We start from the raw sequence: 108,228 nt of genomic DNA, 5'->3' as shown, positions 1-108,228 counted from the left end.
CTGGGTTTTATAACATGGTGGTCTCATAATAGTTATATACCCTAATTAGTGGGCAGCAGTTTCCTACTGAGTCATTGTTAACCTTTTGGATGGAATAATTTATTTCGACAATAAAACTTATACCACAAGATGATCACAATAACATCAAATCAGTGATTTTGCTGCGATATATCCTTATAATCGAGAATGTATCGCGGCACCGCCTAGCTGCTCAAATTATGCATCTAAACCATTCCCGAATCCACATAGACATTTTGATCAAAATCTGTTCATCAACATGCTTCAGTAACATATAGACGAACAGAAAAATTATATACTGCACCTCCAATAAAACAGCCCATTAACGCCATCAAAATGTATGGCGTCAGCATATCACGGTGTTGTATTAATTTTGAATTTGGTTTACAATGTTTCTCTAATTATTGTCACTATTGTTTTGAAGAAGGCTGATTCGGTTACTTGTATATTTAACTAGTATAATGATATTTACATTTTTTATAAATTGCTGTTGGCAATATATTCGGCCTAATAGATGACGTAGGTTGGCCTTTTTATTAAACGGGCTATATATACTGATTATTGTTGTGCCTTGACCAACTGATCTCGCATGCTTTTCAATACAGGAGTCAATTTGAGTCAATTTATACGTTGAAAGATATTGAAGACAATCTGTTAAATGAAGATCAAATAACTGTTTTGAAATTTGAAGTCGAAGAACAACGTTTGCTATGGTTTAATATTTCTATCACGGAGCAGTGAGAAACAGATATGTTTTGTTTTAATATTTTAACTGTTTCTTACCTACTGGTATTAATGATTATATTATATTACAGTTCTGTAGCATGTTTTCCTTACAGAAACTTGATACTAATCAACAAAAACATTGTATCAACAAATATATACCTAAATAAATTATTCGTTTTGTTAGCTTCCAATTAATTAGGTGTCAGCTTCCAGGTTGGAGTCTGCAGGTACTGGTTACAGAATGTGTCTTCAAGATGGGCGCCTCGATACTAAGCCTTTATACAAGGGAAGGATTGTATGACAGATAATATTGATCTTACAGCATTTGTTCTTAGTGAGGTTATTTTGCTGTTTATATATCTCAAAATGCTACTAAAGTTTTCTCTCAAGATTGATTTATGTAGTAGCCAAAATCTTGGCTTTATTGAACTAAATCTTGTGGTCATTATCTCTTCAGAGTTTAGAGCTAACGCATCGATATTCTTATCATCCATATAACATATATGATATTCTCAGATGTTACACTTACAATACGATGATTTTGCAATTTTTATTTCTCTTTTAGCTTCCCTAGTCACGTAAAGTGTCTGAGGCATATTTCTGGGTAGTTTAAATATATCCTTGACGTTATTATATAATTGTTGACGTTGAATTATATAATGAAATTAAAATGGGGCTCCTTTTCATATTCCAGGGTTTATCCGGAGTGAATCATTGGATTATAACCAGATGGTTTATCCATTATTTAATATTGGAAATTAACAACGGTACTTGGCATTACAAACCATTCCAAAAGCTAGTCGATCATACCAGTCTGGTCATTATCATTATAAGAATGCTTGTTAATGAAGCGATATTCACTATAGGCAACATATAAGGAAGGCTATTATATAAACTGGTGTGTTATATTTGAACACAGAGGTATTCTGTGTTTAAATATTCTGTATTCATAATACTATAGTTAAAAAATATTTATTCTTCAGCGAGCCTATGTATTATCAATCCAAAATAGGAATGAGTGAATTAGAACAGGAGAGAAATTGCAAAACATTTATCGAAAAGTATTGTTTCCTATTAAATAAACTAATACTATCTATAATTTAATATTGGAACTTAACAACGGTACTTGGCATTACAAACCATTCCAAAGGATATTTGATCATACCAGTCTGGTCATTATCATTATAAGAATGCTCGTTACTGGAGCGATATTCACTACTGGCAACATGTAAAGAAGGCTATTATATAAACTGGTATGTTATATTTGAATACAGAGGTATTCTGTATTCAAATATTCTGTATTCATAATACTATGGTTAAAAAATAATTATTCTTCAGCGAGCCTATGTATTATCAATCCAAAATAGGAATGAGTGAATTAGAACATGAGAGAAATTTCAAAACATTTATCGAAAAATATTGTTTCCTATTAAATAAACTAATAGTACGAGATGATATGAGATATATGTTCTTTATTTTCTCTCGAAATAATCAATTTCTAAAAGTAAAATCTCATAATAGAGCTCTGGCGTCAATACTTTGTATATTACACGAATTAATATAAAGTAACCTCATTTATTGTGGTTCACAATGTTCACAATCGTATTATTAACATTATAGTACATCCAATAAATATTTACGTATAATATGTAATCCAGATAATGTTAAACCTATTTGGAAATTAATTCCAGTTCCTTAAGCTTCCGTTAAAGCTTCGCTCAATTAGTCCATAATCTTAGAAAATTAGAGGTTGTAATTATGTCAGATACAATACGTACTTGAAGACTTGCACGACTATATTCAGATTGAAAAATCCATCTTCCTATTGTCGTGACTAAAAACGATGAGATAAATTTGTTTACATGCTATATCTATCTTATGTGATATCAGTTGTGAAAATTATTATGACAAGTTAACTTCGAACACATTATTTCAACTTGAGTAAATAAACCACGTATAAATATATGTCTTCTGTCTTATATGTCACCTTCTTCTTGTGGTATTTGCAGATTTTTGTCTGGTGGATCCAATATGAAAATAATATTGTTAATACCTCAGGCATAACAACGAATTTTATTCTATTTCAACATTGCTCCATCCGTACATGTATATCTCTACACATAAATGAGCTGAAAGGTATAACTTTAATAAATATACGAAAGATTATAATTCCCAATGAACGATTTAATGTTTCTTCCAAGTTATATTGTAAATAACATTATTTTTGGTCAAAATATATTTAATACGTTTTATTTTTACATTACAAATAGTTAATTACTGAATTACGAAGCGCTTATTACAAGTTTACTTCTACTAACAGTAAAATGTAAAATACATAAAAAAAAATTAACATCATGTTTTATATTTGAAAAAAAAACCTATTGAAATACTAACGTAAAAACCATGTTCCCACGAAAAAAAAAACTTAATTATTCGGTTAATACTGTCCTGTAAACTTGTCCAGTTACGAACTGTGTTCACTATCAAAGCCATCGGCTGTACTCAGAGGCTCTACCAGCTAGTTAACTCATCTTTATCTCCAGTGATGCGCATAACACGTAATAATAAATTTCATACCGTTTATAAATAATTAATCGACCGTAGTTTGTTTATGTTTAAACAAGACGAGGACCTCGACCGACGTAGCGGGTATCTTCGGCGTTTTCGTGCGTGTATGTTTGTGAATGAATAATGTGTTCAAAAAAAATAATTTCATGTAAGTACAAATTTTACTTTAATATACATCTATATTTATATAACGCAACTTATCATATTATAACTTAATTGATTAAATTAAAATAGTTATATTTTATATATAAATATTTATATAATATTTTTATATATATATATATTATTATATATACATTCATTAAATCATATCTAATTTTTGGTAGTTTAGCTACAGCTATTATTTTATATGAATAGCATATTTTTTTTATAGGTGGTAATCTAGTATAAATTGATTTAACAATATACGTTTTTAATATAGTTGATAAAATTACATCCATACACATTATTTTTTATTATACAGTATATTTTCTAATTTAATATCTTATTAATGTTATCTCTAAGGACTTTTAACGAATAAAATAAAAATATTATAGTATTATTTGGCATTTGTAATGATTATGATACAGATATAATAAATAATAAATAATATTTACATATCATACATTAGATGTTATTACGAAAGAACAATTAATTTGTATAGATAATTATGCACGATTGTTAAGCTTATTAAGGAAGTGATGATTTTATAGGATAAATCTGGTATTTTTATGTTTAACATGTGAATTTTAAATTTATTAATTTAAGACATTTATTTTTAACATTATGTATTGTCTATTGAGGATTTAAACAAAAATGAAATATGAAAAGATAGATTTATATTTATAAAAATGTCCTTCAATAGTATACCTATTAACGAATTCTTGCATCTAATTACTTCAAGAAGTTACTAAGTCAGTATTTGGTGAAACTAAATAGAATTATTTGGAAATTTCATTAGAAAACCTTGTGAAATTATGCAGGAAAATCCATATAGTTTGATTCATACCTCAATTTTTTGTGTTACATTTTTCTACTTTTATTAGCTGCTATAATGTTGCCATATATCACATATTATCATAATTCTTAAATGTATTATATACAAGTTTAGTTGAGAAAAACATAAACATAATATTTCGTTTCTTCCGAGAACCAATTAAGGTCGTAAGATCATCAATTCGACTGCGCATAACGTGTACTTTCTCGTATATTTTTTATTTTATTTTTCGCTAGCAAATTAACAAATAAAAGTTATATGTAGCTGTCGTCGTTCAGACTAAGAAATTCCAATGAATTAAAATGTTAGAAACAGAATGCTGTTAATTAATTAACCGGAAACAAAAAAGAAGACAATTCGAAATGATAACGTCGTTTACAGAGTGTGCAATATAGGATAGATTCATATTTTATTTTTGCGTTTAAAGAATCCTAAAAGATGCAGTATTACAACCAAGGCATATTAATAATTATTTAAATATTTTACAGTCTCCTTTTTACCAACGTTGGTTTATCAACATAAAGTACTAATCAGAATGAGCAAGATCTAAAGAATAAAGAATAAGGCTGAGTAGCACTTACCATTTTAATGTTTTCAAGCATATTTTCATCAGTTTCGTGGTCGAGCGTTGACTTAAGGTTTTTTAAGCAGCATATCGCACAGGACCAAATGATTCCCAAGTTACTAAGCCAATTGGAGATGTTTTCTTGTGTTACTCCTCACAATTCTATATATTCTTCTTGAATTTCACTTAATGCCTTTAAATGCTCGTCTTCTATTTTTTGCCCGTCTAGAATTCTCTTTGTCTTTAATCTAAAAAAAACACTTTTAAAACATCAAAACCAGGACTCACATGTTAAAATAGATGGAGCATGGTTGCCATGAACTTCAATCAACATTACGTATTAACTATATTAAGTAAAACTTCCTGAAAATGCAATTTACTTGATACAACTTCAGATATTTTCAACTCATATAAAAGAAATTTTGGGTACACTTCGACCAAATTACAGTTACTGAAAAGTGAGACAGTTGTACGCAGAGTTTCAAGACTTATTTTTATTTTAAAGACTAATAAAATGTATTCATACAGATGTATTCAAAAAGGATACAAAATAAAAGTTATTCCAAAAGAGCCATCCACACGGATACTCAACCGGAATATTGATGACCATAAGGTTTTGCTCTTTATATGGTCGGATCAGGAAGGTGTCTTTACAACTGCTCAAATATGACTAAACACAAAATTTGAACATCTACTGTGAGCAACAAATACTATTGAATCAGTAAGAAAATATGTGAAATTCAGTAATATCTCAAAGGTCTAGGTATTGACTAAACTGCTATTTATCATTTCGAATAAGTTTCGGTTCAAGTGAACTTTGTATCCAAGCTTAAAAGTACAACTCTGTTTAATTAAGGTAAAAATGGATGAATCATGGTGAAATCGCGGTAATAGACTCATCAAAAGTGATTACAGAATAGATGTTACCTGGCAAAAAAATCCCAACATCTGAATTCGAAGAAGAACTGCATTCCAACCTTCCAAGAAAAGCAGCTTAGTAGTTCGTGACTTACCGCCAAGTTAATATTTTATCAATAAATATCGTCTCGGAAATTTTTTAAAAAAGAAAAACAGCCAACAACTTTCAACCACAATCTTGATATACAAATTCAATTAATTAATTATATAGATGTCCGTTTCACATGTTGGTTCTAAAATAAACCGTTTTTATCTTATAAACGCATTCATTTGTCATATAAAAGGTCAATTGAAAAGTCCTCAGCCTACCATAGTAAAACACATTTTTTTTGGCAACATTAGTTTTTTTTTATTCAATATAATTCCAACATAACAAGGCTGATACACTGATTATAGTGACCCTCCCACTTTTCGATACCATTTTTACAGTACCATTTGTCCTTCAAAATAGGCCTCAGTTTGGCCAATCGCCTCTCTATTCGACGAAAATTTCTTCCCAGCGAGTATTCTTTTGAGATGTGAGAATAGTAAATAGTCGCTGGGGGCCATATCTGAAGAATACAGCGGATGAGGAAGCAATTCGAAGCCCAATTCATGGATTTGGCTTAATGAAAATTATTCCATGCGCGTCCCAAAACACAGACGCCATAACCTTGCCAGCCGACTGTTGCGCTTTCCCACGCTTTGGAGCGGGTTCATCGTGTGTAGTTTACTCGAATGACTCTCGATTGGACTTCGGAATGAAATGATGGACCAATCTTTCATCCATTGTCACGTATCGATGCAAAAACTCGGGTTTATTACGCTTGATCATCTTCAAATATTGTTCAGTTGTTATCTTTAGAATATTTGCCATTTCATTCAATTTCAATTTTTGGTAATTCAAAATCATTTTCTAGTTTTTTAAATGTTTTCATCGATAACAACCTCTTTTGGGCGTCTTCGGTGTTCACTTCACCATGTCTAAACTTAGCATAATAATCCTTGATGGTTGATTTTCCGGAGGCAGTATTCGGAAAGTCGCCATTAAGCGAAGTTTTTGCTTCAACTGTATTTTTTCCTTCAAAAAGCAATATTTTATCAACACGCGAAATTCCTTTTTATCCAGTTTTTTTTCACAATAACACAAGTTGCTTCACTTAAAATGCTATAATTCACAAACTAATAATCCGACAGCTGTCAAATTTATACACGCATCTTTCGAGCGTTAGGGCTAACTAAAAACATATTATACAATTTTATTAGTCGTATTTAATTTATCATGGCCCAATGGGCACCACGTGGTAGTTCTTGGTTTTCTCCGATATCCCAAACCACGAAGAGAATACGGAATGCTCTAAATAAGGAAGGAAAGATGAGATTAAAAATCTATATAAATTTTAACTTCAGATATACAATAACCTAAATTAATATCTTATAATAATCAATTTAATGTCGAATATTATAGGATTTTTCTGCCCAGTATTTCTATCCCATACTGAAATACCATAACTTAAAATATCTTTGCTTAAAATATCATATCATGATTATGCCATACTGAGAATATTACTGAAGCCTTGTAGACAAATGGAATTATCAGCCCACTTAAAAGAAAAAACGGAAATAAAAGGCTTACCTCTATTCAGGATTTGATGATTACAAGGATCTTTCCTTCAATTGCACTAGTCTCTCATCTTAAATCTATTATATTTTCTGGCAACATAAATATGTTTCACCCCGGCTTGGTTTGCTCAGTGGTCTTCTTATTATTGCGATAGTCGCGGGTTTGAATCCTACTGGGGTATAGTCGTAAATGTATGTTTGTGGTAATTTAACTTTTGTGAATGCCCAAAAGGCAAGAGTGCAAATCCGACAAGAAATTTTATCCCAAGCATGCCTGTAACCAGGCTGTGAACGGAGCCCGCGTTAAACACTAGCTCCAGTCCCAGATAAACTCTAGTTGGTAAAAGGGCGACCCCAAAATATAACAAAGAATATATATTTCGAGTTTATATTTTAATTATCTAGGGAAATCTTTTTATGTTCATCAAATACTGACCTGTCTGAACTAGTTATTTTACTATAGGCAAAAATTACCGCTATACAAATAACTGAAAATTAACTGTTTATCTAAGGAAACCCCACAATTTCAATTATTATTAACAACTGTTGTAACATTGTAAATTGTAAACCGTGCGTCAAAATATATTTTATCTTTTTACAATACAGGTGTAATAATTTGACTTATTTAAAACTATTTAAACGTAGTTATATATAATCCATTTAGTACTTAAAATAAAAAAAAACGTACTTATCAAATTATATTATATTAATTTTAAGAATAGTCAATTTCAGTTAAAATTTTAATTTTGTTATTTTTTTATTTAAAATAACACAAACTTTTAATTCAATTTAAAGCTAGTTCGTTTTACGGAAAGAGGTGACGACTTATCATATCAAACGACAACTGTAACAAAAAAAATCGATTTTTTTGATGAGCGATATTTTTTAGAAAACATCGGTATAGACATCGATACCAGGCAAATCTAATGATGGTTTGTAAACGCTATTGTAAGTTAAGTCTGTGGCAATAACAAATAATTTTTGTTTGATTATTCTGAAAGAAAAAAAAAACAAAATATTTTTATTAAATCAAAGTAGCGTATGCTCTGTATAATATAGTTAACATTAGTGACGCGAATCAAATGATAATTACTAGAAGACTTATTGTGCCGACCATTCACGAATTATTATCTCCCAAATTTAACGATTAGAGAACAAATCTATATGATTGATCTTTGGAAATAGTAATTCCTAAAAAGGGCAATGTTCAAGGGCAAAATGTAAAAATTACCGTTATGGCCAGAGAGTCTTCCTCCCTATCACCGCATATTTAATCCACATGAGTTAATATGGTTGCAAAGAATTATTAGAATAGACAAGGATATTTAAACCAGAACTGTGTAAATTTATGGAAAGAAATTGTCGAAAATAACACCTTCGGCTTATGTGAGCTCGATCGAACACATTGAAGAAGAAATTGACAAATGGTAGAATCTTGAGCAAGTTTTTAATAGATTAGAAATAAACAGCTTAGCTATTAATTATTGATTAGTGTTTCTGAAAGTTACAGTGATTGGATAAAACTTAATTAATGTAACTGTAGGAAGTTGTGTTATAGAGTGCAAGCTTTATATGCGTGTGTGTTATTGTTCAGAATATACATGAACATTTGGTTAACATGTATGAGGAGAGAAATAATGTTTTGCAAATATGGTAAATGCATTAAGGAGAATGCTGTGATTAAATGTAGTTTTGTAGTTTTATCAAGGAAGATGTATACAGGTAGTAACAGGACAAATAAAAACTAATATAGTAATGACTTTACAAGAATACATTGCATCGAAAAAAACAAGCACTAAGCGTAAAACCTGAATATACTCTCTAATGAAAGTAAAATACATTACTCAGATATGCAATTGTTAATTAGGTGGATTAGGCCTTCGGGGGATACCTCTACATAAATAAAACGTGCCTAAAACCTTACCTATACTAGTGTGGAAAAAAGTTCAATCTATATATAGTAAAACAACTCTAACCTATAAATTATTGTGGCTGTATAATTAATTGTTGTTTTAAGATCTTCAATAGTATATGCATTTGATGTACTATAATGTTATAATAAATTATAATACATAACGTTTTTGTTTCATTATTTTATTTAGATCAGAATTTTATTACATGTCAGAGCCAAATGTACTAAAACTCAGAATTGTTGCGGCAACATTACGACGTTTTGACAGGTCTTCCCTGTCACTACTGTTTTGAATATACTATACATATTCTCTATAGCTTATGGTTATAATTTAAGACCGAATTTGAGAGCTTGTGAGAAAATAACAATGCCACACTTACACCAGTTAAACACACGACCAATTTCAATGTTCTCCACTCAATTTATCAATAAAATATTTTTTATTGTTAATTTGAATAACCGTTACCTTCTGCAAGCACCGTATTTTGTTTACCGAAATAGACTTAGAATTTTAAAATAAAGAAAAAAGTATTACTGTAAACTTATAATTAAAATATGTAAACGATACAGTAAAAACAATTCACCCTAAAAAATTGCAAGGCGAACAAAACCCATATTAACACCGACTTTCAATAGAACTCAAGACATTTCCAACATTCGGATATCGGATACGTTACCAGATCCTCATATATCATAGGATATCTTGCGAAAAACGGTACTGTACGACTGTATGTGACCCCTTCATAGGTGTGTTCGTTTATCCCAAATGAAATGTATCTGGGTATCTCTAATTTCATAGAAAAGAAACCTGTTCCGGTGTGAAGAAAAATTAAGTGGGGCATATATAATGATGGACGATGTGTTTTTGTTGAAGTTTTTGGCGATTAATCGTACGGTAGTGACCGTTATAATCGCGAGTATATCAACAGTTTCGGTTTAGATTGTGTTTGGACGAAGAGTATTTGGATGTGCGGCTGATCACTGAGGCGTTACTGGGTAAAACAATCGAAATTAACATGAGTTCAAAATAGTTCGATAATTATAAGTCTTTCTATTTTTTCAAAATTTATTTTAGTCGGATAAATTCATTCAAAAAAATTTGTTTTTAAAAATTTCTTACCTGTTGTTTTGGACATTTAACTACAAGTAAGGTAATTAAATAATAATCAAATTAAGAGACATATTTTCTTGTGAGCAAATACGATTAAATAATAATTCATGTAACCAAATTATGAGAGTTCAGCAGTAACATCATTGATAACATCTTTTTTAAATTCTAGCACCTACATCTAAAAACATCATATATACAAGTTTGGTTAAATTGTAAATAATTGTTTCCCTACTATTTTAATAGCTATATCTTAGAACAGATTTTTTCTATCTAGCCATTTCCAATATCAAAAATAATTAATAAATTAATAAATTTAATCATTAAGGACTCTTAAGGAGATAATCTGTCCAGAAAATGTGAAAACCTGATTTTTATAATCTGTATTCATAAATATAGGTGTGATTTAAAGTTGTCCTTATAGCATGGTAAATATTTCATATGTCCAGCTTTTATTTTTATTGTTAATTTATTCCAAAAATTTCAACACCTACTGGCTTAAAAGGCTACAAGGTTTCTAAATCATAATAATAAACGTATTTTTATGATTTGTGACACATGAAGGGCCTTGGGAAAATAAACTAAATGACAGTTGACTCAGAAAAAGGTTGCTAATACTTCAAATTTTTCCAAGAATGTGAAAATAAATAAACTGCGTCATTCGAAGTAATGATATTCAACAACTTAGGAGTTATCGCATTGTAAAAAAATAGTCTAGACCACATTTATATAGAATGCTTTTCTGATATTATGAAATTATGAAATTTTATTAAATAATTTTAAAATAATGCAATATTTATCCATAGTTCGCAGCCTTATTAAAGAACGCTTTCACGTAAATAAAAATATTATAATATATGCCAAGCCTGAATGGAAAAATCTATTTTAATCGGCAGTTAAACAAGTGAGGTGATTTATCCGTATGTATCTTTCGATATAGTTCCCCGAAATTTTCCGTCATATCAGCATTGTAACATTCCCGAAATATAAATATTTTTGTTTTTTCCAAGCTCTCCTTGCATATTAAATAATACAATTTTCTGATGTTAAAATTTCAGTCAACACTAAAACTTGAAATTAAATTGTTGAAATAATCTTTTTGTCGGAAAAAATATGGAATTTTTTAAAAGAAAAGCACTCATAACTGTATATTCAAATATGTCACTATCAAAAATTGAACAATTTAAAAACAATCACCGATAGCTTACATCCAATAATAATAGTATTCCATTTTGATACATATTTGTCATTTTGATGACACCAAGTAAAAATACAACACGCAATCCAATTATATTAGATTATTATTTTTACTAATAACTCATAAGTTAAGATTATTTCATTTACCAAAATTAAGGGAAAATGCTATAATTATTATTCCTTAATGCCGTTATTCCCAAAATAATTTGTCATAAAAAATAAAATAACATCCATGAAAACATCTTACCTACTTGACATCTCTTTGAAAATTTTAATTGATTAATTAATTGGTATGATCAACACTTGTCTATTTACTATACTATATAGTTTTTCGTCGACTATTTCAATAGATATACCGCAAGTCTCAAAAAAATTCTTAAAAACTAACTGTTATTTAACCCGACTAAAAATCACCTATCACAATATCGTACTATACAATCAAAATATATTTGTAACTGACTAAAATTCAAATTATATATTGTAAGTTATATATATTAAGTATATTTATATTAAGTTCAGCGGCACTGATCCGTGTTATATATTTAAAAGATCTGATTAATAAAAGGAAAATATTTTGTTCATAACGCGTGCACAAACTAGTATACTTGCCAATTTAATATTAAATACGTTGATGACTTACCTTTTTTTTTCTTTCCTTGGGTATTCCAAATATCAAAAACTAATAGAAAAACAAAAAAATATACTCTCAGACATAGGACACTTAGATGATAATTTGTCCAAAACTTTCTCTAATCTGTATTCAGAAATGTAGGCTTTAAGTAATACTTTAGTATTTATAATATCAAGAATAGCAGTGAAATAAAATAAAAGTCTCATATGTCCAGCATATATTTCTATTGATTACTTATTCAAGCTATATCAACACCTACTGACTTAAAAGGCAATAAGGTTGTTAAATTACAATAACACACGTTCATACGATTTTATGATTTGAATGGAATTTAGTACTGGAAAAATAGATTAAACCGAAAATGACTTAAAAAAATACCAATACTTTTCCAAGAATTTGTCAGTAAATAATGAATAAATACAGCGTCATTAGTACTACTAATTCTTTACCATCCTTCAGGCCAAAATTAGTATCTTTGACTGGCCGAAACTAATATCTCTAATTGATTTTAGAAAGTTATCACTGTGTAACATTAATGAAATAATAACGAAACAAATTAATAAATATTAATATTAATACATTTAATATAATAAATATTAAAATATGAACAGTTTCATCATAACAAACAGTGAGAGCTTACATCTAATAATAATAATATTTCAATTTGATATCACTTATTTCATGATATCAAGTCAAAATACAAGACGCTGTCCGAATATATAGTTTTAATTTAATTATTTTTAATAACAATGCATAATTCAATTAAAATTATTATATTTGCGAAAATTAAGAGGAATGTATTACCTTATAATGATTATTTCCTACTGCCGCTATTCTCCCAATAATTTTGCATGAAATATAAAGTAAACGCAATGTTAATATTATTTGCACTAATATCTATGACAACATCTTACATACTCGATAGCTCTTAGCGAGCTTTGTTAATTGGTATGATGAACACAACAGCTGTCGATTTACTATGCTTATCATTCTTTCTTCGACTATTTCATTAAATAAACCGCAAGTCCAAAAATAATTCTTAAAAAGTAGCGGTTATTTAACCTTATTAAAAACAACATCTTCGTAACTGACTAAAATTTAGATTATATATAAAATGAAATGTATGAAAAAATATGAAAATTCTCCATAATATATAAATTATTGTTACAGATGTTAATATTGTATTGTACACTAATATGTTACATTTGTGAATGTGATGCTAAATATGTTGATGTTTCATCTAAAAATAACAACCAATCAATCAGGGGAAAACTACATTAATAATCATGGTACTGACTTCTGACTGACTATATTCAGGTAAATATAGCGTATAAATAATTAAAATATATACAGAGCCTTTACTTATAAAATAAAAAGTAAAATACTATAAGATTTATTTATAAATATATAACAAATAAATTTGATTGATTTCACAAAAAACGCATAGAATGGTTTCATTGATAATTTTTAAATGAATGACGAGAATATGATGCAAACTACAAATACAAAACGTAAGATATCGTTCATTCACCATTACAACATACAACATAGAATAATACAACGTTTTTATCTATTCAGTAACTACACAATATATAATAAATAAAATAAAATTGGTAAGAATATAATATTGGGAAAAAGTTTATTCGAGAAAAAGCAAGTAAGAGGTTAATTGAAAATTCTCCGACCTACCATAGTTAAACTTTTTTTTTGGCTAAATTACTTTTTTTATTCAATATAACTCCCTTCAAGGATGATACAGTGATTATAGCGACCCTGCAACTTTTCGATACCATTTTTGTAGTACGATTTCTCCTTTGTTTCAAAATAGGCCTCAGTTTCGGCGATCACCTATTCATTCGACGAATATTTCTTCTAAGTGAGCAATCATTTGGAACTAAGAACAGGAAATAGTCGCTGGGGGTCAGATCTGGAGAACAGGTTGCATGAGCAAGCAATTCAAAGCCCAATTCAGAGATTTTTGAAATCGTTTTCACTGATTTGTGCAACGGTACATTGTTTTGGTGAAGTAATACTTTCTGTTTTTTCAAATGCGGCCGTTTTTTGGCGATTTCGTCCTTCAAACGGTCCATTAATGCTGCGTAATAGTCGCTTTTGATAGTCCTTCCTTTTTGAAGGTAATCAATGAAAATTATTCCATGCGCATCCCAAAATACAGACGCCATAACTTTGCCAGCCGACTGTTGCGCTTTCCCACGCTTTGGAGCGGGTTCATCGTGTTCAGTCCACTCGGACGACTGTCGGTTGGACTTCGGAGTGAAATGATGGAGCCATGTTTCATTCATTGTCGCATACCGCCGAAAAAACTTGGGTTTATTATGCTTGATCTTCTTCAAACACTACTCCAAATCATCAATTCGTCGTTGTTTTTGGACAAAAGTAATCTCGCGCAGCACCCACTTTGCACAGAGCTTTCTCATACTCAAATATTCGTGAATGATATAATGTACACGATCAGTTGATATCTTTAGAGTGTGTGTTATTTCATTCAATTTCAATTTACGGTTATTCAAAATCATTTTGTGAATTTTTTAAATATTCTCGTCGGTAACAACCTCTTTTGGGCGTCCACTGCGTTCACTGCCTTTGGTGCTCATTTCACCAGGTTTAAACTGAGCATACCAATCCTTGATGGTTGATTTTCCTGGGGCAGTGTCCGTAAACTCGACATCAAGCTAAGTTTTGCTTCAACTGTATTTTTTCCCTTCAAAAAGGAATATTTTATCAACACATTCCTTTTTATCCATTTTTTTCGCAATAACAAAAGTTGTTTCATTCAAAATGCTATAATTCACAAACTAAGGATCCAACAGCTATCAAATTTATACACGCATCTTTTGAGGATAAGGGCTAACTAAAAAACGTATGGATTTAATTAGAATTACTAGCGCTACTAGAGTAACGTCATATATTTGTCAGGCGGGGTATTTCTCAATTGATCTGTTAATCACACAGGACAGCAACTACATACGGCATTTTGCTCGAAATTTTTTTTTGATAAGGTAGATATTATATTGTGCGACTGACTTGTTCAGTGAAAAAAAAAACGGTGTGTTTATTTTAAAGTGGAAGGTAATGTTTAAAAACAGGGCTTTTGTTAATATTAGAATAGAACTGATTAGATATCCGTCCAATAATTAAGTGTAATTTAAGGAAAAATAAAATACTTATTGTTTTAAACAAATTATCATCCTCAGACTATAGTTATAGGACTACTTTCTAAATAATAAATGAACTGATAACTGAAGTAATTTTCACTATAATCAGGATTCATAATATACATTACCCAGTAGATCTAAATACAGATGTACTAGAAATCGGTCTATAAGCAGTTTTTTCTGGACCCATACATCTATTTTTAGATAGGTTTTTTTAATTATCTCCCAGACATCAGTATGATGTCGGTTATAAAAAATTGAATGAAAAACAAGAGCAATGAGTGAACTTGAACTTCGTCCAAGGTACTTTCATTTTGCCTTTACTTTACATATCCTTTTAAAATAAATAAAAAAAAAGATATATCGCTTTCACTCATTTTGTGTCCCAAGCAATTAATTAGAACGTACTCTCATGAACTGTCTACATAAAGTTGTTATGCCAGTGACTCTGCAATTAATATCCTTATTCTTTCAAACCACAGTTCTCTATATAGTTAGTGCTGTCTATGTATAAAAAAAAATGTATAGATAATTATTTCGGTAAAATATGCTATTTTAATTCTAGTGGAATTTTTTAATTAACTCTTACATTAGATATAGTTGGTAAAAAGATCAGTGCATCAGTATTTATTTCTCAAATTCGAATTAACTACTAATTAGAGTTTAAGCTAAAGTTAAGAGTAATATTTTGACATTATAGAAATTCATGTGCATTGGTCCGCTTCAATCTTCTGACTTCGCTGCGCGTTGTTCACTATCTCTATCACTACTACTTTGCTGTAACTTTGTAAACTTATTTCAGGTTTTAAAGCGAAATCTTGATTAATTTTTTAAAAATCCATTGGACATTGATTCAGACATACCAGTAGAGTTCTTTGATTATGAGTCTAATCTCCTCAAATTTTTGAGTAACCTAATATTAATACAAATGAAATAAGTCCATTATTTCCTATACACATTTTCAATAATTATCTAGTTGCACATGTATTAGCATTAGAGAACTATCGATATTTCATAAAATGTCGATTCTTATTTTACCAATATCGATATTTCTTCACTTCACTCACGCAACATTACTTTCCACTCAAAATTGATTTAATAGCCAGAGGAAGAAACCTCAAAACAAAAGTCCGATATCCACCTTCAAAAATTTTAGATTTTTAATATCGGTATTTGACTTGCAAGTCAAAAGTTCGATTCTCTCTCATAAATAATTTCTTGAAAACAGAAAAATATAGACGAAATATGGATTTTTTCGCACATATTATTTAATTTTTTCTTTAATGTATCATTTACAATTACATATTAATATAGTAAAATATAATACTGTCACTACCTTATAGTCTCCGCTATCGCATTACATAATTTTCAATAGTGAATCCGTTATTACTCTAGAAATTCTGAGTGTTCTCGACGATAAAGTATTTTTAAAAAAATCGACTTCAAAAAATTAATATGGTATTCACTAAAAAGTAAAAAATAATCTAATTCATAATTTTAACACAAAAAAAACGTTTTAAAATAAAATATGTATATAATAATCGTTGCAATAACTAAATACAAATAAACCAAAAACTTATTTAACCTATCTGCTATACGTATTTTATATTCTACTATACACACAATTTAGCTTAATATCCTCCTAAACCTATTTATCTTTGATGCCATAGCCCAAGTAAAAGTACAGCTCGTATGAGGAAAATAGAACTAAAGAAAAAATGTGTGAAAGTAAGGAACGGTTCAGGCCCACTACCTAGAGTGATTTAACAAATGTCCCAATCAAACAAGAACAAAACAGCTGCTCTTCTGTAGGGAATCGAATCTGCCACCTCCGCGGATGAGTGGAGTTATTAACTATTACACCATAGAAACAATTGCCTGCAACGTTTCTACGATGTTCTATATAATATGGTTAGTGCTTAAAAAGTAAACTCACTGACTTCTGCACTACTTCCGATTTTTCGTCACACGAGTTCAGCTATAACATCATACACCAATATCTGATTATTCTAGATAAAAAAATATATGAAAACATACTACTTTCCCCCCTGCCCGCCAACAGATCCTAACTTGGTTTCAATGGGATAACCTCGAAAGTGCATCATATCATTATTTAATATTAGGTTATATTATTATATTACAATCATTAAGTATAGCACAAAACAGTGGAATTATACTAAGAGTATGTGCATGTTTCTGCGAACTACGCTTATACATATTCAAATTTAATGCCAATAATTGCCTTTTCACGTCAAAAAATATGCTGCTATGATATTTTAATTAATCAGGTGCAGGAAGAAAAAATTGTAAAGTTGTTACCAACCGAAAACTTATAACAGTAAACATATATCACCGTCAATACAACGTTAATGAATAACTATAGACATAGCAACCACTTTACACTTATATTCAATATTTCTATTTTTATTTTCATTATTATATTTTGAATTATTTTTTTGTACCAACTATTTGCTTGAACATTTCAATCTAGAAATTTGAAATTGATGGTCTTCTTATTTTCACAGCTTGCAAGCCTTTAAGAATTTTTAATTTTTTTTTGGATATATATTATAGAAATGTCTCAGTTAAAAACGAAATTTTAAACGCGTTTATCTCCAAGCAATTTTTTCGATACAGTTAACATGATATCTCAAGTTCTATTGAACCGATTTACTTAATTACTTTACTTTCTGCGTCATTCTTAACTAACTATAACAAAATAACTATTTGCAAAAACCATTTCAATAATAATATTAATATTGAAGCGACACTGACGACGATGGCCGATGACACGATGGCAAAAATCCATGAATTGCTTCCTAATCCACCGTATTCTCCAGATCTGGCCCCCAGCGACTATTTCCTATTCTCAGATCTCAAAAGAATGCTCGCTGGAAAGAAACGTTCGTCGAATGAAGAGGCGATGGCCGAAACTGAGGCCTATTTTGAAGTAAAGGGCAAATAGCCAAAAAATGCAATTTTAAAACTCATTACCTTTATTGGTTGATTTGAATAAATGTACCGCTCTAACTTGTCAAACAGTTTCAAATAATTATGGTGATGCTGCTCCACCATATTTATCAATTGAAATAAAATTACAAGACATGTTGGACCAAAATACGCTCAAATTCTGCAGGGACTCTTCTCTCTTTTATTTTTCAGAGCTATTGATGAGTCAATGGTTTCCAAGTACTTACGAGACGATGTGAAAGATACGAAATGATCGAAAATACCCATCACTTCAAGCCATGTTAATAACGCGTTTATAGACCATCAATAAAAAAATCACAAACATAAATTCAACCGTGAATATTGAAAAATACATTAATATAATTCCAAATAAGGCAATATAGTTGTCAAACCAGTATTTAATTATTAATAGAGATTACCAAAATAAGAATATAAATAGAAAAAGAAAAATATTTTTCGGATATTTAAAATAATATGTTAATAGAAAAAATAATGATTATTGTTATTTTATTAATGTGTCAATATTATTCAGAATACTAAACATACAAGCGTCACCATTATGAAGCTGTTTTTTTTTATATTTCCTAACCAAGACAATACTATTGATATGAAAAAATTTTAGTAATTTCATTCAAAAATTTAAAAGAATGAAAAAAGTTTGGGTATCTGATGTAATACATAAACGAAAGACGTAAGGTTTAATTCATTCACAATAATATGATGTAACTGGCAAATAATGTTTAAATAACTAAACAAAATTAAAATACTTCTTAAGAACTGTTTTAAGAACTATAAAACAGTAACAAATCATTTACTTCCGATAAACAATTAACCGTGTTTTTAATACCTGTTAAACTATTCAGACAAGATGAGACGAAGTTTTAAAACAATAGTAAGAGGTAATTTGTTAATTGTAGATGGAAAAAACAACTGCAAAATATGCCTGTCAAGCAATTATTCTTAATTAAAATGAAACAAAAATAATGCATAATCACTAGACCGCGGAATCAAAAATAACGCATCAGAATGTTTTAAATGACACTAAAAAAATCCCGTAAAAATGTACGAATAACATAAGTATAAATTATGAATCATCAGGAAATAAAGCATTATTTAGAAAAGATAATTATAATTTCTTATTTTATTATACTAGGTGTTTTTTTGTATTTTGATCAGCGATACTCACTGTTGAAAATGCGAACTTACAATATAATAACTATTAAACAACCAAAACTTATTATTCAATGAGATGGATTTAATTTTTCTTTACATACATTAACAGTTTTTCAAGTATTATTATGTTTCGTTGAGTTATTCAGAGTATGCTATTAATGATTCTTAAATCTTCATTTTCGATAATTGTTACTTTGTTTATTAATATTGCAAAACTTATTGATCGAAAACCCAGACCAAACCCTTAAAGAACTTTCAGAGTGCTTAGTGGAAAACTGCCAACGCTAAGCTGAGAAAAACGTGGTACAATTATTATAAAACCTAGACAGTTGATGATTGGAAGAATGTAGTTTGGTTCGAAAAATCACCGTTTACATTATTTCCTACAAACGGTCGAGTTTATGTATGGATAACGGACGGCCTGTTTCTGTCACTTAAACAAGGAAGAAATTGCAGTTGCAGCAGCAGTTTTCAGCTGGGCCTCCAATTCACATCACTAGCTGAATTTTTGACAACTAGCATATTGCTGACAAACTCTTACTATATTTCTTGCTATATTTCAAGACGCAATTCATGATAATACCTTCAACACAGCCAAGTATTGGTATGAGGAGCATCAGTATAACATCATCTTCCATGGCAAGTACAATCACCAGACCTCAGTATAACTGAATTGTTGTGGGGGGGGGGTCTTAGAGCAGAAAGCGAGGAGTATATTTCCATTTCCAACATTACCGAAGCAATTGGCGGATGTTTTGGTACAAAAATGGAACAACATTCCGTCGAACACTATTCAGACATTTTATAAATTTATTCCGCGAATAACTCCAGCTGTTTTAAAATCAAATAGTGACCCAAAACCTTATTAAAATATAAATATATAATGTATAAGTCAGGTGTTTATATTAACTTGTCCTTCCCCTACATATTGTATCAATTTTTTCCAATAAATGTATTTTAATGATAAATGAACGAAATGAATTTTAAAAAAATCTGAATAGATGTAAATATGTAATATTTCAGGCATAATGTAGTATTGTTAATGTATAATTTATTTAGTAGTTTAGTGGACATTAATATAAGTTAATGTCAGGAAATTATTTAGATTTTTGGTTTGGTGTCGGTAGAACAGCAGATGATCATTTGATACATTCAAAATTAATCTCGGTTAATCCTGCAGAACTTTTTTATGTCTAGATATTGTATAAGTTTGAATTCGCTAGAAATGACGAGATTAATTCATTTTGACTTATTAACATACAAATTATTAATTAAGCAAATTATTGAAATTAAATAAAATAAATTAAATAAATGATTTCTTCTAAAAAAATAAGAACTGTTTGAAAATGCCGAAGAACAAGACATCTTATGTATAAATATTACATTTGCTAAAAGAACAGATAAAGACAGATCATTAAAAGCTTGTAATATTGTTGTTACTAAAGTAAACCTCTCATTTTATTTAAATATCGTGACTTTGCATGTTCTCATGTTTTAGTAATTTTCATTATCCGCCTTTATATCAATGAATCACAAATATATCATAAATAACATAAAATGTATTGCTTATTCTTGTTTTTTATATTATAAATATCGACATGTGACATTTGATTCAAAAGTTATATAAGTCATGGAAATGATATGACATGAAAAGTTTTAAAACCAACAATAAATACTTTTCTTTTGACCAAGCCCCCTTAATTTTCTCGCAGATACCTACGTTGTATAACAAGTTAAAAGAAAATATATAATATTTTCTCATAATGTTAATTATCATTGCTATTTATGGCATCTTGCCATTTTCTATGAAACCTAGAAATGTTTCAAAATATATTTTAAAGTCTCCTTTTTTACCAATGAGGGTTTATAGGGACTGATCTACTCTTTAGTGTGGGTTCTGAAAAACGTTCCTCGGCATTAAGCCTAACGACTAGCCAATGACCAACTTAGAGACCATCTCAGAAGAAATCCAGTCTTACCCAGCTGACGTGACTGGGAGGGTTATTCCCTCTCAGATCTACTGTTGTCTATAAAGACATTTATAATTACCATCATAAACATAAAGTATATCCATTCCCCATCAGGATTCGAACTTAATATATGGATATTTAATGATAAATTAATTTAAAGAGACCAAATAGAATATGCCATATAATCAAAGTGACTTACTTGACAAATGAATGTTAATTGAAATTGAAAACAATGGAAATAGATAGACAATATAAACTGAGGACCGTGATAGTTGATATAAACCAATTAAACATGTTTGTTTATGACCTCAGTTAAGTGATACATAAAGATATCAAATTAAAATCAAGATTTGAATTTGTATCGAATTCAATTATCCTATTAGAGGACGCTTGTTAAATTTTGTCTCTCTAAATTAGAGCAGTTTAAAAAACATCTAGTATCTATTACCATGGATACTTCTGGATCAGAATCTCACTATTTTGGTGACAAGGCCAATATTTACGATGGAAGATATCACCTTCAATCCTCAAAAAATATACATATGGACTAAAATGTTTCAATTTCTTGGCTAAGAAGCCGATGGTGATTATTTATATTAGCTGACAGATTGAGTTGTAAGAACATGCATACTGACAATCATGTTGGGCATCAAATACACTGACAACTTCAACAAATTAACTTTTGCCTTATAATTTGATGGAAAATATATTTCACTGTTACTGCCATAGATAATCATTGTTAACTAATATATGTTTAGAGTAAATCATATGGCTCGGTGAATGGAGGTAAAACGAAATGAAACAGTGGTATTTACATTATGTGACCGTTATTTATTGGCAATATAAAAAATGTAGAAAATACAAAATAGATAAAGCGGATGGCGGTGTTACCTGGAGACGAGGCTTGGGCAGTCGATGGTGGCACGTCTAAACCAAACGATGGTCGGTTACTGAATGATTGGAAATACCCTTCAATAACATCACAGATAAACGTCTCGGGGTTGCCAGCTATTCGTTATCGCGTTCTATCGCTGCTGGCACCCCGCCCGTGTTCAACATCTGGGATTATATTTTTGGGTATTTTGTAGACCGTTGCTCCACTATGTAAAATTTGACATTCCTCAAGGTCGCTATATATGTAACATATTAAACAATATAAACATTATTAGTTGTTATCCATTGTGAGATATGACATCACACACATTGTACATCACTCACTACATATACACGATTTGTCTATATAACAAATATAAAAAGATATTAATAACCACTATAACAGGTCTATTGAAAAGTCCCCGTCCTGACACATAGATGGTGCTACTAGAATTAAATCCATATTTTTTAGTTAGCACTAACCCTCAAAAGATGCGTGTATAAATTTGACAGCTGCCGGATTATTAGTTTGTGAATTATGGCATTTTCAGTGAAGCAACTTTTGTTGTGAAAAAAACTGATAAAAGGAATTTCGTGCGTTGATAAAATATTGCTTTTTGAAGGGAAAATATACAGTTGAAGCAAAAACTTGGTTTGATGCTGATTTTCTGAACACTACCCTATGAAAGTCAAGCATCAAGGATTGGTATGCTAAGTTTAGACGTGGTGAAAAAAGTGCGGAAGACGGTGAACGGAGTGGACGACCAAAAGAGGTTTTTACCGAGGAAAACATTAAAAAATCCACAAAATGATTTTGAATGACCGTAAATTGAAATTGAACGAAATAGCAGATACTTTAAAGATATTAAACTGAACATGTATATCATATCATTCACGAATATTTGGGTATGAGAAAGTTTTGTGCAAAGTAGGCGCCATGCAGGCTCACTTTTGCAGTGTTTGAAGATGATCAAGTGTAATAAACCCGAGTTTTCGCATCGCATATGTGACAATGGATAAAGCATGGCTCCATTATTTCACTCCCAAGACCAATCGACAGTCATCCGAGTAGTCTGCACAGAATGGACCTGCTCCAAAGCGTGGGAAGACGCAACAGTCAGCTGGCAAGGTTATGGCGTCTGTATTTTGGAATGCATATGGAATAATTTTCATTAACTACCTTGGAAAAGGAAATACCATCAACAGCGACTATTACATAGCGTTATTGCACGGCGGATTGGTTAAAAAACGGCTGCCTTTGAAGAAAAAGAAAGTGATGCTTCACCAAGACAATGCATCGTGTCCCAAGTCAGTGAAAACAATGGCAAAAATTGATGAATTGAGCTTCGAATTGCTTCCTCATCCACCTTATTCTCCAGATCTGACCTTTTCCTGTTCTCAGTTCTCAAAAAATGCTGGTATGGGAAGAGATGTTCGGCGAATGAAGAGGTGATCGCCGAAACTGAAGCCTATTTTGAAGCAAAGGAGAAATCGTACTATAAAAATGGTATCGAAGAGTTGGAGGGTCGCTATAGTCAGTGTATCACCCTTGAAGGGAATTATGTTGAATAAAAAAAAATATTTTGTAAAAAAAATGTGTTTTACTATGGCAGGCTAAGGACTTTTCAATTAACCTCAGTTGTCATTCTCGTTTATACTCCTGGATCCAGATACAATTTTTTTGCCTCCTATCACCCTATTCCAGGTTATCTTAGGGTAGATCTTTTTCCTCTCCATATTTGTGAAAAGGTTCTCTTTGCCTGTCTTTTGTCCTCTATACGCTATAAGAATCCCCATCAAGTGAGTATGTCCCCTTCCTATGTAATCTTACATTGAGTTTATATTGAAGTCTCTTCTTATATCTTCACTTCTCGTCCAGTCCATCTTCCTTACACCCCGAACAATGTCAACATTGGCATTTCCCATATATTTCTTGAATTATTATTACAATACAATATTACAATACTACTTCTATTTGTTCTAATATAACCCATACTAGTTCCGTTCTTGTTTTTTTAAGGTTGCACTTTTTTCACTATTTTTTTCATGTTAAATAAAATAGGTAATAAAATGTTTATTCTGTTAGCACCTTATCTTTTAACTTCTATTGTAAATTCCGACTAATAATTCAGTACTCAGTCTCTTCTGTGTGGTGATTCTGCGTTCTCCAGTTTCTCAGTACACTCTGTAATTCTTCAATATTTACTTCCTTTGTGCTTTTCCTTTTTCTGATTAATCGGCGTCCAATTGAATATACTTAAAACTGCTTAAACAATTTTACATTATTTTTTTTTTAATTCTAAAATTCTAATTATATAAGTATCGCTTAAAACGCCTTCTACGTATTCGCCTTAAATTAGCCTATATATGTAAGTACACATGCATGTTTCTATTATGGTCATCACCTTGAAAGATAAGCTGACATGCACAATTTAATTCATTAAACTAAGTCATGTAACATAATATTGTTATATAATAGGGGCCATGTTGAATTTTCTCGCACCGAGCCCCTTAACTCCACCTTCATCCCCCCACTTCGGAACGATAAATCCCTATCTGAATCTGGACTTTTAACTTATTTCACAGTAAAAAGAAAATTGGATTGTTAGTTGCAAACATAGATTACTGATATGAACATTAAATAATAATTAAAAATGGTATTATTTTATACGATACTATTTTGTGCTTGCATCAACGTGTGCTACGGTCAAGATGATGGGTATCAGTTTTTCCGACAAGAAATTACAATTGATCCAGCATCTGTAAACAACATAACTGATAATTCCTCAAGTAAGTTTAGTTGTAGTATTGGAATTTACATATATATTTTAAAAATGTGTTCATCATTATATATTTTGATTGTTTTTATCGACACCAATTGCACCTTATAAGCTTAACATAAATTATAGTAGTAAGAAGATGTATAATATACAGTAATAATAAATAATAATGTCCTAATTTCACAGTTATACATAGTATATAAATTAAGACCTAATGATTCTTGAGTAATTTCCAGAATATTCATAAATGCTATTTATATTTAAGAAATAATATTCAACTTTAATTTCATTTTCTTTAAAATGGGTATTTAAACTTACCCATAATTACTCATTAACCATTTTGTTTTAGTTGACTATAAAATTATTTTTGATACCATTAACAAATCACCATTTTTCTTTCTAAGGTAAATATTCTGAGCAACAGGTCAGTACCATTGATGATATGAGGGAGACTCCACAACTAAAATTAACTAAATATCAATTTTAATCAGCATACGTCTTGCAATTCAATGCTTAAAACTTATATATCAGTTTTAATAATGTCGTTTTTTTTCATGAAACATGGAAATATCTTGATATTTAGTATCTAATGGGTGCTTGTTATCAGTTAAAAAACCTAAACTAACTATTAGATTCAATGGCTTTAACATTTCTCTACATGACATAGCATTTTCCATTTGGCATTATTATTATGCTATATAGTGCTAACTACACCAATCATGGAACGCTCAAAATTATGAAGAGTAATCTTTTAGACAGATAAGGAGGTAATCAATTAACTATGTCAGTGAAGGGAGTAGATACGCCATGAAACCTACACCATTTCGAAAGGTTCTAACAAGCCATTTCTTCAATCTCGACAATGAGGCGAAATATTTGTCCCCATAATATCTTGCTTTTCATATGAGATGATCAGAAGTATGACTGTAGTATGACGAGCTACTAAATCCAAATTAAACTGTTACAATTTATGTCTACCGACGTCAGCTAAACAAATTTCCAGATCCAACGTGCTCATGAAACATGACGACTTTTATTTACTATATATTCAGACAGGCAGAATAGCTTGACTTGTACATGATTTAGAGATGCCGAAGAAGAACATGCCGTCAAATTGACTGGACAAAATGTAGACATTACGAAACATATTTTCGCGCCTCTAACCCGAAAGCCAATAATTCATGTATTTTTTCAATAAATGCACTTTTCAGATTCACTGATCAGAATACATACAATTACAACATATCATTAGATCATGTAGTATTATCTGTGCTTAAATATAGAAAATTTCATTTTAGGGTAGATCATCGAAAGATATGATAAGAGAACAAGAAAACATATTTCTATTTTCCTAAAACACTGTATTCGATTATTACATTTAAAATAATTAAAACTTAACGATCAATAATTCATAACTTATAATATAACAATTATTATAAGATTTTCATAAAACTGTTATAACAAATAAATCCATCATGTGACAGAAGAAATTACTTAATAATCTTGCCATATGTTTCTTGAGTAATATTATTTCATAATATTCATCAATTTTTCGAAGATAACTATTTGCGCGAAACGATAAACGCAGCATATCATTATCGAGAGTTCCTTTAAATTAAATTTCTCCTATAAGGAGAAGGTTAAAGAATATTCTATCTTCTTTAAGGTTCCAAAAGTTTATGTCCCATTATAATACCAGCCAGCATGGTATCTGTACATTGAAACCGAAATATTCATGATGTAAAAACTATGATGATCTCTCACAATCTATATATAGTTCTCAAGCATTGTCTCGATTGCTCAAACTGAACAAAATAAAAGAGCTGCAAATATGATAAATGTTTGATGATAAAGATGTTCAAATATAAAATTTCAAAGAAGATTCTCCCACGCATGCATAAAGCAAGCAAAAATATCGATAAATAAGGCGGTAATTAGTGGTAATGCCTTAAATAAGATTTTGATACTTTTTTCGAGTCTTCTTGCCCAGTTCTAATAATCACTCTTAACTCTAACTTAATAAACACTTCAATTCTGCAATTCTTAACTCACAATCTTATGACACATAAAAATCTTCACAGTCTTAACTTAATAAGCAATCTCGACTTCAACCAGTAATTTGAGCAGTATATTGTATTATTATTCAATAATTTTTCGATTTACTTTTTATGTATTCTTGTTTTAATTTTTACGTCAAAGAACTACCCAGAGAAAAGGAATTTATAAAATTATGTCCCAATTTTCTATCACTACATATTATGTAATAACTTAATAAATATTCATTTGAGAAAACATCTTGAAAATATGTAATATTCTTACGAAAAGAGATTACAAAATGGATATAAGAATTTTAGATATTGTTTCCAATAATACAATATAATATTTTTCTATTCCGTAACTAGCAGCATCTACCGACAAACATAAAAGTTTATCATGCTAATTATTTTCAGAACTCAGGAAAACTGTCAATTTTTAAACCAATAAGCTGCTATTGGTACCATAGGACTTTTATGTCGCAGGAATATTATTCACTAAATCTAATCATTTTCACAATATTAGTCTCTTATTTTTCTCTCTTTTTGATCTTGACTCATGTTCTTTTAGATGTCTTCCATCTTTCAAAGATTTACTTCAAACTTTTATATTTCATTACACAGATATACACAAACAATTTAAATCAACGTATCTGAATTTGCTCCTCAACTATTCACTGATTATCCCATCTTAGTACTTATTTCCATAATGGTATCAACGCTTTTTTCCGACCACATGTCGTAGTTTGCATATGACGGTTAAATATTATTCTTTTTTCACCATTCTAGTTTTCTTGGTTAATTATGATTTTTACAAATATCGGAAATACCAGCATCTTTCCGCTATTAATTGCCAAAAAATGCTGTACTATGCAGCGAAAATGTGGTGCTATGTATATTAAGATGAAATTAACAATAACGTCTCAAATGCAAGTTTTTAGGTTTAATATTTTTATCTATAACCATAATACAGAGCAGCATTTGACCAGATAACATAGAAATATATTTCAACCCATGGATTATAATACAAGCATTACCTTGTTCTGAAATATCGCCAAAATCTCAATGTTAGAGTCACAGATAGCTGTGACATTCAGCAAATGAATAATTATGGCCAAAGGACTAATGCATAATTATGATTAGCGTCCGATATGTCGGCACATTTATTTCAGTTTGTTTAACTACATAAATTAAAGTGAATTATTGTAATTAATCATTAACATATTATGCAATTAACTAAATACAAATGGATAACCGTAAAAATGGGTCTTATCTTATATTATTAAAATATTTACATATTATACATAACCAATTTAACGTACATAATATTGTTTTATCTAATCAAAAATTATATTAATATTAATCACTAGTAATTCTACAAGAGCTAGCAATAAATTCGCGTTATGGTTTATCACGATTTCTTTTAAAAGAACAAATATTTTACTACTATTCGATATTCAATTTCCGCTATAATACAATCAAAAAGTAAATAACAACCATTCACAAACTAACTAATGGCTTAGCATCGATACTATTGTTTCAGTTACATTACATATTTCAAGAACTAACAACGCTATCTCTGGCATTGGCCAGGCCTATCATCTGCCATTAATACATAAAGAAAATTAAATTAAATTGTTCTTAAATAGTTAAATTAAATAAAATCAAATAAGAGATATTTATTACAGTAGCAACATTATTTACTGGAGATATAACCAATAAGAAATTACATCATTCTATAAAGTATTTACAGTCATTCTTCGACCACCATATTCGCCTGATTTATTAGGTGTAGAAATAAGCCTCTGATTTATCTCATTACCCGAGTTAATATCAGGTCACAACATTGCAGTGTTTACAATTTTGTGCATAAAATAAACATAAAATAAAGTAACTAAGTTTTTCCTGTTTTAATAAGAGTTATATAAAATATTTAAATACTAATTAAAATGTTAATAAAATATTTCCAATAAGACGTTGAATCTGACAGCTGTTATGACAACAATATAGTTTTAAATGGGAATATACTCAAATTTATTATCTTTAGGACCTTAAATATAACACCAATTAATAACGTCAATGATTCAATCATATCGCATATACATTTAATATGAACACATGTGTAAAATTATTCTTTATAAATCTTATTGACTTTTCTTATCCATCAAAACGAAAAAATTTTATTACTATTTTTCTTATTGCAAATGTCTTGTTGGATTTAATTTGCGTAATATGGCTGTCATAATACACGTTTTATTTTTTAGAAGTTTAGTTAAATTAGGTGGTATACATACATTTGGCGCTTTTAATAAAAAAATATTCATAATCATTCATTAATCAATTGTCTGGCAACGTCAAATAACTTTGAGACTTTCTGGAGATTTTGTTTTTAAATTATTTAATTAATACATTGTTACTAGTCGTTTCCGTCTAACCTACAATTTGTCTTTATGCTAACTTAAATCTAGGTATATAACTAGGAGGACCCATCGGCCCTAACTCAGTCTCTGGTGAAATAATGTTTATACATGTCGCTGCTGAATTTTTTAATATATACTACACAACACTACACAAGATCAGATGGTTTGATTCTTTTGAGTCTGTGTCCTGTTCTGGTGGTGTCCAAAAGTTGCAATATTTCAATATTTGTATGAGAATGGAGTTTTTCCTTATGCCCCCTTGCAATTCTCTTGATTTCTTGACTGACTATGAGTATCTGAAGGTACCGATGTAGGTAATCAGTCCTAGAGTATTTAGGTGCACCCGCAATACTTCTCAGGACTTTCTTCTGAAAAATTTGTATTTTGTTTATGTTACTCTTTACAGAACATCCCCAAAATTGAACTCCATATTGCCATATAGGTTTCAATAATAGCAATTTATTATGTACTGATAATTGTGATTTTCTTCCAATTAGCCAGTACATTTTCCTATATTTTAATTCCAGTTCTTTTCTTTTCTTCTTTATATGTTCCTTCCAGCGAAGTTTTGCATTGAGATTTATTCCGAGATATTTAGCGTTGTTGCTATATGAAATGATAGTGTTATTTAATGTTATTGGTGCTTATACTTTCTGTTTATAGGTGAACTGCACATGTACAGATTTACTTTCATTAATTCTTATTTTCCAAGCTTGTGTCCAATTATTTATATTGTCGCAGTATCATCAGCAAATGTAGCCATCGTGATATTTTCCATTTGTGCTATATCACAAGTGTAAAGTATGCCACAGTTAGGAATTATATATTGGTCAGACAATGTTTTTCCATATTTGGGCCTATAGGTACTCGATCTAAAATGCAAGAAACACACCAGGTTTGTATATAGGAGCTCAAGACATTTTTAAAATTTATGTAGATATGAGTAATTATATGAGTATTCCTCTATCTAAATCGTCATATTTGTTTCATTTTTATACTTAAACCTATAATTGCTACCTTTAGTTCTATAAAAATGACGTCATAATAATAAATTTCGGTAAAATTATACACAAAAATAGAAATAAAAACAAATACAGCCTAAGATATTTTATAAAGTCTCAAACCAAAGCGTAGAATCAAAAAATCTGTCAATTATTTTTACTTTTCTGAGACTTCTGGCGACCAAGACTCACTGTGTGCCTCAACGTTTTGTGTTTTGCTATATCTGATGACCTAATGTCACGTCAAAAGATCTTCGAAGGTTCTTGACACATATATGCCTCTAAAAAATCTGTAACATGGTTTAGATACCTACTTTTTTATTTTCCTTTATTCAAATATTGAAATAATCTGTATATAACGCGTTCGTTTTTAGAAGCACATAGTAATACTTTCGAAAAGAAGACAAACAGCTATGAAAAGAGGCTCGAATGTGTATATCGAATTAAATCATCATAGCAGCTATGAACTAAATAACTATGAACTTAATAAAGCAATTGTTCTGTTGACTGGAATTAACTGGCATAATTACATAGTGGGGCAAACATTTTGAAAGGGGCAAAATTAGTTTAGAAGATTTACTAACCTGTTCCCTTTTTACTTAAAAAAATTGATGAAATTGTAATTAATAATAAATTAATAGTAGTTTTGATGAAATAACATAACATTTTAAAAAAGTAGCAATTAATTTAATTGTATTTTTATTCAGTTAGTTCATCATTTGGATATTTATTATTAAGATTTTTTTATTAAGATTTCTTTATTGAAAGAAAATGTTAATTTTAAATAGGAATAACATACATATTTTAATTTGTTTTTACGTAATGTATAAGATAAAATAAATATGTCTCTTTATATGTAAATTAAATATCATCCACTCCCCTCCGTTCACATATTTATCAAACCTAGTCCATAGAATTATCAGCGCTTATTTATTGTTTTATCTACCCATGTTAATCAAAGCTACCCAGGAACGTCTGTTGTTCAGCGTCAGAGACGACGGTCAGGTCGATTAGCGTAGGGTGAATGCGTGAAAAAAAGAGCGTTTTGTTTCAGTTTCAGCAGTGTAATTAGTACGTATTAACGATGCCATCGTGGTGGTCTCGTCTGTTTCTGGTCTGTTGCCTCTGTATTTATTTGTGCGCGAGTGATGCCAACAGCGGATATCAGTTCTATCAGAGGGAATCCACTTTGGATCCTCGGATCATCAATCGTGGATCACAAAAGATGTCACGTAAGTTCGTAACCAAGTAGATAGAGCTGAGCTCTGTTAAGGGAGTGTTACTAAAAACTCAATGTTTTCATATTTTTAAAGCTTAGAAAGCTAAAGCTAAACCGCGCCATCTAAAACAAAACTTTATTCGCGTATTTTTTTTACGGACGGTTGACATGATGTCTCAACTTCTACTGAACCAACTTACTTGAAATTATTCCATTGTATCAAAGTAAAAAAGTTAAACAATTTTTTTGGTGAAATGGGCATTTTTACCATTTTCCAATATTTATAATTTTTTCAAAGGTAGTAAAAATGCAAATTTTGTCTTACTTTAATACCATGGAAAAATGTACGGAAAAGGGTTACACCAAATTTCAAGTAAATTGGTTCACTAGACTTTAAGACATGATGACAACCGTCTCGAAAATAATTTAAAATTTGAAAAATAATTTTAACAATTCATTCTCAAAAGGTTAAGCTTTAAAAATATCTCTTTTTATAATTATTTGCAAGTTATAAAACTAGCAAATACAATTTGTTGTTATTAACTGATATTAATTTTCTTATTTATTATTATATGAATTGATATTATTGTTGTATTTTTTAACATTCTCTAATAATTAATCCTAATAATAATAAATTCAAAATTAAACTTTCAAAATGTTAAATATAAGTTATATAAAATATGTTATATAAATAATATATAATTTTGAATTAAAATTTTAATTAACAAATATTAAAATTTTAATGAAGTGATAAATAATATTTGATTTGTAACTGCATATTATAATATTTAAATATAATACATATATCTAAAATATTTCTTTCTTATATTATGGAAAATAATATAAAATATTTTAATTTCCTAAATATGTTAATAAATAAAAATATATTGAAATATCATTTAAAGAACAGATATATTATAATTAAATCCAATTTTCCTATTACTTTAATTTTTAGTATTTCATTTTAATTTCTTAAGGGAATAAAAATTAAACAATTATTCCTACTTGCATTTTTTATTATTTTTAATTTTGGATTATTTATTATACTATATATCAACTTTATTAAATATATATGGAAAAACATATGTCCTTCCTCAGAAGAATGTTCTTTTATTCAACTATGGCACTGTTTCTTTTATTGCCTTTCAAACATTCAACGTATTTTGCGATAAATATGATTACCATTTTTTTGAGAAAATATAGTACCAAAGCTTACAAATTCAAATAGGTTTTAAAATCATAGAAATACACAAAAATAAAGGAATATTGACGAATATTTTTTAAATGACGTATCTATGAGAAGTTTAACATATACGTAGTGTAAAAACAGTAATAATTATCTGTATATATATATATATATATATATATATATATATATATATATATATATATATATATATATATATTTGTTTTAGGTAATTAGGTTATTTAAATTGAATTAATAAAATAAATTCGTTCTCAAATTTGCATAAGTATTAGTATTATTAATATTAGTATATTTGCATAAATATCTGACATTGACAGAGGTACCACAGATGCATTTATGTCTCTTCTTTAATACTATTTTTCTATATATATAATATATATTATATATAATATCTATATATAATAGAATCGTTTATAATATGCTTTTTCAAATTTACTTAGAAACCACCGAATGCTAAATCTGTTAAGGACATTCTTTTTTTCAAATAAATACTGATAATTACTACTAGTATATAATACAACCACTTGTGATATAAAATGAGTCCAACTCTTTATATTTAACTGAAAATGGTAACTGTCTAAAGTTTACTGTCTTTTATTCTTATTTAATTGCGGCCACCAAACTACTTTTTCTGCGTAAAACACTTCCTTGCTGGTTTTCATCATGGGAAGTATAATTTTCAGATCAGTAATAATTTTACTCATAATTTGATTGAATGAGATACTATTGCCAACTACCAATATGATCTGATATTAAATACTCGGAAACAAACCGAAGATATTATGGTCGACAATGCTCCCATCTACATATCCAAACAGTTTTTAATGGAATATCCTTCTCTACCAACATGTCTACTATAATGATTCTTTGTTACCCCTCATATCAACTCAGTTGAATATACAGTGATATTTTTCAGCCTTCTGATCTACTGTATATCTGTTTTCAAGCTTCTTTAATAAAAGTATTATAGTAATTATAAAAAAATGCAATTAAATATATCATTTATATTTACCGAGTAGCAATTTGAAATAGTTTATTTTTTAACATAGTTTCTTCAAAATTTATTTTATGTACTTTATCCATTCCTCAATTGCAACCTTTGTTGATACATTTGTTGGGATTTTCCCCACTAGTGTACTATGATACGAAGAATAGTCCATAGCAATAATTGATGGCTCCTCCAAGTTCTTTAAAAGGTGATTTTCAAACCACTGCAAAAACAAGTTATTGTTCATTTCTCCATGGTAGTCACCCTTAGACTTAGAAAACACTAATTCTGCACCAGGAAAAAAACCATTCCTGTTTCCAGCATGAAGAACTATATGTCTGCAATGAATTATTAATAAATGTTATGATTAACAAATCCTAATAGATAGTTATTACAACCTGTATCTTTTTCCGTCAACTTTGCTTGTCTTTACACAATATTTATTATAATCTTGCCATGAGTACCATTATGAAATTTCCATGGCTTATCTAAATATACAAATTGATATAGTTATTCTTTCTTGATTTTGTTTTTAAAAATCGTATTCTATTAAAAGCAATGTCTGAAAGTTCTATGAAACCGCTTTATAGGTTATCTTTACTCCACTTAAGTCCTATATTACCCAACAATGTATGAAGTATTGAAGGGATATACTAAGATACATCCCTCAAACAGCTGCATATGTTTTAGCTTTTTATAGATACTCCAGGCCAGCAATTTTCTCTGAAATAATTGTATTAAATTACGTTTCTATTGAAAAAACTACTTACTGTTTTTATAGATTTTGTATATTTATCTCTGATACAGCTAATATCAAGCTGATCTTGTTTCGTGCCCTGTTTCTCACAAAGACGGTTTCTCTTTGGCGAACTTAAGGTTATATTGGTTTTTATTTTTTGAGATATTTTAGTGACCGTGTCCGTACTTATATTCAGTGCGGCTTCAACAAGCTAAAAAATATTTTCAATAAAAACCGCGGCGATTTGAAATTTATTAAAACAAAATATTAAAAACGTGCAATACATTAAACATCTTGATGAAGTATGTACAAAAAAAACGTTGGATAAACTATATATCCATACTTCAATTAAATTATATTATATGAAGTAAAATACTTTTTTAAAAATTAATATAATATGAAATGTTTCCTATATTTATATAACATTTAACCTTAACATTCTGTCTGTGGTCCGATAAAATGAATGAATTTTGTAACAGGTTAATGTATTAATTTATACCATTAGTTACACCCTTCAATTGGCTTTACCGATAAGGTAATCAAATTCAAGAGAAATGTCAAACTACTTTTGCAATGTTATTACCGATTGTGCGTGGCTCTAAATGTTAGATGCAGTTTCAAATTGCAGGTTTAATTATCGTAATAATTTTCTTCATTGTAACACAGAAATAAGCTTACGTTATTCAGTGGATGTGCAAAAACGTAGTTTGAACATTGGGTAAACACCGGGTCACTTCGGCTTCGAATTACAAAAAATAATAAACTGTTTGTTTGACTGAATATAAAAATTCAGAAATGGCTAATAATTTTTAACAAATCACATATTGTTTCTTTAATACCGCGTATCCTTATTTAAATTTTTTTGTATAAGGCAATGAATATAATTTCTTGTTCCATTGTTGCCCACAAATTGATCCTCAATAGATACGTTCCGAGTCGTCCGGGGGAGTAGGCGCAGCTCAATATGGGTCCTCTAGAAGAGACACTTATAAGCTTCAAAATATTCGTCCATACTCTCGGCAATTGTCCGGTAATTGGTCCATTTATACTAATTCCCTAAGCTCTATTTGGCAATTGAAGATGCATCTTTTAACCCCCTATTATTTGCATCTATAACATCTAATACATTATTTTTGGATGGAAGAGAAGTATATCAAATGTCTGCGTCCCCAGTTAAGTGGACATAGAAGGTAATGAGAGAGCAGATTCCGCACCTGAAGAAGCCAAGGTGGCAGACTCCTAGTCTCCCATATTATATGGACCTATTATTACCACTAAAATTATTTTTTTAAATATGTTTTAAAGTCTCCTTTTACCAACTATGGATTTATCTGGACTCGACCTAAAGATTAACGTGAGCTCCGAGCCACGGTCTTCAGAATTACGCCTACCGACTGGCGAGTGACCAACTTTAGAAATCATCCCAGGAGACATCCGGTCTTACCCAGCCTGGTTACTGGCGTGACTGGGATCATTCCCCTTGCCGGATTTTACACCCTTGCCTAAGACAATCACAAATTCTAAACAATCACTAACATAAATTTACGACCATGCCCCAGCAGGATTCGAACCCGCGGCTATCGCAACAGTAGGACAGTTCTATCGCCTTTACCACTGCGCCACCAAGCCGATTGTGAATAATTTTATTAAACCGGAATGGGACTAGCTGGAGGGCGATGATAAATTATGGCTCATTAAGCAAGATTTATTTGCTTCTTTAACATTGGTTCATGATCGGACATTGTCCATTCTCACACTCCTATCTTGCAACTGGCGATATTCCCTCTTTGTGTGATCATTTTTTACTATTAGATACGGTCTAAGATGTTTTGCTATCATGCGAAGTTCTAAAATATATTAAAGATATACATGAAATACTCAAAACTCTCGAAACTATCTACACTTTAAACCATATCAATAAACTTTTTAATTATCTTCGTTAAATCCATTTACAATATTCTATTTAATCCAAGTTATCTCAAATTAAATTGTATTTTAGAGAAACCAGACCATATTTTCTTTATAACCTTTATGCTATATTGTATCTACTGGTTTTATTTCAATATATTAATATATTATGTATTATGTACCATATTTTTGTTTCATTCATTTTATATATTGATTGGTTATTGCTTTATTTATACAATTTATGTTTCAATCGTCAATTTATTTTATACATGTTTATGCTATATATACCGAAGTCCTAATCTAAATATACTATCTATCTATCTATACATATATATATATATATATATATATATATATATATATATATATATTTCACATAGTGATGTCTTTGGGTGAAAACTTGTAACAATATTTTGTCACACTTTTGAAGCTTTATTCAGCGTGTTAATATCAGGTCTATTATAGGGGATGAATATAAAGACTTCTCAGCCATTCGTTTTCAATATCCGCCGATTCACTAAAAATATTTGTGGTCTAGTGCAGTCCAGTCTATAATTTTAAAGTCTAGATGGTTTTAAAATAATATTAAGAAACCCCGAAATTATTTTTCCTTAACCTAATATTTTATTTAAGCAATAATCATACAATTACTTATTTGAAATAACTACTATATTCCTTTTAAATTATAATGTAGAAGAAAAAAGTGTCCTCCAAACGTTTGACCAACCTTAAAGTAATTGGGTATATATTTTAATTAAATTTCTGTATAAGCAATAAAAATACTTATGTAAATACGAGTATTGTCAACTAATTGAACATTTTTCATTGCGTAATAACAATTAGAACAAATTAAAAATGTGATTGGGTATAGTGTAGAATTTCACTTATGAATTTATATTAATAATAATAATCAAATTATCTTACAATTAAGAGTAGAATATGATATATTATAATATTGTAACTGACAATGACCTTGTTCGCTCAGATTGGCACTTTTAAATATCGTATCTTGACTTTCTTGTTTGGTTATTCTGATAGATTACTTTAGGCAGCTTTATAGTTCGGGCTTACAATATGTAATATGTCGGTAAAAAACAGGATTGTGGTAATATGTGTATTTTCTTAATTACTGATTATTTTACTGTTGCAAATTGGGCAACATAACATTTTATGTTATTTCCCAAAAGCCATCATAAAGACAACTTGGCCATACGGCTTTCAACTGTAGGTCGCAACAAGCAATAACAATATTGAAGTATTAGAAAGGTTCAAGAACAAAGCAGTAAGGAACTTGGTCAATATTCCCCAAAACATTAGCAACAAGTACATGTATTTATATATATATTTGGTTGCATCTTGCAACACTTGCCGTTTTTATTTTAGACAGTTTAAAGAAATAAGACAGCAATTTCGAAGCATGCAGAATAACAGAACGTACCATCGCTTTATACACAACAATTTAAATTACAATTTGTGTTTCGGTCGTATATTTATTTTATACATATTTATGATGTACTGTTTTATTTTTATCCACCAAGCATAATTTAAAATATATATAAGTTGTAATTAAATAAAAATAAATTAATTTAAAAAATTCTGTTTTTCAGAACCATTTTATAAATATATATTTTATATAGTGATATTTCTGGGCAAAAGTCTGAAACAATATTTTGTCAAACTTTTGAAACTTTATTCAGCGTGTTAAAATCCGGTCTATTACAGTGGACGAATCTCTAGACATCCCAGCCATTCTTTTTCATTATTGCCTATTCACTAAAAATATTTGTGGTCTAGTATAGTCTAGTCTATTATGTTAAAGTATATAATGTTAATTCAGTCAGTAATACATAACTCCTCTATAAAATATTTACGGGGTGTTAATTTATTGCTTCAATTTTAAGGAAAATGGGACTGATCCATCGATTTCAATATATGAATACGGTTTTCAACGTCTTAAAAGTAATAATTGGATGCAGAAAACAAAAAGAGTTCTGGACAGCCAAGAAATTTTAAAGACGAGGATTTGAATGTATTACTCTATGAAAACATACTTGAAAACATTAAAATGGGAAGTGCTGCACTACCCACTGTACTTTCCACACCCTGCTTCTTCTGATTACTGCTTGTTCCGACATGTGAGCCGTGACCTGACTGAGACGAGCTTCACTTTTTAGAAGATACCTAAGAATGGATCGTTCCATGGATAGCCCCAAAAGAAACATCGTCCTTTCGAGATCCATTACCATCGTACCCATTTTGTATAAAAAAGCATCAAATTAAAAAATATCCTTTAAAATTCATTTAGCAGACCTATGATTATTTTATATAATGCAACTTTTTTAAGTTGCTTACAATTTTTATAAATTTTCAGTAACATTACTTTCTATTTTCATAGAAATAATGAGCTATTTTAAAGATAAATAAAAGTAAATGAGTATATAAATAGAATACTACAGTACTATATTTAATGAGTATAATTTCTAGTTATCCCTAATCAACCTTTGTTTTTTAGTTATTTCGGTCTCTATTTAAAGACCACTTCCAATTAGTTATATTTAAAAAAAACGAACATGTTTTTAACAACACCATTTTTATATCCATAATGAGCTGTTTTAAATAAGTAGGTAGGTAATTACTATTAAAATACTAATTAGAACACTTCAGCTACAAATTAGCTTAATAAATATATTATTATCAAATATCAATGTATTTCTATATCTAATTAGCTATTGTTTCAAGAAGACTCAAAATTTGTCTTTGATGATAATTCTGAAGGAACGATGGACTAAAGTAACTGTATGATTCAAAGTCTGGTCTATTTCCTGGACAAAATATTGTGATAAACTGTAGTTAACTGGGCAGCAAAATGACGTAATACTTCTGCAAAATATCAATTGTTGGTTATTAAAGTTATTTTAGTGATATCTCTGTCTTTTAAGTGACAAGATATTAAATTATTCATGTGATACAGTTTAGTTTTTCTTGTTGAAGTATTATACATTTACGGTAATATCAAAAAATCGTTTTTGAAATATCGTATCTTGTTCCTGTTCGAACTAACTGAATAGAGACGCAGTCTGTTCTGTACCGAACAAATTCATGACGTATGTACAAAACTAATTTGGATAGACTGTATATAAATCTGTGTCCTGTTCTAGTGTTATAAATAATTGCAATACTTCAATATTTACATGATAATGGAGTCAGCCTCATATCTTCCATTTTCTTTTACAATTCTTGATTTCCTCAGTGACAGTCGGTATTTGAAGTCTTGGTGTAAGTAATCAGTCCTATAGTATCTGGGTGCACTTACTATTCTTCACAAAGTCCTATGCCTTGAAAAACTTGTGTTATTTATGTTAATATGTTATATCCATAATTATAATACTTGCTTATATAATAATAATTTATTATGAATTGATAATTGTAATTAACTTCATTAATTAAATTAATTAATAAAATCATTAATTCTTACAATTAACCAATACATTCTGTACATACTGTTTTTTAACATGTTCCTTCTAGCGAAGTCTTGCATCAAAAGTCATTTCGAGATACTTGACGTTACTGCTATATGGAATAATAATATTATTTATTATTTTTGTTATTTGCGTGGTATAATATAAAAAAACTACACAATAATACGGATTTGCTTTGTACAGGTTAATTTTATCTTCCAGGATTTTGTCTAGTTATTTATATTGCTAACGGCCTTTTGTAATATACTTGTTTTCTTCTTTGCAACTGTCTCCGTCAGCGAGATCGATAACAGTAGTATGTGAAAAGTAGAAACATCTGCCTTAGTTTCCTTAATTGTAGAGAAGGCTTACTCCTGTTTAACTCTAAACGTTCTATATAATTTATTTTAACATTATAGTACATCTAATACATATATTATCGAAAGACTTAAAACTACAATTAAGAACACAGGTATAATAGTTTGTAGGCTAGATTTGTTTGGTTCACATTTAACTCTTTTCCACACCATCCATGAAATAGAGCTTCTAGTCGCGTTTTTTTATGTAGCGGTATCCCCCTGGAGACCTAGTCCACCTAATAAACAACTGTATATCTGTGAAAGGTATTTTACTTTCATTCGAGAACATATTTACCTTTTTACGTTTAGTTTTTGTTTCCTTCAATGGTGTATTTACTTCTCAAGTCATCTTGGTATCACTGTATATTTTATTTCTTTTTCTACTATCTGTGTACACCATTCTTCATAAAATTAATCACTGAATTCTGTTTAATGCATTTACCATATCTACAAAACAGTTAGTATTCATTACCTCCTCATAAGTTCTAACCTAATGCTCATATTTAATTTTGAACAACTACAATCATATCTGTGCACACCAATCTTTCGAGCCCTACAATACCATTTTCTACAGTTATATTCAATTAATTATATACATACCTTTAGTTCTTTCATACATACCTTCAGTCACTTTAATTTTTTCACTCATTGCCCAATTCAATCACTAAACCGTTAATTTCTAATCTGTCTAAAACATGTTCACAATTCCACCATTTATCAATACTTCCTCTATATGTCTTATAGAGTATCCAAACATTTTTTGAATGGAATATCCTTCTCGACCATCAATATATCTGCAATTAATTATTAGTAAATATAATGACCAACAAAACATAATCGAATGCTATTCTTTACACTTTTTTTGTTACTGCCTTGCCAAAGGTGCCACATTGAACCATTTTGAAATATTCAAATAAGTTTCATCAAGATACACAAATTCAAATAGTTTATCTTCCTTGGTCTTATTTTATGCCTTTAAAAATTCAATTATTTTTAAGGTAATGTCTGGAAGTTCTATTAAACCTCTCCGAGGGTTATCTTTACACCACTTAAACCCTATGCCCTGTAAGAGTGTATGAAAGGATGTCTTACATCCCTCAAAAAGCTGCATGTCCCTAATTATTTTATGTTTACTTAAGAGCCAATGGAACAGAGCCAATATCAAGATGGTCGAGATTCGTCACGCACTTGTATGTAGATAGGTTTTCTTGGGTGAATCTAACGTAATATTATTCATTTTTTAAGCGATGTTATTCCCAGTATCCACACTAATATTTAGCTAAAAAACATTTATAATAAAATTATGACGACTTATCAAAATAACTAAAGATTTATTATTATTTTTGTTCAATTATTTTATTTAGATTATAATTTTTTTGTGTGTAGAAGCCAAACTGAAGTAAAACTCATGTTAACTCGAGTTAATGCAGCAACATTGCAATATTTCGACGTCACAAATATCCATTACGCATTATTAAAAAAACTTTGAATAGACTATATATAATGATACAATATAATTACGAGGGGAAATCAAATATAAATGGTAATTTTACTGTGCTGGGTTCTATCCGCAGTACAGTCATGAGTGATCGCTAGGTACCTTCACCTGATGCACAACGGATCATTATAAAATTTTTAACCAATGAAGTCCTTAAACCATCGGAAATTTGACGATGTTTTTTTTGAGTCGTATTGTAACTTGTGATGAGACGTGGGTTGATAAGTACACTCCTGAATTAGGTATTAAGAATTTTACCCGACCTAAGGCTACCTAGTCAAAACCAAAACCAAAACATTCTGAGTCTTTATAGTCGACAAGAATCACGTATCGAAGTAAATGACGGAGTGTGCTCATTCGAGACGTCATCATCCCCCATGACAACGCCAGGCCACACAACGCAGTGACAAGAAATATATTGGAATAAATGCGCTGGGAAATCCTTGAGCACCCTTCTTATAGCCCTGACTTGTCTCTTCGTGATTATTTTGCAACGAAGAAATAGTTGAGTTTAGTTTGTTTACCATGGTATACACAATCACAAGCACCATTCATATTGGTTCATATGTAGCAATTTCTATAACTAAATCAAAATGACTCGACAAAAGTAAAAATATATTTTCATATTGTTACATATGAATGAGGCCAACAACTTTTAACAAGAAAATTACAAAAACACCAAGAAAATAATAATTGACCTTCAACTCTGTCGATGTTATATAAGATAATTTAATATTCAGTACGGCGACACACGTACAATAATGTTCGACCTTCGGAACAATCACCATAACCAAATTACACACTCAGATTTACATACTAATCGAATTCGTGTTGTTTATATGAAAGAGGAATTTTAATTTCAGGCACTCAGTACCTGTGTATCGCCCTGGGGATATGTTCGAATGTTTACCCATCGAACGCTCAATCCCCGAAAATCCCCAGAGTCGTTCATCAATGGCAGCAGCTCGAGTTCGACTACAGTTCGACGGCGCAGAGAGATGCCGACGTAGCTTCCGGTTATTTCACGCCGGGAGTTATAGCTCCTATCGATGTGGACGTTTACTATTCACGTAAGTTAAAATTTATGTTTACAATAACCGTTGGTTCTAACGTTTTGCATTTAAATTGGATAATTAAATTAAACATATTTCATTTTGGTCGAATAACTGGTTTCTAAACCTAAGCTGCAGTCAGTGCGAACATCTTTCGGTATTAATTACACCTTACATTAGAGAAGGTTCATACAATTTGAATTTACAAATTAATAAGCGTTCGAAACTATAAACTGAAAACAGTCGAAACAGTCGATCGTCGCAAAACAGTCGAAACAGTTGAAAACTAGCGACTGAAAATAGTAATCCGGTTCGACTATTTTTTTCAATTAGTGATGTAAGACGAAGATGGACGAATCCTTTTCTGCATAAATTGTGAGAGAGGAAAGGACGAAGGTAATTGCTTGGGTAGTTAATTATATAAGTGGTTATATTTTCCAACGGTAGTAGAAGGGAGGGACGGAGATGTATACATTCCTTCACGAACTAACTTTTAAAACCAGAAGGAAAAAAGTTATTACTAAATACTATTATAATAATTATGCATAACATGCAATTTAAATTTAAATTTTAATCAAAGTAGAATTACTTTTATATTTAAATATTCTGTGGATCTGTAAAAAGAAATGGAATTTTTCTACGGAATAGAATTATACCTCACAAATGTTTTATTGTATTTTAATGTGTAACTGCTATTTTTAAATAATATACTATAATAAAAACAGACAATACAATAGAACTTAAAAAAAACCTAAAAACTAAAGATGTAAAATAACCATAAATACTAAATAAAAAAAAACCTATATAGCTAATCATAGAAAAAAAACTAATCCATAATATAATTAAAAATGATATCACAATAACTACTATAGGCTTTGTAAATAAAGTAAATGCTTTATTTATTATGGAATATTATTATTGCCATACAAATAGTCAAAATATATTACTATTTATCATTCCCAATTTTAATCTTTTTACCCTATTACAGCAACAATTTTGAAAAACATCGTACCAAAATGCTATAATATTAATAAATATATTGTTATTTATAAGCAAACTACCAAAAAAATCATAAAACTACATATATTACGTATAAATCTATGTAAGCATAAATTGGGTACATTTTTGTCAAGTTCGCGGCTAGGACGACAGAGCCAGAAACGTTAAAAATCAGTCGAATGAAACTAGTAGAACCAAAAATACTAAAAAAACGACTGAAACAGTCGATCGTAAATAGTAACAAAATCAGTCGGACCGAAAATAGCGGTTGAACACAGTCCACTGAAACAGTCACTGGTAAAAAGTAGTAAAATCAGTCGAACTAAAAATAGCGAATGAAAGAGTCGATAGTAAAAAGTAACCAATTACTAAAGAGTCACTAGTCGATTTCAGTCAATAGTTCCCACAAATTATTGTTTTTTATCCAGGGCGTAATTTAAAGATTATATTTAAGAAACCACTAATAAATAATTAGATATCATAGATAAATAAAAGCAGAGATCTAAATAAATGATATAACAACTATTTTCTCAATAAATATTAAAATGAATAATGCAAATAAGCGTGCCAGATCTTTTTGTCGAGGTGGTCGGGTGATAATTCTGCAATCATATAAAAACGTACCTGAGCAACCAATTTTCAATGGCAGGAGTGGATTTAAAATACAATTGAGATATTACGTAGACAGATATTTCTATTGTCAGGTAATTAAAATAAAACGGTACTGGCAGTCAAAATATTGGCATCTATAATAATTTCAATAATAATTGTATCGATAATTGAATATATCGACAAATACTGGTAGCAGATGGTACTGATAATCTCAATAAAAGATGATTAATTAACCAAGATGGTTAGCAATAAACTTGTCCATAGTGGTCAATAATTGATGGACAATCATTAAAACATAGACATTTATAGTAACTGATAACAGTAAATGATAACAAATGCACACGGCACAACTTAACAGCTTATTCTCTAACACGACCAATAATGGACGTCCAATGAGATCAAGGGAAGTAGACGAACGAGATCTTACTATTAGCACTGTACTATTTTATACACTGCTTCAGATAGTCTATAAACCACATATAATGCATTTATATAGCTAACAAACAACATATAATGGATAATAGTGATAATAGCGATAAATGATAGCAATGATAAGCTGTGCTTGGATGAACTATGACATGTATGAAGGAAAAGTATATAGTATCACGACGTACGATAGTACGTTCAGCTTATGACCTAACAGTAATGCGCGAGATCTGCTGTCACTAAAGTTAGTAGGCCTCGCTAGGATTAAGTTAAATTCTCAAAATAAATAAATAAATGAACATTACTGTTACTAGTGCACGCACTTCTACACTTCCAGCTATGATGGACGTGCAATGCGTACAAGGGAGAAAGCTGAAAGCCTAACGCTAGATACGCTGCCACCATGAACCAGCACAAACCACTTTCGGTGGCGTTTATGTGAGCTCCAAGTTATACATAGATCATAACTACATATTAGTAACTTTAGCCACATTGACGATAGTTTCTGGATTATGAAAGAGTTATAATTTATATATACAGTTGCAACCATTAGACAGACAGACACAGATAGACTTAGACAAAGATATATCTTTTGCTATAATAACTGATTCGTCGGGAAATGGTCCAAGTACTGTTTCTTTTTTTGTTAGGATATCAGCAGTGTAGAGTGGATACAGAAGTAGTCCCAAGCCTCTACCTTAGTGGAAATATCTGTATAAAAACTTATATATTCTATATCCTTAAACAACTGAATATTTATCACTTTCCAGTCTTCTGGAATGTAAAAACGAAGAATTTTATAAGATTAATTAATTTTTTTTTATATACTTCTATTGCTGTTTTTATTCGTAAATACATACAAATTATCAAATACATCTTCTTGTTATATCATTACTTGGCATATAAGCAATTGGATATTTAGCCATTTGTTTTCATTTTCTAAAACCTCTTCTAAATCAGTTATGTTTCTATTTATATATTGTTGACTGAGGACCAATACTATGATTAAGGACACGGTTAGCGCCGGACACGTGTTGTTTATTATTTAGGTACTGATCATAAATTACGATGGCAAGTTACAAATTTTAGAAAGCATTTCATGTGTAAGAACTAAGCCTGTTACACATTTTATTGTATATGGAATGATGCCAACCCTCAAAAAGTACACCAAGTAGTAACTTATCCACAAAGTTACTAGTATCGTACGGATTTTGGGACAGCATTCATCATTGTTCTGTACTATTAGAAAATAACTTTGGCGAGGGCATCACTGTTATCGACTAACATTACTGAACGACGATAACAGATTTATTTTGGCCAAAATTAAATAACATTCATATGTGATGCGATTTTATTAACAGGATGACACTGTAACCAACTGAAGCTTTTTTAACAACATAATTAACCACTTTCTTTAGTAGCATTTAAATAGTTCAATAATAAAATTAATAAGTTATAGAAAAATTATTTTATTAATAAACCCACTAGATCCATTATTTACTGAAAAATATTAAATAAATAAAAGAAATAAAAAGGCAATTCAATAGACAATAGAAGCGCATAATTAACATACTTAGGGAGTACCTCTGTCCTATTTAACTTACATGTGTTTGACTTTTAAGAGTGTAAAGGAAATAAAACATACGTTTGGTATTTATTAATTATCGTATTAAAGACATGTCTGACCTAGGAGTGTCGGCCACTGAGAAAAATATCGATATTTCGATATATCGATATATCGGAGAAAAAATATCGATAATGTTTGTAATATATCCAAATTTTTAATAAAGCCTTACTATTAACTACCAAAATATATTAAACCTTAAATCAAACGGAAAATATCGATAGTTTTTTAACATAGATATATTTCGACAACCCAAACAATTATATAAATTTTGATTTGTTTTGTTGGTAATTTACCTTTTTATATATAGTTTGGGCTCGGCACCGACTTCAACGTGATCAGTTGGTAGTAGTTAAAATAATATTGTAAATAGAAAAATAGGTTTAGGTAGGTATAAGCTAAATTGTGTGTATATAGTAATTAGGTTTAATAATTATAAATTAAATAATTAATTATTAAAATAAATTAATTTAAATATTATAATACATATTTTATTTTAAAACGTTTTTCTTCTGTGTTAAAGTTCTAAGTTTGATTATTTTTTAAATTTTTAGTGAGTTCCTTATTTATTTTTGAAGTCGGTTCAATTTTTTTGTTAAAAATATTTACTCAATAAACTACGCAGTTATTTTATTTAATATTACAATTGGTAGGTCAAGTAAAGGTGCATCCCGTATGAGAAAAAATGGCTACCTAGCCTAGTTGATGTAAGAAATGTTCTAACTAATCAATTACAAAAAGTTATTGTCCCCCTTGGGAATCGAACAGGCGACCTCCGTTTGGGAGCTAAAGCCTTTAACTAATGCACCATAGAAGCATAGCTATAGTTTATGCTTAATAAACAAACTGAATAGCCTTTGCACTGAACGACTTCCGGTTTTCCGTCTCATCAGCTCAGCAATAACATTATACACAAATATCTGATTATTATAGATAAAAAATATGTGAAAACATTGTACGTCCCTTTGAAATTTGAGCGTTTCTCTCGATTTCTTACCCCCTTTACCCTAAGAGATCCTGATTTGGTTCCAACGGGAGCACCTCGGAAGTGCACTTTTTCGAATAAAAAAAGAATTTTGAAATTCGGACCACAATTAACGGAGAAATCGGCGAACATTCATTAGAAAAATATATAATCAGCCAAACATAGAACCTCCTCGTTTTTCGAAATCGGTTAAGAACTGGATCCGTTAGGAAGCGCTGAGACTTCGGACACGGGTTTCAGGATTTTTTTTATCTTTTAAACATTTTTCGATTATGAGAATATATCAGAACAAAATCACTAATTAAATTTTATTGCGATCATCTTAAAGTGCTTGTTTTGGTATTATTCCATCCAAACATATCCATAATTACTTCACAAGCCAGTATTACGTTAGTTTTTACAGAAAAATGCTAAATAATTTAACAGTTATTTTAAATCGCTCGATTTAAATATATTTAATTTAAAAAAATGTTGTTTCAGGTGCGAACTCAGGTAGAAACCATATATTTGTGACGATACCAAGATTCGTCACGGGTATTCCAGTAACATTAGGTATTGTAACCGACCGTAACTACTCCGGAAATCCAGTAATACGGCCGTATCCCAGCTGGTCTTGGCATAGAAATTCCGAAAACTGCGCTAGAAATAGGATAGTTTCAGTATTTCGTATAAAGGTGAGTCAGTTCTAAAAAACATTGTATAATAGTTTAACATATACTTCCCAAGTTATATCCGCAGGGAACTAGAATACATCTTGCCACGTATTTCAACATAAAGGGTCGGTTTTTGCTGAAAAATTCTACTATATTTCGTAAATATACCATATAAGGTTAAACGAATTCTTTAGAATGTCAAATCCTAAAGTGCCATCGACACAGGCTGCTAAGAGCGAATGTGAATTGCTGCAAAAAATAACAGCAAAAGCGAGTGAAAGACGCAAAGTCATCCACATTGTGATTTATTTGTGAAGTATGCACTAAGGGTGTTGGCCACCGAAAAAATATATCAATATTTAAAAAATATCGATATTTTACAAAAATATATCGATATTTGTAAGAAAAAATAAAACTAGTGAAATATCAGGCTAAAAAGATATATATTCTTCCTAAATCTCTTAAAAAATAGTGATATTTTCTATAAACCTTTAAAAAATAGTGATTTTTTTTCTGCATCCCTAGTATGCACTGTTATACCTCAAATAAAAACTTCTGCCACACCCAGCATATTCACCAAACATAGCACCCTCTAATTTCCACTTGTTTAGATTGACAAAGCACAGCTTGGCAGGGACATGGTTTCGAAATAACGAAAAAGTGTGAAAACGGATCGATTATTATATCGTTACCATTCCAACGTGTTTCTTTCGTCATAGTATCATCCATGTCCAATTTTTGATTATCATATATTGTAATTTTTCTCTCAAATAAATTTCCTTAAGTGAAAAAATGAGCACAATACATGCAAGCACCTAATAGAAAGCCCACCAAAATTGGGCCCTAATATCAAATATCTTTCACACTTATATTTAACGTATTAAGAACCTTAAGAAACGTATCTTATAAATATTGAATATATTGTATGTTAGCAAACAGCTCTGTTCTATTCAAAAGAGGCCCCTATTAATTTATGGTTATTAACGTCAACTGTTTCACCTCTCGTTACTTACTGTTCCACTGATATCTCTCAAAAGCCGAATTCAGATCTTTCTCGTTCCGATATAACATAAATTAAATAAAACTAATCCTGTACTATTCTTGCAAGATTTAATTGTACCGTCACACTATTAGTATTATACATAGTTATAATATATGTAACATATTAAAATATATAAAAAATCAGTTTATTTATGTTTATATTTTTTTTTAAATTTTATATATTGAGTAATTAAAAGCATTTCTGTTATTTTTTTACGAGGGTCACAATTTATATTTCGGGAATTGGCAACACTGTTGCCATGTAAGTCCATCTGACGGTTCAATCGTAAAGTTTGACATTTTTGACGATATACGTACTCAGAATATTTTGTCGAACGGACGCTATTTGTTTATTTTATATTTAGTTGAAAGTTTCGTCTCGGCAAAAAATGGAACTGAATCGTGAACATTTTCGTGCGATGATTTTTTACGATTTTTGGCGTGGATTATCACAACAAGAATGCATCAATCAACTTAATTTGACTTTTGGCGATGAAGCTCCAACAAAAACCACCGTGTATCGCTAGTTTAGTGAATTCAATCGGGGTCGTAGTTCGGTGTCCGACGAGTTTCGTGAAGGTCGTCCAAACTCGGCTGTTGTGCCAAAAAAAAAATCGATGCTGTGTGCCAAATGATTCAGCAAGATCATCATGTTACCTATTATGAGATTGAAGCATCCATAATCATTAGTTCCACCAGCATATATGCGATTTTACATGAACACTTAGCTGTGCGAAAGTTATGTTCGAGTTGGATCCCACATTTTTTGACAATCGCTCAAAAACAGGCTCGTGTCGAAAGACGCTTATAAAATCGTGAGAGGTGACGAATCATGGATATATTCGTATGAGCCCGAAAGTTAGCAGCATGACTGTATGGGTATTCCAAGATGAACCAAATCAGACAAGTTGTTCGCGCACGAAGTACTTCAAAGAAAATGGAATATGGTGTTTTTTTCAGGAAAACTGATCATATTGCAACAGTATCTCTAGAGGATCGTAGAACAGTAAATTCTGATTCGTAAACTACCATTTGTTTGCCAGAAGTCTTCGGTGAAATAAGGAAAACAAACAAAGAGACGCCGCATTGTTCTTCATCATGACAATGCGAGCTCTCACACATTGGCCCAAACAAGAGACTATTTGAGCACTCACAACATCGAATTGGTGGGTCATCCGCCATGCAACCCTGATTGGACACCCAATAACTTCTTTTTATTCCCAACTGTGAAAAATTAACTGCGTGGTCAACGATCATCGTCCGCGGAAACTATTGAAGCGTTCAAAAATCATGTCTTGAAGATACCTCATTTGGAATGGAAGAAATGCTTTGAAAATTGGTTTAAGCGTATGCAAAAGTATATCGATCATTGTGGCGAGTACTTTTGAAAAGTAATAAAATTATATTGGCAGCTAAACTATTTGTTTTCTTCCTATTCCCGAAATATAAATAGTGTTGATTTTTTAAATACGAGGGGTATTACAGTAACCTGAAACAATTAACTCGGCAAGCCGATTAATTATTAATAGTTGTTAATCATAATAGATTATAAATATATGTATGGTAGTTTGACAATAGACATTAAATATAAATAAATATATTTTGAGAAAATTTGTCCGTTAAGTCACTGAATTGTCTATTATTTATGAAAAAATTAAAAGGATTAATCGAAAATCTAAAATCTCTTCTTTTTTTTTTATTTTCTAAGCCGCTTTTATAATATACTGCTATTAATAATCTCAATTTACATAGTATTTATAATTGCTGCTTTCAAATGTTGTTTATTAATAATTTTTTCCCATATTTTAATCTGGGTTTTTACACTTTAATTATGTTATTAACAATCCCGCATTATCACCACTGGACCAAACAACAAATTTCATTTTAGCATATGTTTCCTCGATGAGATAACACCTAACGGTGTCTACAACGCAAAAGACCAAAATTTGCTTTTAAATTGGTACAAAGATTCCCCGAGAAATTGCCAGATTACGTACGTGAGGCAACTCCTTTAAATCGCCTTGAACTATTCTAATGAAGCAATATATTATTTAGATATACCTGTTACAAAATCAGCAAGACCCATCGGTATTTATTCCTTCGTATCATACCACGTAAACACGCCCGTAAACATGAAATGACAAGTTACTCAGATCGGATGAATACTAATTATGCGGAGATTTAAAAAAGATAGTCAACACAATAATAGTAAATATCTACAACGTGATATACTACATTTCAAACGTGCCCACAAAAAAAAACCCTAAAATGATTTTATTGTTTTTTTTTATTTTCAGATTGACGAGTGTGGCAGGCTCTGGGTCCTGGATACTGGAAAGATCGGCGATAATATCATCTGTCCGCCTCAGCTGCTGGCCTTTGACTTGGAAACGGTGGGTGTATTAACAACATAATCGGTCATGCCTTGGTAATGACCTTTGCGTTTACACGCGCTTTCGTTGCGTAATATTTGATCGTGGCCGACACACCAACCGTTGCGAGAGCACTCACGGAACATCGCTGACGCTTCCTCCAACGGTCAATTATCGCCGGCATCGACATTGAAATTCGATGTTAATGACCCAGATTTAGAGAGAAGGTTTCAAACGGATATAAATTTGTTCATTCATTTGCCTTTGTCACAATATTATCTTATTGGACAAATAACATAGTATGATAACAGAGAACGGTGCAAGTGTACACAAGCTATATTAATATAACGAAATGCCAGCTTGGTTGGCGCAGTGGTGAAGGCGACAGAACGATCCTCCTACTGTTGCGATAGTCGCGAGTTCGAATCCTGCTGGGGCATGGTCGTAAATTTATGTTTGTGATTGTTTAACAGTAGGTTCCGACCAGATAAACCCTCGTTGGTAAAAGGAGACTTTAAAATACAAAAAAAAAAACGAAATAAAACAATTTTAAACAACATGGTTTACATGATGTGACCGTTATTTCTGGATGTAATATAACTTGTGATGCTGTTTCATCGTTGCTCTGGCAATTGAATGTGGTTTATGGACGTATGAAAATAAACTACATCTCAAATAGGACTCCCATAATCGACGCTGTGGGGTTCGATGTTTCGATGACGTAGCTCATTTTCTTCGATGACAAGACGTTGATAATTCTGGTACCGTGGCGAAGATATGACGAGTCTACGGTGACTATAATCGATACCTAGCTTCTACGGCTGCTCCGAGACTAATTAAACGTCTTTCAAATCATAATGTCTGCCGATAAGTCTAAGACTGCGAGCGAAAGAAGACATTATGATACCTAACCAACAGTATATCTAAGAAACGTATTTTACTTTCATTCAAGGGCATATTTACTTTTTACGTTTAGTTTTTGTTTCCTTCGATGGTATGTTTACCTGTGTACACCATTCTTGATAAAATTAATCACTGAATTATGTCTAATGCATTAAACGTATCTACAAAACAGTTCGTATTCCTTCTCTCCTCGTATATTGTAACCTAATGCTCATGTTTAGTTCTGAACAATTACAATCATATCTGTGCACACAAATCTTTCACGCCCTACAATACTATTTTCTACAGTTATATTCCATTAATTATGTGCATACATTTAGTTGTTTCCAATCTCATCACTATGTCTCAGGAAATTCCAGCATTATCAAATATCCTGAAAGTTTCCTTCAGTCACTTTCACTTTTCGAGTCACTGTCCAAGGTAATCACTAAAATATCAATCTGTCTAAACCATATTCACGATTCCATCATTTATCAATTACTTCTTCTTTATATCTTATTGAGTTCATCCAATCCGAAGGTATTATGGTCGACAATGCTTCGTTCCATATATACAAACAGCTCTGGATGGAATACCCTTTTCATCCAGTAGTAACCAGTTATAATAAGCATTTGTTATCAACTGGATTGGATTGAATATACAGCAATAGGGAGCAAGACGTAATATTATGTGACCATATTGTTCAGCCATATGATCTGCTGTATATCATTTTCTGGACTTATTTCTATAAAAAGTAAATTTGAAATAGTCCATTGTTCAACATGGTTTCTTCAAAACTTATCTTATATACTTTAAGCCATTCCTTAATTGCAGCTTTTGTTGGTGCACTTGTTGGGATCTTCTCCACCAGTGTACTATGATATGGTGAATTATCTATAACAATAACTAATGGTACCTCCAAGTTCTTTAAAAGCTGATTTTAAAACCACTGCAAAAGCACCTTATGGTTCATTTCTCCATGGTAGTCACTCTTGGACTTAGAGGCAAACACTGATTCTGCACTCGGAATAAAAATATATCATTTATATGATATATTTCATGACATATATTTATGTCTGCAATGAATTATTAATAAATGTTATGACCAACAAAACCTAATCGATAGATATTCTCACGTTTACCTTTTTCCATCAACTTGTGTTGCCTTTACGCTTTTTTTATTACCATCTTGCTATGGGTATCATTCATTGATTTTGTTATGTTTTTAGAAATTGTATTCTTTTAAAAGAAAGGTCTGCAAGTTCCATTAAACCCATTCGTGGTTTATCTCTACACCACTTAAAGCCAATAATTACCTAACTGTTTATGAATAAATAGCTGCATATGTTTCAGCTTTTTATGGATACTTTGAAGATTAACAATTTTCTCTGGAATAATTGTGTTAAATTATGTTTCGATTGAAAAAACTACTTACGGTTTTTAAATAACTAATAAATAATAAAAACCGTGGCGATTTGAAATTTATTAAAACAAATCCTTAAAACAACGTTTGACGGCTTATAACCGGTAATTATAACATTTTGAATAATTTGTGTACCTTTGACAATATAACGACTTTGACAGGCTAGTTGGGTTTCAAGTTCAAACATATCAGACAGCATTATGTCGCTTTTTAACTAGAATAAAATGAGAAGGAAAATATTGTCTAATTCTACAACTAAATTACAAATTGCGACAGGCAATACATTTAACATTTTGATGACGTATATATTAAAACACATTGAATAGGCTATAGTTCATTATATGCAATATAGTGGGCCCCATGATTGTGCGCATACGCCAAATATATTTTTCTAAATAAAATATATTCTAATTACAACAACATGGTATAGTTTAACAACATGACCTATTAGTATCAATCTAAAACGAATTTAATAGGCTGATTCGGTCACATGCAACAAACAGCATTCTATCTTTTTTTATCGCTAATTATAATTATATACTAAATATTTTATCTTTCAACTTTTGCTAATATATACTTAATTATCAATTATAGAATCAAGTAGTTCATCGACATGAATTTTCCACTAAAGTCATCGGTCTGCAGTATCTTTTTGTCACGCCGGCCGTTGACGTCAGGGATCCAGATAACGGATGCAGAGATACATTTGTGTATGTAGCCGATGTCCTTGGCTTCTCGTTGATAGTGTACGACGCGGCCAACGACAGATCATGGAAAATCCAAGATAAAACCATGTACCCCTATCCTAGTTATGGAACTTATAATATAGCTGGTGAGTACATTTTAAAAAATGTAGAATTTAAAAATAGATAATGCGTGATGCTTCTTGATTGTTCAGGTGATTCGTTCGAGTTGATGGATGGAATACTCGGACTGGCTTTGTCACCATATCAACCGAACGAAGAGAGAGTGCTTTTCTTTCACGCAATGTCTAGCCCTACGGAGAATTGGGTTTACACTTCTGACATAAGAAATTTCACCAGATTCCAGGGTAATTCAGCATCATCTCCAGAAATATTCCACGTAAGTCCGTTAAATATTTTGTAAAATATGTGAATCGAAATAGTCGGTGTATTTAAGTAATTTTTGTCATTTTTAATGTAATAATTGTGTAATAATATTGATATTTTAGACGAATTCTTTGTTTCAATTTATGAAGTAACAAAATCAATATCTCTATACTATATGCTTTTAAATTATATATGTCTATGAATAAATTTTAAAGGTTTTTTTTTAAGCATTTTTGTGAAATATCGATTCAATGTATTTTATTCAAAGTATTGTTTATCAACAGCTGCTAATATTCCTTATATTTGAGACAATTTAAAGATTTCATCTCCAAATAATGATGCATGTTTTGAGGTTATCTACGAATTCGTGCATTTTTGTGTCTTTATAAAAAGTGAAGCATTGCTTAGATAGGTTCTGACTCTTCTTATTTTAATGTGTCCTTGTTTTCACCGATTTTACAACATGTACTCGAGCAACTCAGATACATCAATTGTAATAGATAACTATCTCCATTGACGGGTTAACTAAATAATGCCCTGAAATCCTCGTCTTCAGATTTTTAGCTGCCCAGAATGCTTTTTGTGTTCGGTATTAAAATCACCACTTTTAAAAAGTCGAAACCAGTTTTTACATGTTGAAACCGATGAAATATGGTTGCCATAAGCTTCACACAGTATTCGATCTACTTCAACTGCCTTTATCTTCAAATTGAAGTAGAAAGGTAAAACTTCCCGCAAATGTGATAAATTCGACGAAATGACAAATACTGAAAAATGAAGCCTGTCGATGAAATTTCAACATGAAGTTGGTTACAAATGTAGCCGATACTATTTAATTCACAGCACGCCATCAATCAGAAACTAAAGTAAAAAACTATGATTTTTTAATTAATTGTAATTCAAAGAATAAATGAAACTTGTTAAACCTGTTATAATACCGAGTTATCACTAGATACAGCAATTAATTAAATGAAATTGAGAATTGAATCAGTTGTATTCAAATATATTTCGATTGCTACCATAGTTATAACCTATATATTAGGTGATCGCATGTATTTTGATTAGCGATATCTATTAATGAAAATATGAACTCTTATTTTAAACAACTATTAACTCCTATTATTTTAACATTTCTCTTCATAAAATAATAATTTATCCTTTAGTATTATTGACTCACCTATGTATTTTCCACAGGCACTAATTTATTCTTTGGTTTGAAGAACTTTGCTGCCAAAGCCCATCGAACACTTCTAGAAACTTATGTTGATGCAGCTCCGTGATATTCCAATTATCAGTTTTGGTTTCGATGACATAGAAGTAGTGTTTTTATATCAATGCCATTCAATGTTCGAGGACAACAAATTGCAAAACTTATTGGACGAAGCCAAATCAAATTCTCAAAAAACTTTCAGATAGTTTAGAAGTTGTTAAATCGAAAGATTTCAGGCTTTTGTATTCGACGGGAAAGATGGAAAAAGAAGGAAAATAACTGTCATAAGAATGGAAAACACCATTTTGATCTGCTTCAACATTCTAGTTCCATTGCTTGCAATACAAAAACAAGACAGTTTTCTGTAACATATTGCGACTAACGATATAATGTAGATCCATAGATCTTAACATATTACCACCACAATCCCAGAGCAACAACAGCAAGTCTTACTGCAGATATTTTCCGACGTCAATTTAACCAATTGAACCACATATTTACGTATATGCAGCAGGGCTTGTCCGGTACACGGTTTTTAAATGTCGAGGAAGTGCGAGAATTGACCCATGACTGGATGACTGCCAAACCAATATCATTTTTTCGAATTGGTAACAAAATTGAAACAAAATTGGTAGAAAATGACGAATCACATTTTCATTAATATGTATCCTATAAATGTTTCTCAGTAAATGTCCTCGTCTTCATGTAATAGTCGCTGTTGATGGTCCTTCCTTTTCCAAGGTAGTCAATGAAAATTATTCCATCCGCATTCCAAAATACAAAAGCCATAACTTTGCCAGCCGACTGTTGCGTTTTCCCATGCTTTGAAGCGGGTTCATAGTGTGCAGTGTACTCGGATGACTGTCGATTGAACTACGGAGTGAAATGATGAAGCCATATTTCATCCATTGTCACATATCGACTCAAAAACTCGGGTTTATTAGGCTTGATCATCTTCAAACACTGCTCCGAATCAAGTCGTCGTTGTTTTTGGTCAAAAATGAGCTCGTGCGACACCCACTTTGCACAGAACTTTCTCATGCCCAAATATTCGTTAATGATAAGATTTACACATTCAGTTGATATCTTCAGAGTGTCTGCTATTTCATTCAATATCAATTTACGGCCATTCAAAATCATTTTGTGGATTTTTTAAATGTTTTCGACGGTAACAAACTTTTTTGGGCGTCCACTGCGTTCACCGTCTTCGGTGCCCATTTCACGAAGTGTAAACTTAGCATACCAATCCTTGATGGTTGATTTTCCTGCGGCAATGTCCGGAAACTCGGCATCAAGCCATGTTTTTGCTTGAAGTGTATTTTTTCGCTTCAAAAGTCAATATTTTATCAACACGCGAAATTCCTTTTTATCAATTTTTTTTCGCAATAACAAAATTTGTTTCACTCAAAATGTTATAATTCTCAAACTAATGCCAGAGCTAACTAAAAAACATATGGATTTAATTTTAGTAGAGCCATCTATGTGTGAGGACGGGGACTGTTCAATTAACCTGTTACATTAAATTTCTGAAAATACATTTTTGAATACATATTATTATTGCAGACATACCGACAAACCAGAAATACACAAAGTGCAGCGGAAGTCATCAACAAAGATGGCATCATGATCTTCGGTCTCTTGTCGGATATAACTCTAGCTTGCTGGAATACCCGGACGGAATATGGATCCAATCGTTTTGATATCATCGCTAATAACCCAGTAACGTTACAGTTCCCCAGTGGAATTAAGGTACCAATCAATAAACTCATCCAGTATTATTTAATTTATGTTTTCTTCTTATATAGATCGTCAGAAACTTCAGAGGCGATGAAGAACTCTGGTTTATGACAAGCCGTTTTCAAAAGGTAGGTGCCGGTACCCTCAATGGAAACGAAGTCAATTTTCGCGTCCAGGCCGTGCGAGTGGATGATATTCTTCATGGGAGCTCGTGTCGAGATAAACAGTTTGCCTCGAATCAGATTGGAGGTGGCTATGGATTGCTCGGAAAAAGAGGATAGAAAAAGACTGAGAAAAACCCTTTGTATATAACACTGATAGTAGTGATTTAATTTATTAAGTTATTAGTCATTAGATTATAATTTATGGGATGGTATTTTAAGTCTTAATCATGATTTTATATGTAAAAAAACCTCTTGAAATGTAAGAACTAAATTATTGAATATAAGATTTTCCTAGAATTGATTTTTTATTTTGATATTAGAATTATGTGAGCGTTATTGTTTAATTCATATATCATTTCTCCCAAATATTCAGGAAAACACTTTACGTTTAAAAACCATAGATTCTTGATTACATAGCTAATCCACATAAGTCGTAAATTCACGTGAGTGATAAATTATTGACAACAATATTACAGCAGTAACTAATCTTAATTAAGTGATTAAGTAATTTTAAAGATTTATTAAAAATATCGATACATTTTAACATGGTTAAAAAATAATGGTACACTACAAACAATATCTGGATATATTTTAGAATATATCCATTCACACAAACCCTAGTTTTTTAAGCAAAATTCTTTTCACGAGCGATGAGTCGAAATTTTTAAAAATATGTTCTATAATTCAAAATTCCTATGTTATAATATCGATATATTCGATAAAATAAGTTAACACCTGCGGGAGGGGGTTATATGGAAATCTGAAATTCAAAGTTCGATACTTTTTTTAAAAATTATCGATATTTTTTAAATACCTAAAATTCCCCGCCAACAATATAATATAAATCGGTAAATATCCCTGTTTTTCGGCATCCCTATACTGAATCTATAGTGAGGATTCTAAGAAAAATGAACTGTAGAATGTTATGTTATCTGACTATGCTGTAGTTATCAAGTTAGTAGATCTATATATGACTGAATTACTGATGGATATTAAGGGTCTTTTTAGTTATTTAAATTAAAATTGCGTTATATACAAAATTAATTATTATTAATATTGTTACTGTCCCTCTCATTTGAAAGGGGAAATATATTGTATTTTCATTGGTTGGACGTAAATTATATAAGAAATATTAAATCCCCTCCAAGACAGGCATTCGTGCACCAATAATTCCTATAACTAGCGCATTCGCCAAAATACTTATATATATTTAAATTATTTAAAAAGTTCATATCAATTATCCTATTGATATTGTGTTCATAAAAATATCAATTAAAGAATAGTTATTAATAATATTTAATTAAGAATTTTCTCTTTTTACACACAATGACTAATTTTGAACTACTAAAACTCATGCTTTTTAGTAATTACTTCTAGGCTACTTTGAGAAGCCAGACGACTGATGGAACATCCAAACATTGCTTTTAAAATAATATAATCAAATTAGGGAAGATTCTTTATATAATTTCGTATTCCTAAATGAAACTTGTGTATTCCAAAATGGAACAATGGGCTACTCATGGCAAGACGATAATAAAAAAAGCGTAAAGGCAACAAAAGTTGATGAAAATAGGTAAATGTTAGAATAACATTTGATTAGGTTTTGTCAGCCATAATATGTTTTAATAATTTTTAGAGTAAATGATGTGGCTCGGTGAACGGAAGTAAAACGAAATGAAACAGTAGTGTCTACATTATGTGACCATTATTTATTGGCTATATAAAAAAAATGTGAAAAATATAATTAGATAAAACGGATGACAGCGGTATTACTTGGAGACGAGGCTTGGGCAGTCGATGGTGCACGTTTAAACCAAACGATGGTTGAGCAGTGAATGAATCGAAATACCCTTCAATAACAGCCCAGATAAACGTCTCGGAGTTGCCGCCAGCTATTCGTTATCGGGTTCTAGTTGGCGTTGCTGGCACCCCGCCCGTGTTCAACATCTGGGATTATATTTCTGGGTATTTTGTAGACAGTTATTCTACGATGTAAAATTCGACATGCCTCAAAGTCGCTACAACACCAAATTTTAATTTCATATTCCTAAAGTCTCATTCAATGACTGTCACTTGCGGAATTGCTACTCAAAGTAAGCAAAATCTACATCCATTGAATTCACAAGTAATAGCATCACGCAACAACGTATCTTTATCAACGGCATGCAAATTCCGTATGTCTACACTACTTGACCTCGGATGCCAAGCCCAGATAGAAGGAGCATATAAAAAACAAATTCAATGAACCCAACATCAAGATCAGGAAAATGTATTGGTTACTTGCCCGAAACTCCGAACTAACAACCTACAACAAGCTTATTTTGTCTCAGCACATGCAGACACCAGTGATAAAATGTGGAATTCAGCTATTGGGCTGAATGACTCCAATGTTGAAATGATTCAGAGGTTCCAAAAGAAAGTGCTAAGGTTCATTGTGATGGCACCTTGGTATTTACGCGTTTGTGATCTCCATCGCGATATAAATTGATATTGTTACGAACACTATCAGAGGATTTGCCGATTACCATCAAAGAAGACTTCCGAACCACGCCAACATGAAGCATCAAGATTTCTAAATAACCATCAAGTTATTAGACCTCTCAAGCGGAAAATCTTCTGATCTTACAAATGTTGGTGATGTGGAATGATTGCCAAGATAATAAAGTTGGAATAAGTTTTAGCGAACATTTGAATAATATGGGGCTCTTCAAATAAAAAAGAAATTTATCAATATTCTGCGCACAGCTTGTTTCATTCTAATTAACCGTCGACCCATTCTTACGGAATACCTTTACAAATATCAGACAGTTTGTACAATTTTATAACCAATGCCAAATGGTCAAATCTAGCAGAGTTATGTGAACTTCTTGACTTCAAATTACTAATTAAGCCAGTTTTGATCACCAAAATTGGCAAAAATTATAATCAGAACACAATGATATCATATGAAAATCACCTTTAGGTTATCTGAAAACCAAATTTTTAATTACGAGCTTCATCGTCTCCTTGATGAAGCAATGATTTGGTGATCTGATAACTTATTCAACGTAATTCTTTTATAGTTCATAAACATAGCGCTTCAATTATTTGGGGGCCGATAAACAATGCTTTGTTGAATATACTCCGAGCTAACCAGAATGTCCAGTAAAATATGACATAAGAAAAGACAAAGGTTCAAGGCCAGATGACAATATGACTGCAAAACAGTTAGTATTATTTCTCTTCTCATACATTTTAACCAAATGCTTATGTATATTCTGAACAATTACACAGATATCTATGCACATAAATATTTCACACTCTAAAATACGATTTACTACAGTTATCGTGTTTTAATTATATACTCACCTTTAGTTGCTTCTACTCTCATCACGCTATCTTGATCATTGTCAGAATTGAATCATAATCTCATATTCCTAAACTCTCATTCAATGACTGTCACTTGCATAATTGCTACTCAAGTGAATACGTAAGCAAAATCTACATACATTGTATTTACAAATAAGAGCATCACGCAACAACGTATCTTTATTAACAGCATGCAAATTCTATATGTCTACAAGACACCTTAGATGCCAAGCTCAGATAGAAGGAGCATATAAAAAATAAACTCGATGAACTCAAGATCAGGAATATGTATTGGTTGCTCCGAGCTATCAACCAATAACAAGCTTACTTTACATCAGCAAATGCTAAGACCAATGAGAAAATGTAGAATTCAGCTATTGGGCTGAATGACTCCGATGTTGAAACGATTCGAGGTTCCAAAAGAAAGTGCTGAGGTTCATTGTGATGGCACCTTGGTATTTACGCGTTTGTAATCTCCACCGCGTTATAAATTGATATGGTTACAAATACTATCAGAAGATTGACTGACTAGCATCAACGAATACTTCCGAACTACGTCGACACGGAAGCATCAAGACTTCTAAATAACCATAAAGTCAATAGACGTCTCAAACGGAAAAAATCTTATGATCTTACGATCTCTGCAGTCATTTTACGGTACAACGTTGTCAAATTTATATCACAACATAAAATTATACATCCGTATTCGTATTCGATTTAAGTACAACAGAAACGTCGAATAATATACCGTATTAGAATTGGTCTGTATTATTTAGTAGTTATTATTATTTATTGGAATTCACGTATCTGTCGAATATAGGCGATTAATATATAGATGACAAATATTTAATATAATTAATTTAAATTTAAAAATCTCAAAAAACTTGTTTAACACACTTCCACCATTTCTCCATCGTAATCACCATTGGACTTAGTGGAAATTCTTTTAAAAGCAATCTGGAACTTCCATTAGTTCTCCTTATGGGATAAGTTTATACCATTTAAATCCTATATTACCCAACAGTATATGAAGGGATGTTCTACATCTCTCAGTGAGCTATATATCTCTAAGCTTTCTATAGCTCTGAAATAATTGTATTTTATTGTGTTTATATTTAAAAAATTACTGACTCTTTTATACATTTCATATATTTGATCTCTGATAGAGCTAACATCAAGTTGATTTGTCACCCGTTTCGTATGAGGACGATTCCTTTCGGTAAATCCGAGATTATATTGTGTTACATTATTTCAGATATTCAAGTGACTGTGTCCATACTAATAAAGTTACTGCTGCAGCATGCTAAAAATATTTTCATGGTTACAAATACTATCAGAAGATTGACTGATTAGCATCAACGAATACTTCCGAACTACGTCGACACGGAAGCATCAAGACTTCTAAATAACCTTAAAGTCAATAGACGTCTCAAACGGAAAAAATCTTATGATCTTACGATCTCTGCCATCATTTTACGGTACAACGTTGTCAAATTTACGCAACAACATAAAATTATACATCCGTATTCGTATTCGATTTAAGTACAACAGAAACGTCGAATAATATACCGTATTAGAATTGGTCTGTATTATTTAGTAGTTATTATTATTTATTGGAATTCACGTATCTGTCGAATATAGGCGATTAATATATAGATGACAAATATTTAATATAATTAATTTAAATTTAAAAATCTCAAAAAACTTGTTTAACACACTTCCACCATTTCTCCATCGTAATCACCATTGGACTTAGTGGAAATTCTTTTAAAAGCAATCTGGAACTTCCATTAGTTCTCCTTATGGGATAAGTTTATACCATTTAAATCCTATATTACCCAACAGTATATGAAGGGATGTTCTACATCTCTCAGAGAGCGATATATCTTTAAGCTTTCTATAGCTCTGAAATAATTGTATTTTATTGTGTTTATATTTAAAAAATTACTGACTCTTTTATACATTTCATATATTTGATCTCTGATGGAGCTAACATCAAGTTGATTTGTCACCCGTTTCGTATGAGGACGATTCCTTTTCGATAAATCCAAGATTATATTGTGTTACATTATTTCAGATATTCAAGTGACTGTGTCCATACTAATAAAGTTACTACTGCAGCATGCTAAAAAATATTTTCATGGTTACAAATACTATCAGAAGATTGACTGATTAGCATCAACGAATACTTCCGAACTACGTCGACACGGAAGCATCAAGACTTCTAAATAACCATAAAGTCAATAGACGTCTCAAACGGAAAAAATCTTATGATCTTGCATGTGTTTGTACACTAAGTGATTCAGTAAAAATATCTTGGTTGTAGTTATTTGTCAGCAGGTTAAGTCAGATCAAGGCTAATTGTTAGTTGTACACCAGTTTTAGTATATAAATTTGAAAAAATTATAGTGAAATCACTTAATTTCACAATATTAAAATTTGCTGGACAACAGTGATATGGTGTTGAATATCAGGCAACACATTTCTTTGAATTATGTTAGATTATATAACTAATGACAAAAACAGTTTCTGGTGTGGTCTTTTAAAATTTTCATTAGATCATTTTATTAAATTGTGCTAGATTTTAAAAACTAATTTACTTAAATAAATAACAAATAACAAATAAATACAATATTAAATAACTTGATTTGTCATTGTTGACGCTATTTAAATAAATAATAGTTAGTACAGAAATACCACACTGTCTTAAAATAGTACAGTTCCTTGTCGAAATTCATATGTCATTGTTACAATATTTCGCATTCGAGAATGTGTAAATTATCATAAAAAATTTGAATATTTCAATGGGATTTTCCGTATACAAATAACACAATAAATATTGTGGTAGAAACGAATTTTAAGGTATCTTTATCCGTTCCTTCAAAATCAGCTAATGAATCAAACACAAAATAAATATAGAATTTGTCAAATAAAATTTTTCGTCCTTTTTTTTTAAATTTGAGATTATGTTGTAAAAAACTGACTTCTTCGTACACTGTTCTTGTCTTGGATCATTCAGCTTTTCCACAAATGGTAATAATTTAACACGTTAATTAAAAACACATAAATAATTTGACAATAAATGACGCAGGCACAAATCAACTGATGTTGATATGGGGTAATGATGATAATTACCCTAATTTATGACATGGCGTATCTGACATATTCAGTTCTACTATAACTTATCGTTGGCCTTAAGTTTTCTAAATAGTTTTGAATTCCTTGATTTTGTTCCTTATTTATTAGCTATTGATAATTACCCTAATTTATGACAGGGCGTATCTGACATATTCAGTTCTACTATAACTTATCGCCCAAATAATCAATAGTAAAATAACGGAAGCAATGTTGTACCAATATCAGGCGGTACTTAATAATAATGTAGAATACATAAACTGTACATATCAACAAGATAATTAACACCGTAATACACTAAAGATAAGGTTTACAAGTTACATTACTTAGTAATTTTTTAAATGTTAAGATAACACTATTTAGGCTAATTATTAAAACTGATGATCGCGATGTAATCGAAATCCTACCACGTAAGATATAACAATGGACCAAGAACACTGCCCTGCGGAACACCCGAACATATTTGGTGTAGGCCAGTATATTCGTCACCCTGTTTGACAATAAAATGTCTGTCTGTGAGGTACGATTGCAGCAATTGAAAGTGCGTATGAGGCAAAAGCTTTTTCAGTTTAACATGCAGTCCAGTGTGCCACACCTTGTCGAATGCCTGAGAAATATCGGGAAATGCAGCGGAGCAATATTTTTTATCGTTCAAGTTTTTGTTAATTTGGTTGACTAATCTGTGTATTTGTTCTGTTGTTCCGTGTTTATTAAGAAAGCCAGATTGATGGTCTAGAATAATATTTCTCTCCTGTGCGATTAATTTTAGTCTCTTAATGTATAGTTTTTCGAAAAGTTTTGAGATGAGAGGTAACAGGCTTATAGGATGATAAAAGGAAACATCTTCTGATTTTTTCCCAGGTTTAAGAATCATAATGATTTGAGCCACTTTCCAAGTGCTAGGAAAATAATTAAGTCTTAGCATGGCATTAAATATGAATGTTATTAATTTGATGCAATTTCCTGAGAGCTCTTTCAAATTTCTTCCAGTAATTAGGTCAAATCCAGGAGAAGGAATAGGAACATATTTTAACACTGATTTCTTTAAGTATTGTTTGTTTTACTTCCTTAATAGTAAATTTCTGTGTGGCATGTGGCAGATCCATTTGAAACGGAGTGTTAAGAAAGTCAACTATGTTATTTTCTTCTGTTGCGGATATTTTGGACGGGTACGGATTAAATACGGTTTTTAAGTGTTTAGAGAAAAACTTCCGCTTTATCTTTATCACTCCTAGCCCAGGTATTGTTGTCAATTTTAATGGGTGGATTATGTCGTTGAGGCTTTCTAATCTTTTTTGTTACTCTCCAGAGAAAATATTCCTTTGCCTCAGTTGGCGTTAAGTTTTCTAAATAGTTTTGAATTCCTTGATTTTGTTCCTTATTTATTAGCTCTTTTAGCTCTTTTGTGGACTTGTTGAATTTTCTCTTGTTTTCTTCTGTTCTGATTTGTTGCCAGGTTTCTCGCAGTTTTCTCTTTTCAGAAATTTTTTGTTTAATGGTAGATGAAATATAATTATAATTAAACTTTTGACATGTCGTTCTATTAGATGTTGCGTACAATGCGGCCTCTTATATAATTTATGTTATATATTTCTGTTTTCTTAACTGCAACAACTTCAGAATATCAAATATAAAAATATTTTTATTTACGTTTATGTTATTATCATAAATATAAAATATTAAATACGTATTTGCACATTAATTATAACAATACCGAATTTATAGAATAGATGTAATGCAGAAATAACCTTAAAGTTTTGTATATATATAATCTTATAATCTTTAAATGAACTATTGACTTCACAAAACTTAGGTCTATAAAGTAAATCACTAAAATGATTGATAAAAGGTTCAAAAATAAATTGTCGTATATATATTTTACTGCATTCATCGTTAAATGCCTTAATATTTGTCAGCGGTTTGTAAAATATTTACAAAATTACTATTAATAATTTATAATTTCTTCCATTACTCCCATGTGTTCTATCCAGAGAAATTATATATATATATATATATATATATATATATATATATATATATATATATATATATATATGTATATATATATATTTAGACATATTTATCTTCTCACCTAGACAACCCACCTTTTAAAAAAACAATAAATTCAGAAAAAAACAGGCCGGTTTGATAAAAGAATAATTTCTTTACCTACATTTTGAAATAAAATTAAATCGTTTTGCTGCTTATTTCACTATTCAATCTTGAAATCAGTAACTTTTTTTATATATTTTAGTATCCTTTTTACCAAGGGTTTATCTGAGCTGAACCTACTCTTTAACGTGGGCTACGTACCACGGTCCTCGGCATTAAGCCTACCAACAGGCGAGTGACCAACTTAGGAATCATCCCAGAGATCCGGTCTTACCCAGCCTGGTTACTGGCGTATCTGGGATCATTTTCCTTATCGGATTTTTTACTCTTGCCTAGGACAATCACCAATATTAAACAATCACAAATATAAATGTATGACGACGCCCCAGCAGGAGTCGAACCCGCGACAATAGCAACAGTAGGTGAATCGTCCTGTCGCCTTCAACACTGCGCTAACCAAGCCAGCTAAAACAGTAACTGGTTTAATATTTTTTCCTAAAATTAAATAAAATTTTAATAATATCTTAATTCACTCACTTTCAGTGTTAATATCGTTTCAACTACAAAACGTAAGAACTTAAAATTTTTCTACCGTTATTTTACGGTACAACGTTGTCAAATATACATCACAACATACAATTATAAATCCGTATTCGTATTCGATTTACGTACAACAGAAACGTCAAATAATATACCGTATTAGAATTGGTCTGTATTATTTAGTAGTTATTATTATTTATTGGAATTCACGTATCTGTCGAATATAGGCGATTAATATATAGATGACAAATATTTAATATAATTAATTTAAATTTAAAAATCTCAAAAAACTTGTTTAACACACTTCCACCATTTCTCCATCGTAATCACCATTGGACTTAGTGGAAATTCTTTTAAAAGCAATCTGGAACTTTCATTAGTTCTCCTTATGGGATAAGTTTATACCATTTAAATCCTATATTACCCAACAGTATATGAAGGGATGTTCTACATCTCTCAGAGAGCGATATATCTTTAAGCTTTCTATAGCTCTGAAATAATTGTATTTTATTGTGTTTATATTTAAAAAATTACTGACTCTTTTATACATTTCATACATTTGATCTCTGATAGAACTAACATCAAGTTGATTTGTCACCCGTTTCGTATGAGGACGATTCCTTTTCGATAAATCCAAGATTATATTGTGTTACATTATTTCAGATATTCAAGTGACTGTGTCCATACTAATAAAGTTACTGCTGCAGCATGCTAAAAAATATTTTCATGGTTACAAATACTATCAGAAGATTGACTGATTAGCATCAACGAATACTTCCGAACTACGTCGACACGGAAGCATCAAGACTTCTAAATAACCATAAAGTCAATAGACGTCTCAAACGGAAAAAATCTTATGATCTTACGATCTCTGCCGTCATTTTACGGTACAACGTTGTCAAATTTACACAACAACATAAAATTATACATCCGTATTCGTATTCGATTTAAGTACAACAGAAACGTCGAATAATATACCGTAGTAGAATTGGTCTGTATTATTTAGTAGTTATTATTATTTATTGGAATTCACGTATCTGTCGAATATAGGCGATTAATATATAGATGACAAATATTTAATATAATTAATTTAAATTTAAAAATCTCAAAAAACTTGTTTAACACACTTTCACCATTTCTCCATCGTAATCACCATTGGACTTAGTGGAAATTCTTTTAAAAGCAATCTGGAACTTCCATTAGTTCTCCTTATGGGATAAGTTTATACCATTTAAATCCTATATTACCCAACAGTATATGAAGGGATGTTCTACATCTCTCAGAGAGTTATATATCTCTAAGCTTTCTATAGCTCTGAAATAATTGTATTTTATTGTGTTTATATTTAAAAAATTACTGACTCTTTTATACATTTCATACATTTGATCTCTGATAGAGCTAACATCAAGTTGATTTGTCACCCGTTTCGTATGAGGACGATTCCTTTTCGGTAAATCCAAGATTATATTGTGTTACATTATTTCAGATATTCAAGTGACTGTGTCCATACTAATAAAGTTACTACTGCAGCATGCTAAAAAATATTTTCATGGTTACAAATACTATCAGAAGATTGACTGATTGACCGAACTACGTCGACACGGAAGCATCAAGACTTCTAAATAACCATAAAGTCAATAGACGGACAAAAATCTTATGATCTTGCAAGTGTTTGTACACTAAGTGATTCAGTAGAAAATATCTTGGTTGTAGTTATTTGTCAGCAGGTTAAGTCAGATCAATGCTAATTGTTAGTTGTATACCAGTTTTAATATATAAATTTGAAAAAATTATAGTGAAATCACTTAATTTCACAATATTAAAATTTGCTGGACAACAGTGATATGATGTTGAATATCAGGCAACACATTTCTTTGAATTATGTTATATTATATAACTAATGACAAAAACAGTTTCTGGTGTGGTCTTTTAAAATTTTCGTTAGATCATTTTATTAAATTGTGCTAGATTTTAAAAACTAATTTATTAAAATAAATAACAAATAAATACATAATATTAAATAACTTGATTTGTCATTGTTGTCGCTATTTAAATAAATAAAAGTTAGTACAGAAATACCACACTGTCTTAAAATAGTACAGTTCCTTGTCGAAATTCATATGTCATTGTTACAATATTTCGCATTCGAGAATGTGTAAATCATCATAAAAAATTTTAATATTTCAATGGGATTTTCCGTATACAAATAACACAATAAATATTGTGGTAGAAGCGAATTTTAAGGTATCTTTATCCATTCCTTCAAAATCAGCTAATGAATCAAACACAAAATAAATACAGAATTTGTTAAATAAAATGTTTCGTCCTTTTTTTTAAATTTGAGATTATGTTGTAAAAAACTGACTTCTTCGTACACTGTTCTTGTCTTGGATCATTCAAGCTTTTCCACAAATGGTAATAATTTAACACGTTAATTAAAAACACATAAATAATTTGACAATAAATGACGCAGGCACAAATCAACTGATGTTGATATGGGGTAATGATGATAATTACCCTAATTTATGACATGGCGTATCAGACATATTCAGTTCTACTATAACTTATCGCCCAAATAATCTATAGTAAAATAACGGAAGCAATGTTGTACCAATATCAGGCGGTACTTAATAATAATGTAGAATACATAAACTGTACATATCAACAAAACAATTAACACCGTAATACATTAAGGATAAGGTTTAAAAGTTACATTACTTAGTAACTTTTTAAATTTTAAGATAACACTATTTAGGCTGATTATTAAAACTGATGATCGCGATGTAATCGAAATCCTACCACGTAAGATATAATAATGGACCAAGAACACTGCCCTGCGGAACACCCGAACATATTTGGTGTAGGCCAGTATATTCGTCACCCTGTTTGACAATAAAATGTCTCTCTGTGAGGTACGATTGCAGCAATTGAAAGTGCGTATGAGGCAAAAGCTTTTTCAGTTTAACATGCAGTCCAGTGTGCCACACCTTGTCGAATGCCTGAGAAATATCGGAAAATGCAGCGGAGCAATATTTTTTATCGTTCAAGTTTTTGTTAATTTGGTTGACTAATCTATGTATTTGTTCTGTTGTTCCGTGTTTATTAAGAAAGCCAGATTGATGGTCTGGAATAATATTTCTCTACTGTGCGATTAATTTTAGTCTCTTAATGTATAGTTTTTCGAAACGTTTTGAGATTAGAGGTAACAGGCTTATAGGACGATAAAAGGAAACATCTTCTGATTTTTTCCCAGGTTTAAGAATCATAATGATTTGAGCCACTTTTCAAGTGCTAGGAAAATAATTAGAAGTCTTAGCATGGCATTAAATATGAATGTTATTGATTTGATGCACTTTCCTGAGAGCTCTTTCAAGTTTCTTCCAGTAATTAGGTCAAATCCAGGAGAAGGAACAGGAACATATTTTAACACTGATTTCTTTAAGTATTGTTTGTTTTACTTCCTTAACAGTAAATTTCTCTGTGGCATGTGGCAGATCCATTTGAAACGGAGTGTTAAGAAAGTCAACTATGTTATTTTCTTCTGTTGCGGATATTTCAGACGGGTACGGATTAAATACGGTTTTTAAGTGTTTAGAGAAGAACTTCCGCTTTATCTCTATCATTCCTAGCCCAGATATTGTTGTCAATTTTAATGGATGGATTATGTCGTTGAGGTTTTCTAATCTTTTTTGTTACTTTCCAGAGAAAATATTCCTTTGCATCAGTTGGCGTTAAGTTTTCTAAATAGTTTTGAATTCCTTGATTTTGTTCCTTATTTATTAGCTCTTTTAGCTCTTTTGTGGACTTGTTGAATTTTGTCTTGTTTTCTTCTGTTCTGATTTGTTACCAGGTTTCTCGCAGTTTTCTCTTTTCAGAATTTTTTTGTTTAATGGTAGATGAAATATAATTATAATTAAACTTTTGACATGTCGTTCTATTAGATGTTGCGTACAATGCGGCCTCATATAGTTTATGTTATATATTTCTGTTTTCTTAACTGCAACTTCAGAATATCAAATATAAATATATTTTTATTTATGTTTATGTTATTATCATAAATCTAAAATATTAAATACGTATTTGCACATTAATTATAACAATACCGAATTTATAGAATAGATGCAATGCAGAAATAACCTTAAAGTTTTGTATATATATAATCTTATAATCTTTAAATGAACTATTGACTTCACAAAACTTAGGTCTATAAAGTAAATCACTAAAATGATTGATAAAAGGTTCAAAAATAAATTGTCGTATATATATTTTACTGCATTCATCGTTAAATGCCTTAATATTTGTCAGCGGTTTGTAAAATATTTACAAAATTACTATTAATAATTTATAATTTCTTCCATTACTCCCATGTGTTCTATCCAGAGAAATTATATATATATATATATATATATATATATATATATATATATATATATATATTTAGACATATTTATCTTCTCACCTAGACAACCCACCTTTTAAAAAAAAACAATAAATTCAGAAAAAAACAGGCCGGTTTGATAAAAGAATAATTTCTTTACCTACATTTTGAAATAAAATTAAATCGTTTTGCTGCTTATTTCACTATTCAATCTTGAAATCAGTAACTTTTTTTATATATTTTAGTATCCTTTTTACCAAGGGTTTATCTGAGCTGAACCTACTCTTTAACGTGGGCTACGTACCACGGTCCTCGGCATTAAGCCTACCAACAGACGAGTGACCAACTTAGAAATCATCCCAGAGATCCGGTCTTACCCAGCCCGGTTACTGGCTTATCTGGGATCATTTTCCTTGTCGGATTTTTTACTCTTGCTTAGGACAATCACCAATATTAAACAATCACAAATATAAATGTACGACGACGCCCCAGCAGGAGTCGAACCCGCGACAATAGCAACAGTAGGTGAATCGTCCTGTCGCCTTCAACAATGCGCTAACCAAGCCAGCTAAAACAGTAACTGGTTTAATATTTTTTCCTAAAATTAAATAAAATTTTAATAATATCTTAATTCACTCACTTTCAGTGTTAATATCGTTTCAACTACAAAACGTAAGAACTTAAAATTTCTCTGCCGTTATTTTACGGTACAACGTTGTCAAATATACATCACAACATACAATTATAAATCCGTATTCGTATTCGATTTACGTACAACAGAAACGTCGAATAATATACCGTATTAGAATTGGTCTGTATTATTTAGTAGTTATTATTATTTATTAGAATTCACGTATATGTCGAATATAGGCGATTAATATATAGATGACAAATATTTAATATAATTAATTTAAATTTAAAAATCTCAAAAAACTTGTTTAACACAGTTCCACCATTTCTCCCTCGTAATCACCATTGGACTTAGTGGAAATTCTTTTAAAAGCAATCTGGAACTTCCATTAGATCTCCTTATGGGATAAGTTTATACCATTTAAATCCTATATTACCCAACAGTAAATGAAGGCATGTTCTACATCTCTCAGAGAGCTATATATTTCTAAGCTTTCTATAGCTCTGAAATAATTGTATTTAATTGTGTTTATATTTAAAAAATTACTGACTCTTCTATACATTTCATATATTTGATCTCTGATAGAGCTAACATCAAGTTGATTTGTCACCCGTTTCGTATTAGGACGATTCCTTTTCGGTAAATTCAAGATTATATTGTGTTACATTATTTCAGATATTCAAGTTACTGCTGCAGCATGCTAAAAAAATATATTCAATAAGAACCGCTAAAAAATGTTTACCTCTCTCAATGGTTATTTAACAGCAAAAAAAAACTTACCTTTCTAACATATTTTACTGACAAGGGAGACTTCGATTATGTCGTTCCTGTTCGAAATAACTGACTGAAATAACTCTACCTAATGGCTACTGCATTTTTAACTAGAGTAATAATATGCAACGGTAATAATATCAAAGTTATCAAAACGAGCAAGGCGTTAAAACAAGGTCTGCCATAACAAACATTTTCAAAAATTTTGCAGACATTTGACAACCCGACTATTTTGTAGGCTAATTTGGTTACATGTTCGAATGTATCTGACAACATTATATCTCTTTTTAATTAAAATAAAATGAGAAGGAAAATATCGTCTGATTCTAAAACGAATTTACAAATTGCGACAGGCAATACATTAAACATATTCATGACGTGAGTTTACTGTTATTTTGAATAGACTATAGAGTACAGTTCATCGGCAATTTAATTATTATTAATAATAATGCAAATACATAAACACTAAAAAAATATATCAATAATTAAATTAATATTCAATTAAACAAAAGCAATTTACACAACATAATTGATTTACAAATAACGAAAATGGAAATAATTAATATTATCATAGTTCGTACATATATTTGCATAAGAATTAAAAAAACTATGTGCCGGCAGTGATAAAGGAGCCTCGGGTACATTATTTATGTCTCATGTCCAACATTATTTTTTATATTATTAGATTAACCCATCAAATATATAAAGGCATGTACAATGCGAATAACAAAAGAAAACGTGCAGCACTCGCCTGAACAAGTAAGTCCGCAGGTTCGGAAAAAACCGCAGTAAAACATCTTGATAATTCAATTGAATCGAAACATTAATGCTTTGATTTCAGATATGTTCTCCCGTGTCATCCTGACAAGTTTTTTGATATCACTCGCTAGTGCTTCAAATTATATTAAACCTTTACGAATCAAATATCAGTGGTCGCAAGTAGATTATGTATTTAATAGTGAACAAGAAAGGGCTGCAGCTATAGCTAATGGCTCATTTGATATAGGACATATTCAAGCAGTGGATGCCCAATATTACTATAGCAGTAAGTAATTTTTATATTTAGTAGGTAAAAACATTAATTTAATATCAACAAAAACTAAAATAAATGTAATTGAAAAATAAACAAATTAGAGAATTATAGCTTAAAATAGATCAATAATTGTACTAAACTAAGAGAAAATCAAAATCAAGTCCCCTAAAACAACTTGTTTTAACAAATATAATGCAACTAAGAATTTATTTAACAATTAATTAACAAATAAGTGCATTTATAAAATATTTTATTTTCAATACTCATCAACAAGCACTAAAAGATTAATTTAAGATATGATACATGAAATAGCTTTCAAACTAATAATACAGATATAGAGCCATTGGTAATGTGACATGTTCTTTTTATAGGTTCCAAACCAGATATACAAAAGGCCGTTGTTTTTGAAATATTAAGAAAACATTGATTCAATCTATAAATTGAAAATTTTATAAATATCTTATAAATTAAAGGAAAAGCAAGAAAAACTAATTCGTGTTACTTGACAAATATTTTTAACTAAATTAATATAATTAAACTCAGGTTAAACACAAAATAAAAAACATAAAAAAATATTTTATTTTAGTTCACTAAACCTGGTATTAAAACAAGTATTTAAATTACAATTTAATTAAATTGGTAAGTTGAAATATCTAAGATATATCTTTTAAGCCAGTATAATGTTATCTAAAATATTAAGACAATATATTATTTACAAAAAATATATTAAAGAATTTATATAGTAATTTTATTAATCTAAGAGAATCTAAGAGTATAGATTCCTTAATATATACTTTGCTTATTAAATTAATATAATAAAAATGAATTTAAACATAAATTTAAAAAATTAAGTGAGTTAAGACAATTTATTTATTTTCATATTAGTTCAACAAGGTTTTAAAATATTTATAACGCAAACGGATACAAAACCAAATATGAATCTCCTAATATATACTTTTGAGACATTGTATTGGAATTTGGAATTGAGAAATAGTTCTAAAACTGTTTAATTATTTGGTAAAACTGTAAAATATAAACTACCCAAAACACAATTTGTTGATGATTATATTTTGAATTGAATTAGAAGAAGACAAAAAAAATCCAATTGAAAATAAAATATGTACATAATAATCGTTGTAATAATTAAACAACAATAAACAAAAACTATCTATAAACAAAAATTATCTACAGTATTTCTACCAGGTCTGATATGTTATATTTAATGCTTAAAAAGCAAACTAAATAGCTTTTGCACTGAACGACTTCCAATTTTCCATCACATCAGCTCAGCAATAACATTTTACACATATATAAAATATATGAAAACTTTGCACGTGCCTCTAAAATTCGAGCTCTTCATTCGATTTCCGCCCTTACCCCAAAAGATCCTGACTTGGCCCCAATGAGACAACCTCGAAAGTGCACTCTTTCGAATAAAAAAATAGTTTTGAAAATCAGCCCACAATTGACGGAGAAATCGGCGAACATACATTAATGAAAAAAAAAAAATTGAGCTGAACATAGAACCTCCTCCTTTTTCGAAGTCGGTTAAAAATGAAGTTAAATATCGTGGAAATGCTTATTACGTACTGTCCTTTAAATCTCCTATTCGTGTCATTCTCAGATAAAGTTCCTGCAGACTCTCAGTCTTTCTCTCAGAGATATGTTTGTTAACAAGATGCTATCGGTTTAACAATAATAATCGCTTTTAACCAAGCCAAATATTTGGCGATATATTTGTTAATAGTTTATTTCACGTAAGATATGGTCAGATGTAATATATCACAAGCAGTTCGCCAAACCAACTTTTTATACATAGCTATTTTTAAAGGGCCTTCACATCAGATTCAACAATCATAATGTTTACCAGTTTTCAACTCAAATGATCGAATTTTTAAATTTACTGTTAAATAATTGGGATAAATATTTCTTAAATTTTTAATAAAAAACAACGCGATTAAAGTTTTCCTATAATAGATACATTAAAGTAGTTTAACACATTGTCAACTTCTCAAAACTTTCTAACAGGATACTCAAAGAAATATCATCTTATTTGATTCTCATTTACCATCCAATGCCCAATAGACTTCTCATCTTCCAGATATTCACTGCAATTATAGGTTTTATATTTTTAACCTCATAAAACTCATAATATATTTTTAATTTTTCAAATAATATATATAAGATATAAAATATTTAAAACTATCTATTTAACAACATCATAGTGTATGATGCAAGAAAGACAAATTTCTGTCAAACTAAAAGAAACCATCAAAAAAAATTAATTTATGAATCTAAAAATTAATATTACACCATTAAAATATCTCAGGTTTTCATTAATTATCTCACGTCGTCTTTTTGTCATTGCCTAATTGATGTTAACATTATTTCGATTTAAATAATAGATCATCTAAAAATTTTTTTAACCCTTAAAACAAACTTGACCAAAAATCACTTCATTTTAATTGAATTGATTAATTTTAATTGAACAACTTAATATCACAAATATATAATATAAAATAAAAGGAATAAAATTATATTTATTTAATTTACTTAAATATTAATGACAAAATAACAAGGACAAATTTAAATTAAACCAAAACAGGCCTTTAAAAAATAATTCATTTATAATTTAAAAAGTTATATTGTAACATTAAGCTATCTCTCGGCTTTTCATTAATTAGTTTACGTTATTCTTTTAGTATTGCCTAATTGATATTAACAGTTATTCGATTTAAATAATAAACCATCTTAACCGTAGCATATAAATTGTTTGGTTGGTGTAAATTAAATTTTTTTGGTTATACTTTTTACCTAATCTATTGTTTTGTCGCAATTGTGTTTAATCATTTTTCAAAGAAACTTCAAAATTCAGCTAGCCATTCTCCTGTTATTAGTTTTTGTGTTCGTTTAGAAATAATTTCAAATGAAAAATAACAAGAGAATATATTTATTTGCCGTTTTGGTGGCGCAGTGGCAAAGGCGATGGGCTGTTGCGATAGCCGCGGGTTCGAATCCTGCTGGGGCATGTTTGTAAATGTATGTTTGCGACTGATAAAAAACTTGTGAATGTTCTAAGCAAGAGTGTAAAATCCGACAAGGAAAATGTTCCCAGTCACGCCAGTAACCAGACTGGGTAACTCGCCAGTCGGTGGGCTTAATGCTGAAGACCGTCTTTCGGAGCCCAGGTTAAACTTTAGGCCCAGTCCAGATAAACACATAGTTGGTAAAAGGAGACTTTAAAATATATATAAAAAAAAGAGAGAATATATTTATGTATTTGAATGTTTCAAGTTTTTTCCACTTATGTTTCTAAAGGAGTATAATTTTAAGTGTCATCTTAGTTTTGCTATCTAGGACGTTTATTGAGATAAATTTCTATATTTTTTTTAAATAATTACATCTTAGATTCAATTTTCTTAGCACAATCTTAATTTTCAAGTTAATGTATTACTATTATTCTGCTATACTTGCATTAATACACAAACAAGGCGAGTACGGGATTAATGCATCAGAATGTATTGTAAAATAAAACTACTTAAGCTAAAGTTAAGAAAACACTTACTAACTATACTATGTTAGTTGGTGGTGTTTGGTTCGCGTGGATTTCCTGTGTATGGTCCAATAGCGATAATGTTGTCATGTTATTGTGATTTTGCAACGTTATTTCATGTTTTAAGTCGACATCTTGGATCTTTTCGTATATATATTTGATTTCGAGGTCCTCGTTAGTTACGTAGTAATAAGCATTGATAATTAATCGCAGAACTTTGTTTTGGGCGCGTTAAATTACTAGTTGGTTTGATGTATTTGTGAAACCCTACAGTTGCACCCTGGAGGTCTAAAATGGGTTTATAATTGACTGATAAACCAATGTCTTTGATTTTAAGTCAAGCTGAGAGTATATTCCCACTAAACAGTACAGTTGCTTAATTTTGAATCTAATCTGCTTTGCTTCTTCTCTAACATGATGTCCAATTTAACCTACCATCGAGATGTATGCCAAGGTATTTAGCTTATTTTGCTTCAAGAATCGGGCATCCGTTAAGTAAATTGCTATTATATCTAACTATACCTCTACAATATCTACTTTTCAACATGTTTTCCAAACTCTTTCACAACACAATGATACTGTGTCAAAAGTACGTACCACTTTGGTTTGGCAACGATCGAATCTTCAAACCATTTTCGCACTTCTTCAGCATTTCGGCATTTTCTATTCGAGCTACAGCAGTGCATTCTTCACAAATATTGCAACGAGTGGCCCAGAGTTGTGATGTAAAAGATTTTTTTGCAACAAAACGTAGTTCAATCAGTGTATACAATTAACGTCGGAAAACATCTGAAGTAACGGTTCCATTGGGTTTTACCATCTCGCTATATACACCTCCATATATAAAGCAAGACTTTATAACCATGAATTAAGCTTTATTTTTATCTGCTAAGCAATTAAACAACTATGCTGCAAAGATTTGAAATGGTATTTCCAACTAATTTCGTGTGGTAACCATTATATAGCATATATAGATCCAGAAACAGCTGATTCATCAACTAATAAGATGTCTGATGATTTTTTAAATGTTCTCGCTGAGTTTCGTCCAGTTCCATTATCTGATCCAGGCCATTTTTTCTCATTAACTTCAAAATTGTCACGTTTAAATTATATTGTATCATTGAGACCAAAACCTGTATGTGGAATACAATTCTGAAAGTATCTGACAGGTGTAAAAAATGCAATGGAAAACTAAGCTCAATACTATATGGAAAACTCTTATTTTATATTACTTACTCTTATATATATATATATATATATATATATATATATATATATATATAAATATATATATATGAAAAATATCGTATCAAAATTGTATGAAAATGCTATAGTATTAATATACAGTATATTGTTTTTTACAAGCAAACTACCAAAAAAAATCATAAAACTACATATATTACATATAAATCTATGTAAGCATAAACTAAACTGGGTAAATTTTTGTCAAGGTCACGGCTGGACGACAGAACTAGAATGCTAAAAATCAGTCGACTGAAACAAGTAGAGCCAAAAATAGTAACTAAAAGTACGACGAAAGTAAAGTATCGGTTTCAGATAGTAAATAGTAACAAAATGAGTCGGACCGAAAATATCGACTGAAAACAGTCGACTGAAACAGTCATAAAAGCAGTCGAAAAAAAAATAGCGACTGAAACAATCGATAGTAAAAAGTACTGAATTCACTACTACTATTCAAATCAAAATTGGCAGCCAAATACCAAGAGATTCTAAAAAGCTTAATATTTTAAAAAAATTACAACACTCACTGGTAAATAATAACCAAAATCATCAAAGGTATAAATAGCCTCATCGACTTGATAAGATAAACTTAATGAAATGAGATAAAAACTCTCATTAGTACTCAGGATCCAAGAGATAGAGTAAATAACATGCTAACAGTAACTGACCATTTTTTGACTTGACCAGAAGTATAAAATATTAGATCCACCTCTGGATTATAGGTTTGGTTGGATTATGTAGGATTTTCACTCACTAAAATAAATTTTTAACTGATCTTATAATATGCTGATACTGCTCTGGATTTTGATTTGGAATTATGATTTTGTCTAGGAATGCCAGAATATTTGAAAGATAAATGTGTGGATAATTTAACAAGCTCCTAATGCATCTGGACAAATTATGGAGAACTCACAGGATAATTTTATGTGTATAATGTGAATATTATATTAATGTCATTATATTAAAAAGTCACAATTCGGGAAAACTCAAAAATTGGACTCTTACGAAGCAGTTTATTTTAGAAAGAAACATTATGTGGTTTTTTTACAAGGCTATAATTTTTGCTTCATTGCATGTTTGTTGGTTTCCGTGACTTTCAGTAATTTTCGGTTTTAAATTTTGTTTTGTTCAAACGTCGTTTTTTCAAAGCTAAAGGTGCGAATATTAGATTTTTATTTGTTTATTTTGTATTACCTGTTTTTAATTTTTATAATATACCATAATTTGATATTAACTTTTTAGAATTTAAATAAGAAATTCGACAAATAATTAAATACCCTTTTTTATTATTTGCGTTTGCTAAAATGTTTCGGAAAAGTATTTTATTAAATATCATGTGATCCGGTGAATTCATTAGCTGCATTTACCTTGCAAATTTTGTCAGACAATAATAATTATCACGTGTTTCACAGTTACCGGATATTTTATTAGGTCAGATCACACTGTTATTGCTTATATCAGATACCATCCAGTCCAATGCTATTTTGAAGTTATTGTTCTTATGAAGGAATCTTTGTGGTTCTTGAACAATAGTTCAATTCACTGTGAACAAGGCACGTAACAATTCGGATCCGTACTGCCTATAAAATACATTTATAAGAATTGATCATCTGATTTTAAGATACAACTAACTTATTTCTGATATAAATTTGAATATCACCAAGAACTTATATATTTTCCAGTTATCCAGTCCAGTCACCAGGAAACTTTTCAGTTTTCCAAATGTTTTACCTGTAATTTCCCTTACAGTCCTTGGACCGACTGACTTCAAGAGCAAGTCTCCATTTATTATTATTATTATATAGGAAATATATTTATTACAGGAAATCAATCAATAGAGAGGGTCTTCATTTCTATACCCAGATTCAGCGTTGGTGCCATCCCCGCCACATTTGGTATCGTAAGCAACACCGTACGCGATGGTAACAACTTGCTGAAGCCTTATCCATCATGGTCATGGCACGTAAATCTGGAACAATGCAACTTCTACCGATTAGTATCGGTGTTCCGTACATGGGTAAAACTTTCAAATATTTTAAAAATAATTATCTAGTTAACTTTTTTAGGTGGATGAATGCAATCGATTGTGGGTGTTAGATTCGGGCGTAGTGGGTGATGACCAGTGGTGTCCACCACAAATTCTTATATTCAACGCGGACACGGTAAATGACTAAACATTATATTGAAACAAAACTGCAGTCTTGTAATTGGTTCTAGGACGAACTGTTACATAAATACGAAATACCTTTTGATATACATCGCAACAGAACAACTTATGTGACACCTGCAGTGGAGCTCGAAACAATTGGAAATGTATCGATTTGTGAGAAAGCTTGGTTGTATGGAGCTGACGTAAATGGAAGCCTGCTAGTGTATAGTTTAGAACAGAACCAAGCGTGGTCCTACAGACATCCAAGCTTTAATTATAATGAGAATTATACAACGATGGTTATTGAAGGTAACACCCTTCAATATTTATATCTTCTCGAAATAAAGTATTAAAAATAGAGACATAAAATTATAAGGCATTAATTCACCTAATCATATTTCTTTCTCTAACCTGTAATATTATATAATATTCTGTATACTTACATATATTTTAATAAGTCAGGAGGCGTTAAGTCTGATGACTAAGCTGAGTACTTCAGCAATTCTCATTCCACGTGCAACCTTCCTTAATGATGTTGAATTCTGAATGAATGCTGAATATCCTTTACAACTCTTGCAACCTGTGGCCGAGCCTATGCAAGAGGATGACTCTGTATTTATCTATTCGCTATTGCTGATCTTTCTTGCGATAATCTGTCGTCCATTTTATTAATTTGATATCTATATACATCTGCAGTAAAGGTTTAAATCTGTTTCACGCGCAGCAAGTGGTAATACACTACACCTTGCTGATCCAACCAAATTCAGAGCCAGACAAAACTTTATGGTCATGTATATTCCGCTTTGATGTCAATGCGAATGGCTCTCTTAAACTAATCCTTATTAAGTCGAACTTTTTGCTCTCAAGATTGTCATAGTTGAGCCACTTTTCATCTTCTACGTCTAGAAACAGTCGACTAATCAACTGTCAAGCCATCGTAAATGAATTGAGAGACTTTGTTTTCATCTTGCAGTTCATTGTCTTCCAACTTTCTTCAAATTAATTAACGGAAGATGCGAAATACTTGATGAAAAATTTGCTATACTCATATAAAAAGATGAGTTATCGGATGTCATCTAAAATTAATTTTCTTCATAATCATTTCTCTTTTTTTTTCCTTTAAATCTTAAAGCTGTAAGAACAAAATTATTATTAAAATAGAATTGTATAAAAAAATAATAATTGGTAGAGATAATTGGTACAATGTAATAGTGTCAGTAAGTACTGTTCACCCTTTGCATTTATAACTTAGTAAAGTATATTTTTACTCTATTATATAATAAAGATTAGTGGAAATCACGAAAAATGATATAACAATTCAGGGATACCCAGTGAAGATATATTATTAGTTTTAATTGGCGTGATGTAATATTATTGTTTTTTTTTAATTTATACCTATTAATTAATTTATAAAACTAATATCCTACCAAACTACCAATATTACCTTTTGTCTTTTCCATCTTGCTTATCTGTTTCTACCTCCTTCACACCCAATTTTGTTGTTTTAGTAGCTGTAACTGTTTTAGTTTCGTCGACAATTATACATTGAAGTTATTATAATACTTGAACTTATATGGCTGTCAGTAACTATTATTAGCTTTGAGCTCCTAGATGAGATGTACCTTGTATAGGTTCATTCTCATGCCTCGAAGCAAGATTCACTAAGTTATAATCTCTTAAACGCTTATAATTAGTCTTATTGTAATTGTGCATATTACAATTTTCATTTCTTCTCAAAACATGTACGTCTGTTAAACCTCGGTGAATGTATTTGTATGCATTGTGCTAGAAAATATCTTCTGGCAACACAGTTATACTTATTTGAAGTGAAACGTTTAAAAAAATTATATATTTGAAGATCAGTCGTATTGCATCAGTCCGTTCAACTTCTGCAATAACTCCATAGTCTTGTTAGTTGCTTGGAAAAACTTTGACAATATTTTGGAAACTGTGTACCAGCCAAGTTATATTGAACTACTATAATAGTTTACGTAGACTTTCAATAGGTCTTGCAATTCATTGTTTTCGAACTGATTTGCTTCTTCGATCCATTCTTTGTCATTGGATCAATATCACCAATTTTTTTATCGTTGAGACCAAAACCGACAATGAGCTTCACCAAAAAATCCCTTGATCAAACAACAAATGTCATGAAGGTGGAAAATATAGTTTTAGCGTTCCTTGATTGGCGTCTGTATACACAAAATTGAGTTATTTATAAAACCCTACGGAAAACTGTATCGAATTTAACATTAAACATTAATATCATTATTAACAATCAGCTAGTATTTAAGAAATTTCGACAGCTTCCCACTATTTATAAAATATTGGTATCTTGTAACACTTCCTTCAAAGTTCTTATAATTTTTTTTTGATAATGGTTAATTTCTTATCTTGCGATACTTACTTCAATGGCTTTTAATATCTGATTATATAAAAATACTATTTGACGACCAATACGACCTAAGTTACGATCTCTCGTCATTTGAATAAGCGGCCTTTACTCAAGTTTATCCATGCAGACAACTGTATGTTATAAAGAAGAAAATATATATATCACGTGGTTTCTTGGTGCAATAATTTTTTTTTTAATATTTCACTTTCAATGGAGACAATATTCTGATATTGCTTTGACGTATTTGTGTTGGCTGATTGATTTGAATTTTGCCAGCAAACATTGGTGAATGAGTTTTAATACACTCAATCTACGGTAAAATAAACTTGACGTGCGCAACTTTTTCATTAACTACTGAAGAACATTCATTTTCAATAACGTAATCTGCTATGCTGATTTAGCAAAAGTTATGCCCCCACAGCCCTTCTTCAGGGTCCAATTTGAAATAGTCTCGGTGCTCCTCATTATTGAAGAAAAATATTCTCCATTATTCCATTTGTCTCAAAATAAAATCAAGGGCAATGATGTAATAATATAGTTGTAATTCGTGGTAAGATTTGAATGTCAGTAGAGTTCAATAAAAGTTGTATTCGAAATGAACTGAAATATCTGTTTAGTTGACTTTTTGCTGAGCCGCCATCATTTGTTGAATTAGCGTTCAATTTTCAAGTCTTTGGAGTTCTCCGATCACCACTTCTAGAATCGTTACAGCCATAAATACATTGAAAAAATTATTAGAAGCATTGAAACCTTGTTGGTATTGAATTCGTATTGAATACTACTATGTCTGCTAGTACTACTACTGTTGTCAGTACAGTAAATTTGTCTTTCGGAACTACATCATATCTTGAAATAACTTTTTATTTTAAGTGACATTTTAAGCTGAAAGGAAAAAGCCGTACCAATTACGTTATATACTTAATATATTTGAATTTTACGATTGTGAAAATTGTTTGAAATAATCGATGGGTCTTAAACACGAACAATTATAATACCGGTAAAAATATGATGATAATAAGCGACGAAACTTATAAATATTAATGTTTACTAATAACTAATTTACACTTCATCGGAAAAAATATTTTTATGAACCATAACCGTTTATAAACTCACGATTTCCGTGATATTGATTTCGTAATATTTTTTTCTTTCAGGTCTCTCTTTTTCATTCAACGACGGAGTTTTGGGCCTAGCGTTGTCTCCTGTTTTTAATGGGAAAAGCAGAAGACTATATTATCATTCGTTAAATGGTAATACGGAAAATTGGGTATATACAGACTATCTTAGAAACAGAGTGAATGACCCCCAAATATTTAATGTAAGGACTATTTTATTATATTAATTTTACATTAACATAGATTTTACCCATGTACCCATACCTTTTTTATTTTTTTTATTACTCTTCATTCTTCAAATCATGCCTCATCGCATTAATGCTTAATCAAGGAGTGCCTTTTATATTAGATGCTTGCATGTATTTTAATCAGCGATATATATTGCCGAAAATAACAGATCAATTGAACAGTCCCCGGCCTACTATAGTAAAACCCATTTTGGCAAAATTAGTTTTTTTTATTCAACATAATTCCCGTTAAATGTCATACACTGATTATAGCGAACATCCACATTTTCGATAGCATTTTTGTAGTACGATTTGTCCTTTGCTTCAAATTAGGCCTCAGTTTCGGCGATCACCTCTTCACACCGACAAAAATTTCTTCCCAGCGAGCATTTTTTTGAGATCTGAGAACAGGAAATAGTCTCTGGGCGCCAGATCTGGAGAATACGGTGGATGAGGAAGCAATTCGAAGCCCAATTCATGGATTTTTGCCATCGTTTTCACTGACTTGGGACAGTGTGCATTATCTTGGAGAAGCAGCACTTTCTTTTTCTTCAAATGCGGCCATTTTTTCGGCGTTTTCATCCTTCAAATGGTCCAATAACGCTATGTAATAGTCGCTGTTGATGGTCATTCCTTTTTCAAAGTACTCAATGAAAATTATTCAATGCGCATTCCAATATACAGACGCCATAACCTTGCCAGCCGACTGCTACGCTTTCCCATACTTTGGAGCGGGTTCATCGTGTGCAGTCGGATGACTGTCGATTGGACTTCGGAGTGAAATGATGGAGCAATTTTATCCATTGTCACGTATCAACGCAAAAACTCGGGTTTATTACGCTTGATCATCCTCAAACATTGCTCCGAATCATCGTCGTTGTTTTTGGTCGAAAGTGAGCTTGCCCGGCACTCACTTTTCACAGAGCTTTCTCATACCCAAATATTCGTGAATGATATGATATACACGTTCAGTTAATATCTTTAGAGTGTCTGCTATTTCATTCAATTTCAATTTACGGTTATTCAAAATCATTTTGTGGATTTTCTAAATGTTTTGTTCGGTAACAATCTCTTTTGGGCGTCCACTGCGTTCACCGTCTTCAGTGCTCATTTCACCATGTCTAAACTTAGCATACTAATCCTTGATAGTTGATTTTCCTGGGGCGGTGTCCGAAAACTTGACATCTAGCCAAGTTTTTGCTTCAACTGTATTTTTTTCTTTCAAAAAGCAATATATTATCAACACGCGAAATTCTTTTTTATGCATTTTTTTCACAATAACAAAAGCTGTTTCACTTAAAATGCTATAATTCACTAAGGAAGCGACAGCTTTTAAATTTATACACTCAACTTTTGAGGGTTAGGACTGACTAAAAAATATATGGATTTAATTCTAGTAAAGCCATCTATGCGTCAGGACGGGGACTTTTCAATTGGAATATTACCTCTATATTCTGATATAGATAGAATACATCGATATATCCTGGATTTATTATGATTAGACATTAAATTATATTACATTTATGTTCTCTGTGTACAAAGTATTTTTGATCCATGAAACTCAAATTTCAATATAATTTGTTATTAGCTCACTGATTACCAAATTTAAAAGTTAAAACAACAAATACATCTTAAGTATTATGAAATGTGTAATAATTTAATCGACTTCTTTCCTACATTTACATTTTCTGTAATTTAGTTTCCAATTTTCAAATGTATTCTATTATAATTGTTTTATTATGGTTTATTTTTAGGTTTTCTTTAAAACACCATACATCTATACAAATATCTTTATAATGTTTATGACTAGTTTATTATAATAGATAATTGTCACACCATCAACCAAGAATTTGTATACCACATGTCGTCTTTTTATCTCATTTCTTCAATTTTTAATTTTATCTCAAAATTAATAGCCTGTGAAAATAAAATCCGCATAATATCCAAATTCCTTAAATTACTACATGGAATAAGATTTATCACTTCCGGTCTTTTCTAAAAAACTTTTCCTTAAAAATACATAGTTTATATAACTTCACAAGTTATTACAAATATTGAAATATTATCTATTGAATATAAATTATTAATGTTATGCACCACTGCATTTTTCATCACACTGTACTTTCAAAACTAACGGTGGTATAATTACTTTATGACATTCTCACTTCACCGGCTTAGTTTATATTCAAGATTGTATTGAACTATGACGGATCATACGCAGTTTTCATGAACTAAAGATGCACATTTACAGTTTTAAAAGGATTTTTATAATCCTCACCTTTCATATTTATTATCTTCTGATTCATTTATCGCATAAAAGTAGTTTATTTCTATCTTATCCTTATTCTGCATTATTTGTCACACTGGCCACTTGTAACCGTTGCTTGGTGCTTGTTGCTCATTTCTTCGAATTTTCAGTTCCCATTTGTTTTGCATTTCCTTGCTTTAATATATTGTATTTACTAAATGTTAATAATGTACCAATTTGCTTTTATGGGAGTAATGACATTTAATTATTGACATAGATAATTTAATTGAGATTTATGTACACACGAGAATTTTTTAGTGTACTCAACTGCTAAACTGCCGTATTTCCATGAAAACATCACAAAAAAATCAAACAACACATTTAAACTAAATTGTCATCCAAGATTTTCTTCATACTTCGAAAGATATTACGAAACTAAACAAACGCTAATGCTATAGGATTATTTTGTAATACACTGTGTGAGTAAATCGTCACTAGATATGTGAGTTCAACCTTTATTTTTGAACGAAGATGCAAATTATCACAAATCAGCAAAAGCAAGTTACTTATTGGCCACAGTTCAGTGAATCCTATTTTCATATCGCTCCCTATAATCTTGCTTCATGTCTTTCTTGCCAGTGCCAAAATCTCAAAATTTAGTCCAAATCACTAGATCTTTAAAAATTACTTATTATATTTTAATCAATTATAAATCAATCAATAATTTTGAATTAATATTATTTTTATTGTTTTAATAATTTAATTAACAAATTAAAATGTACAGACTCTACCAAATGAGAGGGGTGAACAATCGGCACCACAGGCTTTTGACAAATGGGGAAACCTCTATTTTTCATTGATTAATTCTGTAGAGGTAGTTTCCTGGAATATAAAGTATCCGTATAGGAGGAAGTTCTGGAAAATAATCGGCAATAACCAAAAAACCATGCAATTCCCAAGTGGACTTAAGGTAATGGAACCTTAAATAAATTTCCAGGCGTTTTTTAACAGAATTGGTCTTTAATTTAGGTATCGCTAGGAAAACAAGGTCAGGAACAATTATGGATATTTGCTACATCTATACAACGATATGCTACAGGGAATTTGAACAACTCTCAAATAAATTTCAGGTTATTCTATAGAGATTTATGAAATTGATTCAGTAATATTATTCTTATATATGTACGATATATTAATCAATATTAATTATTGAGATTAAATAAATATGTTAGTAGTGCAAATTGGATTTTATTTTACATTTTCATCTCCGCATTTTAAATCAAATGTAGATAGAAATCTATAAATTTTACATAAAACTAAAGCTTCTACTAATAATAGTCCAATTTGGATCCCGATTTAGGTTAAACACCATCATGTTCGACATTTTGTTACCGTTTTGAAGCTAATTCTTTGGCTCGTTTTCGTTCTAACCATTGTATCGTCTAGACCATAAAATAAAGAAACTTAGAAACGCAACTCCTATGTTAAAATAAAATAGGTTCTAAGTTACTCCCGGAATCACCGCTTACGCTTGCGCCGTATAACTGTTAGTTATGGAGGGAAATTTAAAAATAAATATAAAAATATTTAGCGGAAATAAAAATATTTAGGGAATTTTAAAAATTTGAGCGGGAAATTTAAAAATTTATAGTAAAATTTAGAGAGAAATTAAAAAAAATCTTTTAATTTTACTGGAATAATAAAAAAAAATTATGTTTAAATATATTTTATTGAAATTGATGTAATCACAGAGATATCTCCACTAAACAAAACACGTAATCAACTGATACTTTCTTCTCTCTACTATTTAAAACCTAAAACAAACAAAACAACTAAATTAACAACCTACCTAAATTAAGGTACATTTCATCAAATATGACAACTATAGTTCGGTCTATACACTCAAGTTTCTGAACTAACAACCAAAATTAGAGTTTACTACTACAGCAACAAAAAGGAACCTTATTCAGTATCTGCATTAATATTCTTCTAGAAGGCAAGCAGAATATAATCGATAACAGCTTTTATCCTCTGCCACTGCATTTCAATAAAAATAAAGCCCTTATTGTTTGATCCAACCTGAAACGAAACTGATTGGACAGGCTGAGTTATCTGTAAATAATCTGTAAAGAAACATATAAATGTAATTTCAAGTTAGAACCTCCATTCTCTAATAATAAACATAAGTTTCTTATTATATACTTACTCTTCTATATATCTAGCAGCCTCAAAAAACATTATCTTGTACTAAAGATAAAGAATATCAATAAATAGTGCTTAATTATTTCATTGCAATAAATCATTACTATTTAACAAAATACTATTTAAATTACAAATAGGAATTACATCTTGCTGAACTATAAATTGATTGAATAATGACATCTCAGCCAAGCAATATGTTTTAACTCTTGTTCTAAAATATCTAGTCTAATTCTACTACAATCTTGTTAAAAGCTTCCCTCAAGTCCAGCAAACTATAAAAAAACCTAAGCATGTGTATCTCTAGTCTATTCAATGTTATTTTCCACATACGTACGTCATCCAAATTTGTGACGACAAAACGACGCAATGTTGCCACATCAACTCTGAGTTTCAGTTTATTTTATCTTTGACCTATCAAATCGAAAGACATAGAAAATAGTTTGGGTGTTAGAGTTGTTTTATTATATGTACATTTTCATTGATCTTCTTTTCCCGTTTTTTATGTAGTGATATCCCCTTGGAAGCCCAATTCACCTAATTAACAATAATATATTAAAATAATGTAACTTACTTTCATTAGAGAGCAAATTTACCTTTTTACTTAGTCTGTATATATCACTGTATTTTTTATTTATTTTGCTACTACCTGTGAACACTATTCTAGATAAAATTAATCACTGACTTCTGCCTATTGAATTACCATATCTACAAAACAGTTAGTATTCATCCTCTTCTCATAGATTCTAACCTAATGCTCATATTTAATTCTGAATAATAACAATCATATCTATCCATACAAATCTTTCACACCCTACACTACCATTTTCTACAGTTATACTCGTACTCTATTAATTAAGTGTATACCTTTAGTTGTCATTCTCATCACACTGTCTCGGGAATTTCCAGTATTGCACAACAAGATTCCTTTAGTGACTGTAACTTTCCGAATCATTGTTCAAGTCAATCACTAAACTGTTAATTTCCAATCTGTCTAAAGCATTTTCATGATTCCAATATTTATCAATTTCCTCCACTGTATGTATTGTCGATTTTAAACTGAAGGTGTTATGGTCAACAATGTTTCCTTCCATATATCCAAACAGCTCTTGATGGAATATATTTCTCCACATGTCAACTCGATTGGATTGAATATACTGTGATAGGCAGGAAGTCGTAACAATATGTGACCATTTTGTTCAGCCATCTGATCTACTGTATACATTTTTTCGGGCTTATTTCTAAAAAAAGTATATTGCAAAAAACGCAATAAAACATTTAATTTATTACCTAGTAGCATATTGAAATAGATACATTTTTGGCATAGTCTCTTCAAAACTTAATTCATATTTTGAAAGTCATTGAAAGTATAAATATATATAAAAAATATATATAAATATAATCTATAACAATAAATATAAATTTATAATGTAAATTTATCTACAAAATATCAATATAATATAAAAATAAATATATCTATAAAATATAAATATTATATACATATATATAATACCAAAAGCAAAACACTTTGGTGCATTGCAAATCAAAATTATCTCTTCCATGTCTCCGTCAGTACTTTTAATATTTTATCTGAAAGATTATTATGGAATGTACAATTCAAGGGTTTTAAATTTACTTTTTTTAAACATTTTTATTTTAATTTTGTTATTTTATCCACGTAGCAAAACCGCTGAATAAAAAAAATACCTCAAAGACCTACTGAACAGTATAATAAAACAATTTTATTAGTGTCTGGGGCACGAGATATTGTCTTGCCTCTACAAAATCAGTCTCAATTTGTGGGTCTACTGATTTATTCACAATTGTATGTAAACAAAATTTAGACTTGATATAAAATGTTTACTAAATAACCTGAGATGTACACTACGGTACGACGCAAAATTTTGTTTGCTCTTATAGGAACATCTGGACTGAAGTTATAGAGTCAAGTAATTAACAGTAAGAATGAGCAGAAAGGAACATACTGGCTGAATGAATACAAACTTCACCATTACCTTCTGCAGTTTGTTCAAATGTCGATGATACTTGCTTCGAACACCCTGGTTGTGAGCCTGGAACGATGGAAGTAGGCACTACAAATATAGTAAAACAGTTTAGAAATTAATGGTAATAATTATGAACAGAAATGTGACTGACTCCTTCAATTTACTTTCTTTATAATTTTGATTTTGATCCACTTCCATTTGTACATATTCTGGGCTCGTGGTATTATTTTCAGCATCACTAAATTGTTCATAAGTACTTAAAGGAAAGTTTAAATGTATCACAAAAATGTCTCACATGGTAACGATCATAAATCTGTTTCATGTTTAACCCAACCAGCTTAGGATTTTTAATGTTTTCTACTCTTTTCTTAAAGATCGCTTTTCCAACGGAAAACGTTGATGCATTTCCTCCCTATCTATGCATCCCGGCACACAACACTTCCTAGAACTGGAATGCATTTCAACTACCGACTTGTATATAGTCATAAAATAAAATAATAATTTAATGTATAAACGTTATAAAAAGCTAACCACTGTTCTCAATATAGGGCACATTGAAAATAAAACGAGCGAATAAAACAAGTAATATGTTAAACGTAGCGCCATCTACATGTTGGACGTCGCAAAACATTTCGCCAAAATTTCCTATTAAGTTAAATCTCTATTTCTCTATGGATTTCACGTTCGAACTAATCAAACAGCATAATGTCTCTTATTAACTAGTATAAAATGAGAAGAACAATATTGTCTGATTCTAAAATATAGGCAATATACTAAACATCTTGATGACGTATGTATAAAAAAAACTTTGAATTGATTATACATGGCTCACTAAAAAGTTTGAAATATCTGGATTCAGAAAATGTTTCAGATATATTTTAATTTTATTAATAACTCTATACAATGCTCAATAAATTGAGTATCATCATAATATATTTATTTGGGGTTTTAGTTTCTTGATAAAGCGTAGCCTTATCATCCCATAAACAGCATTGAAACAAAGGTTCAAATTAATTTGTGGGTGCCTTATTATAGTAATGAATAATATGTATCATAGTATTTATTTGAAGATTTCTATCTATTCTTTTATTTATAATTATAATATAATTTTCTATTAATTATATCTATTTCTATCTAAACGCGCATTCCTTGGAGTGTGTTAATATAATGACTGCATTGAAAGGATAATATCTGGCAAATGTCTGATTCAAAACCTCCTGTGTATTTTCAAGAACATTATAATATACGAATGAGCATTGCCATACTGTAAAATAAACGTGCCACTGGTCCTTTTGTAAGTTCACATACAATCAGTATTCATCCGCTGATGGTTCAGCTTCATTCAAAAATGTTTGCGTGTTCAAGTGAATCCAAACAATGCTTTCTAAAAAGTTTAAATATATTTAAATAAATAGTAAGTTAGTGTTTTTTGGTTTATTTATTGTTTATACAATTTATTGGTGTTAAACCAAATGATCCGATTTTCTCTAACCTCTTTCAAAAATTCCAAAAATGGATATGAAAAATATATTGCTTTATTGAAATGTTTTGCATTATTTTTTATCGTTGTATTGCAAACACCTTTTGCGATATTGCACTATTACGAATCATTGTAAATAATTCATTGTTTCCGCTATTTTTCAACATCGTACGTTCGCAAAATTGTACAAATTGAATTCGATTATTTTAAAAACGGCCATGAAGTATACATGAAGATGACGGTTTAGAGGAGAAATTGTGATTATTTTTATAACGATACTAAAATAGTAGTACTCAATAATGTATGTTATTACATCAAAGGTCAATAGAGGGAGCATGATTTGCTCATAAAGAAACTACTAGACCGTAGATATAGTATATACGAAATATTAAAGGTTCCTACTGAAAAGAAGTGGGTTTTAACCACAGTATTTGATGTAAAATAGGAATTTTAAAAAGTAATAAATAACTATAACAAAAATAACTGTAATCTAAATATTCATAATTTATTAATACTTCCCTATACAGTTGTAAAACATGTTGTTGATTTCGCGTAGTGAGAAAATGGTATTTTCTTTCACGGCTTGTATATATTGAAAGAAAAAATATCTCAGTTCAGACCAGACGACCTATAAGTCCATCATACATATTCAAAACTCCATGTCACTAGTTTGATTGTATCCATCGTCTTCTTAGCTATATGGGCTTCTTAGTGTAGTGCTCATTTATAGGAACCGTCAAAGCAAATAACATAAAATCTACCGATGTGACATTCACCTTTGGTAGGTAGAAGAACATGTCCCTCACTAAAGTTGAATAATCATGAACTTTCGCAAGCAGACAACGTTAAATATCTGGGAGTGCATTTCGATCGACATTTGACATGGAGAAATCATATAGTAACAACAGGCAAACAGCTTGGGGCTAAACTAAACCAAATCTATTGGCTGAAAGGGCGTAAATCTAAATTATCATTAGATAACAAGATTTTGCTGTATAAGTCGATACTTAGGCCCATTTGGACATATGGCATTGAACTGTGGGGTACTACTAGCAAATCTAACATAGATATTCTAGATTATTTGTCAAACTGACCACTTGTAACGATTGCTCGTTGCTTGTTGCTCATTTTTTTAATTTTCTATTCCTATTTGTTTTGCATTTTCTTGCTTTAATATATTGTATTTACTAAATGTTAAAAATGTACCAATTTGCTTTTATAGGAGTAATGACATTGAATTGAATTGAATTGAATGGACATAGATAATTTAGTTGAGATTTATGTACATATGAGAATTAGTGTACTCAACTGCTAAAACATTACAATAAAATCAAACAAAACATTTAAACTAAATTGTCATCCAAAACTTTCTTCATACTTCGAAATATATTACGAAACTAAACAAACGCTAATGTTGCAGGATTATTTTATGACACATTGTGTGACTAAATCGTCACTAGATGTGAGTTCAACCTTTATTTTTGAACGATGATGCAAATTATAAAAAATCGTCAAAAACATTCAAGCTTTCAGGAACACCCCTAGTTCGTAGATTCTTGCGCACATTCATTAAAATTCAAGGTGTAAGGCCAGCAAAGGCGGACTGAAGTTGCTGAGTTAATATTAGTCTATTGGAATTTGGATAGAAGTTTACAGTTCAGGATGAACGGCCAGCAAATGTGGATTACAATAGCTCACTTTCTTAGTCGTAGACTATTAGAATCTGGAGTTACCAAAATTTGGAAAACCATTCAGTAGAGGGGTGCCATAGAAGAAACGGTGCCATTTCGAAGATCTTCACAGGCATACTAATGGACAAAAATACTATCGACAATCAAAATTAATGTTTATAACAACTATAAACAGTTTAGACGGAATAACGACCACATGAATCCTTGTCTGCTTCATTAGGAAGTAGGTGTTATGTAATAAGGCTCTGATTACCCAGACATCATATACTCCTCCTAGTACTAAACTACCTGAATGGTTAACCAGTGAGTTTTCTAATAGATAACAATCGCCAGTGTCGTTTTGTATCACTGTTCAACAAGTAGCTTATGATATTCGACAAGTAAAATAATATTTTCAAATAAAATAACATTTTTGTTCTTTTCTAAACTCTTTCACAAAATATAACTTGTATATGTATAAGTATATCCTGACGGAAAACCTAGTATTATGAAACAAAGGAATATGTGTTCTATAAAAATACAAAACTAGGGATTTTAGAAGATTAATTTTAAAATGATATGAGCAAAACTATATAGATAAAATACTAAAAAGGCCTTCGTTGCGAAGGTCTAAAAGTCGATTTGGATGATAATCAGTAACCATTTATTATCTTGTCATGACACGACGTCCAACACAATGATATTAATTTTAGTAACAATGTGTTAACTAATTTAATTGATGGTGTGCTATATTAGCCAAAAGTATACCGTAATAAAACACAGAAATAAGCAAACGGTATGTTAAGAACTAACAATAGTAATTTAAGACTAATCATTTTAAGAGGTTGGAAATAAAATGGAACAACTATCAAACCTAACCATCAGATTGAAAAAACTCGTGAACCTTAGAAATTAATTTGAAAAACTAAATATTGTCAAGTCTATTGGTTTATTATACACCTTATTGATTTGATAGTAAATACACTCATCAACTCTTATACCTCCACTAAACCATTCACATAATTGGAAAGTCTTTAAGCCAATTACATCCTAACATTCGACCTTGACTGCACTAGCTTAGCACAATCTCTAGATATAAAATCCCTCGTAATCATAAAATCAGACATTTCCATTATAGATCAGCGAGTAAGGACCAAGAGAACAAATAAAACGCTACAAATCATTAATACGGTTATAGTTTTATACAAAAGATGATGATAATTGATTTTCAGCGTGAATGGTAAAAAAGGAAAGGCCTTGTAAGCAAATTTAATTGTATTTAACATTTATTTTTTACATAACAAATCAAATCATCAACATATCCGTTCCAGAAAAATGTGTAAATAAAATAAAGTTAGTACGTTTTGTCGATATATGTCAATTATATATTTCAAATAATTTTTATTACTCAACATATTATTTCTGAATTTCAATGTGATTTATTTTTCTATTTCAATTATTGTTTCATTTATGAATACTTTCCATGGCGTTAAACCTGAATTTGAAAATATACGCTACGGTTGTTATTAACTCTTTACAATTCAAGTAAATTACTTTTCTTTGTTTATATAATTTCTATTATTACAATAAAATATTTTACTTGTTTTTTTCCCCTTTAATATTTTTGGGACATTTATCTGTTCCAGACAGCTATATAAACCAAAAGATAAAAGAAATAATAAATCACAAAGCTCGAATATATGAAGCTATTTCACACATTCTCTACTAACTACATCACATTTACACTATTTTAAAAATCCATGATGTCATACCATTTAGACATCTACTTTTGGTAATCTTTCCCAAAAATCTGCAAAATCAGATATCAGTAAGGAAATAATTATAGACCTATACAAATATAACCACTTTTCATTGTTACCTTTACAAAAACATCCCTTTGTTTCATAGCAACCTACAAAATCGACGCTACTAAATTATGACATTTCATACGTAACAACCTTATTAACCAACCAAATATAATATTTCAAAATTATTTATTCAAATAAAATTCTATATAAATACAAATATTATAAAATATTATAAAGCTAAAATATAAATATATAATGAATATATATAATGATGATAATTAAAAAATAATGAAATATAAATATGTAAATAAAAAATAATTAAATGTGAATATAAGAAAGACTACAATATAATTGAATACATAAAATATCTCCTGGCAAATATAATCAAAATTGTCTATAGCGCTTTTTCCCTTCTTCATATTTCTTCAGTGCTATCAATTTAAATAATATGTATTTAATTTTCTATCTTTTTGTTCCCTCATTCTGAAAGCAGAGCAACACAATTAAAATTCTGTGTCTGTTTATATTTCAATTGCTTGTTCAACGCAGATATGTATTGAGACAATTTATAATTATGTTTACAATGTTATTGTAAACACTGTAGAACGGAACATTAAAACCGTTAAATTGTATGATATACGTCAGAATAGAGAAGAATATACCAAAAAGTAATACTTTAAAGAACGGTGATCAAAAATTAAAATGTATGATAAATATCGAAATTACTACAGTGCTTTAGTTATGGTAAAATCGATTAGTTAAAGAGAAAGCTTAAGGATCTATTTACAATTTAATAAAACAACATCCTGTCTATAAAATCAAGCTCATCTTGTTGATCTACCAATTGTATAATTTTATTTTGTATTGATGTATTTTTTAACATCTTGGGGGAAAGGGTTATCTCGGTTAAGGAGCCTTAAGTCAAAATATTAATTATAAGTATCTTAACCAATATAGATTTATTTGAAGTAAATGAACACCAAAATAATTAAGTTATGAATTAATGGTACGTTACAAGCAAGTTTTTAAAAGGTAACAAACACTTTTATGTAGTGTAATCACATTTACCTTCATTATAATTTTGCCACCGCCCAATTTCAATTCAATTCAATTCTTCTGTTGTATTCCTGTAAATAACAATGTATATGAATACAAATGCTCTATATAAATAGTTCTATACGTACCAGGTAAAGTAGTGCTAAGTTACAGACACACATCTTTAATCTAGCTAACTTGGGTTGTTTCTTCCTAGGAAAACGACGCCTGGTTTTTTAATTTCCAGAAATATACTGGATACACAACACTTTTGAGAACGATGATACATTATGATCCATTAATAGTGATTATAATTAAAAATGTTGATCGTAATCAATGACAGACACACAAAAATGGCGTCCTAAACAAACCACAGAAACAAACAATCGCGTTATAGAAATTGGCCAAACAAATGCTTTTGTAAAGAAATGCAAATGAACCAATAATAAAAAGTGCTCTCAAAGCCAGCATTGGCTGGACAACGATTTCGCCTATTTAAGTAAAACCACTATATATAGTGTATGCCGTATCTCTACGTTCAATAAATTATTATATTATCTCAACAAACTAATTGAAGAATTATTTAAATATAAATAAAGATTGAAAATTAACATCTAACCACTAAACTCGTAAACAACAACATATGAGCACTAGACACTGAAATGACAGCCGAGAGTACCGGAAATGTGGAAAATATGGAGCACAAAGAGTAAAATATGACGCGAGAAAGATATAGGTATGCTCCTTAATTCATCCATTCTTATAACGGTTTTTGAGCTGCCTAATGAGGACATTATTTATCATTTATTTTAATGAATAACTATTATTTCATTTGGAAATCAGGTCAAACAGCTCAGGAATGTTTACTTCTTGAAACTTTCTAAAGTCAAAAACATCAGGTAAAAAATTGCCCTCACACTCAACACAACAAATGATACTGGTTTAATGATATTTTAGTATTAACTAGCAAATTTTGTTTATCTTTGTCATATTGATTAAAAGTGAGTTTCTAACACATAACTGAAAAAATACTAAAAAAATTATTATAAATTTCCAATGAAATTACTAATTACATAACAGATTTAATTAAATAGTGCATTTTATAAAATATTATAAAAAAACTGTATATTTTTATAGAGTTATAAAAACATAAAATTATATAATTGTAAAAATGTTCTCGTTCATTTCAATTAATAGTATTAAAAATATCCCCTAAAAATATATGCACAACAATTATACATTTTAAAATAACAATTTAATAATATAGATATTCATTATTAAATTTGTTTTTATATTGTTTAACGGAAATTAATTTTATAGGCAGTATTATACTGTTTAACACGTCCGTTCATAATTCTCATTAATTAGGTATATACATATAAACCAGTGCGTAAACTGTAATAACATTATATAACTAAAATATGTACGCACCCTCGATTTCTTTTCCATCCTCATGCTTTTATGTTGTAAGACGAAAGTAATTTCAGGAGAAAGGTTATCTGCCACGCTATACTTAATCTAATTTTTCATTATCATATATGATTTAATTGGAGAATCAATCAGAGAAACTTAAACCAGTAGATCGTAATCTTTAATTACTTATATGTGTGTTTATATAACCTTATGTAACATTTTCTTCAAAATAAACATAATGATATTGATAATTATTTAGGGTATTGTCTTGTGACCACTTATGTATTTTCTCTACACTGTTGATAATCCATCAACAGCAGTACTTTGAACATTTACCAAGTACACAGTTATGATTGCAAAAGAAATAGTACTTGAAACATTTGCCAACGATAGCGTTATTATTGAAAAAGTTATGTATCTGTCTAAATCTGTGGTACAAATCGACTAGAGAATGGAAATGCAGCTTAATAGTGAGTACAGACCTGAGCATTCGGGGCGAATTTCGTGGGAAAATTGAAAATGCGCATGAGCAGACCTGAATTCGGCGAACATTCGTGATGAACAGGTTTCAAAATTGGTTCAAAGTCCCAGTACAATTCGCTTAGTTCCAGTGTTCTCCACGATGACTTTCAGCGCTTGGTAACGAACAGTAACATATGTTTTTATTTCGAGAAAATAACCTTGTTTTCTCTTGTAATTTAATTAATACTATAAAGAAGTCTTTGAATGACAAATATGTGTTTTATATCTATCAATGATTAATAATTATAATACATATCATTATATAAAAACCTCATGAAAAAACACGAACATTTTAAATATTTATATTTTGCTTGCAGGAATCTTATGATATCTGAAATAATATTTAACTTTGATTTCTATTTTGCAAATGGTAATTACAAAATACTTGTCAAAATAATGAATCGTTTTCTTACATTTCGTTGAAGGGAATTACATTTATTGATACCCTCCACAGTATAAAATTTGTAAAATCATTTGGAAAAAGTACAACTGGTGAGAGAAAATATGTTTAATAATAATCTCATAGAAACTAATTATAGAACTATTATAAGAACATAAAAGTGTTAAGTTACCAATTTTATATAATTCATAGAACAATGCAAACATTTTAAAATGTGACGAACACATCAACCAACAAGTGTGACGAACATATAAAAATAACCACCCATTAAACACACTATACTCAACAATCACTTCTTTAAAAAAGAGCAATATCTTCGACCTAAAATATGAAATAAAACTCATTAAACAGTAGTTTTAGAGAAAAGAGTCAATTACCTATGTTAATCTTTAGACAGCAGATATATCAATAGTTTCAAGGTGTTACTCCTTAATATTTTTAAGATATGTCTCAAATGTGCTTATTTGCTAGTTCATTTTTTTACTTTAGATTTAGATCCAATTAACAAATCATTAAAAATTCATTTTTAAAATAGCAATAAAATATATACAAAATACATCATGTAGTAAATAAATAAATCTCTTCTCTATCATTGACAGATGAATTTCCTGATTACTGCATTTATACATTTTGTGCCACCAAATAAAGGTAATGTTCTTAATTTAAGGTTTTATTATGTCTGACTCACAGCTAAATTTTGACATATACATTTTTTTCTCTTGGGACTGAATATATCTTCTGGTGATTTTGGATTATTTTATAATCGTTACAGAATTATAAATGTTTGAAATCTCTTCACGAATCTATAAATAGAATACTGAAGCCACACACAAATAAAAGTTCTATATTATACTCTTACCATTAAAATTTTCTTCCCTATCATAGCTTTATTTATGTTACAGGACATAGTTACAATAGTTTGATACTTTTTTAAAGACGACTAGACGGTATATACTATTTTACCAATAAAAATTGCTTTTTAGAAAAGAGTCTGTACTCACGATAATAGCTCCAAACCTACATCACGTTCATGTTAATTTTGCGTTGCGTCTAAATAACGAAAACCTAATTATATTATTTGACGGATGCCATAATCCTCAAAGAGAATCAGTTAAATACCTTGGCATCCCTCTTGATATTAGTTTAAATTGGAAATATCATATTAGAAAAAAAACAGAGTAGATTAGGAAAATATTCTCAACTTGACCTAAAGCCAAAGAAATGTATTTATCAGTGAATCATAAAGACTATTTGGAGGGTGTAAATATGGGGTTGCAATAAAACATTAAACCAACTAGCAATCCAAAGTTGCCAAAAAAAATTCTACGATTAATTACCAATACCTATCGCTACGTAACTAACGAGGAGCTGCAAAAGTACTCTTAAAGCATGAAATAAGGTCGCTAAATCACAGCAATATGGGAGCAATACATCTACTAGACAACAGGCAGGAAATCTGAAGATTGTTATTAGTATTCTTAAGCTTATCTTAAGTAGTTTAATGTTATTTTAATTTAGGAAATACATATTGAGATTTGTATATTGATGAAGGTACAAAAGAACAGCAGCAATAAATTAATTTTTACTAATTAATTTACAAAAATGATATAATAACATAATTAGTTTTATCTTCATTTAGATATATCTATAAAAAGTTGATTTTTGAATTACCTATAGACTGACAATCACTTCACCCACTAATTAAATTCTCTTATTTTTAACTTTTTTAATGGTAATTAATTTTAAGATACGTAATGAAAATATGTATCATATAACATTTGTAGTTATCTATTTTCTGTGCAGGTAAGGAGAACTATTTCAAAACTCTTGAACAATAAATATTTATTTATCTATGTGAAAAGAAATATGTTTCTAACAGGTCAATTGAAAATTACTCGGCTTACCATAGTAAAACATATTTTTTGGCAATTTTTTTTATTCAACATAATTCTCTTCAAGGGTGATACACTGATTATAGCGGCACTCCAAACTTTCGATACCATTTTTGTAGTACGATTTGTTCTTTGCTTCAAAATAAGCCTCAGTTTCTGCGATCACCTCTTCATTCGACGAAATTTTTTTTCCCAGCGAGCATTCCTTTAAGCTCTGAGAACAGGAAATATTCGCTGGGGGCCAGTTCTAGAGAATACGATGGATGAGGAAGCAAGTCGAAGTCCAATTCACGGATTTTTGCCCGCGTTTTTACTGACTTCTGACACGATGCATTGTCTTAGTGAAGCAGAACTTTCTTTTTCTTCAAATGCGGCGTTTTTTCGGCGATTTCGTCCTTCAAATGGTCCAATAATTCTATGTAATAGTCGCTGTTGGTGGTTTTTCATTTTTCAAGCGAGTCAATGAAAATTATTCCATGCGCATCACAAAATACAGACGCCATAACCTTGCCAGCCGACTGTTGCGTTTTCCCATTCTTTAGAGCGGGTCCATCGTGTGCGGTCCACTCAGATAACTGTCGATTGGACTTCGAACATCCGTTGTCACATATCGACGCAAAAACTCGGGTTTATTACGCTTGATCATCTTCAAACACTACTCCGAATCATCAACTCTTCGTTGTTTTTGGTCAAAAGTGAACTCGCGCGCCAACCACTTTGCACAGAGCTTTCTCATACCCAAATATTTGTGAATGATATGATGTACACGTTCAGTTATATCTTTAAAGTGTCTGCTATTTCATTCAATTGTAATTTACGATAATTCAAAATGATTTTGTGGATTTTTAAAAAATTTTTCGTCGGTTTTTTTTTTTTTTGTTCTGGCCTAAAAACCAGGCGGTGGAATGCATGACGCATACCTGGTCGCGGAGACTTGCCCTGGAGTGACAAGTTGGACCGGGTTATGTGGGACTGCCTCTGGGCTTACCAATACACTAAACCGAAACCGCCTCACAGTTGACCCCTGTGGATCACTACTGCTACTGCATTAAATTTGGGGATATGGCACCCGCTGATCGGGCAGCCGTTATTGGGCACGAGAGCCCGGCGATTCTATTGATTCGCGAACCTGAGTTAACACACAACTGGGTACTGTTGTATGGGGGCAAAAGTTATGACTGTAGCGACGGATGAGGTCGTTTCAGCCTGGAAAAGGGGGAGAGCTTAGCGGTGACGCGGTGCTAAGCTCCCAGCATGTCGACCAGCTCGCGAACAAGCGCGTTTTCAGAAGAACTTGAGCTGAGTTGTTGTTTGTGGAATGATTGAGATATGAAGTGCTTGATTTCTGGAGTGTCAGTTTCCCTATGGATTTGATTATTTCTGACAAACCATGGAGCGTTTAATATTCTCCTGAGGAGCTTATTTTGGAAAACTTGAAGCCGTTTGACCTGGTTGGGTGTAACAAACTTGAAGTAGACATTAGATCCGTAGAGGAGTACGGACCGAATTAACATCTTATAAAATAAGCATTTGATGGAGATGGGAAGCCTGCTAGAAGGGCAGATCAGAGGAGATAGCAGGTTTGCTATCCCCGAACCTTTTTGGATTGCTTTCTGGATTTGGGAATGCCAACCGAACCGCCGGTCGAAGTGAAGACCTAGGTACGTGACGTTATCCAGCCATGGAATTATTGCGGTGTCGATCTTAAGTTGCGAGACGCGCAGTGCGTAACGCTTCTTGTGGAAAATGATGGCCTGGGTTTTCAGGGGGTTGATTTGCAACCTCCAGAATTTGAACCACTTGACCGCATGATCGAGCTGCTTCTGTAAACGCTCATGAATTGTAACTTCGAACCTGGTGGCCGTGAAGAAAGCAGTGTCGTCAGCGTAAAAGGCGACGTCAATATGCTCTTTTCTCGGCATATCTGAAATAAAGAGATTAAATAAGGCTGGGGCCAGCGGGGAACCTTGAGGTACGCCAGCATCGATTTGTTTACGACTGGAAAGTGACGCCCTGATCTTGACCTGGAAAGATCTGTCCGAGAGATAGGACTTGATGAGAGCGGTTAGGTCTTCTGGGAGGCCTAACCGCACGCACTTTGCGAACAATCCGTCGTGCCAGACCTTGTCGAAGGCTTTGGTTAGGTCCAGAAGAACTGCTCCAAGCTTTTTACGTTGGTCAAGAGCATGATGGATGTGTGCAGCCAGACGGGAAGCTTGATGGACGGATGAGTGGTGAGCGCGAAAGCCGAATTGTTCATCTGGAATGATGTTGTTTTCCTTTGTGAAAGAGTTGAGAGCGTAGAGTATTGCCCTCTCGGCAAGCTTCGAAATGGCGCTGAGAAGGCTGATAGGCCTGTAATCAGATGGAGATGATTTTGCTCCTTTCTTGGGTATAACCGCTATATGTGCGTGTTTCCAAGACGCCGGGAAGTGTTGCAGTCTCATAATGGAGTTAATAATGTTTGCCAGTTCTGCGAGTTGCTTATGCGGGAGCTTTTTTAACTGGGTAATCGATATTCCATCGAAACCTGGAGATTTTTTGGTTTGAAGTTTGCCGATCATAGTCTGTAGAGACTTTGGAGATACAAAATGGTTGAGAAGAAAGGCGGGGGTTACTGGTCTTTTGACGGAGTTGGATTCGTTGATGACAGTGTCAATGTCTTTAGTTTTAGTGTTCTGTGCGGGTGGGAGGCATTTCATTTGAGCTTCGTAGGTCTCTGCAAGGAGCTCGACTTTTTCTTGGTCAGTGACTGCAAAATTTCCTGTAACCGCTGACTTCAGGGGAGGGATGACATTGTGCGTCTTCCCCACGAGGCATTTGGAGACACGCCAGAAGGAAGGGGGGCCATCCAGCCTTTGGTCCGCGAGAAATGAGTTCCATTTCATTGCTCGCCAAGTCGAGACGGCCGCCCTTACCCTCTTGCATGCTCTGTTCGCCTCCCTTTTGTCTGCAGCATCAAGGGTGAATCGAGCTAATCTGCATAAACCGTTTTTGATGCGAATTTCACGTTTAAGAGAAGCGGGAAGATTGTTTTTCCACGGCTGGGGTTGTGATGAAATTTTGACTGTGGAAGATTCGTGAGCAGACTGAATATCGCGAGTTAGCTTGAGTACGGCTTCCTCGAGGTGTTCTGATGTGTTAATTTTCGGAATTGGATCGGATTTCAGGAGAAGAGATTGGTAGTTTTTCCAGTCGGTTTTTTTCCTGAATCTTGTTAGTGGGACTTGAGTGGTGGCGCAGTTTCCGAGTTTGAGAAGGATCGGACGATGATCAGAGTCTAGTTCGTCAAGGACTCGAACTTCGGAATCGCGATTTACGTCTTGAAGAATAAAGAAATCAAGGATTCTTGCTGCGCCTTGAGAGACTGTACTAGGGTGATGGGTGGGTTCATCTGGCAAGGCAAGACCGTAGCCCAGATCTGCACTTAGAGCAACGATGGCGTTACCTGCGGGATTCGCTCTGGAACACCCCCAGGTGGGGTGGTGGGCGTTGAAGTCGCCACCTATTATTTTCGGAAATTTTCCTTCGACGAGTGATCGGTATTCGGCATAGTTGAATGCAGAAGATTTCCTGTACAGGGATGTAATCACGAAGGGACGTTCTTGGATATCGATTTTAATGGAGGTTGTTTCGAAGTTGTTTACTGATAACGATGGAAGGAGCTCGTGTTTGACTCCTTTTCTGACGAGAATGGCGGTTCCACCGCCTCGACCCGGAGTTCTATCGTTTCTGTAGACAAAAAAGTGTTCGAAAGAGAGACGATGCGAAGGTTTCAGGAAAGTTTCCTGGATGAGCACGATGTCGACGTCATAGAATGTTATGACGTCCTCCAATTCCGCTTGCTTTCCGCGTAAGCTATTTGCATTCCATGTCATCAGTATAAGAGATTTCGGAACAGCCATTTCGAAGAGTTAAAGGCTGCTGAAAGTTATAGAGACAGGTAAGTGTTGCCGCTTAGGCGGCGACATTTGGAAAAAGACGAGCAAGTTGGTGAGCCAGGGCGATCACTTGTAGGAAAGCCTGCGGGTCAGTAAACGCCTGCATTGTGGAGTTAAGGTCCGGTGTATTGGTTGGAGCAGGAGTTTGAGTTGGAGCAGGCTGGGTAGCGCTGGCTAATTTTTGGGCTAGCTTTCTGCCACCTTGGTTACTCCATGCAGAACCTTGTGGAGGTCTGGTTTCGGTCGGAATTTTTGGTTTTCTTGGAGCAGGACGGCAGGTGCAACCGCTGAAGTTTGCGGTATGAGTTTCACCGCAGTTGCTGCACTTTGGAGGTGCTTCTGGGATTTTGGTACAGGATCTAGTGTCGTGATGCCCGGCACATTTGACGCACCGTGGGGGGGCTCGGCAATATGAGCTGGAGTGCCCGAAAAGCTGGCAGTTGAAGCACTGCACTGGCTGGCCGTTTCCTCTCTGGACCTCGACCTTCACTGTGATGACGCCGAGTTTGGTCATATATATGATCTGTCGCTCTTCGCGAGGGACAACTACCTGAACAATTGGTAGTTCTATCCCGGATTTTAATTTCCATCTTTGCACAAATTTGGGATGGAAGCCTTGATCAAAGAGAAGTTCACGTACTTCGTCAATGCAGAGTGATTCTGGGATGTTTTTTATTATTACCCGGAATGCTCTCTCCTCCGGATGACAGAAGGAATGGTAAGGGTAATTCCTTTCCTCGAGCAGGGTAGTAAGTTTACGGTAATTGTCGCTTGTGGCGACGAATAAGAAAATGCCGTCCTTTTTATTTCGGGTTATAATGTCTATTGATTGTGCCTTAGTAATTCTAATGAGCTCCATGAACCTCTTCTTATCACGGAGCACTATAGGCGGAATTTTTTCCTTTGGGGGACTTTGAGAAACAGTCGCCGAAACGGTTGGCACTGTTTTTGCTGTGGAGGTTAAGACTTGTTTAGTGACCTGGCTACTTACCTGCGCAGGCTGGTCTTGGGTTGGTCTTGTGGTAACTTGTTTCGGTACTGGCTGTGGGGCCGTCTTGGTGGTCGGCTTGTTTTGCACTGGTCTGGTGGAAAATTTTGTAATCGAAGGCTGTACGTTAGCCTTGGCTTTCGATTGGGTAGATTTAGTGGCTGGCTTGGCTACCGGATTGGGTTGTGATTTGGGAGCCTGTTTTCCCTTGTTGCCGGCCTTCGGCAGCTGGCTTTCCTGAGGTGGAGTGACGGGCCCTCTTTTCCTTTTTCCCACCAAGGTGAAACCGTCTTCTGAGTCTTCAGTTTGGTCTAAGTGTTGTGTCGGTTTAGCTGGTGTCTGGGACTGAATTTCTATGGCAGCGGGAATCTTTACTTCCATGGCATCTCTTTGATGCTTCATGAATTGTGTTATCGTAGCTGTGAGAGTTTTTATTTCTTCCTTGAGCTCTTCGGAAGCCTTTTCGCTCTTTTCCAGCTTTTCCGTCTGTTTGTTCAGGGCGTCTGTTTGGGCTTTTGCGAACGTTTTAAGGTCAGCTATCTGCTTTCGCAGGTCTTCGTTCTGTTTTCTCAATTCCGTTATAAGCACTTCTCGGCTGTCTTCTGAAGATGGTCCATTTGAATTTGAAACACTGGGATTATGTTCAGGAGGCGACGTCGGCTCTGACGTACATGACGCCATTGCCTTGTCTGTAAAAACGCCTTTTCGGCGCTTACAGACGCTTTTTTTTTTTTTTTTACGTAGGCACTAGTGAAACGTGATAAGGGGTCGACCGTCTTAGGGAAAGTTTCGGGTAATTCTCGGAAGCGCAGGTAGGTTCGGCGGACCGGACACGACCGTTCTCTTCGAGAGCTAGCACGGAACTTATTTTTCGTCGGTAGTAACTCCTTTTGGGCATCCACTGAGTTCACCGTCTTCGGTGCTCACTTCACCACGTCTAAACATAGCATACCAATCCTTGACGGTTGATTTTCCTGGGACAGTGTCCGAAAACTCGGTATCAAGCCAAGTTTTTGCTTCAACTGCATTTTTTCCCTTCAGAAAGCAATATTTTTTCAACACGAGGAATTCCTTTTTATCAATTTTTATCACAATAACAAAGGTTGCAGAGCTGTCAAATTAAGATAGGGAAGACACAGACACATCTTTTGAGGGTTAGGGATAACTGAAAAACATATCGATTTAATTCTAGCGCCAACTATGTTTCAGGACGGAAACATTTCAATTGACCTGTTATATCAAAACTTCATAATTTTAAAGATTAATCCCAAATTGCGTTGATAATAGTTGTAAATAATATATGCATATTACGTATTTAGTTACATTGTTGTTTTATGTCTATTTCCCATGAGAAACTGAATTAGAGCAAAATCAACTTGACTGAATTATTGATAGGTGTGAACTATTTTTCATTATCTTACATTCTCTATTAGCTTCTTCGGTTAGGATTAGATTTATTATCATCATTATTTTTAAAAATTCATACTCGCTCGACTACTTTCACTACTTTTAAATAATTAAAATTATTGTTTTTCTATTTCTCTCCCACAATGATTATTGTTACTATTTTCTACAGTAATAGATCACTTAAAACAAATTAAATACTAAATAACCTAAATTTTTTAGTTTAACAAGTTTAATAAGTGAAATACATGAACTGAACGCATTGCGAATTTACACCCTTTATATTATATAGTAGTGGATGATCAAGAAAAATTAAAAAGGTATCTAATTTATGGGCTAAATTAGGACAG

At 31.1% G+C, this 108,228-nt stretch overlaps 2 protein-coding genes across 6 annotated transcripts; both read left to right on the top strand.

The window, feature by feature from the left end:
* Window positions 1–3,234: 3,234 nt before the first annotated feature.
* On the top strand, window positions 3,235–58,540 carry LOC143195879 (major royal jelly protein 9). 4 transcript variants are annotated; one of them, XM_076403391.1, is made up of 9 exons: window positions 10,156–10,281; window positions 31,579–31,849; window positions 42,857–43,063; window positions 48,172–48,365; window positions 51,683–51,778; window positions 54,657–54,894; window positions 54,961–55,145; window positions 57,906–58,091; window positions 58,148–58,540. In XM_076403391.1, exons 2-9 carry the CDS (start codon window positions 31,702–31,704, stop codon window positions 58,358–58,360), a joined length of 1,467 nt encoding a protein of 488 aa, XP_076259506.1. In that variant the 5' UTR covers window positions 10,156–10,281; window positions 31,579–31,701; the 3' UTR covers window positions 58,361–58,540. The 4 variants fall into 4 exon arrangements, with proteins under 4 accessions (XP_076259528.1, XP_076259506.1, XP_076259514.1 ...); XM_076403399.1 differs by having other exon boundaries at window positions 10,203–10,281; window positions 31,672–31,849; XM_076403413.1 differs by lacking the exons at window positions 10,156–10,281; window positions 31,579–31,849 and adding an exon at window positions 3,235–3,460.
* A 15,240-nt stretch (window positions 58,541–73,780) lies between these two features.
* On the top strand, window positions 73,781–88,361 carry LOC143195907 (major royal jelly protein 9). 2 transcript variants are annotated; one of them, XM_076403422.1, is made up of 8 exons: window positions 73,781–73,917; window positions 74,000–74,203; window positions 80,810–81,003; window positions 81,053–81,148; window positions 81,204–81,444; window positions 84,685–84,848; window positions 87,905–88,090; window positions 88,150–88,361. In XM_076403422.1, exons 2-8 carry the CDS (start codon window positions 74,002–74,004, stop codon window positions 88,270–88,272), a joined length of 1,206 nt encoding a protein of 401 aa, XP_076259537.1. In that variant the 5' UTR covers window positions 73,781–73,917; window positions 74,000–74,001; the 3' UTR covers window positions 88,273–88,361. The 2 variants fall into 2 exon arrangements, with proteins under 2 accessions (XP_076259537.1, XP_076259546.1); XM_076403431.1 differs by having other exon boundaries at window positions 73,817–73,946.
* Window positions 88,362–108,228: the final 19,867 nt, after the last annotated feature.

This window comes from Rhynchophorus ferrugineus, unplaced genomic scaffold (assembly GCF_030347505.1).
Source record: "Rhynchophorus ferrugineus isolate W39M unplaced genomic scaffold, kcgeb_rfMv2 rfM1, whole genome shotgun sequence".
Classification (NCBI taxonomy): domain Eukaryota; kingdom Metazoa; phylum Arthropoda; class Insecta; order Coleoptera; family Curculionidae; genus Rhynchophorus; species Rhynchophorus ferrugineus.
The sequence above is the reverse complement of the archived record's forward strand: the minus strand, read 5'-3'. Positions and strand labels throughout refer to the sequence as shown.

Excerpts from the sequence above, each read along its gene's own strand:
- LOC143195879 (XM_076403391.1), top strand. The coding sequence starts at position 31,702 with ATGCCATCGTGGTGGTCTCGTCTGTTTCTGGTCTGTTGCCTCTGTATT. Across the intron at positions 51,779-54,656 it reads TGGCCTTTGACTTGGAAACG|AATCAAGTAGTTCATCGACA; the intron begins GTGGGTGTATTA and ends TATCAATTATAG. Across the intron at positions 54,895-54,960 it reads TGGAACTTATAATATAGCTG|GTGATTCGTTCGAGTTGATG; the intron begins GTGAGTACATTT and ends TTGATTGTTCAG.
- LOC143195907 (XM_076403422.1), top strand. The coding sequence starts at position 74,002 with ATGTTCTCCCGTGTCATCCTGACAAGTTTTTTGATATCACTCGCTAGT. Across the intron at positions 81,149-81,203 it reads TTATATTCAACGCGGACACG|GACGAACTGTTACATAAATA; the intron begins GTAAATGACTAA and ends AATTGGTTCTAG. Across the intron at positions 88,091-88,149 it reads AATTCCCAAGTGGACTTAAG|GTATCGCTAGGAAAACAAGG; the intron begins GTAATGGAACCT and ends TCTTTAATTTAG.